The sequence below is a fragment of the Callorhinus ursinus genome, unplaced genomic scaffold (assembly GCF_003265705.2).
Source record: "Callorhinus ursinus isolate GAN/ISIS: 27379988/994484 unplaced genomic scaffold, GSC_fseal_2.0 scaffold21, whole genome shotgun sequence".
Lineage (NCBI taxonomy): Eukaryota > Metazoa > Chordata > Mammalia > Carnivora > Otariidae > Callorhinus > Callorhinus ursinus.
This window is the reverse complement of record NW_027397083.1, coordinates 16,340,814-16,476,542: the sequence shown is the minus strand read 5'-3', so window position 1 is coordinate 16,476,542 and position 135,729 is coordinate 16,340,814. Positions and strand designations below refer to the sequence as shown.

Sequence of the window (135,729 nt, the reverse complement as noted above, 5' to 3'; positions counted from 1 at the left end):
AAAGAAAGAAAGAAAGAAAGAAAGAAAGAAAGAAAAAGAAAGAAAGAAAAGGGGGGCACCTGGGTGGCTCAGTTGGTTAAGTGTCCAACCCTTGATCTCAGCTCAGGTCTTGCCTCAGGGTCACGACTTCAAGCCCTGTGTTGGGCTCCACATCCAGATGGAGCCTACTTAAAAAAGAGAGAGAGAGAGAAAGGAAAGTAAGTATATATTGGGCTTTCCTCCAAAGTTATAATCTGCCAACATAAAGCTAGTTCTGACTTTGAGATTAAATAAATTCACCCATAGCTAAACATGAACATTTGTGTTTCTATTATTTTCCCTTTCCTAACCACTGCTTTTAATAGTAACACCTTTGATATCATACCTTTAGCAAGACCTATTCTTCCAAAAGGATGGAAAAAGTTTTCTAACATCTCTTTGTTTATTAAAAGACTGTGACTTGTGCTATTACCCTGTGTTGGTATGATTATTTTTTCTTTACTTGTATTTCTTTTTTTTTTTTTAGATTTTATTTATTTGCCAGAGAGAGGGAGCACAAGCAGGGGGAGCGGCAGGCAGAGAGAGAAACAGGCTCCCCGCTGAGCAGGGAGCCCGATGTGGGACTCCATCCCAGGACCCTGGGATCATAACCTGATCTGAAGGCAGACGCTTAGCGACTGAGCCACCCAGGCATCCCACTTTACTAGTATTTCTAAAAGGAGATGGCCCAGGGTGCCTGGGTGGCTCAGTCGGTGAAGTGTCTGCCTTCAGCTCAGGTCATGGTCCTGGGGTCCTTGGATCGAGTCCCACATCGGGCTCCCTGATCAGTGGGGAGCCTGCTTCTCCCTCTCCCTCTGCTGCTCCCCCTGCTTGTGTTCTCTCTCTCTCTCTCTCAAATAAATAAATAAAATCTTATAAATAAATAAATAGCCTGTGTGTTTCCCTCTGGTTCCTGGTTGGGATCCCTACAGAACTTACTGCCTTTGCTCTGAAACCCATCATCTCCCACCTCTCCACTGCCTCATCTTCTTAAAAACACATGGACCTACATGCCCCCCCCCATCCCCCGGATACATCTGTAGTTTCCTTGGACAATCCAGCCCTCTTAGGTCTCTACTTTTACACATCATGTGCTCTCTGCATGGAAACTCCTTCTGGAGTGGAGCTGGCAATGGATATGAAAAGGGATTGATGACTATATCTTGAAGACAGTTCTAAACAGACTTGTTAATGAATTCGATATGGAGTAGCAAAGAAGAAAAGAATCAAGGATGCCTACTGTCTGACTTTAATAACTTAACAGATGACACTGCTGTTTTTCAAGTTTGGAAAGACCAGTGTGGGGGAAGACCAAGTTTAACATGGTAAACTGGGGCTATGAGACATCAAGTGGAGATATCAAGTACAGATATTAGTCTGGAGTGAGATAATATGTATCTGGAGCACAAAGGAAAGATTTGTGCCAGAGTTATAAATCTGGGGGTTGTCGGCACATAAACAATATTTAAAACCCTGGAAATGAACACAATCACCTAGGGAGGAACTATTTCCAAAGAGTGCTCAATATGTGTTAGTTAGGAACAGGTTGTACTATAATTTGTTTAACAAATCCCCTTTCTTTCTTTCTTTTTTTTTATGTGTTCCCAATGTTTTGTGTAACTCATGAGTAATTTTTATATCCTCCACAAGTATTTACAATAATTTTTTTCTAATAGAAACCAGCTTTTCAAAAAAAAACCTAACTCAGAATAGGTTTTGTGACCCAAAGTCAAAGCAGAAGAAATAAATTTGAACAGTAAAAGAAGGAATAAGGGAGCGGGGGTGTCAAGGCTAAGTGCTGTGTGGACAAGAGTTGGAGAGATGAGAATTCTTGGTCAGCACTGCAGAGGAGGTAGAAATGTCTAAGAGTAATCTACCAAGTTTGCTGAGCATTTTTCAATTAACAGAAACAAACATAAACACTCTTCCATCTTGCCTACATAATCTTTAGTAAACTTCAACATAGCTAACTAAATGCACTGAATTCTCTACAGTGAATTAAATGCTGAGTCCTGCCTCAGGTGGGATGGTTTCAAGAGGAGCAACTGTACAGCCAGTATCTGGGCTACATTTGTTTTTGTTTTTTAAATGGCAATGCAATGAACACTTTTAGAACTACATCTTTACATATGCTCAGGATTATTTTTTTGGCATAATTCTAGATACTGGATTAAAAAGAATGGACCATTTTTTAAGGCTTTTTTTTAAGATTTTATTTATTTATTTGACAGAGAGAGAGACAGCAAGAGAGGGAACACAAGCAGGGGGAGTGGGAGAGGGAGAGGGACAAGCAGACTTCCCACTGAGCAGGGAGTCTGATGCAGGGCTCGATCCCAGGATCCTGGGATCATGACTGGAGCTGAAGGCAGATGCTTAATGACTGGCCACCCAGGCACCCCTAAGGCTTTTTTTTTAAGGCTTTTTTGTACATGTTGCCAGACTACCCTCCAGAGAAGTTGAATTAATGTATCACCAACATAATATTAGAGTGTTCATTTCCTCTCACCTAATCTTTCTCAAATTAATCAGAAAAAGTGGTAGCTCCTTGTTTTAATATGGCACCATCTTGACCCATTAAATTTTTTAATATGACCCTAAGTGGTCTCCTTGTTTCTAATTTTTTTCCACATCAGTTATTCTCTATGTCTCTGCCAGATTATTCTTCTTACACTAGGCTTCCTATGACACTATTCCCTGTTCAAAAATCTTCAATGACTCCTCACTATCTACTGAAGTAAACACAAACTCTTCAGTCTGTCATTTAAGACACACTGCAATATGGCCTAGTCACATATTTCCAATCTTATTCTAACCTCCACTCTCCTGCACTTACCCTACAATCCAGTTAAAATCATATGGTAGTCATTATTCTCCAGAACATGACCCATAATTCCTCATCTCCATGTCATAATAGTCCAGTGATGAAAACTCTTATCATGAGTGCTTCAAATCTCCCCTCCCCTGCCTTTAGCAGATCCTGCTAATTAATCATCATACTCTTTCCCACTGACCTGGGACGCAATGTCTCAATACAGCGCTGCAGACAACCACTACCTTGAACCGGAATTGGCACGTGAGGTACAGCTAACTCGCCATCCCTCTAATGGTCCTTTCACCTAGTTGGCCTTCACCCCAGTTCTTCTTGAATTGGTTGCCATATATTAAAGTTCACTTCAAATGTTTCCTCTCCTACAAAGCCTTTCTTGATTCCACTCTCCACCTCCAATTCTCTAGGCACATTACATGGCTCTTGTATGTCTTACTTCATTCCACCTTGTTTTGTTACTCGTGTGCTGTTTTCTACCCATTTTGAACCATCTGTGTCTTAAGACAATACATAAAGAGTTCAGGTTCTAGAACCAGAATGTCTGAGCTCAAATCCTGGATCTGTCCCAACCAGCTTGAACACTTTAGCAAGTTTAACATCTGCAAGTTGCAGTGCCCTCATCTGTAAAATGGACATAATATTTGAACCTACTAAAGAAAGCTGTGGGAATTCAAGGAGATATTGTAAGTCACGTGCTTAGCTAAGTGGCCCACCATATTAAGCTTTCAGAAATGTTACATACTTCTCAAAAAGTTAAACATAGAGTTACCATATGACTTAGCAACTCTACTCCCAGATGTAGACCCAAGAGAATTGGAAACGTGTTCACGCATGAACACAGATACATGAATGTTCATAGCAGCATTATTCACAATAGTCAAAAAATGGAAGCGACCCAAATTTCCATCAACTGATGAATAAACAGAATGTGGTATATCTGCATACTGGGATATTACTCAGCCATGAAAAGGAGTGAAGTGCTGATACATGAAAACATAATGCTAAGTGAAAAGTCAGTCACGAAAGCCCACATACTGGGGCGTCTGACTGTTGGTTTCAGCTCAGGTTTGTGATCTCAGGGTCATTAGATGGAGCCCCAAGTCAGGCTTCGCACTCAGCATGGAGTCAGCTTGAGATTCTCTCTCCCTCTCCCACTACCTCTGCCCTGCCTCCAGCTTATGCGTGTATGCACTCTCTCCCTCTCTCTCCAATAAATTTTTTTAAAAAGACCATATACTGTATGGTTCCATTTATATTAAATGTCCAGAAGAGGCAAATCTATGAAGACAGAAATAAATTAGTGGTTGCCAGGGGTGAGGGAAGGGGAAAGAGGGAATAACGGCTAGCGGGTATGGGGCTGCTTTTTGGAATGATGAAAATGGTCTACAACCAGGTAATGGTGAGGGTTTGTTTGCCCAATATTGTAAATATACTAAAACTCATTGAATTGTACATTTTAAAATGGTTAAAATGATTCAATTTGTGTAAATTTTTAAATTTTATATGTTATGTCAATTTTATCTCATTAAAAAAGTGTTATATTACTACTCAACTTTGTATCCCATAGAGTGCCTAAGGAGATATCATTAAGAAAATTATTTTCTTTAAAAAAAAGAAAATTATTTTCTTTTAAAGGAAAAGATATTTAATCTGGCCTTAAATGCAAAGATGAAACAATATGAGTAACTTCTATAAATTATAGTGACTGCAGTTTGCATGCAGAACAAACCATAGGTAAATGGTAACTTATTGCTCTGTAGAAATTCCAGTAGACTAGGTCAAACTAAAACAAAACGGTTCTAACAATCTTGGCATTACACTTGGCTAAAATACAATCTAACAAAAAATATTAATAGGGAACTCAAGAAAGAAGAACTATAAAAAAATTGAGTATATTTAAAAAAAAGGTTAATTAAAACAAAAGGCTATTTTAAACCATTTTCTAAATGTTAATATCTACCGCCCACAATGGGAAATTATGGTCTGGCTTGTCATTTCCCATTATGTATATGTATATGTAGATGAGCATATACATTTTTAAACTTTTCTAGAGATTAATTTGACAACATGTATAATAGACATATATTTACAGCTAGAAAAAGGTCTAAAATAATGTACCCCAAGTATTACACTTGGAAGTAAAATTAGGGATTCTCCCCCTTGCCCTTATCCCCTACATTCTTCTACAGTAAATGTAAGTATTGCTTTTGTAATAGAAAATAATAAAAGTATTTCTTAACCAGTTTACTTTGTTGAAGCCAGCTTAATATTTTTAAAACTTTTATGAATAAACTAAAATTTTAATGAACTTGTTACTGATATATCTAGAAAATGATAAATAGGTAAAATATAGAAATCACTGAGGAGACATTAGATCTGCAATTAGAGAATGATTTATGAGATATTATCTTTACAAAAAAGCAAGCAAAAGTGTAATAGTTAGGTCAATGAAAATGGATGATTTAATAATCTCTCGTAATGTTTAAGGACAGAATCTCTACATTTATTAAAATGAATTGCTAAATTGCCTTCTAAAATGGTTATTCCCCTAGTGAGCAGAGAATACCCTTCTTACCACACCCTTCTCGGTACTGATGTAAACAGCAAAAAAAAAAAAAGAGTCTCATTTTACTTCCCACCTCTTTGATTATTAGTGAAACTGAATGTTTTCTAAGGCTTATTTATTGGCTATTCGTATTTCTTCTTTGGAATATTGTCTATTCATGTGTTGTATGTTTTTTAAGTAATCTTTTTCCTTGTTCATTTGTTATGATATTTTAAAAAGTAAAGATCTTAACTCTTTATCTGGCATATATGTTTTAAATATTTTTCCCAGTTTGTCATTTCCTTTCAACTTTAACAGTCTTATAATGTGTAAAAATATTTTATTTTTATTAGGTCAAATATATTAATTTTTTTCTTTCTTATTTTTGCTTGGCTTTTATTCTTAAAGAGTCCTTCTCAGGGTGCCTGGGTGGCTCAGTTGGTTAAGTGTCCGCCTTCCGCTCAGGTCATGATTCTCTGGTCCTGGGATTGAGTCCCGCATCAGGGTTCCCTGCTCAGAAGGATGTCTGCTTCTCCCTCTGCCCCTCCCCTCCCCCACTTGTACTTATTCTCTCTCTCTCTCAAATAAGTAAATAAAATCTTTAAAAAGAGAGAGTCCTTTTCAACTCTAGAAGTAGGTGTTATCCACCTACATGTTCTTCTAATTCTTTTATGGGGCAATTTTTTTCATTTTATTCTTAAAGCCATCCGGAGTTTATTTGGGAGTAAGATGTGAGAGAGGCAACTAACTTTTAAAAACACATTTTTAATACAACAAAATTTCCCGTGACATAAGCATTTAAACAGTTCTTCAGAGTTCATTTAAAAAGGACTAGGTTCTGTAGAAACTTATTTTAACAGTATTCTTTTGGAAAAGGTGTCTTTTTACTAATTAACTTCTATATTACTTGGATGTTTTACAAAAGGTATGTATTGCTTTGCTGTTAAATATATGGAAATTTATTTTCTTCATTGCATGAGAGTTTGATGCCATATGTCAGAGTCAGATCTTGAACTTCACCTTTTTATGACTAAAAGAACAAAAGAAACACTTCATGATTCATAGGGCGTGAATCATAAGTGCTAGATGATTAAGTGAAATTCTAATACCAGTGGGGTGAAGTGGAAATCCTACTGGGTAGAAACCAGAAATCCTAGTTTCAATGCTCCCCTGGATTCACTTACTAAATTTCTTTAGACAAATTTCTTAAAATTTCTGTACCTGTTTGCCAACTCATTAAACAAAGATCTTAAGTTGTCAAAAAAGACGAGCTTATTAAAGTACTAAAGGGAACTTGAAATAAAAATCTTCATGGACAGTGTTAACAATTCTAGTCACCCAGGAACTCAGGAAACCTAAAATGTTTCCTTAATTAATAAGTCTTCTCTCAAGGGCTCAGCTATGATTTCAGTGTGCATAAATTCTCAGAGGCCCATTGAAGGGGATGGATCATCAGAGGTGAACATTTTGGGAATAACAGACATTTCATGTTACTGCTGATGAGACTGAAATAATATTGTATTTTAAGAAACCTAACCTTCTTAAAAAAAAAAAAAAGAAAGAAAGAAACCTAACCTTCTTTTCAATTTCTTCTACTTCTCTTTTAACATATTTCAGCTTTTTGAGATGCCAATCATATATATATACACAAATGCTCATAAACAGATGTATACACCATAAATTTAGGTTTACTAACATTCACACAAATTTGTGTATAATAATATGGATGTAGGTAACCACATGCTTGCTCACAAGCATATCTTCAAGTTTATTTTTAGCATGTTGATGAAAAGAACTAATAAAATCGGCAATAAGCAAATCTGGTAAGATGATTGGAGACTTCTGAGTCCACAATTGGTAAAGAGCTCTCTGCCTAATGTTATCTAGGCCCCCAGAAAACCAATGAAAAGGAGGATCTATTTATTACTTCATTCAACAAATATTAATTGAGCATCTGCCAGGCACTATGCTAGGCACTGAGGAAAACTATTAGGTTGAACCACATGAAATTGCTGATATTCAAGCATATTTTTTATTCACAACAACAGTAATTTCATATGGTTCAACCTGAGAAAGTTACAGAAATTCCTTCAAGAGGGAAAAAAATAAGAGAGTTGAAAATTATGAGAAAAACAAATTTTTTCCACAATAACAACTTAGAAGAAATAAGAGAGAATGAAAGAAAAAAGATATCACTGGGGAATGGGAAAAGGGAACATACAGACAAAAACAGAAGTGAATGGTAACACCATACACAAAGATAAACTCAAAATGGATGAAAGACCTCAATGTGAGACAGGAATCCATCAAAATCCTAGAGGAGAACATTGGCAGTAACCTCTTTGACATTGGCCACAGCAACTTCTTTCAAGATACAGCTCCAAAGGCTAGTGAAACAAAAGCAAAAATGAACTTTTAGGACTTCATCAAGATAAAAAGCTTCTGCACAGCAAAGGAAACAGTCAGCAAAACAATGAGGCAACCCACAGAATGGGAGAAGATATTTGCAAATGACACTACAGATAAAGGGCTGGTATCCAAGATCTATAAAAAACTTCTCAAACTCAACACCCAAAAAACAAATAATCAAGTCAAAAAATGGGCAGAAGACATGAACAGACACTTCTCCAAAGAAGACACACAAATGGCTAACAGACACATGAAAAAATGTTCATCATCATTAGCCATCAGGGAAATTCAAATCAAAACCACATTGAGATACCACCTTATGCCAGTTAGAATGGCAAAAATTGACAAGGCAAGAAGCAACAAATGCTGGAGAGGTTGTAGAGAAAGGGGAACCCTCTTACACTGTTGGTGGGAATGCAAGTTGCTACAGCCACTTTGGAAAACAGTGTGAGGTGCCTCAAAAAATTAAAAATAGAGCTACCCTAATGACCCAGCAATTGCACTACTCATTATTTACTCCAAAGACACAGATATAGTGAAAAGAAGGGCCATATGCACCCCAATGTTCATAGCAGCAATGTTTGCAATATCCAAACTGTGGAAAGAGCCGAGATGCCGTTCAACAGATGAATGGATAAAGAAGACGTGGTCCATATATACAATGGAATATCACTCAGCCATCAGAAAGGATGAATACCCAACTTTTACATCAACATGGATGGGACTGGAGGAGATTATGCTAAGTGAAATAAGTCAAGCCGAGAAAGTCAATTACCATATGGTTTCACTTATTTGTGGAACATAAGGAATAGCACGGAGGACATTAGAAGGAAGGGAAAAATGAAGGGGGGGGAATCAGAGGGAGAGATGAACCATGACAGACTATGGACTCTAAGAAACAATCTGAGGGTTTTAGAGGGGAGGGGGTGGGGGGATGGGTTAGCCCGGTGATGGGTATTAAGGAGGGTATGTACTGCATGGAGTACTGGGTGTTATATGAAAACAATGAATCGTGGATCACTACATCAAAAACTAATGATGTATTGTATGGTGACTAACATAAATAAAATAAAATAAAATAAAATAAAATAAAATAAAATAGAAGAGAAGAGAATGGTAAAAACGTACAACAGTAAAAACTAATATAAATTCTTTTTCTATTTTTTTTACTGAGGTGTAATTGACATACAACATTATATTAGTTTCAGACTACACATAATGATTCAGTATTTGTATACATTGTAAAATAACTACCACAGTAAATCTAATTACTATCCATCATGATACATAGTTACAAAAAATTTTTTTCCTCTGATGAGAACTCCTAAACCCTACTCTCTTAGCAAATGTCAAATATGAAATACAGTATTCACTATAGTCACCGTGCTGTACAGAACACCCCGTGATGTAATGGGGATGTTTGTACCTTTTGACTCCCTTTACCCATTCAACCACCTCTCACGCCTTGCCTCTAGCAACCACCAGTCTGTTCTCTGTATCTATGAGCTTGGGGGGGGGGTTTGTTTGTTTGAAAAATGAATACATTCTTAATAATTAATTTAAATCATCCAGTGTGTATTGAGCATCCAACACCGTATAGATAATTTCATGAAAGGCACAGTATGTGCCTCAGAAAAAAAAAAAAGAAAATATGGTTCTCCTTAAAAAGGAAAGATAGACCAAAGTGCCCCATGTTCTTAAATCCTAAATTCTGAGGGGGGAAAAAATGAAAAAAATATTGAGGTGATAAGAGAGCTATAACAGAGGAAACCGTAGTAGAAATATAAAACTATATACAAATTCAGTACAAATCTGAGAAAAAGATAGTAATGTTGGAAAGAAATAAAACAGGAGTTCTGATAATAATAAAAAAAGATTCAGCAGCAATGTCACCTGATAACAAAAAAATAAAAAGTATAAATCAAGTTATGAGAATAGAGAGGCCAATAAAAGTAAATCAAATGGTGTAGTATCTCTTTTGCCACATAGAAAATTATATTAATTTCCCATTTTGTATAACTACGGGTGAACAAATTATAAAATACCTAACTTGGGTATACAGCCAAATTCTAAAATTTACAGTTTAACATGATTAATTTATTTTTAAGTATCATAAATTATATAAAAGCAAGTCATGCAAGACTATTTAGAATGGGAAAGAATAATTAGAAGATTACTTAAATAGAGGCACATAGCTGGCTCAGTGAGTGGAGCATGCAACTCTTGTTCTCAGGGTTGTGGATTTGAGCCCCATGTTGGGTGTAGAGATTATTTAAAAATAAAAATTTTTTAAAAATTGCTTAAATAAAGCCCCATTTACCCTTCTATTATTAAAGATGTTCAAAGAACCATAGGATTTTAGTGTAAGAAGAAATCTTAGAGTTCATTCAGGCCAAACCCTCAACGTCTCAGAAGAGGCAGAAAGTTCAGAGAGGAGATTTGTTCAAAGTTATCAAGCGGGAGAAGAATGAATTTGTTCATTCTTTCAACCACTTAGCAGTCAGGAAAGCCTGCTATGGGTCGGGGGGGGGGGGGCTGTACAGAGAGCAGTGTATCTTGTTCCCGGCTCTCAAGGACCTGTCAGAGTGGCAGTGGTCAGGGTGGTTATTAAAGCCCCTAGTGCACATCAGTAAATGAAATAATACTTTAAAATCCACATTTTATATGTCAAAACTCAGTTATTGAGAACTCTCATTTGAAAGCTTCAAGCTGGGGTGGTACATAAAATAACAAAAGAGGGGCGCCTGGGTGGCTCAGTCGTTAAGCATCTGTCTTTGGCTCAGGTCATGATCCCCGGGTCCTGGGATCGAGTCCTGCATCGGGCTCTCTGCTCAGCAGGGAGTCTGCTTCTCCCTCTCCCTCTGCCTGCCACTCCACCTGCTTGTGTGCACTCTCTCTCTCAAATAAATAAATAAATAAATAAATAAATAAATAAATAAATAAAATCTTTTAAAAAATTAAACCTTGTGTGTGAAATAATCTGTGTTTAGTTATAACATCATGATTATCTGAACAGGGGTTTACAAAAAAAGAGGCAAAAAAAATTGTTTATCAGTCAGAAAGTAAGATTATGATGATAAACTGAGTCTGATAAGTGAAAGAATTATAATTGTAAAAATGCTGAAGTCTGAACAAAAAAGAGTGAGAGTTTTGTGACCAACTGTGACACAGGTCCCTGTCACAGGCACCTGAGGGCAGCTTGGAAGCACACTGATTCCGGTTTGGCTATGCCCTTTTAGGACTATAAGAATTACTGGCATGACATACAGCTCTGATTACTACCCACAGCATGACGCAGAACCAGATGACCATGAAATTGGATTACCTTTCACGCTGCTCTTGATTTTTATTTAATTTTGTTATTAATCATTGTTCTTAAATGATAGAGTTAAATGTGAGCTGTAGTCAAAAGTTCCTTTAGAGGGTTTTAAGTAAATGCTTAAAATTAAATCTTTAGTCCTTTTGCCTCTTTGTTGAATCTGAACATACCTGCACTTGGATATATAATCAACTTTGAACAGGAGGAGTCTTTCATTTTCCACCTACTGATTTTACTGGGACAAATTAAAACAGCAAACAATTGCTGTTGAAATGTCAAGGCTAAAATGTCACAGAAACATCAAGTTCAGTAAAGTTGTAGCTGCTGCTCGGAGTAGGCTGACACAATCAGTGTGTCTTTAAGGATGTGGATGTGACCTTACACTGCAAAGCTTCATGGCCGCAACCTTCACATTTCCTGTCACAGTCCTTGAGTCAGTCCTCAAGCCCACACAGTAAAGTGAGTTTCCATTTCATTCTTGAGTTCACACAGGTAAATGGGTGGGTATATGCTTAAACTCAGAGATGCATTATCACAGTAATCCGAGTCCATTCATCTCATTGCTCTGACTTTTTTTTTCTTATTTCTTTTGAAATCAAAAAATGCTTTACCTACTGCCCTCCATTGCTTGTTAATAACTCAGAAAAGCACTGGTAAGAGTCAAGAGCCAGGCGACAACTTGGCCAATGACTGTTCAAGACCTTTTACTTCTTCATGCTTCAGTATCCCTCTTCGCAAAATGAGAATGATAATATCTGGCCCAATTCCACAGATGGCCAGAGTAAAAGCACTTAAAATTCTTTGGAAGAAAAGCATAAGAATACTGTGACTTCAAAAAGCAAATGGCAAAAAATAAGAAAATGAACACAGCAAGTAAATAACAGAAGAAATTGTCAGTTGTGGACAATGTTGTTACTAGTATTCTCTTTTCTTTCTTGTTATCTAATCTCAAAATATCTTGTAATTCTATCGTGGCTGAAGTTTGTGTGCATACTGCCAAATGCTATAATATTCTTTAGGATCCAATATTACAGGGAAACATACAGGGATGGAATTCACCACTGAGAAACACTTTCATTTCTGTATCTGACTCCCCTCTCAGACTATAAACTCTGATATTTGATGAGAGCACAAAGCCTCATTTGTTTTGGTCCAAATAGCCAGATATGTGGGTGGATGCCTTCTACCAAGGAATGTCACCAGAGTTCACATCTGCTTATTCCACAATATGAGGCATCTGACCATTTGCCTCTCCCAATATAGTGTGAAGCACTTTTCCTACATGAAAATAAATTGCTTCCATCCAAAAAAATGTATTGAGCATGAGCAACATAAAAGGCGCTTTGCTAGGTACCATGGAAGATGTAAAGATGAATAAATCAGTTCTTGCCCTTATGAGGACTTTATAGGCCCACATTCTTAGATATAGATTTAGATTAAATTCTCTTCCAAAACAGAGACCGTGGTGTTTATCTTTGTGTCCTCAGGGCTTAGTGATGTAGTTTGTCTAAATGAATGAATAAGCAGAAGAATGGGTGTTCTAATAAAGATGTTTCCTGTTCTAGGATGTCAAACACAAGAAATCATTTCTAGTCTTTTCTCCTTCTGATCCCAGTTGCTTAAAAACAACAAAAGGATTGAAGGGGAGAAGAAGGATCTATCATAGAAACAAGCTAAGGACAAGGTGGACAAATGGAAACCAAGGAGGAAGAGATTGGGAGAAGGGAAAAGAAAGAGCACTATCTTTAAGGAATCAATGAAGACAAAATTTCTGCAGAAAGCTTAGGAAGAATTCACTTAATTCTAAATAGTTAGAATAAAATAGGCAATAGCCTTTGTGGGAGAAAAAAGAATTGGGTGGAAACTGAATTAAACACTAGAAAGGGGGGAAAATGTTTCCTCTGATTTCCTGCAAGTGCCAAGCCACTTTGGTCAAAGCATGGAATCTTAAATAATGTTTCAAAGAATGTTACCGTGTTATTTGGACAAAGAATGATGTGAATGTTACCTGGCATAGGTCCTCTGTCCGCCTGCTGCCTTCATTATTGAGGCAACAATTCCCAAACTCTTGGATCTCAGGACCTCCTTATACTCTTTAAGGCTACCAAGGGCCCTAAAGAGTCTTCACTTATTTGAATTCTATCTAATGGTATTTATCATATCACATATTATTACAGAGATATTTTCAAAATATCCCAAATCAAGACAGCAAAGTGTACTTTTGTGTTGTTTCCACATAAATTCTAAGAAAATTTCAAGATTTCAAGATAACTATTTATTTGAAAATAATGAGGTTATAGCTATTCTGACAGGTATGATCAAAGAGAGCTAATTACAGAAGTAATGAGAACATATAAATTTTATTAATCTCTACAAAAATGTACATATTGAAACTTTAAGCCTACTACCATAGAACATACTAGAAAACAGAAGACTACCCATTCTATTAGTAGAGTGATGACATCATTCACGTCAGATTGGCCTCTGGAAATTTCCACTGGACAGTCATGAGACAATGAAAGCGAAAAAGGCCAATCATGTCTTATTACCCTAATGGAAATAGTTTTGACCTAGGAGACCCTTTCCCAGGATCTTGGAGACGTCCCACGACCTGGCGGGCCACAATTTGAGAACCAATGTAATCGATTGATTCTAAAGTCACTTTCCTCTGATGAGTATTTTGTTCTGATTCCCGAACCACCCTTTGAGAACCGCTGATCTAAGGTAACCACAAGACAGACCTCCTGCCCCGTGAAACCCAAAGCGAAAAGCCCGCGGGATTGCGCCCGGGGCGCTACGCTTAGCACTGAGAACTGAAAATGCCCCCTGAATTCTCAAGCAGCGCCGGGTGCAGAAATGAGTCCAAAACCTGCCACCCGCGCGCCAAGGCGGGGCCAGAACCGGCTGCAGGCGGCCGGACTCGCCCGAGGCTCAGGGCCGAAGCTGCGGCGGCTCTGGAAGCACCTGCCCACCGCCCGCCCGCCGCAGGTAGGCCGGCCCCCGCGGGGAGGAGCGCGGCTAGGTGCTCCCCAGGTAGCCGCCTCCGCCCTCTAGCCCAACTCTGGGCCGCGGCCTCCCGGGGTCACCGCAGGAACTTACCGCGCGCCTCCTCGCGTGGGCCAGGCGCCCCTCCGCGGACCCCAGGCGCTTCCTCCGCCGCAACGCGGGAGCCACCCCGGCCTCCCGGGATTGTCGCCGAGAGTTGGGGGGCGCCGAGACGGAGGGTCTGGCGGCCGCAGGGACTACCCAACGACGGGGCTCCGGCCCGGGAGCTGCTGGAACATGCGCCCGGAGCCGCAGGTGCGGGGCCCGGAGGTTTCGCTCGGGCGGGGAATGGGTTCCTCGGAGGGGGCCACCTCGGCGGACCCGGCCGGACTGGAACGGAAGGCAGAGGGCCGCCCGCGACGACAGGTGCCCGCTCAGCCGTCGGCAGAGTCCCGGGGCGCGGCATTTGTCCCTAGGCACTCTCGGGCTTTCCGGGTGCGGGTCGGGCCGGGCGACCGAAACCCGCGAGCCGGGCGCAGTCGGGTGGTTGTTAAGAGAGCGGCAGGTCGGTGACTCAGTACCCCCAGGAACTCAAAGAGCTGAGCCAGGGGCTTTTTTGACTTCTTCTTGTTGTTACTTTGTTTGTCTTAGTTTGTTTGACAGTTACCAGACTATGATTACACTTCTGGTTCTACTCAGCCAACTGCCCATAGTTACCTTCGCGTTTCCTCATTGCACAAGGAGTCCGAAGGAGTCCAGGCATGCTCGAGAAGAAGGTAAGCATGGCTCCCGTCTCGAGAAACCCCCGCCCCCGAAAAGCCGAGCCAGGTATTACAGATCTCAAAGGAGAAAGGGTAGTCTTTGAAATGACATGCCCCCATCAATCACAGAAGCCTTACAGTATCCTCTAGTTTAATTTGTGGTCTGCTTGGCAATGTTGTGGTTATGTTAGGTACAGTTTATACAAATTTATTTCTGTGAGTTACTTTTGATAAATATATATTTAAGACCTGGTTTGTGGTTCACTGAATGGAACACCTATTTCAACTTCTGAAAAGCAGTGAGCGCCATTTTTCTAGATGAGGCTATGTGGTAATTATAATGAGCATAATTACTTGTTTTTCCTGGAAAGATGGACAGCGAATCCAGGATCCAGTCTCGACTTGTTATGAGACCCCGGGGCAAGTTACTTAACCCCTTTCTGCTTGAATTTCTTCCTCTGTAAAATGATCGGGGTGGGGAGAACGATCCCTGAGGTCCTTTTTGACATCAAATTGTCTGGTTATCTGGATAAAGTCAGATGCTTGTGAAAGATTAGGTTTGGTAACCTAGAATTTCATACCTTGTGGGTTCCAGGTCATAAACAGACTGCTTCCTGTCCGCATTTCAAAAAGTCTAACCTAGAAGTCAGAACCAGAAAAGAAAGAAAAAAAAAAAATGGCTTTGGCTTCAGCATCCTTCTCCCTGCCTGGTCATTGTGCTTCCCTATCCCCACACAATCCTGTCCCTTAATCCTTTTCATCAGATCTACTCTCAGCTCATTTTCATTTAGGAAGGATCTGTTACACTAATACTCCTGGATAACTTATTAATGATTAATACAGCTTGGTGTATTAAACCTTCCAGGAGGGTGTGTGTGGGTGTTTGTGCATGTGTGTGTTTTAAGATAGGAAATCTTAACCCAAAGGAACCAAACCCTGATGGTAGAATTCTCGGCAACTGGATAAGCTAGCTAATAGGGAGAGAATAGGGAGAGATTTTGGAAGGAGAGCCTTCTTGTTACCTCCCAAGTTCCACCACATATGTAAGTCCACTCATATATAAAATTGAAGGTCCATACTCAGTGGGACCAGATGCTGATCCCCAGTATGCTGGTGAGTATATTCAGTGATTCACATAATGCAGACATAAAAGACATTCCCAAGGACATCACAAATTATGGAAGGAATTCAGAGATCATACTTGAGTGCAGATGGCTGGAAATATCTGTGGGAAATGTAAATGAGGAATCCTATCTATTTTAAAAGCTGATTTGCTCAGTTAGTAATCACTTTATTAACACATACTGTATGCCAGGCCCTCATCTAAGCACTGGGGATATAGTAATGAAAGTCTATAATCCCTGCCCTGGAGGACCTCTTCCTCTGATGAGAGGGCGAGATATAAAGAGATCATCTCCATAACGTCTGTGACAGAAGTAGGAAGAGAGAACTCAAGAGCAGGGGAAAGGGTGAGTAGCAGTAACTCTACCTCTGGAGAGTTATATGGCACAGAAGCCAATAATAAGTGGAGCTATGAAAAGTAACTAGGAAAATAAGGAACCTTCAGCTGAACTCTGATAAAGCCAAGGACAGAGTTCAAATGACTCAAAAGGAATTTATTTAGAAAACATGGAGCGGGGCGCCTGGGTGGCTCAGTTGGTTAAGCGACTGCCTTCGGCTCAGGTCATGATCCTGGAGTCCTGGGATCGAGTCCCGCATTGGGCTCCCTGCTCAGCAAGGAGTCTGCTTCTCCCTCTGACCCTCTTCCCTCTCGTGCTCTCTCTCTCATTCTCTCTCTCTCAAATAAATAAATAAAATCTTTAAAAAAAAAAAAAAAGAAAACATGGAGCGTCAGGAGAGTAGAAGAGAATGGAGGGTCAGTTGGTGGGTTTGAAATAGCGGGATGCACAGACAGCCTCTTAGGATGGCCTAAAATGGGAGAAATAGAAATGGGAAGAGGACTTGAGGAGGCACATACAAAAGGACTAAAGACAGTATATCCTCCATCAGGGGCTGGAGGGAAAATAAGACTTCTCACTGGAAGTTCAGGATGCTCCCAGGACAAGGAGGTTTGCTTCTTTGGATAACAAACAAATTCAGAGTTACTTAGGATCCCAGTAACAAAGGACAATATTTCTCCTAAGATCAAAAGGGAGGCAGGGAAAAATTTAATAAAGCACCGAAGGCCTAAAGTCAACCCCTGACTGAATCAGAACTTTCGCACTCAGGGAAGTGATACACAGTAGCTCCTGGAGGGCACATTTAATTCATGGGTGAAGACTTTTACTGGCATAAGTATCATTTCAGGAACAATAAAAATGTTTATGATTCTCTCATTCTTATTTTCAAGTTGAAAGTAGTTCTATTGAGTCCTATCTGGAGGGCACAGAGTATTTTTATAACTCAGATAACCTACTTGAAGGGAAGACCAACAATGAGAAATTTGGCACTACTTTCTTAGCCAATAAAATGTAAAGATCTGGCCATATCTGAGAAGTAGCAATACAGAAGCAGATTTCTAATTCTTCATTCTGGAATCCCATTCCATGTAGTAAATATAGCTAAGTCAGGCAGGCCATGAGTTACTTCATCACTGGTTTAGTATTTTAAACCTACAACAAAATGAGTAATACCAGACTATACCTATGAATTGCTTTAACTGGTAGAATTTAGGTCCAAGAATTTCTTCCCAATGTAGAAAAATTGAGTTCATTTACTCATTTAGTAAATCATTTTTTGAGCACCTCATATGTGTCAGGCACCACGTGTGTCTGTACTTTAGTGGAATTTTTCTTCTAGTGAGGGGAACAGAGTAGTCACAAGTGGTTAACACATGCAGAACACACCAGATGGTGGTGCACGCTATGAAGAGAAACCAAGTGTAGTAGGGACAGGGAGCGCCAGAGGTGGGTGGGTGGGGATGAGATTTCAAGGTAACATTGAGCAAAATCCTAAAGGAGGTGAAAGAAGAAAGTTCTATTCAGGGGAAACAGCCAATACAAAGGCAGGAGAGAACCAGGTGCATTGGAAGTGTTTTTTAACAGCACAATGTTAAAAACAGACTGTAGGGGAGCAAAGCAATCCCTCAGAGGGCCATGATGAGAATCCCAATGAGAGGTGAAGGTAACTTGAAAAATTCTTCATTTTGTCTCCTTTTGGTGACAAAATGCCCTCTGCCCTCTCCCTGTGCACACGCGTTCTCTCTCTCTCTCTAAAAATAAATAAATCCTTTAAAAAAGGTAAGAAGAATTGGTAAAATTATATATATTTTTATATATTTAATTAACCCATTATATCCAAAATATCACTTCCAAATACAAGTAATATGAAACATTAAGATATTTTACTTTTTAATTAAATCTTCAAGTCCAATGTATATTTTACATTTCTAGCACATCTCAATTCAGACTAGCCATAGTTCAAGTGCTCAATAGCCATATGTGCCTAGTGGCTACTATATTGAACAAAACAGCTCTATAAGATTCAGACCTGTTTGGAAAAGTGATTGACTAGTGGAAAAAAATATCTTGGACAAGGTGTGACTGTTATCGTGGGGCTAAGAATAAATGGCCAAGCTGAGGTCATTCACAAATCAGAATTAGTCTTTCAGGCCATGCTGTCTCATCAGTCCTGAACTGTCTTTCAATTGCCTACTCTAATATATTCTTCCTTTATAGTGATGGTTAACAGTGCAAAACACCAAATTCTTTTAAGCATTTGATGTAGTTTTCAGAGAGTTTCTGAATTCCAGTCTTGGTAATGTGATCTGGAGCAAGATTTCTTAAGCGTTCTTTGTGTGATACCAGAATGAGTTTAAAGTTTGTGGGCTTTGAAAATACTGCCATGGTGGGATATTTTGGTTTTGTGTTACCCTGTGCTTAACTCTATTGTGTTTACCATTTACCTTCCCAGAAAAGGTAGAGGGAGTCTTATGAAGCACTGTAGACACATCTTTAGGGGATGGGGAGAGAGAGGCACCTACTTGTTTAGGAGGGGCTGAATGTCTGTTAATTAACCTTATAATTACCTTATCATTTTATTAACTTAGAAGTTTAAAATTTTATAAGTTTTTAGTATTAACTTGCTCTAAAATTTTTAACATAAATCAATTAATAATTTTAAAACATAAAGAGATCTTAGTAATTCTTTAGTTCATTTATCAATTTTACAAATCAGGAAATGGCAACACAGAGATATAAGTGATTTATCCCAGATAAACTGTCAATAGCCAAGCCAAATCACAACCAAGAATCTCTGTCTTCTCTTAGACCAATACTCTGTCCTTTACACCAGACTAATTTTTCTCAATCAAGATAATAGAGAGCCAACCCTTCAGAAGTAGAAAAGTCTGACCTGTCACTTCTTGGAAATACTGTCTAGAGGGAAAAGTGATATTTAAATAATTTTCATTTATGCCAATAACTTTGGATATAACTAACTCAAGTATTTTCTGGGCTTAGGCTAATATTTGTATTTCATATTTAACAGGCACTATTTTTACTGATGACATTTCTTTTTGTCAGAATTTGAAATCATACATGGATGCCTGGGTGGCTCAGTCAGATAAGTGGGTGCCTTCAGCTGCCTTCAAGGGTTCTGGGATTGAGTCCTGAAGCCTGCTCCCTGCTCAGCTAGGAGACTGCTTCTCCCTGTGCCCCTCCCCCCACTTGTGCTCTGTCTCTCTCTTTCTCTCTGTCTCTCAAATAAATAAGTAAAATCTTAAAAAAAAAAAGAATTTAAAACCATACAAAAAAAGTTTGGCATAATTTTACATCAAGAGAATTATTCAGTTCTTCCACAGTTAAAACAGGAATGTTCTGCCCTATTTTTATCAACCTTTGAAATCTTTCTATTTCTTTATTAGTCTTCACAGCAAAAGAAGAAGCAAACCTTTTCATACATAGACACCTGCTATATAATAGATTTGATTTGGAGCTCTTCACGCCCAGTGACCTAGAAAGAGAGTGTAGAGAAGAACTTTGTAATTATGAAGAAGCCAGAGAAATCTTTGTGGATGAAGATAAAACGGTAATTTGGTTGACAATGTTAATTGGCTGGAAATTTATTAAATCATACTTAAGAAAATGGCACATTAAGTCATCAGAGATTTTATGCTTTAAATAGAATCAAGATTTTATACCTGTTATCCCTTTCTACTTCCTTAAAATGCTAACCAACCTATTTAGACTTGGCTTTATACTTGATTAAATGGCCTTACAGTAATTGGCAAATTATCGATTGTGTTGTGATTTTGTGTGTGTGATGTTTATTATATTTAAAAACAATCATGAAGTGGAATGAATTACATTTTAGGATACTATTTGAGTTAGTTCTCTGACTCAGGCTTCAATCATTCTAGACTCAGAGTAACTTTTCCTACGAGTGACCTTATCTTTTCTGATTACTGTATTTATTAACAATCTATTATGTGCCAAGTGCTCTGCCAGAGACTGAGGATACAAAATATATAGTCTCTGCATTCAAGAGCTTATTGTTTGGTATATCAGTGTAATTTAAGGGAGAAACTTTTAGAAGTTCTCCTTTGAAATGTAATTAAATCCTGTCCATTAATCTTGGAACAGTATAAAACAAACAGACAACACGGTCCCTGTTATAATCTGGCATATTCTTAAAGAATATTGAGTGACTCAAATTCTTTACTTTTATAAATTAAATAAGCACAGCTCCTTTTCCCCTTCCTCAAGAGTTCCACTTTAGTCTTCGGTCAATAAGACCAAGGAACTCTAGGTATCCTTCAAACGCAGGCATTAATGGAACTTACTTCTTTTTTCTCCCAAAATTGCAGCCAGCCTCTCACTCCCTGCTAATACCTGCCACATCTGCCGGAGAAGGAAAACAAAGTCTATACCTTGTAACTGTGCCTGTTGAAATTTTATTCTGTTTTTTTGTAAATGCATTTTATGATTTTATCATGGTTCCTTAAAATCTGCCTCATTCTCTCAAGTAACACTGAACCAAAAGAATCTCAGGGATGTCTTTCCCCAGATCAATCCCTTTCAGTACAATCTCCCAGCAAACTGAGGGCACACCAAGCGTAGAAAAATTCGGACTCCTTTTCAAACTTGGTAATGGGTTCCACTGCTTTAGCCTCTGCCTTTGGTGCTGTCACCAACTAATGTGTTGGTTTCACTGTATGTCTGAGCGGGGACTCTGAGCAGGTGAAGGGAGAGTGGCAGGGGACAGCAGTAGAGACCTGGCACTGACAGTCATCCCCTGACCAATTCCAGAGTCAGGAGAAACAGTGGTGGGTAGCAGTGTTTGAATTAGAGTGAGTCACGCCCTCCAACTTGAATAAACTAGTAACCTCTGTGGCACATGCCAAGAATTTACCACCCCAGTCCGGGTCATTGGGATCACATGAAGTGATAACAAAACAATGAAATAAACTTGGAAATTTTACCTTTCTCTTAGATGGCATTCTGGCAGGAATATTCCATCAAAGGACCAACAAAAAAATCAGGTAAGGCAAGAATGGATGAAATTTAATGCTCTTCCCACCCTCTCTCTATTCTAAATACATTTTAGTTTCATTGTTTGAGTTTGGTTGTTGCTCAACATACATGCCTTGTAAATCCAGGATGATTTCTCAATTATACACTAGGCTATCTAAGACGGAGGAAGCCACATTCATCTTTACACACTGAAAATCAAGTCTGGTGAGATACTAGGGAAATGAGATAATAGGCTTAAAGGTATTTTAAACTACTCAGCTAGGTCAGGACTTGTACAGAATAAAAGTAGGACTCCATTAGTTCCAAGTAGTAAGCTATTTTAATTATTTTTTCTTTTTTACCATTACAAGTAAATGGAATACTTCTGCTACTAGGTAAATTAAGAGTGTTATAATTAAATCATCTATAGAGGGGAGATCTTTACTTTATCTGTATTATCATCTCTAGCTGCTTTTTATCAGGTCTTTTTTGGTCAGATCGTCTTTCATTCTCATCAGGCAGAGCCCCAGCTACAAGGAGACTTTATTACGTTGCTAGGCTAGTGTTGCTTAGTACAGTTATCTGTGTAATTTAATACCAAAATGTGCCTAGTTGAACAAAGAATATGTTATGTCTCGTCTTTTTTTTTAAGTTTATTTTTTTTTTTAGTATCTCTACCCCCATCATGGGGCTCGAACTCGTGACCCTGAGGTCGAGTTGTATGCCCTTCTGACTAAGCCAACCCAGGCACCCCAGAATACGTTTAGTCTTGAATACTATCCATTTAATATGACCTATTTAAAGTAAATGAAATTTGGGGGTCCCTGGGGGGCTCAGTCGGTTAAGCATCTGCCTTCAGCTCAGGTCATGATTCCAGGACTCTGGGATCGAGCCCCACATGAGGCTTCCTGCTCAGCAAGGGAGTCTGTTTCTCCCTCCCCTCCCCCGCCTGCTCATGCTCTCTCTTGCTCTCTTTCTTTAAAAAAATTTATTTATTTATTTATTTATTTGACAGAGAGTGAGAGAGAGCACAAGCAGGGGGAGTGGCAGGCAGAGGGAGAAAGAGAAGCAGACTCCCTCTGAGCAGGGAGCCTGATGTGGGGCTCAATCCCAGGACCCTGGGATCATGACCTGAGTGGAAGACAGATGCCTCACCAACTGAGCCACCCAGGCACCCCTAAATAAAATCTTTAAAAAATAATAAAATAAATGAAATCATAACTAGGGCTTTTAGGAAGTATCTTTTATAAATTTTTGTTGCTAGCACAAACACTTTTTAAAGAAGTCAATATTACTAGATTCTGAATAGTATACTTAGATCCAGTGTTAAATTTATTGAAATCATAGGCAGTGCTTTTCAGTTGTTATATCTATATTATTTTATTGATTTCTCTTAAGATGCTAACAGAGAAAAAGTTGATGTCATGGGCCTTCTGACTGGATTAATTGCTGCTGGAGTATTTTTGGTTATTTTTGGATTACTTGGTTACTATCTTTGTATCACCAAGTGTAACAGGCAACAATATCCCAGGTAAGTACCAAGTAAAAATATTGAATTCACTATTATACATTCTATATTGTTATTTTAAAATGGATAAAAATGGCTATTTTTTAAATAAACATTTTACTCTGGAATAATTTTAGATATACAGGAAAGTTGCAAAGATCACCCAGAGAGTTCCCATCCTTCAACCAGTTCCCCTCACTGTGAACATCTCACATTCCCATAGTACATTTGTAAAACAAACCAGCCAACACTGGTACATCACTATTAACTAAACTCCAGACCTTATTCAGATTTCACCAATTTTGTCATTCATGTCCTCCTTCTGCTCCAGGACCCAGTTAAGATGCCGCATTGCATTTAGTTGTCATTTTCTCTCCAGTCTCCTCTGGTCTGTGACCGTTGTTTGGTTGCATAATTTAACACTTACATAAACAATGAAATGATGCAATTTCTGAGATCCTTCAAAAGAATACAAAAGGATTCACAAGTGTCAGCTTGATTTTTTAATATTTCCTTCTTAAGCAGGAAGTAGATACCAGTGTCCCCACATTATTTCCAGAGGTTAAGAAGTCCCATCACTTTCTCTAAGTCACATCATTAACAGATCTAGCGATATGGCAACTCAAATAGAAACAGTGTAATTAGCTTTTAAATTCAACCATGTTTATTGATACTTCCAATTAAAGAAAAATGAGTGAAATAAAATGGTTGCTGCTTGAATAACCCATTAATAAAGCTTGATAAAAATTCATAAAGGCCATAATTGTTTGGACAATAGAATCTCAACATCCTCATTAAAATAAAAAGTTATGGGCGCCTGGGTGGCTCAGTTGGTTAAGCGACTGCCTTCGGCTCAGGTCATGATCCTGGAGTCCCAGGATCGAGTCCCACATCGGGCTCCCGGCTCAGCGGGGAGCCTGCTTCTCCCTCTGACCTTCTCCCCTCTCATGCTGTTTCTCTCTCTCTCTCTCTCTCTCTCAAATAAATAAATAAAATCTTTAAAAAAAAATAAAATAGGGCGCCTGGGTGGCTCAGTTGGTTAAGCAACTGCCTTCGGCTCAGGTCATGATCCCGGAGTCCCGGGATCGAGTACCGCATCGGGCTCCCTGCTCGGCGAGGAGCCTGCTTCTCCCTCTGGCCCTCCCCCCTCTCATGTACTCTCTCTCTCATTCTCGCTCTCTCAAATAAATCTTTAAAAAAATAAATAAATAAATAAATAAAATAAAATAAAATAAAAAGTTATTCTCTATTATCTTCTCAGTAAGTGTAGATGAGTAAGTGTAAAAATAACCTTATTCAAAAAAAGTGCCAGGTGCTAAATAGGCTATTCGAAATTGAGGCTTACACATCCCTAGTCACACTTTCAAATTCTGGGAAAAGCTCATGGTTGTGACCAGGTGACGAAAGGGTTATGGAAACAGTGGTGATGGTGGCACAACACTGTGAATTTAATTTATACCACTGAGTCACACACTTGAAAATGGTTAAAATGGCAAATTTTAAGTGATATATATTTTAGCACTATAAAATTTTTTCTTTATGGTAAGAGTTTAGGGCAACAGATGTGGAATTAGATTCATCTATTGGGAGATAAAACTAAAACCATGGGGTGCCTGGTTGGCTCAGTCAGTAGAGCATGTGACTCTTGATCTCAGGGTCGTGAGTTCGAACCCCACGTTGGATGTAAAGATTACTTAAAACAAAACAAAACAAAACAAACTGAAGCCATGAGAGTAGGCAAGTTCTCAGAGTGTAATGAAAGGAGGACGGATAGAAAAGGATCAAGCCTTAAAGGGTCCTCACAGCAAAGGTGCAGGAAGAAGACATGCCAGAAGGAGGGCAGAGGACAGGGTATAGACATTGAAATTCTATCCCCAAGCTGAAATTCCTGAACAGCTCCCTGAGGCATTAACGTGACCTGTGGGCACGGACAAAGGAGTTTGTCAGAGACCTCTGTAAATCCTATAAAAATCTGAGAAATGAGAGTAATGAGGAAGAACTTGCCTAATTGTTCTTAAGCCACCATCTTTTAAGCTGAGAGACTTTTATTAACTTCCCTTATAAAACAGGTAGGAAATAAGCAAGACCTTTCCATTTCCTGGGACTTTTGAATAAAATTTTATTCAGTATGGCTTTCTCTACAAGTCGGGGAGGAAGTCCTGGAAACTCTCAGACTAATGAAGACCTAGGCAAAATTTGTCTTTGGAGACTCTTCTTGCTTTATCTCTCTTTTCCTCCCCACTCATAATGTCTCTCCAAAAAAGTTCATGTATACCCTCATGCTTAATAACTGGGCTCAAGGCCTGGGATAGCACAGCCATTAGTCAGTGTCCTCATGCATGGTATTTTCTTCTCTCTTCTCTGTGCTTTGCTTCATTTTCCTACTTTTCTGCACCACTCCATCTTCTTACCTTAGGCCTTTTTTCTGTGTAATCTTCTAGCTTCTTCCTGCTGTAGGTTAGAAGCAGAATTCAAATGCATAATTCAAATGGCAAAGTAATGCCATTATTACGCATGCTTTCTGTGTATGTTATTGTAAAATTTAAAAACCCTGAATATCTCTTATGTTATTTTGTCTTAAGATTTTATTTATTTATTGGGGGGGCAGGCAGAGGGAGAGAGAGAATCTTAAGTAGACTCCACACTGAGCACAGAGCCCAACGCAGGGGTTGATCTCACAACCCTGAGATCGTGACCTGAGCCAAAACCGAGAGTGGGACACTTAACTGACTGAGCCACCCAGGCGCCCCTGAATAGCTCTTATTTTAAAAGCAAGATTAAGAGTCTGCCTTCGGCTCAGGTCCTTGGAGTAATGCTGCCTTTCCCCGCTCGGCGGGAAGCCTGCTTTTTCTTCTCCCACTCCCTCTGCTTATGTTCCCTCTCTCACTGTCTCTCTCTGTCAAATAAATAAAAATCTTTTTTAAAAAATAAATAAAAGCAAGATTAGTTACACTTAATGTTAGTACAGTATAATGCTATACAGCTCACAGATATTTTTACATGTATTGTTTCACTTTGATCCTCGGAGCCACCCTTTGATTTGAGGGTACGTTGAACACTAGGTTTATAAGACATTCTCTTATTTGGGGACTGACTTTTAAAAACTTACTAAAGTACTTTTCATCTATTATCCCAAGAAATTCTTCTAGCAGAGTTATTTGTTCTCTCTGTATTTTGCAAGTCTGGAAGTGGAGGAAGGGTGAGGAAATATTTGAGAAAGAAAAGAGTAAAAAATAAGGTCATTGTCAGAAAAGTTTGTCTCATTCCTCTGTCAAAACATGTCAAGAAATGGGAAACAAGATCTTTTCATTTCTTAGTTCCTACAGTTTATGGAGGAAAATAGGCATACTATGATGTTGCTAGTTGATTTGAGTTGTTATTTGTGTATACTTCCTGATATCAATCATTTAAGATGTGTGTAAGAAATCACTATGTAGATTATTTAATAACTTTGATGTAATTATGATATTGTTTCTATATCTTATATTTGGAAGTCTGCATGGAAGAGTTTATTTGTTCCACTAAAACATCTGTCTCTCCTGTTCCCTATAAGCAAACAAATAGAACTTTTCGTCGTAAGTTAATGAATGTGGCAAGTGACTAGCCTACCAGGAATCTGTTCCAGATTTCTGACAGAGGAGGAATTGTGTTGAGCCCTCTAAGTAAACTTGTGATGGATGCTGTCAGTGACCCCCCAACTATTGAAGAGCTGACTCTCCAGTTCCTAGATTTACATAGATCTTCTTCACTTCTCTCTCTGCGATCATCCTCTCTCCTTTCCTCCAGTTTCATATCTCATGATTACCTCCAAGGAAGAGGTGTTCTAAGTACAAATTGACTGCCTTAGTTTGGAAAGTTTACAGTATTTTGAGTCTACTTAACTGTCTCTTGCCGGGAAGAATATTGTAAATATTGATGGGAAGTTGGGGATTACCTATGAATTTTAATTATCTTTAATTAGCCATATTTCTAGGAACTTAATTTATGTGTAAGTGCTTCATAGACAGCCAACTTTACAGTCTAAACAGATCGATTTACTAATGTTTAAATTATAATTCATAATTCAGTCGTGAGAAGGGAAAACACAGGCTCAAAACACCAGACCCCTACTGCATTTCAATTTTCACTGGCTGGGGTAGCTAACAGAGTTTTGTGGAAATGGTGGGGCTTGCAGGAGGCCATATTTTTTTTTAATTATTGGCCTTAGGTCAACAGAGTGGGGAAAAGACAATAACCTGAGAAAGCAAACAACAGCAGTGAAAGCACAGAAGCAGGACAGAGAATTGATTGCACATACAGAGGACTATAAAGAGGGTACCTTGCAAGAGCAGAGAGTTGTGAAAAATCAGGTGAAGCCAGAATAAGGGAGGCTTTAGAAAGGAGGCATGGGAGTTGAACTTGACTCAGGGGAAAGTAGGCTGCGGGTTAGACTTTTGCAGAGAAGAGGGATATGACAGAAGTGCTATTTAGGAGGGATGGACCAGGCAACAGGACTGCAGAGGAGAGAGACAGGCATCACCTGTCGTGATTATCTCTGTGACATCAGGATCCTTGGCTTGGAGTAATGCTGCCTTTCAACAAGAAAGGGTTTGGTTTCACATCATATTTTGAGAAAGTTCTCATTTAGGAGTGGGAGAAAAGGGGAATTAGCATGTTTTGAGTCCTTATTATAGTGTTCCAGACACTGCTTAGATGCTTTACATATAACATTTTTTCTGAATCCACACAAAACAACTCTGTTGAGGTAGCTATTATTGTCCCCATTTTACTTCAAAGGGAACAGATAACTTGCTTTGGCCACATAGCTATGAAATGAGAGGATCCAGTTTCAGATCCATGACTGACTCCAAAGCTCTCGATCTTTTTTAAAGATTTTATTTATTTATTTATTTGAGAGAGAGAGAGCATGAGAGGGGGGAGGGTCAGAGGGAGAAGCAGACTCCCTGCTGAGCAGGGAGCCCGATGTGGGACTCGATCCCGGGACTCCAGGATCATGACCTGAGCCGAAGACAGTCGCTTAACCGACTGAGCCACCCAGGCGCCCTCCAAAGCTCTCGATCTTTCCCCTATACCAAGACTCTTTCAGAGTATATGGGTAAAATAAAACTGTGGTTATATTAACAAATTGGGTTCAGGGGCTCCTGGGTGGCTCAGTCAGTTAAGCGTCTGACTTCAGCTCAGGTCACGTTCCCAGGATCCTGGGATGGAGCCCTGCTTCGGGCTCCCTGCTCCCCTGGGAGTCTGCTTCTCCCTCTCCCTCTGCCCTGCTGGGGCTCTCTGTCTCACCCTCTCTCTCTCTCAAATAAATAAAATCTTAAAAAATAAATAAAAAACATAAATAAATTGGGCTCAACTTTTATCAAAATCGTCAGTTGGGTTTTCTAATATTGCCATTTTAACCTAAAAATGCTGCCTTTCTAGACCTAAATGCTGTCTCTCTGTTTAGTTCTTCAGCCACCTACGTAAGAAGGGGCAGGCACACTCCCTCCATCATTTTCAGAAGACCTGAGGAGGCTGCCTTGACCCCGTCACCCCCTGCAGTGGAGGACACAGGATTACCTTCTTATGAACAGGCAGTGGCACTGACCAGAAAGCACAATGTTTCCCCGCCACCACCATATCCTGGGCCAGCAAAAGGGTTTCGAGTATTTAAAAAGTCTATGTCGCTCCCATCTCACTAAGCCCGCCATGGTGGTATCGGAGATTCCTGCTATTTGAATGGTTCCTTTTCCCCGAACCAAAGAGACATGTTACTTCAGCCCCTTTATGACAAACCGCAAGGAGCAAAGAAAGAATAAGCATGTGTATACGACACCACAGCAGTTCTGTTGGCATCTTGGACCTGAACTCGATCATTATCAGCCTGGTAAGAAACTTATCATTACCATTTTGATAAGAAACTTGGACTCCATAGCTTTGCAGTAAAGAAGAGAGCACTTTTTTGTTTATTTTAATGGTTCAGAAAATCTGTGTTATAGATGTCATAGCTAGAACCGGTGAACTGTCTTTTGTACTGATAAAGTTTGTAGATTTCTTGTGTTGAATATTACAAAAAAAGAGTTTCTGATCATTAGATTATCCGAAGTCAGAATATTAGACCCACTCTTTATTCGGATTTCTTTGTTGTTGGAAATCCGTCACAAAATTGGACACTTCAGTATAAACTGGTGGCCTTAATATAATCACTTCATTTTACATTTTAAATTATTGCATAGCATTCACCATATTTTATAGGTTTTAGTTGTTAACAATTGCTATCAGTCATGTTTTGTTATGGGAGTGGAGTAAGTAATTTAAAAGTCACTTGCTAGGGAGTTAGTTCTTCAGAGGGTACAGAGTTGCAATGGCAAGGATTTGCAAGCATTGTTATACTCTCAAATATATAGGCTTCAAATCTAGGAGTGACTAGAACTTGATAAAGTTGCCCATGCTACTGATGAGTAGACACATCCATTTTCATTGCTAAATTATCTATATATATCTACATGTAATTTTTTATCTTGAAAATGTGTTGTTTATAAATAATAGTTCGAGAACCTAGAAAAATTAATTTACTTTCCTGCTCTTAAAATAATACCAACTAAAGTTACCAGCAACCCCTCATATCTCTTAATGTCTGGACCCAAAACACCATAAGTAATCATTTTAACCTATACTTTGTCTCTTCTTTTAATTGTATATATGACCAGTCTTCCTTAAGAATGTAGTAGAATAGGGCGCCTGGGTGGCTCAGTTGGTTAAGCGACTGCCTTCGGGTCAGGTCATGATCCTGGAGTCCCGGGATCAAGTCCCGCATCGGGCTCCCTGCTCGGCAGGGAGTCTGCTTCTCCCTCTGACCCTCCCCCCTCTCATGTGCTCTCTCTCATTCTTTCTCTCAAATAAATAAATAAAATCTTTAAAAAAAAAAAAGAATGTAGTAGAATATAAGCTATAAACCTCTGGAGGAGTGTGTTTGCACACATTTATGTGAGTGGGTGTGGATGTAGGTGTGAATTTGTTTTCTCTTTGCAGGAACTCAAGAAATAAAAGACTCCTGAGAAATAAAAGAAAAAATTCTGTTCTTGTTGTTTTGCTAGGCATTGCATTTTCCTATTATTTAAGACCATTTGTAAAATTGTCTTTTGTTTTATAATTTTTACAGAAGTGAGACTAAAACCCACATATATTTGGTAGTTCCTTCCAATTAAATGTTTAGACAGTATAAATTATTACAATGTGTGAGTGTTTATGTCTCTCTTTTAAAACAACATGATCTTAAGGCAGATATAAGCAAGACCTTAATCATTACAGACTGCCAAACATTTTATCCTTCTAGATTTTGGGGTCACTTCAGTTGCTTATCACAAAGAAATCATCTAGCAGCATTTAGATATAATTAGGAAAGTGGTCTTTTTATTTTTTTTAAAGATTTTTAAGCATGGAGCTTGAACTCAAAACCCTGAGTCACATGTTCCACTGACTGAGCCAGCCAGGCGCCCCAGGAAAAGTCTTTTTAAAGCCATCTACATTACCTTTAAAAATTTTACCACTATGGGGCACCTGGCTGACTCAGTCGATGGAGCATACAACTCTTAATCTTGAGGTCATGAGTTCAAGCCCCACTTTGGGTGTAGAGATTACTTAAAAAAAAAAATTATCATTAATCATACCTTGACTTTACATAAGGACTATTTTCTCATGTAACTTTATACTCTGCCCTTATTTTAATTCTCTTTAAGAGGTCAGAGGCAGGGGGTGCCTGGGTGGCTCAGTCAGTTAAGCGTCTGCCTTCGGGTCAGGTCATGATCCCAGGGTCCTGGATCGAGCCCTGCATCGGGCTCCCTGCTCAATGGGGAGCCTGCTACTCCCTCTCCCTCAGCTCTACCCCCCCACTGCCCCCTGCCCTGACTCATGTTCTGTCTTTCTGGCTCTGCTCTCACTCTCAAATAAATAAATAAAATCTTTAAAAAAAAAAAGTCAGAGGCAAATTCTACTTTCCTAACTTTGTAGCAATCAGACTAAGGCATAAAAACATAACTTGCCCTAAATCTAACATGCTGCTGAGAGCTAGGTTTAGAAGGAGCAAGCACACTTTTCCAGGCCCATCTCATACCTGTAGAATTATGCTATCTCAAATTATGAAGAACAGGGATCTTATTAATTCTAGGTCTGTATGAGAAATTTATGACCATCTGTCATATATACATAAATGTATATAGGTTTATATTACATATATATGTACATGTATTCTCACACACATGTATTTCTTAGGATGAATAGAAATATAAGACAGGGGCACTTGGCTGGCTCAGTTGGAGGAGTATGAGACTCTTGATCTCAGCGTCCTAAGTTCAAGCCCCACACTGAGTGTACAGGTTACTTAAATAAATAAACTTAAAAAAAAAGAAATATAATACAGGGTGTATCTCTTATTGAATCATAATTTGAAATATTCCTTGAACTTGTTTACTACCACTGACTCATAAGAGTCTAATTGCAAAGCTAGCCTTAAAACCTATAACAACCCCTCTCCCAGCAGTAGCCTAGATTTGTTATATGCCATCACTTAGCATAAAACTGTTGCTCTAACTTGATTATTCATCTGGAATTCATCATTAAGATTGTGAAATCACTGGTGTTTGTAGAACATCTATGTCGAGCTCATAATACTTTATACAAAAGAAAATGTGATATGGGACTACACCAAAATAAAAAGCCGCTGCACAGCAAAGGAAACCATGAACAAAACAAAAAGGCAACCTACTGAATGGGAGGTGTTTGCAAATGATACTCCAATAAGGAGTTAATATCCAAAATACATAAAGAGTTTATACAACTCAACACTGAACAATCGAATTTAAAAATGGACAAAGAGGAGCGCTGGGTGTTTCAGTCGTTAAGTGTCTGCCTTCGGCTCAGGTCATGATCCCGGGGTCCTGGGTGGCTCAGTCGTTAAGCGTCTGCCTCTGGCTCAGGTCATGATCCCAGCGTCCTGGGATCGAGCCCCGCATCGTGCTCCCTGTTGCGCGGGAAGCCTGCTTCTCCCTCTCCCACTCCCCCAGCTTGTGTTCCCTCTCTCGCTGTGTCCCTCTCTGTCAAATAAATAAATAAAATCTTAAAAAAAAATGGACAGGGGAATTGAATAGACATTTTTCCAAAGGACATACAGATGGCCACAGACACATGAAAAGATGCTCAACATCACTCATCATCAGAGAAATTCAAATCACAACCACAATGAGATAACACCTTATACTTGTCATAACAGCTAGTATCAAAAAGACAAGAAATAACAAGTGTTAACAAGGCTGTGGAGTAAAAGGAACTTTGTGCACTATTGGTGGGGAATGTAAATTAATGTAGTCACTGTGGAAAAGAGTACAGAGGTTCCTCAAAAAATTAAAAATAGAAATACCAAATGATCCAGTAATTCCACTACTGGGTATTTACCCAAAGAAAATGAGAACACTAATTCAAAAAGAAATATGCACCCCTATGTTTATTGCAGCATCATTTATAATAGCCAAGACATGGGAGCAACACAGGTGTCTATCGACAGATGGACAAAGAAGATGTGGTATATATATATAATGGAGTATCACTCAACCAAAAAAAAAGGTTGAGATCTTACCATTTATGACAACATGGATGGACTAGAAGGTATTATGCTCAGTGAAATAAGTCAGAAGGAGAAAGACAAATACCATGTGATTTCACTTACAGGTAGAATCTAAGAAACAGACTCTTAAATGCAGAGAACAAATTGATGGTTGCCAGAGGGGATGTGGGTGCGGGGAATGGGCAAACTAGATGAAAAGAATTAAAAGGAGAAACTTCTAGTTATAAAATAAATAAGTCACAGGGATGAAAAGCACAGCATAGGAAAGAGTCAGTAATATTTAATAACGTTGTTTGGTGACAGATGGTGACTACAGTTATCACAGTGAGCAGTGAGTAATGTATAGAATTGTTGAACCAATATGGTGTACACCTGAAACTAATATAACATTGTATGCTAATTCCATAACTGGTAAATGCTTTTAATGATTGAAAGGAAAATACCTTTTTTTTTTTTAAGATTTTATTTATTTGACAGAGAGAGACACAGCGAGAGCAGGAACACAAGCAGGGGGAGTGGGAGAGGGAGAAGCAGGCTTCCCATGGAGCAGGGAGCCCAATGCAGGGCTCGATCCCAGGACCCTAGGATCATGACCTGAGCCGAAGGCAGATACCTAACGACTGAGCCACCCAGGCGCCCCTGAAAGGAAAATATCTTAATATAAAGTTATTGACATGTATTTATTTCTGTCTCATTCACCATTTTGCATTCCTGTTGTACTTTTGGTAGTGGATTGTTTTGTTTGCTCTGTTTTGTTTGTGCTTCTTCCCCAAGCAACTGATTAGTGTTAACCATTAAATGTATTTTGAAGGGGGCCTGGGTGGCTTAGTCGTTAAGCGTCTGCCTTCAGCTCAGGTCATGATCCCAACGTCCTGGGATCGAGCCCCACATCAAGCCCTACATTGTGCTCCGCGGGAAGCCTGCTTCTCCCTCTCCCCCTCCCCCTGCTCGTGTTCCCTCTCTCACTGTGTCTCTCTCTGTCAAATAAATAAATAAAATCTTTAAAAAAATCTATTTTGACATAACCTTTGTATTTAATTAGATCATTACAACCCCTCCATTACAATCAGAAGATAATGGAATATGAGTATAAAAAGGGAATTGAACTGGAAAAAAGGACAAATATGCATTTATAAGGTAATACCTTCAGTAAGATATATAATTCTACACAGAATATTCTTTTTTACAAAATGGAAAAAAATCAAAAAGAGCACAAACGGTGTCAAAGTTTTGCATCTGTTAATAATGTGCCCTCTGAGTGAATACAGAGTGGGGTAAAAATTCTTGGAACCATTAAAAACTAGAGCCAGCAGTGTCCTCTGTACCTTTGGTTTCCCATTGACCTGTCAAATTTTAACCGATTTTTTCTTTTTTTTTTTTAAAGATTTTATTTATTTATTTGACAGAGAGAGACACAGCGAGAGAGAGAACACAAGCAGGGGGAGTGGGAGAGGGAGAAGCAGGCTTCCCGTGGAGCGGGGAGCCTGATGCGGGGCTCGATCCCAGGACCCTGGGATCATGACCTGAGCCGAAGGCAGACGCTTAACGACTGAGCCACCCAGGTGCCCCTTAACCAATTTTTTCTATTTCTCAGATAATTTATGCATGTGTATACTTTTCCTCTATGCACAAGAGGATTTTTTGATAAGAAAAGTTTTGTTAGTGTTGCTCAAAAGTTCAATTTTATATTATTCATATTGTTTTTGTTCTAATTGAATGTGAATTACATTTTTATTAGTTATTAGTTTGCTTTGGAATATTATGTATGGCATTTATATCTATTAGAGGAGTATCTAGAATTTCTGTAATTTTTAAAAACTGGAGTCTTTTGTAGATCCTGCCTATGTGGGATTTAGGATCATGTATGACATATATTGATGCCTTCAATGTTCTGTACTATGTGTTTCCACCAACATTTTTGTTGTTGTTTAAAAATGTTTACCTAACAGTTTAAGAGTTTAAGGCAATCCAATACAATATATCAGTATTTTCATTATCTGAAAAAAGCAACCCACTTTTTTTGAATGCACATTTTCCTATAGCCATAATATTTTGGTTTTAATAGATTTCCTATTACAGACACTTTAATACATGTGAATGAACTTTATACTAAATAACTATCTGTTGCTTGTTTCTTTTCTTTTTTTTAATTTTATTTATTTATTTCAGAGAGAGAGTGTGAGCAGGGAAAATGGCAGAGGGAGAAGCAAGCTCCCCATTGAGCAGGGAGCCTGACATGGAGCTCGATCCCAGGGTCCTGGGATCATGACCTGAGCTGAAGGCAGATACAACGACTGAGCCAGCCAGGCCCCTCTGTTGCTTGTTTCAATTAAATATTCTTCTTACATACATACAGGGTCCTGGGATCGAGTCTCACATCGGGCTCCTTGCTCAGCGGGGCGCCTGCTTCTCCCTCTGCGTACCACCTCCCCCTGCTTGTGCTCACTTGCTCACTCTCTCTCTGACAAATAAATAAAAAAAAAATTTTTTTTAATAAAATAAAATATTTTTAAAAAGTAATACTAAGTATCATACACGTAAATAAACTCTGGTTATTATTAAATATTACTTCATGTTAAACATTTAAACCACCTTAAATTTTTTTAGATCCAATGAGTTATACACAAATGTTAATATTTATACTCCTTAAGGGGAATGAGAAGACAAGCTAGTTACTAGGAGAAAATATTTGCAAAAGATACATCTGATAAAGGACTGCTGTCCAGAGACCCCTGGGTGGCTCAGTCAGTTAAATGTCTGACTTTTTGATTTTGGCTCAAGTCATGATCTCAGAGTCATGGGATCGAGCCCTGCGTCAGGCTCTGTGCTCAGTGCGGAATCTGCTTGTCTGTCTCCCTCTGCTCCTCCCCCCGCTCTCTCTCTCTTTCTCTCAAATAAATAAATAAAATCTTTAAAAAAAAAAAAGACTGTTGTCCAAATTATACAAAGGACTCTTAAAATTCAACAATAAAAAAACTAACAATCAGATTTTTAAAATTGGCAAAAAGACCTGAACAGACACCTCACCAAAGAAGATGTATGGATGACACGTAAGGAGGTCAACATCGTATGTCATTAGAGAATTGCAAATGAAATAGACAAAGAGTTACCATTACATAACTATTAAAATGGTCAAAATCTATAGCACAAATACTAAATGTTGGTGTGGATGTGAAGCAGCAGGAACTCTCATTTATTGCTGGTTGAAATACAAAGTGGTACACTTTCAAAGACAGTTCGGCAGTTTCTTAGAAAACTAAATATTCTTACCATTTGATCCAGCAATGATGCTCCTAGGTTTTTACCCAAATGAGTTGAAAACTTACATTCACACAAAAACCTGCACATAGATATTTATAGCAGCTTTACTTATAATTGCCAAAACTTGGAAACAGCAAAGATGTCCTTCAATAGGCAAATAAACCATGGTACTTTAATATTATTCAATGCTAAAAAAAACAATGAGCTATCAAGCCATGAAAAGACATGATGGAAACTTAAATGCATGTTACTAAGTGAAAGAAGCCAATCTGAAAAGTCTACATACTGTATGATTCCAATTATATGACATTCTGGAAAGGCAAAACTATAGGAATAGTAAAAAGATCAGTGGTTGTCAGGGATGGGGGTGAATATTTGGAGCAGAAGGTATTTCTAGGACAGTTAAACTATTCTGTAGGATACTATAATGGTGAATACATTTCATTCCATGTTTGTCCAAATCCATAAATTGCACAACACGAAGAGTGAACTGTAAGGTAAACTGTGGACTTTGGGTGACAATGATGTGTCAGCGTAGGCTCATCTATTAAAACAAATGTACCACTGTGGTGTAGGATGTTGATAGTGGGGGATAACGTTCATGGGGTGGGGGGACAGAGGGTATTGGGAACTCTCTCTACTTTCCAATTGATTTGGCTCTGAACTTAAAACTGCTCTAAAAAGTAAAGTTTATTAATATAAAAAAATAATTTTAAGACAAAAAGTTTTCCTAGGGCCAACTGAAAGTTTTTTAAATACTTTTTTATATGCTCTTGAAGATTAGCAAAAAAAGAATGAATTGGTTTAGTAATTATTTTTGTGTAACATTTTATGAGGCAAAGCCTGTAAGTGAAATTTCAAGGGGTTCAAAAATATATCCTAGATTTTGGTTCCTGTGAAAAGATTGTGAAAGAAACACAGATGCAAACTTTTAAAAACTACTTGGAATAGCCAATCATCTAAAGGAAGAACCTGTCCTAACAGTTCAGTGAATATGTTTCCAACAGAGACACTAATTTGGAGAAGGAGAACTTTGGGGACTAAAACCATGAAGATTTAGGAGGTAGGGTTGATTAGAGACACACTTACAAAGTTAGCGCAGTATCATCTAGAATCCATTGCTGACTCTAAGCATATTTTTCTCATTCACGGACTGGAAGAAATGATGTAGAGGTTACTGTTAAATTGGTTAGGAGTCAGGTCTAAAAGACAGAAGCCTGGGGGCGCCTGGGTGCTTTAGTTGTTTAAGTGTCTGACTTCGGCTCAGGTCATGAGCCCAGGGTCCTGGGATCGAGCCCCGTGTCCGGCTCCCTGCTCAGCGGGGAGTCTGCTTCTCCCTCTCCCTCTGGTCCTGCCTCCACCCCACTCAAGCTCACTCTCTCTCTCAAATAAATAAAATCTTTAAAAGATAGAAGCCTGAACTCTAGTTCAGTCACAAAAACTTGAGGTGCCTGGCTGAACTCTAGAAAGTCACAAAAACTTGGAGTGCCTGGCTGACTTAAGAGCATGTAGACTCTTGATCTTGAGGTTGTGATTTTGAGCCCCATGTTGGGCATAGAGTTTACTTAAAAAAAGGAAAAAAAAAAGGAAAAAGAAAGTCACAAAAACTTGATTCAAATTGGCCTATAAAACTGGGAAGTCTGAGGTAAGAACAGTCCTCGGGGACTTGATATCTCAAGTTCTTCTAAACTAAGCTTGTCTAGGGCACCTGGGTGGCTCAGTTGGTTGAGCGACTGCCTTCGGCTCAGGTCATGATCCTGGAGTCCCGGGATCGAGTCCCACATCGGGCTCCCTGCTCAGCGGGGAGTCTGCTTCTCCCTCTGGCCCTCCTCCCTCTCATGCTCTCTCTCTCTCTCTCTCTCTCAAATAAATAAAATCCTTAAAAATAAATAAACTAAGTTTGTCTGTGTTAATGCTTTCCTACTGCACACAGACTTTCTCCATATCAAGGAAAGGGTACAGCCACAGGCTTACACCATACCTGCTCAGTGACGGCAGAGAAGAGATTCTCTCTCACCCAGAGCCCACATATTAAATAATTGGCCAAGTGGGGTTGGGTCATAGGACCTCACCTGGTCCATTTCATGAGCAGGCCTGGTTCATGTGCCCATTTTGGATCCAGAGTGCAGCATATTACGACTGGAAGTTGGGGAGAGACAGTTCCCCAAAAGACGTTGATGCTGTTACTAAATCAGGGGCAAATAGATGTTGAGCAGGAAAACCAGCAGCTCTCTACATCACACATTGAAAATCATCCTAAGACAGGTGGCAAGACCAATCAGAATTTCTTGTACCAAACCAGATGAGGTGGGGCAGGGGCTAACCAGTCCAAAACCAAGAGGACGGTCAGAAAGAAGGCCAGTGGACAGTAGCCCTAACCTCATTTACATTTCAAACCCATTAACACTTGTTGAGCACTGTAGTAGTTTTCTTTTGCTGCGTAACAAATTACCACGAATTCAGTGCCTTCAAACAACACACATTTATTATCCCACAGCAGCTATGAGTCAAGAGCGTAGGCACAGCTTACCAAGGTCCTCTTCTCTGGGTCTGACAAGAATGCAGTCAAGGTGTTGTGCAGGCTGCGTTCTCCTTTGCAGGCTTCAATGCAGAAGAATCCACTTTCAGGCTCACTCAGGTTGTTGACAGAATTCATTTCCTTGCCTCTGTAGGACCGAAGGCCCTTATAGGTTGGAAGCGAAAGACCAACCTCAGCTCCGGAGTCTACTTGCAGTTTCTAGAAGCTGCGTGCAGCTCCCTCCACACAGGATTCATCAACATGGCCACTTTACCAAGCCGGCAAAGAGATCTCTGGAGGGTGTCTGTTAGCAAAACAAAGCCTTATGTCATGTAACACAATCCTAACAGTGATATCCCATTTCCTTTGCTATTTTCTTTTGGTTAGAACAAAGTCACAAGTTCCACCAGCACGCAAGAGGAGGAGAGTTACAAAAGTGTGAATACCAGAAGTGAGGGATATCCCTTGATATGGAGAAAGGATCACCTTAGGGTCTGTATGCCATTAGTATCTATCATGTGTCAGTTCCTAGGCCAAATACTTTCTCTATGATCTTTCAGTTCATTTAAGCATGTTAAAAAGTCTTTCAATTATAGACAGATCTAAGGGTCGGGAGGACGTTCGGCTTCTGTGAGCCGCAGCCTTTTTGAGTGAGTGGTCGTGTGTTCGCCATCTTAGGAAAAAGATGTTCTCGTCCATGGCGCATCTGGCGCGGGCGAACCCATTCAACGCGCCCCACCTGCAGCTGGTACACTATGGTCTCACGGGCCCCCGCAGCAGCCCCGTGGGGCCCCCGGGCCCGCCCCGCCGTTCCCGCAATCTGGCAGCAGCCTCTGTGGAAGAGTACAGTTGCGAATATGGCTCCATGAAGTTTTATGCACTGTGCGGCTTTGGTGGGGTCTTAAGTTGTGGTCTGACACACACTGCTATCGTTCCTCTGGATTTAGGGAAATGTCGCATGCAGGTGGACCCCCAGAAGTACAAGGGCATATTTAATGGATTCTCAATTACACTTAAAGAGGGTGGTGTTCGTGGTTTGGCTAAAGGATGGGCTCCGACTTTCATTGGCTACTCTATGGAGCGGCTCTGCAAGTTTGGCTTTTATGAAGTTTTCAAAGTCTTGTATAGCAACATGCTTGGGGAGGAGAATGCCTATCTCTGGCGCACATCACTGTATTTGGCTGCTTCTGCCAGTGCTGAATTCTTTGCTGACATTGCCCTGGCTCCTATGGAAGCTGCTAAGGTTCGAATTCAAACCCAACCAGGTTATGCCAACACTTTGAGGGATGCAGCTCCCAAAATGTATAAGGAAGAAGGCTTAAAAGCATTCTACAAGGGAGTTGCCCCTCTCTGGATGAGACAGATACCCGACACCATGATGAAATTTGCCTGCTTTGAACGTACTGTTGAAGCATTGTACAAGTTTGTGGTTCCTAAGCCCCGAAGTGAATGTTCAAAGGCAGAGCAACTGGTTGTAACATTTGTGGCAGGTTACATAGCTGGAGTCTTCTGTGCAAATGTTTCTCACCCTGCTGATTCAGTGGTATCTGTGTTGAATAAGGAGAAAGGTAGCAGTGCTTCTCAAGTTCTTCAGAGACTTGGCTTTAAAGGTGTATGGAAGGGACTCTTTGCCCGTATCATCATGATTGGCACTCTGCACTACAGTGGTTCATCTATGACTCTGTGAAGGTCTACTTCAGGCTCCCTCGCCCTCCTCCACCTGAAATGCCAGAGTCTCTGAAGAAGAAGCTTGGGTTAACTCAGTAGAATGATCAAAGCAAATGTGAACTGAATCTGCTTGCTGATCAGTGTTGAGGAAAGTGCAAGAGGAACTTTTATATATTTGACAGTATAGGAAATTGTCTATTCCTGGTATAATTACTGTAGTCTCTTGCCTAAGGTGAGGGTTTCAAACCCACTGTTGAAATAAACCCAACTATTCATGAAAAAAGAAAAGTCTTTCAATTATAAAGTGTTATTAAATGCGAATTAACACCTAATACTATGTTTCTTGAAAACTTTGTAATGTCTCATTATTTACCATTTTCATTCATCTTGTTCATTTTCCTACAATTCCTAATATTAAATAGTCTTGAACAGGTTAAAGTGCTTATATCAAAGACAATAACATTGAGAACAATTTTGGGAAATTGGTCCTATCCCATCCTTAGCCAAGGAAAAGGAACTAAAAAAGAGTGGGTTAAACTCTAGTCCTTGCATGCCTCTGAATGTCTTCTTTACTCTCATATTTGATTTATAATTTGGCTGTCTGTAGTATTCTAGATTAAAAATAATTTTCCTTGGCATAATACAGATATTGCTCTAATATATTCCAGGATCTGATTGCCATTAAGAATTCTAACAGCTTTCTTGGCCTATCTGGCTAGTTCAGTCAGTGGAGCATGCAACTCATGATCTCAGTGTCATGAGTTTGAGCCCCACATTGGGTGTAGAGATTACTTAAAAATAAAATTTAAAAAAAAAAGAATTCTAATAGCATTCTGATTCAATTCTTTTACATATGACCTTTTATTTCCAATAGAACTTTCTTTTCCCCTTAAACAATGAAAATTTATTTTCTTAAATTCTTGAGGATAGAAGCCTTGAGAACAAGATCAGCAAGTTGATTTCTGCTGAGGCCTCTCTACTTGGCCTGTAGATGGCCCCCTTCTCACCACATTTATATATGGCCTTCCCTTGGTATATATATATGTCTGGGTCTTAATCCCCTCTTCTTAGAAGAACACCAGTCATATTGGATTAGGGCCCAACCTGCCCTCATGTTTCCTTAACTACCTCTGTAAAGACCCTATCTTCAAATCTAGCCATATTCTTAGGTACTGAGGGTTAGGGCTTCAACATCTGAATTTTGGGAAGATACAATTCAGCCCATAACACTGGTCTCCCTGTTTTGTTCTTGTCTCCTAAAGTCTAGTTTCCATCCTCTGATCCTCTGGAAACTTTTCAAATTTTTTTACCCCTGGTGATCTCCAATTCACAATCCTGAGCCTTGATATATTTTTATTTATTGTTCATGGCATCTAATGCCTCCTTTCAATATAGAGATCTGTGTCTCCCCCCCACCCCCCAATCTAGAAAATCTTCATGTGTAATTTTTGGCAACTTTCTTCTACTTGCTTCTTCTACTTTTTGTGTGATTCCTAATGGTTGAATATTGGACTTTCTGAATTGATCCACTTTTTTCCATTTATTTCTCCAATTATTCTACTTTCTGCATAAGTTCTTATACTTTAATTTTCAACTCTATTAAATTTTAACTTTTAAAAGATTTTTTTAAAGACATTTATTTATTTGAGAGAGAGCGTGCATGAGCGGAGCGGGGCAGGCTGAGGAAGAGGGAAAAAGAATCTCAAGCAGATTTTGGCTGAGTGCAGAGCCCCACAAGGGGCTCAATTCCACAACCCTGAGATCAGGACCTTAGCTGAAGCCAAAAGTTGGACACTTAACTGACTGTGCCACCCAGATGCACCTAACTTTTTTAAGATTTTATTTTTCTATGTAATCTCTATTCCCAATATGGGGCTTGAACTCACAACCCTGAGTTCAAGAGTCACATGCTGTACTGACTGAGCCAGCAGGTACCCCAAGTTCTAACTTTTTTAGATTGTCATGTTTTCAGTTTCCAAGAGCATTCTTTTATTCTCTGATTTTTTTTTTTTACATTTATAACAACTTTACTGGTGTATAATTTACATGCCATAAAATGAAGCCATCTTCGGTGAGCAGTTCCACAAATTTTAACAAATGTAGACACCAATGTAACAATCATCCCAACTGCAGAAATTTCCCATCTGTCCCTTTACTGTCAGTTTCCTGACTCTCCAGCCTCAGGCTACCTCTGATCTACTTTCTATTACTATAGATTGTTTCATACTAGTATTTTACATAAATCAAATCATATGACATGTATTCTCTAGCGTCTGGTTTCTTTCATTCGGCAGAATATTGTTGCATATATTAGTAGTTTGTTTCTATTTATTGCTGAATAGTATTTTATTGCATTGACATTTATTTATTCACTTGCTGATAAGCATTTGTGAATAAAGCTACTATGAACATTCATATATGAGTCTTGGTGTGGACTTACACTTTCAGTTCTTTGGGGTAAATGCCTAGGAGAAGAATTGCTGGTAATAGGTGGGTGTATGTTTAACTTTATAAGAAACTACCAAATTGTTTTTCAAAGTGGTTTTACACTCCCAGCAGGAATGTATGAAGGGTCCAACGGCTCCACATCCTTCCTAATGCTTGCTATTACCAGTTTTTTAATTTTAGGCACTCTGGTAGGTGTGCAGTGGTATTTCATTGAGTTTTAATTTGCATTTTCCTGATGACTGATGATATTGAATATCTTGTTATATGCTTATTAGCCATTCATGTAACTTCTTTTATTAAGTATTTGTTCAAATCTGTGGCCATTTTTTAAATTGGCTTGTTTATCTTTTTACTTTTGAGTTAAAGTGTTCTTTATATATTCCAGATATAAGTCCTTTATCAGGTATATGCTTAGCAAATATTTTCTCTTAGGTCACGGCTTGCCTTTTCATTTTCTTAACAGTGTCTTTCAAAGAGTAGAAGAGTCCAATTATCAGCTTTTCTATTAATGTTCATTGTTTTGTGTGTGTGTGTATCTTGCCAAGAAATTATTATCTGCACCACAGTTGTAAAGATTTCCTTCCATGTTTTCTTCTAGACATTTTATAGTTTCAGCTTCTATATGTAGGTCTAATTTTTTGTGTATATGAAGTTAGGGTCAAGATTCCTCCCCTCCCCCACCGCCGCATTGAACTATGCAGTTATTTTAGCAGGATTTATTTAAAAGGTTATCTTTTCCCCCACCAAATTATCTAAATTATCGCGGAGACTTTGTTGAAAATTAGTTGATGATATATTTGGGGTTCTCTGTTCTGTTCCATTGGTCTCTGTCTATCCTTATGCCAATACCATACTGTTTTGCTTGCTGTAGCTTTGTATTAAGTCTTTTTTTTTTTTAAGATTTTATTTATTTATTTTAGAGAGAGAGAATGAGAGAGAGCACGAGAGGGAAGAGGGTTAGAGGGAGAAGCAGACTCCCCGCTGAGCAGGGAGCCCGATGTGGGACTCGATCCAGGGACTCCAGGATCATGACCTGAGCCGAAGGCAGTCGCTTAACCAACTGAGCCACCCAGGTGCCCGCTTTGTATTAAGTCTTAAAAAATAAGTAGTATAAGTCCTCCAACTTTATTCTTTCCCTGAATTACCTTGGCTATTCAAGGTACTTCGCATTTCCATATATATTTTAGAATCAGGTTGTCAACTTCTAAATCAAAATACTTCTGGGAATTTTACTGGGATTGCATTTAATTTATAGAAAAATTTAAAAAGAGAATCAACCTCTTAACGATGGTGAGTCCTTCAGTACATAATATATTTTTCAAGATATTGAGGCCTTTTAAATTTCTCTTAGCAATGTTCATAAGTCCCAGTGTATAAGTGTTGCATATATTTTGTTAAATTCATCTTTAAGTAGTTCATGTATTTTTATACTATTCCAAATGGTATTTTAAAAATTTAATTTCCAACTCCTGGGTATATACCCAAGAGAATTAAAAATATACACTCACACAAAAACTTGTGTACAAATATTCATAGCAGCATTATTCATAATAATCAAAAAGTGGAAACACCCAAATGTCCATCAACTTATGAATGAATACACAAATGTGGTGTGTCCATGCCATGGAATATTATTCAGTGGTAAAAAGGCACAAAATATGGATATATGCTACAACAAGGATGAACCCTGAAAACATTATGCTAAGTGGAAGAAGTTAGACACAAAAAGGCCGCACATAGCAGGGGCAGCCACTCTCGAAAACAGTATGGAGGTTCCTAAAAAAATGAAAAATAGAACTACCCTATGACCCAGCAATTGCACTAGTAGGTATTTATCCAAAGGATACAAAAATACTGTTTCAAAGGGGCACAAACACCCCAATGTTTATAACAGCATTATCAACAATAGCCAAATTATGGCAAGAGTCCAAATGTCCATTGACTGATGAATGGATAAAGAAGATGTGGTTTACATAAACAATGGAATATCACTCAGCCATCAAAAAGAATGAAGTCTTGCCATTTGCAACGACATGGATGATGCTACAGTACATTATGCTAAGTGAAATAAGTCAGTCAGAGAAAGACAAATACTGTATGATTCCACTCATGCAGAATTTAAGAAAGAAAACAGATGAACATAGGGGAAGGGGAAAAAAAGAGAGGAAAATAAACCATAAGAGTCTCTTAACTATAGAGAACGAACTGAGAGTTGATGGAGGGAGGTGGGCGGAGGATGGGCTAATGGGTGATGGGCATTAAGGAGGGCACTTGTGATGAACACTGGTGTTATTTAGTGATGAATCACTGAATTCTTCTCCTGGAGCCAATAAAACCTTATATGTTAACTAATTAGAATTTAAATAAAAACTTGAAACGAACAAGCAAAAAGGCCACACATAGTATATGATTCCATTTATGTGAAATGTCCAGAATAGGCAAATCCAAAGAGACAGAAAGTAGATTAGCGGCTATCAGGGGCTAGAGGAAAGAGGGACTGGGGAGTGTTTGCCGATGGATACGAAGGATTTTTGGGGAGGGATGTAAGTGTTCTAGAATGAGATAGTGGTGATGACTGCACAATCCTATGAATATACTAAAACCCACTGAACTGTATACTTTAAAATGGTAAATTTTATGTTTGAGAATTATGTCTCAATTTTTAAAAATCTCATTTTCCAATTGTTTATTGTTACTATATAGAAATATAATTTTTAAAAATTTATTGACCTTGTAACCTGTGATCTTGCTAAATTCAATTATTCTACTTTTTACAAGTAAATTCTGTAGGATTTTCTATGACATAATCATGACATTCCCAAAGAGAATTTTACGTTTTTATTTATGTTTTCCTCACCTTATTGCACTGGCTAAACCTCTAGTGCAAGGCTAAATAAAATGGTGTATGGAAGAAAGAGAGTGAAAGAAAATGTGGCAAATGTTAACATTTATGAAATATTAATGAATGATATAAAGGTAGTCTTCATATTATTCCTTGACCTTCTTTATGTCAAAATAAAAAGTTTAAGGAAAGCCCCAAAACTATGTGCCAAGCGCTGTTCTAAGCATGTATGAAATTATTTAATCCTCTCAACACTTCTGTGAAGCAGCTATTACTACCCAGTTTTAAGGAAGAGGAAAGTGAGACATCAAAGGTTAAGTAGCTTACCCAAGATCACACAGTAAAGGGCGCCTGGGTGGCTCAGTTGGTTAAGCGACTGCCTTCGGCTTAGGTCATGATCCTGGAGTCCCGGGATCGAGTCCCACATCGGGCTCCCTGCTCGGCGGAGAGTCTGCTTCTCCCTCTGACCTTTCCCCCTCTCATGTGCTCTCTCTCTCTCAAATAAATAAATAAAACCTTTAAAAAAAAAAAAAAGATCACACAGTAAGCAGCAGAAGCAGGGCTCAAATCAAAGAAGCCTGGCTCCAGAGTCTATGCTCTTACCCCCTCCGCTGTTCTGTCTCTCCAAAGAGTACCTCTTTAGTTTTTGTTTTGTTTACAAAGGCATTCATAGGTACTCTCATCATGTCAGCCCCTCTGACTTATTTCATTTCTATTAGGTTAAGTTTCTTAACTGGAATTCCTCTTAACCTCAGGTTTTTGTTTTGTTTGTTTATTCATTACAAATCGGGACTGCTGGAGAAGAACCACTGAACTTTGTTGATTTCGACAGGTAAGTGTCTGAAAAAATTGGTAGGCAATTTTTGGTAGTTGGTAGGCATCTCTAATCAAGATGGTACAGACAATGAGGATGCTCAGGTCACAAGGATGCCTCAGATAGGGCTTGGGGCAAAGGGACTCAGGTCTAAAACTAACTGTAAAGAGAAAGGGGCCCAGTTGTGATTCTAAGCTCCTCAATATTATAAAGCAAATTGCACAAGTGTGGTTGCTGTGACCTTAGTTTCAACAAGGTAAAAGGACCCATGCATTCATGCTGATATGGGTACACACAACATAGTGTTCTCATGGACTGTGGGTGAGAGACAAATTGATACACTTTTTCTGGAAAATAATTTGACAATATGCATCAGGATGTGAAGGAGCATTGAGGAGCATTTGTGTTCCATGACAAAGAAAGTTCGCTTCTAGGAATGTCCCTTAAAGCACCAAAGAGATTACATGTTTTTAGAAAGTTGCTGATTGTAGTGTAAAAACTAAAAAACTGGAAATGGGTGTCCAACAACAGATGAAGACTTAGTTGAATTATGGCATTCCAATAGAGCAGACCATGATGTAGCTATTGGAATTTTAACAAAATGAGAAAACTATTATAGATAAAATTTTAGCACCAAGAGTTAACCAGCCACCTTTGCATTTCCTGAATATCAGCAACTCTTCCTTTTGGGTCCTGTTTTTACTTTCTACCTGGGCTCTAACTACTTGTGTAGCCCCAGAGTTTGGAAACCATCTTCCTAGAGGCCTCAGAGTTTTATAAGGTGTGTTCGTAGTTGGGCATGAGGAGCAAGGGAGAGGGCCAGCAAGACTCAAGATTCCCTTCTTATCAGTATTATATACTAAGGGGGCATGTAAGCTTTTGTTTGGAAGAACTATAGTGTTTTTTTTAAAAAGACCTAAAAGGGCACCTGGGTGGCTCAGTCGTGAGGCATCTGCCTTCAGCTTGGGTCATGATCCCAGGGTCCTGGAATTGAGCCCCGCATCGGGCTCCCTGCTCCACGGGAAGCCTGCTTCTTCCTCTCCCACTCCCCTGCTTGTGTTCCTGCTCTCACTGTGTCTCTCTCTCTGTCAAATAAATAAAATCTTTAAAAAAAAAAAAAGAAAAGAAAAAAAATAAAAATAGGAAAAGACCTAAGCTCACTTGTTTCACACTTTATATTAATAACCTTTTTGGGATTGTTTGTCCCTGTTCTGACCTCCTGAAGATGCTTTTATTTATTCATTTATTCATTCATTCATTCATTCATTTTTAAGATTTTATTGATTTATTTATTTGATTTATTTTATTTATTTATATATAATATATAAATATTATTATTTATCGAGCCCGATGGGGGACTCGATCCTGCAACTCCAGGATCATGACCTGAACTGAAGGCAGTTGCTTAACCAACTGAGGCACCCAGGTGCCCCTAAAGATGCTTTTAGAATGTAGCTTTTAGCCCTTTTCACAACACTCCTTCACTCCACTTTGTCCCCTAAGCCAATCCCTACCTGACAGGAGAAGATTCAACAACTACTTTGACTTAAGGACACTTATGAAAAGACATACATAAAAATTTAAAGCACTAACATTAAGTAGTTATATCAAATAATAGTATAAGACATGTTTCCCCAAAAACAGAACCTGAGATATTATTTGAATGCCGGGTAGTTAATTGGGAGGCAGCAAGAATGACAGAGAAGGGAGTGAGACTGGGCAGGAGGACAAGCCAAAGGGCATTATTATCAAAGTTGCCGTTGTTAGCAACAAGAGCTCCCTTCCATGAGGACCACTGAGAAGGGCACAGAATGCCTTCTATGGCAGCCCACCTGGAAGCCAGGAGGTTGATCCATTGACTTCTGTTCTCCATTGATTAAGGGTTTCTCCTGATGGGGAGATGCAAACTTCTCTACCCTCCAGAGAGCTCCAGTGGTGTCATAAAAAGCAGAATACAGAACGACAGATGACTGGGTCTTGGGATAGGATGCTGTGAGCATGAGGTAGGTCAGAATTGTCTCAGAGGTGAGCCAGGGGATGGGATGTGGGCAGCAGAGGGGTCTGCTACAACATGTCATGAGCAATGCTTCCTCTGAGTTTTTAAAGTTGTAAGCAAGCAGTCATATTACATGAGCAGCAAAAAAAATGAGTACATACACACAAATAACAGAAATATAAAATTGGTATAATGAATAGTCCTGTGCTTACTTTGTTACTTTCATAAATGTTCTCTATGAGTGGACTCGTGTATGTGCATGCACACATATGTGCTCCTGTAACTATGAAGAGACTGTATTTCAGTTCCTACCTTGAACAGAGCAATCACTCAACAGAAGCAGAAGACACTTGAAGACATGTTGAGCAAGAGACTATAAGTTTCCCCAGAATTTGCAGAAATTTGGGAGAGGCTTTGGACTTCCACAAGATATTTGAGCCTACCATATCTGAATCTTAAGTGAGAAATTCCATATGACAAAATTAAACCTGATACCAGGCAATGAGATATTAGCTGTTAGTATCTATATACATTAACATACATGATAACTCGGTGAAGTCTAGACCACTCCCAATAAGATTCCTTTATCACCACCATATCTAGAGCTTTGGGACGAAGGGAACAGAGAAGTAACAAGAGAAGAGAGTGGGTTTAAAGCATCTTTGCAGGTGACTTTCTGCTCAGGCAGAGTGTGTGTTAGTGTCTTATGCTTAGGCTCTAGCTGAAGAATCTGGAGACTCGAGAACACATGCTCTACCACTGTTGGTTGAAATTCAGTCCTTAGGCAGCAAAACCCCTAGAAAGTTTGTGCCTCAAGTTGTATTTGCAAATAACTAGGACACCAGGAGGCTAGTGGGACTGTCCTAAGTAGTGACATGTTTTTTCTTTTCTTGTTGTTGTTGTTGGTAGTAGTGGTGGTGGTGTGTGTATGCATGTGAATCTATGAAGGGACTGTGCTTCTTGTGCTGGTACACCAATGTTCCATCTAGCCTGAAGATGTAGACCAGAGTGGGACATTAGGAAGGGCAAGGGAGTGTTTTCCATGGTTTTGAAATCAGCTTAAAGTGTTCCCACGGGTCCTTAATGTGAGGAAGAATACTAAGGTAATTAAATGTTTGGGTATTGGACCAAATATGGGATTAATGAACATAAAAATAAGTATGGTATCAGATTCTAATCCTGTGTTCCAGGACCCCCAAGACTACTCTCACATGCAAAATAAAGAAGTATATGGTAAGAGATTATAAACCCTGTGTTTTATTTTTATTTTTATTTTTATTTTTTAAGATTTTCTTTATTTGACAGAGAGACACAGTGAGAGAGAGAACACAAGCAGGGGGAATGGGAGAGGGAGAAGCAGGCTTCCTGCGGAGCAGGGAGCCTGATGCGGGGCTTGATCCTAGGACCCTGGGATCATGACCTGAGCTGAAGGCAGACGCTTAATGACTGAGCCACCCAGGTGCCCCAAATCCTGTTTTTTCTTTTTTTAATTTTATTATGTTATGTTAGTCACCATACAATACATCATCAGTTTTTTGATCCACGATTAAAATCCTGTTTTAAATAAATAAATATGATAACAGATTATGACCTCCCCAAGAACACCCTCATGTTCAATGATTTATTACAAGAACTCAAAAGTCAGAGAAGTTGTTATACTGATGGTTAGAGTCTATTACAGTGAAAGGATACAGATTAAAATCAGCAATGGCAAAAGGCACATAGTACAGATTATAAGGGAGACCAGGTGCAAGCTTGCAGTGTCCTGCCCAGTAGGGTTCTGTGGGCATTAATCAGTGAATTATAGCCAACTAGGGAAGCTCATCTGAGCCTTGGTGTGCAGGGTTTTTATTGAGAGTAGGTCACATAAGCATACCTGACTGCCCTGGTGGCCGACCTTAATTTTCCAGTCCCCCCAGAGGTCAAGCTGATACTGTGTGGTCCAAAGACCCCACCAGAAAGCACATCATTAGCATATCTTATATGGCCCAAGGCCTCAGGTAAACGAAGATGCTTTTTTTTTTTTAAGATTTTATTTATTTGTAGAGAGAGGAAGAGAAAGCACAAGCAGGGGAAGCAGCAGGCAGAGGGAGAAGCAGGCTCCCGCCTGAGCAAGGAGCTCAATGCGGGACTAGATCCCAGGACCCTGGGATCATGACCTGAGCCAAAGGCAAACATTTAACCAACTGAACCACCCAGGCGTCCCTAAACAAAGATACTCTTAGGCAGGATATTTCAAGTGCTTAGAAGTTATCACTATGGAGCCTAGCAAGGGCCAAATCTTTCTTTGCAATGTACAGTGTTTGGACAACATGGACCTGCTTAGTTAATCCTTTACTACACAAATCCATTGACTAAAATAAGAATTCATGAGTCTGTACTGAGATAGGTAGATGATGATGATAGATAGATAGATAGATAGATAGATAGATAGATAGATAGATAGATAGATAGATATAGATAGATAGATAATAGATAGACAGATGATAGATAGATGGAAAATTCCTTCCTGTAGAAGAATGGAAATTAATGATTAAGGAATGAATGATGGAGTTAGGAAAATTACTATTTGGTAACCATTATAATAGTTGTTTCACACAAGAATCATTAGTGGATGCCACAGTGAGTTGATGGTCAGCCCCCCAAAAGATGTGTCCATGTCCTAATCCTCAGAACATGTGAATGTGATCTTATTTGGTAAAAGGGTCTTTACAGATGTAATTAAATTAAGGATCTTGAAATGAGATCATCCTGGATTACCCAAGTGGGCCCCCAATCCAACGACAAGTGCTTTTGTAAAAGACATAAGAGAAGTGGTACCTGGCTGGTTCAGTCAGAAGAGCATGAGACTCTTGATCTCCAGGTCATGAGTTCAAGACCCACATTGGATGTAGAGATTAGTAAGAAAAGAAAAGAAAAAAAACCAAAAACATACAAGAAGACAGATGTACAGAGGAGAAGGCCTTATAAAGACTGAGGCAGAGATTGGAGTGTTGTGGTCACACATCACGGAATGCCACCAGAAGCTGGAAGGGGAAGGGAAGGATTCTCCCCTAGAACCTTCCCAGGGAGCACACAGCCCTGCAGACATCTTGATTTCAGACTTCAGAATTGTGAGGCAATAAATTTCTGTTGTTTTAAGCCACTTAGCTTGTGATAATTTGCAGCCACAGGAAACTAATACAGATGCTAAAACCAGTGGTGAAAGAATGATGCCTCAGGAATTTACATAGTCTTAAAGTACCCACAAAATATGCATTAATTATAAAGGAAAATATAGTTAACTCTTCAGTGGAGAAACCTGACAGGAGCTCTTGAACCAAGCTTATTGAGTTTTGGAACCAAACATAGCTGGCCTTCACTTGCACCATCATCAATTTGTAGGAGTTTGCATGGTTTGGAGACTTACTTAACTTCATTACACCTCAATTTCCTATAAAATGGAAATAATAAAAACCAATACCGGCACGTTAAGGATATTTTGAGGATTAAATGAGACAATCCATTTAAAGCCCAAAGCACAGAACTTAGGACATATATATTTGATATTTATTGGTTATTCTTTTTTTAAGATTTAAAAATTTTTTTTAAGATTTTATTTATTTATTTGAGAGAGAGAGAGAGAGAATGAGCTGGGGGAGAGGCAGAGGGAGAGAGAGAGAAGCAGACTCTCTGCTGATCAGGGAGCCTGATGACATGGGGCTCAATCCTAGGACCCTGAGATCATGACCTGAGCCAAAGGGAGGCACTTAATCAACTGAGCCACCAGGCACCTCTAAGATTTTATTTTTAAGTAATCTCTACACCCAACGTGGGGCTCAAACTCACAACCCTGAAATCAAGAGTCACATGCTCTACTGACTCAGTCAGGCAGGTGCCCCTATTTATTGGTTATTCTGATGAGAATACTATCATCTACAGAATGAGGTTTAAATTTCCTGTAATCTACTCAAGGAGATAAAAGATACACTCAATGAAAGACTTCATGATCAGGGTGCCTGGGTGGCTCAGTTGGTTAAGCGACTGCCTTCGGCTCAGGTCATGATCCTGGAGTCCCGGGATTGAGTCCCACATCGGGCTCCCTGCTGCTCAGTGGGGAGTCTGCTTCTCCCTCTGACCCTCCCCCCTCTCATGTGCTCTCTCTCTCTCTCATTCTCGCTCTCTCAAATAAATAAATAAATATAAATCTTTTAAAAAAGAAAGACTTTCATGATCAGGGGGCACAACTATCTTTCTTCGTCCTCAGTCTCTTGGTCTCCAATCATTCAACCTTCATTCTTCCAGACCCTTGATCAGCTAAGCCATTAACTAGAGCCTGAGTCCATCCATATCCATAGCTCAGGCCACTTCCTATGCATACAAAACTGATGATCAAGTATGCTTCTTGAAGTTCTGTTCACTGGGAAGAATATGCCTCATCACTGTCTTTCAGGGACACCCCTGAGTAAGGCTGTGGCTTCCAAAAAGCAGGCTCTTCTGACTCCATAGCTATCTCCCTGGGGGATATGACAGGCAATGGGGAGCAGTAAAAGATGACTGTGATAGGGTCAAGCCCCTGAGACAGAGAAAAATGATAGTGGGACTTAATTGTATTTCTGATGTTTTAATGTCTGATGCTGACTTAAGGGACTGAAATCAGGACTGCCCTGCAAAGACGGGGCTTATAAGTTCTCCTCAATGCCAGAAGAGAAAGGAAAAATGGAAAACTAACTAAGCCCCCTCCCCTCATCAACCCACTTCCCACAAACATACTTCTGATATTCTCGGTAAAACCACAAACTTGGGGGCACCTGGGTGGCTCCGTCGGTTAGGCGTCTGACTTCAGCTCAGGTCACGATCCCAGGGTCCTGGGAGCCCGTGCCTCAGGCTCCCTACTCTGCAGGAAGTCTGCTTCTCCTTCTGCCCACCCCCCCCCCCCCCCCACCCCTGTGCCCTGGGCTTGTGCATGTGCTCTCTCTCTCTCTATCATAAGTAAATAAAAATTTTTTTAAAAAAACAAACCACAAACTTGAACTTCTTGGATCTTTCCAATCAATAGGTGGTCTATTTGTAACACTGGAAATATGAAATTATTTACATTTCTGGTCAGGCAAGCCCAAATTCTGCCTTTCCTAACAAACAAACAAGGCTGCCTCAGTAGAGATGAGGTTCCACTGTTAGCTCCTCCAAATGATCGCCTCCATCACCTTAAACAAGTTGCTGAATGCTAGGCCTCCATTTCCTCAACAAAATAAGGGTGATGAACTACTCAGTCTAACTCCAAGCTTCCTACCAGTTGAAACACTTGGTGATTTTCTAATGGCATGAGAGGAAAGCCGGGAAATGTGAGGAGACGGTTCATGGATATATTCTGAGGCATTACTAACTCCTGGATAATAAACTCAGGAGGAAGTGAAGATGGAAGTGGGGGACGAAGAAAGACTCCTTCTTAAGTGTAAGATTTCAATTCATCTTGCAACCAAACTGCCTTTGATGTCATCGATTTTCAAAACTTTTCCCCGAATTTTAGAATTGAGATAGAAATAGTGGGCAAAAGAACACTGCACATGGTGACAGAGTAATATTATTTTTAAAATACTCACCCAAAATTTCCCTTAATATCTTTTCTCTGATTTATGTGACATAAATAAACTACATTATGGTGTGAGGGACTATAAAGGCTTATTGCCACTTGTTTGGTATTGCTTACGTAACTCACTCTGAGTACCAGTTGTGGGTATCTCAAACTAAGTGCCATAAAATATAGCCTGCCACTTCACTTCCTACACTTTCTGTGTAGGAAGACAAAACTTTAGTGCTCACAAAAATACTTGTCAGTGTAATAGTTGGTAGTGAGAACTTCTTTCTTTTATTTAGATTGCATATTTCCAGTCTGCAGTAAGAAAAATGAAAGATTGAAGGAAGATTTATGTTACTTCTCTGCAGGATCTCAAATTATCTGGCAAATTCCTTCCCCAAGGAAAACTACTTTTTCAAAGATATCCTGGGTAAATGCATACTGAAATTAGCATAAAATTGGCAAGATCACTTGTGTCTACACGTTTGAATTCATTTGTAAATAACGACTACTCACTTCCTTGCTTCCCCACCCCGGGACCAGACTCTAAGCATCACAGGTGCCGAAAGACTTACAAAAAGCAAGGAATAGGAACAAAAGGACGTTGGCGCCAGGAGGAAAAAAGAATCTCCCAGAACAAAAATAATCTCACACGGAATAGCAGATTCAGTATCAGGTATTACGGAAATTTAAACTGGCTTTTAAACAGTGATCAGCGATAGTGTATCAACTTTATTAGGTCTTCTACTATGCCTGTCTGGTTTGTTTAAACCTTTAAGCTTATCTTGAGGGGCAGATTTCTATGCTAAGCACATAATAGGTGTTAAACCAGTATTGATTTTTTTAAGGGGGATGGTCAATAAATATAAACCTCACTCTTTTTTTACTTTATGCCTTAAGAGCCAAACGATGATTTCCATGAACCCTAAGTTTCACTACTCATGATTATAGAAGAAACAGCTCTGATATACAACAGAAGATCCTCAAAATAATCATTAAATTAACCCCCGCCAAACTGCGTGGAGGTCACATGGGAAATGTTTGGGTAAAGTCCTGCTGAAGTTCCAAACAAAAAACTCCAGCACCAAGTGTGCATAGTGAGCTTAAATGTATTGTAATTAAAGTCATCCAGATGGTAGTTGGATTAATCAATGAAGAGGCAGTATTTACCTTGGGATAGAAGATCTGAAATCCAGAATGAGAAAATCCCCAAGGCGGGGGTGGGGACAGTTAATAAGAGCCCCTGGGAAAGGTCCTTTCAACAAGGATTGGAAAATAATACGTTTGAATTTGAATCTCTTTGAATATAAATCTCCCCTAACAGCAGGAAAAGGGTCCTCTAGCCCAGCAAGCTTTGTGCAGGAAGGGAGTAAACGGAACTGTAAAACAGCCCGCTCAGCTGTTTCTGGTTTGGGACTGGGCTCAGAGAAAGAAATCGCGATGTGGGAACTGGGTATTTGAGACACTCAAAATAACTCGAAGGGTCAAATAACGAATTCCAGGCAAAGCGTTGACAAGCCTCCCCCTTTGCAGCACCTACGCTGGGTTTCCTTTCAATTTCCCGTCCCTTGCGCGGGGCGACCTGTGGGCGCGGCCCCTTCCCACGCGGGGCGCGGCGAGCGTGGACAGCTCCCCTTGGAGCAGCCGAGGGCGGGAAGTCCGCGGCCCGTTGGCTACCGCTGGCGTGCACCTCTCCGGATGCCCGGGGCCGGCTGGGCCGGTAGGCCTCGAGCCTTCTCGGCCCTGCTGGCCTGAGAGAGGCGGCCGGTGGCGGCGGAGGCCTCGCGGGCCGCCCGTCTGGCCCGGGAGCCGCGAGCGCGGGGCGCCGAGGGGAGGCGGGGCGAGGCCGCGGGGCGGAGGGGGGCGGGAGGTGCATCCTGGGAAATCCACCAACATGGGGCGAAGCGGCCGCCGCCGCCGCGGTGACTCCCGGCCGCGGATGCCGCCGTTTCCCTGACGCCCGGCTGGGGCCTCGCCGCGCGCCGCGGCCTGGGTTCCCCCGGCAGAGACCGGCCAGCGCGCCCTCCGCCCGTCCGCCCGCCGGGGCCATGTGAGGGGGCAGCTCCCTCCGCCGCCGCCTCCTCCTCCTCTTCCTCCCCCCGCCCCCTCCCTCCCCTCCCGCCCCCCATACACAGGGCCCTAGAGGAGCCCCCACTGCTGCTGGCCCTCCCTACGCAACCCCCACGATGGACAGGAACTACGCGACCTCCGGCTTCGCGGACCCGCCGCCGCCGCCCGCACCCCCCGCCGCCCCCGCCACCGCCAGTGCCGCTGCACCAACCCCCGCCCCCGCCTGGGCCTACGAACCCCGAGCCGCGGCGGCCGCCGCCGCCAACAGCAGCTGCAGCAGCGGCAGCAGCCCCAGCCTCAAGGCCAGGTAGGGAGGGTGGGCGCCGGGGTCGTCGTGGGCCAGGAAAGGCCGGGGATGCGTTTGGGGCCTTCGCCCCTGTGCAGCGCCGCCCAGGGGTCCTGGCCGGGCGGGGAGCCCTCCACTCTTCTCGCTCTTGCCCGCGCGGGGAGAGGCGGCTGATGACTCCTATGAGGTGGTCTTGGGGTGGGTGGGGGCGCCCAGTGCAGGATTCGCGCTTAGGGCTGGTAGGGGACTGTGAGTAAAAGGGAGGGCTGGGCGGGAGTCGTGGGTCTCCGTCACCTCGCGGGTCTTGGGCTCTCTCACATGGTGAAGTTTTGGGTTCGTGCCTGAACTGGGCGATCAGGGAGACCCGGGACTGGCTCCGGGGGGGTTGGGGGGGTCCCGAGGAGTTCCGGGCAGTGACATTCCATTGTATTGGAACGGACAATGTGGTCTTGGGGACCCCGGCAATGTGAGGGTGGGGGAGGCGCGAGAGGAAGAGGCGCTGAGCAGCGTCCCTGGCACTGGGGAACCGGGGAGGGCTGGGCTGCGGGAGAACCCCTGGGGCGTGGGGCCCGGGAGAGGGCCTGGAGGGGCGCGAAAGCTGCGACGGGGCTGGGTGACATATGTTTGCAGTGGTGGCCAAGATTAAGCTGTTTCTCTTCCACGCGTTCAAAGTTACTCTTGGGTTTCCTCCCCTTTTAACAACAGCAGGAAGTAAGGAATCTTTTTTGCCTTCTGATGCCTTGGGGTGACTAAGAGTTGGGAAGAAATTGGGGGTGGTCAGTGAAGGCCATAAAGGTTGAAGAACAGAAGCATGCTTCTCCATCTCGGCTTCTGAAACCCCGGTTCATTATGTAGCGCGGGGTTCAAGAGTTCATCTTTGCTCCATCATGACCAAGGGAATCTAAAATGTTGACTTTTACTAGATATTTAAGCTCGCGGGAAATGTGTAGTAGTGCCACACTGTGAAATGGTCCATTTGAATGATAACTGGAAGGCGTGGTCTGCTTTGGACGATTCGGGAGCGGGGTGTTTTAAAGCCACCTCTGCCGAACAATGCAGAATCTGGTAGGTGCAGCTTCTGATTACAAGGACCAGGGAATCCTGGGTTGCTAATGACTTCATCCTCAGCTACCAACAGGAAGCTTCGTGGCTTTATGATCTCATCAGATTTCTTCACTATTGTCACGACAGAAGTGAACTTTTTTTTTTTTACTTTATATATTACAGTGTTGTAGGTTATCTTTGTTTTTATGAAAGTTCCACCTTCATGATTGGGAAAATAATGTGTGAAGAGTAGTTGGTCTTTGTCTTAAATAATACCTTGGGATGATTGAGAGAGAGAATGAGAAAAATTGGATTCAAGAAAAGGGAAATAAGCTTTCTCAGAAAATTTTAGGTCCTTTGTTTAAAAGACCTGGGATTTAAAAAAGAATAATAATGGGATGTGCCAGTTTGGAGCTAATTAATTGCTGAAACTTTTCAGAAATAGTCATAACTTTGTATTATATACTATTAAGACATTTTAAGGAGTTTTATGAAAGATGTTTGGCACTTTTCCCATTAATATTTTTTTGGTGCTAATTCGACTATCGTTTTTCAAGTAGCTTTTGCATCAAGTGCAATAATCTACAAATTACAATTGCTTTCTTTTCAGTGAATGATAACGATAGGTATTTGTGCAGCATTTTTAATGTTTTAAATGAAAAGTATTTTATTAGGTAAATGGAACAAATTCTACCCAGTTATTTCTGTTATTTCTTTTAGCAGAATACTTCTGAGGCAAGAAACTAAAATCTACTTGTCATATTTTCCAAATGTTATTAATCAAAGTAACAAAGAATGACTTCCCAAACACATTTGAAAACAGTAAGTAGATTCATTTGGAACACATAATCTAAAAGAGGTTTATTTTGTTTTTTTGGAAGTTATTGATTTTTAAATGCTAAGCACCCCCCCCTTTAAAAATATGTATTTTGGGGGTGGAGTCAACTAAATTTTAGCGTAGAAAATGCAGGCTTTCCCCCTCCCCCACCAACTTGCTTTGTTAACATCTTGTGTTAGGATCAGGCCATCTGTACAGGGCTACACACACTTCTTAATTGTACCTCATTTTATTCTTCAAATTGTGTAATGTCCTCTTTCATTTCAGTTGTATAGAAAATACTGAATCTGAAATATGGCCTGTAAATCTTTTAAGTATTCTGCATTTTCAGAAGCCTATTCATATTTTTATAACATTTTAGAAAGCTTTTTCATAATTCATATATAAGTTGAATGTTTTTGTTCCCCTTTGTGGCAGTTTCTTTTTAAAGGTGCAAATGAGTACTAGTTGTGATGATGTGATATGGATACTTATCCATAAAGAATTAGCCTGTCTGTCACCTTGTTTCCAGTAACCTATTCAGAAGCTAACAGATGGTAATGACATTCAGTTGTTACTGACATGTCCCTACTTTGTGTCTTTGCTTGATCCTGAAATGGAGCGTTTTCATCAGTTGATGGGGAAGGAACATGATAAACAATTTCTCATTACTTTGAAATAATACTTTTTTGGTATAACAGCTCCATCATATATTAGGTATTTCTGTTGTTTTAACAATTAAAAAGCAAAGAGCTAAGGGGAAACTCTCAACATTTTACCTTAGGGTGTATAGAGCTTTCTGAATATTTCTGAAATAGTACTTGCTAGGTCACTGGGAAATTCAGGGATAAAAATTGGTCTCGTAAATCTCCATTTATTTGTGTTCTCAGTTTTAGGGACTGAATGAGCATATCATTGCCTATCACAATGCAGTTGGAAATACTTTTGGTGAGGCTGTCTGAGATACCATTAATACCTTTGCATACTTTTGGAAATAAGGTGATTATCAGGAAGCTGCAGATCTGTTTCCTTTTCTCTACCTGTTATTTATATCTTGCACAGAACATCGAGAGGCTGTTTCATCATAGTGATGATAGATGTGTTTGTATTTGAATATGCACCAGAAAGTGACTAAATAAAAATACTTTGTTTAAAGTAGATTTATATCTGTTTTTGTAACTTTGTCACTTGAAATTGTCAATTTTTTTGCTACCAGTTTTTCAAATTTCCTAATACATAAATTTTTTCTGATCATAGTATGAATGTGTAATGAATGGGATAGGTACCACTCCAAAAAAACAAAAAAAATTATTAGCCTCTCTAAAACTGGTCAGCTACTGGGGTGACTGACTGGCTCAGTCAGTTAAGCGTCTAACTCTTGATTTCAGCTCAGGTCATGATCTCAGGATCATGAGATGGAGCCCTGAGCCGGGCTCGAACTCGGTGTGGAGCTTGCTTAAGATTCTCTCCCTTTGCCTATCCCCCGCCCCGGGTGCATTCTCTTTCTTAAAAACAAAAACAAAAAAAACACTGGTCAGCTTCTATATTAAGGACTCTCTCATAAGTTTTAAATCTAGAGACTCCCTTAAGGCTTTTGGAAAAAGACCTTGTAAGATCACAATTTATGGGGAGTAGGGACAGTCCCAAATTAGTGAAAGGTTATTTCAAATAAACTTCTTTTGTTCAGAAAGTATTTTCCCATAGAAACAATGTTGTGAGTAATAATAGCTATCATTTACTGAACTAATTTGTGCTAGGCGCTGTTTAAGTGATGAGCATATGCATACACACACACTTAATATTAACAATTTTTGAAGGTAGGTATTTCTTTTTTAAAAGATTTTATATATTTGACAGAGAGAGAGTACAGATAGGCAGAGCGAGAGGGAGAGGGAGAAGCAGGCTCTCTGGGGAGTAGGGAGCCTGACACAGGGCTTGATCCCAGGACCCTGGGATCATGACCTGAGCTGAAGGCAGACGCTTAACTGGCTGAGCCACCCAGGCACCCCGAGGTAGGTATTATTTTTACCTTCCTTTTTATGAATGAGGAAACTAAGGCACAGAGACATTAAGTATATACTAAGTCAAAGTATAATTAAGTGTAATATACTTACAGTCATTTAGCTAGTAAGTAGGGGAGCCAGGATTTAAACCTGGACATTGTGGATCTGGAGCCTGCATGTTTAATTACTATACTGCACTACTTCATAGTAAGATAGTCTGATAATGCAATCTGACTATGTTATGGGTTAAATGAGCTTTTATGGTTAACCGGGTATCATTAGTATCCATATTTCAATATTCATGTCACTGTTGACTATTTTTTTCCCCGATGGAAATGTGCTTTCTTTCACTTCCATAGCAGTGTACTTTTCTAGTTTTCCTTGTACCTTCCTGGTAATTGCTTTTCCCTGTTCTTCAATAGCTCTTACTCTTCTGATCTCTACATACTGTCATTTTTTCCAGCGCTTTGGATTGATAGAATTTCTTGTGCTTTCTCCTGAGGATAATTACATCCATGCCTATGACTTTAAATATCTCTGGAGATGCCTATGTATATGTCTAAGGCCCAAACATGTTCTGATCACCTAATCACATAACCTCTCTGAGCATTTACTTGGGTATATAATGGCCATTTAGTGATGAACTCATGCTCTCCACACCTGTTCCACATCTGCTTGTCTAGGGAGGCCTATCTCAGTAAGTCACACCTTTGTCCATCTAGTTGCGCAGGTCAGAACCTGGGAGTTGTGTGTGCTCGGTCACTAAGCCCTACTGCTTTTTTATCTCTTAAGTATATCTTGAAATTGTCTACTTCTTTCCACTGCTCCGTGATCCAAGCCACCATGATTTTTTGCCATAACTGCAGTAGCCTCCAAACTAAATAATCTTGAACCTTTTCTTTCCTTCCCTCAACTAATTCTTCTCATAGTTGGGCCATTCTAAATCCCTTCCTACCTTAAAACTTTCATTCATGCTGTTACCTCCACCTAGATAACTCACCCTTTCCCCACCTCATAACCTGACTTCTTAAGGTATCTCATGTCAGAACCCCACTGCCTTCCAACCGCCATTCCGTATTGTTTTATGAAGTGGTATGGATGTTTTCACAGTACATTTTACTGTACTTTCATATAATTCCTAGAAATACAGTTATATACCTATATGCCATCTACGTAATAGATATCTTCCTCTTTAGAATGGAAGGTCTTTGAGGGACACTGTTTGTTTTGCTTACTGCTGCATACCTGGTACTTACTCTGGTGCCTGGCATATAGTGGGTGCTTAATACATGTTTATGACATGATGGCCTGAACTCTTGGTTTACTGTGGGAATTGGAAGCCCTTCTCTTGCTGCTGCAGCCTTTACTGCCATTCCCCATCTTCTCCCTGTCCACCCAGTAATGGGAACCAAGATGAAGAGGTGAAGGCGTTCATGATCATCATTGGTTAGAAGTGTGAAGATGGGGGCGCCTGGGCGGCTCAGTCGGTTAAGCATCTGCCTTCGGCTCAAGTCACGATCCCAGGGTCCTGGGATCAAGCCCCGCATCAGGCTCTCTGCTCAGCGGGAAGCCTGCTTCTCCCTCTCCCACTCCCTCTGCCCCTCCTCCAGCTTGTGCTCTCTCTCTCGCTCACTTGCTCACTCTCTGTTTCTCAAATAAATAAATAAAATCTTAAAAGAAAAAGTGTGAAGATGTAGGTTGCTGCTTGCTTCCTATCTTTCCTTGCTGTGCTCTCTGGAACAATGAATACTAAAATGTATCTGGCAAAACCTAGTCCAAGTTTCTTTTTCATTCATTAAACAGATATTTGAGTGCCCACAATATGTGAGACGTGGTTGCCTTTATCCTCAAGTATTATATTTCTGTAGTGAAAGCTTGAGAAATCAAATGACATTCATTAATTCATTAGCATATAGTGAGCATCTTTGAGTTTCTGTTACTGAGCTAAGTTCTGTGGGGTACCAAAAAAATGAAAAAGACACTATCCTGCCTTTCAAAGAACTTGTGATCCAGAGGGGTGACAGGGTAAACACTTGCTGCCTCTCTACTTGGCTTCTTAAATGTGGAAGTGCCCAGGGGCTTGGAGTTCCATCCTTTTTCCTTCTCTCCTCACTTACCCTGGATAAATTGCCACTTATATCAAATAAGTTTCAAATTGATACCTCTACATTCATATCTAGCTAGCTGCCTCCCTATCATCTCCACTTGGATATTGAGTAGATATTTCAAACATAATATGTCCAAAACATGATTATCACCCTAACCCCCCAACCTGGTCCACCTTTAACCTTCCCTGACCTCAGTAAAATAATACCACCATTTGCTTAGTAGGGCAGGCCCAAAAGATTGGAGCCATCTGTGATTTGTTTCTTTCGTCCCATATTCATTCCCTCAGTAAATCCTGCTGGTTTGATCTCCATATCCATAATTTCCCACACGGACTATTGCAGTTGCCTCCTGTTGTTTTCCTTGCCTCCAGTTTAGCCTTTCTAGCCCTTAAACGTGCAACATCCAGTTAACATTGCAAAATATAAATCAGATGATGTCACCCTGCTTAAAACCTTCCAGTGTTACTCAGAGGAAAATCCAGAGTCTTTATCATGGCCTACAAGGCCCTATGTGATCTGAGCCTTAGCTTATTCTCCAACCTCATCATTCTATTCTCTCTACCATCTTTCAGCCTCACTGGCTTTATGTATGTTCCTGAAACATGCTAAGGTTAAGATTATTTGTGTCCTAGGACTTTTGCACTTGCTGTTCTCTTTATTAGGTATTGTCTTCACACGTCTTCGCTTTGCCTCTTCTGGACTTCCAGGTCTTTTCCCAGATGGTACTGCCTCAACAAAGGCCTTCTCTGACTGCCCTATCTAAAGTAACTTCTCTCACTGCATCATGTCATAGAACATTATTTTCTTGGTAGCATTATCACTTTCTGAAGTAATTTTGTAGATTTATATGTATTCTTTATTACTACCCTTTCCTCATCCCACTGCCATGAATAGAATGCATGTTCCATGAGAACAGGGATCCTGTCTGTCTTGTTCACATCTGTAGAAGGCAGTACAGAGTAGGGGTTGATAGCATAAACTCTGAAGTCGGAATTTTTGGGATTATATTTTGACTCCACTTGCAGTACGATCTTAAATAAGTTTCTTGTTCTCTCTGTGCCTGAGGTTCCTTGTATTAAATGAGGATACTTTGTAGAGTTCTTGAAAATTAAATGAGATAACTCAGAAAAGTGTTTAGAATGGTATCCACATTCTGTAGTATATAGAATAGCATGTAGGATATTAGCTTTATCGTTAGCACTTAGAACAGTGTCTGGCACATTGTAAGTGCCTAGTAAACATTCAGCAAATGAATTAAATAACTGTACTACTAGGCAGAATATTTGTTTCTTTATAAGAGTTACAAAAATTTTGGGATGCCTGGGTGGCTCAGTCGTTAAGCATCTGCCTTCAGCTCAGGTCATGATCCCAGGGTCCTGGGTTCCAGCCCCACATTGGGCTCCTTGCTCAGCAGGGAGCCTGCTTCTCCCTCTGCCTGCCACTCCCCCTGCTTGTGCTCTCTCTCTCTGTCAAATAAATAAAATCTTTAAAAAAGAGAGAGAGAGAGTTACAGAAATGCTTTGGAAACTTAGAAGGAAGAATTATATAAAGTTCAAGGAGCTCGTAGAAGCATTTGTCAGGTATATTGCATACAGCTGATCTGAATTATTGTTAATGCTGCATGAGTGTAGGGATTAACATGAAGAGGGAGCTTCCAAGCGCAAGTGTTACAAAGAGGGAGGAAGTGGAATCTGCTAGAGCAGTTAAGGACTGATCTTTGAACTGGCATAGCCTTACTTCTTCCACAGTCTACTGGTCAAAGCAGTCCTGGGCCCAGTGCAGAGTAAAGGGGGAGAGACTGTACAAAGGTGTGTTTCATTGGGGAGGTCATCAGGATACTACCACCACAGAGTGTTAGTGCTAGATTTGAGAGGGCTTTGATGACAGGCCATGGAGTGTAACTTCTACATCTCAATAGGAAGCTTTGAAAGGTTTTTGGGAAGGATGATGATGATAAGAGCAAAAAATAAAGTGTTGTAATAAGATTATTTTGGCAGGGGCGCCTGGGTGGCTCAGGCGGTTGAGCATCTGCCTTCGGCTCAGGTCATGATCCTGGAGTCCCGGGATTGAGTCCCACATCAGGCTCCCTGCTCAGCGGGGAGTCTGCTTCTCCCTCTGAACCTCCCCCCTCTCATGCTCTCTTTCTCTCTCTCTCTCTCATTCTCTCTCTCTCAAATAAATAAATAAATCTTTAAAAAAAAAAGATTATTTTGGCAGTTAAGTACATAACGCATTAGAATTGGCAGAGGGAGAAAACAGGATACCAAATGAGAGGCAATTCATCAGACCATACAGGAGGGAGGTTGTATTAGTCAAGGTTCTCCAGAGAAATACATGATTTGTTATGGATATGGATGGGGATATATATGATAACTGTGATATCTATCTATGATTTATTATGAGGAATTGGCTCACACAGTTATGGAGTCTGAGAAATTCCATGCTCTGCTCTTTGCAGTCTGGAGACCAGGAAAGCCTGTTGTGTAATTCAGTCTGAGTCCTAAGGTTTGAGAAACAGCGGAGCCCATGATGTATTTCTGAGGGCGGGAGAAAATGAGCTGAGATGTCCCAGCTCAAACAGTGAGGCAGGTCACAGAGGGCAGATTCGTTCTGGGGAAAAGGAGGCAAAAACAATGCTTAATCTGGGTATCCTGTGGCCAGCGAAGGTGACAAATAAAGTGAACCATCAGACATCCACCCTTATCAACTTTACACCTATCGGCATCTCTTTATTTTTTTTTAAGATTTATTAATTTATTTTAGGGAGAGGGCAGGGGGAAGGGCAGAGGGAAAGAGACTCTTAAGCAGACTCCACGCAGGGCTCAATCTCACAGCCCTAATATCACGACCTGAGCTGAAACCAAGAGTCGGATGCTCAACCGACTGCACCACCCAGGTGCCCCTATGCCTATAGCCATCTCTTTAAACTTTTCTTAATCTCCAAATAAAGATAAGATCATAATTTCTTCTAACATGATACAACTATCTTGTGTACAACTGAAAACATGCCAATCCCTTCCTCAGGAGAGCAGATGAAGTCCTTTGGTAATGTTCACTCTTCTCCTTGATATCCCATAACTTAAATACTAGGATGTAAAATTAACAATACTTTAAGTACTGTGGTAGAGAATCAGTACATCTTATGTCACACGATAAGGAAATAAGAGGAAAGAAAAAAATTTACACACAGACATACCAAAACATGAGAAAAATAAGGAGGAAATACTCAAGACAATTATAGTCCTTATTTCTTTAACTGGTTACATGCTCATAGCTGCTATTAATAACAAGCTCTTCCACTGCCCATTCTGTTTGCCTTCAGCCAGTATCTGTCTCAGCTGGTTGTGGTTCTTTACATGGTGGGGTGACCCAACCTTCATTTCTAAAGGGTCTTTACAATTATTAGTCCTGCTTGGATTTAGTTGTTGTAGTTTTCCATTGACTTTAGTCACAGGGCATGGTAATACTTGAGAGTCGCCTTAAGGGACCTCCTGTATTCCAGACATACTCATCCTTATTTACACTGTGGAGTATTTCAGTTTCCCCTTGATAGTCCAGATCATTCAGCCCATCCAACACTATGACTCCCTTCTTTGCCTGTTGGTTCAGTAGCATGAGGAACTCAGAGTAGCCAGATGGCAATCTTAACTTCCAGTCCAATAGAATCATCATTGGATCTTCTGATGAAGCAGTGTTCCTGCTGGACATTAGACCTCTAGGCCAGCAGAGCATTAAGCCACTGGAACAGGAAGTAAAAATTTGGCTAGTGGTTCACTAGCGATGTTAACGAGTGGTGACAGTCCCAAACTACCCCTTGATTCTCAGGCCCATGAAGCCTAGGTATCAGAGAAACAGTACTAGGCAACGGGATGCTGATTCAGAGCATATATAGCCTTCTAGAAAACCTTGCCCTCGTACTCAAGGTATTGCCACCTAGCTGGTACTAAAAAAGTCTTCAGAAGGCCATTCCACCATTATGTCAAGCCAACTGCTTCAGGTTGATGAGGAACATGGTGAAACCAGTGAATTCCATAAGAATGGGCCCACAGTTGTACTTCTTTTGCTGTGAAGTGAATTCCTTGATCAGAAACAATGCTGTGTTGGAATACCATAATGGAGCAGGTGTTGGCATTCCATAAGTCCACAGATGTTAGTTTTGGCAGAATCACTGAAAACAGGGAAGGGAAATCCGTATCCAGAGTATCTATTCAAGTAAGAACAAAATCTTGCCCCTTCCATGAGGGAAGCTGTTCAGTGTAGTCATCCTGTCACCAGGTAGCTGTCTAATCAACCTGGGAAATGGTGCCATATCAGGGGCTCAGTGTTGGTACCTGTTGCTGGCAGATTGGGTACTCAGCAGTGGCCATAAGCACATCAGCCTTAGCGTGGGGAAGTGCATGTTGCGGAGCCCCTGCATAACATCCATCCCTGCCACCATGGCCACTTTGTTCATTAGCCCAGGGTTGGCTGAGGAAGGAGGCTCTCTGGTATCCACAGACCAGGTCATTCTATCCACTTGATTAAAATTTTTCTCTGCCGAGGTCACTCTTTGGTAAGCATTCACATAGAAAACAAATATCTTCAATATTTTTTACCCATTCAGACATGTATCCATATACCTTTCTTTGTCACCAGTTTTCCAATTATGTTCCTTCCAAGCCTGGCCATCCAGCCAAACTATTGGCTGCAGCACATGAATCAGTATATAATTGCTCATCTGGTCATTTCTCTTTTCAAGCAAAATGGACATCCAGGTACACTGCCTGATGTTCTGCCCACTGGGAGGATTTCCCTTTACCACTGTTCTTCAAAGATATCCCAGAAAGGGGCTGTGGTGCTACAGCTGTCTATGTTAGGTGGTACTTAACATATCTTGCAAGACTACTTATAAACTGGGCCCAAGTCTTTTCTTCCTCTATCAACTGATTGTAAGGGTACTTGTAAGGGTACAGGCTGGAAGAAAGAAGGCAGTGTAGCAGGAACAGGGACCATGGGCATTTGGGCCACTTTTTTGTTTGTTTGTTTAAGATTTTATTTTTAAGTAATCTCTACATACAATGTGGGGCTCGAACCTACAACCCTGAGATCAAGAGTAGCATGCTGTACTGACTGAGCCAGCCTGGTGCCCCTGGGCCCCATCTTAATATAACTTGTATCTTCAGGGCCTGCTTGGGCCCAGTCATGTATATACCAATTCCATTTGATGATGGAGTATTGCTGTGCATGCCCATCTTTATGGCTTTTTGGGTCAGATAACACCCAGTTCATGATTGGTATCTTGGGTCCAGTGGTAACTTGGGGGCCCATGATTAAATGTTCAGTTTCTATTGAGGCCCAGTAACAGGTCAAGAGAGGTTTTTCAAAAAAAGTAGTTATCTGTAGATGGTGGCAGGGTCCTACTCCAAATCCTAAAGATCTGTGGTTGTGATCCACCTATAGGGGCCTGCCAAAAGCTCTAAACATCATCCCTGTCTGTTGCTGACACCTGAAAGACCAATGGATCTGTTGGACCATATGGCCCAAGTGGCAGAAGAGTTGGCACAGCAGCCTGGACCTGTTAAACAGCCTTTCTTGTCACTCAAAACTAACAGCTTTTGGGTCATTTGGTAGATGGGCCAGAATAACACACCCAAGTGGGGAATATATTGCCTCCAAACTCCAAAAAGTCCCACTAGGTGCATCTTCTGCATCTTTCTTGGTTGTACGAAGGCCAGAGACAACAATTTATCTATCCTTCACCTTAGTAAGGGTATCTCAACATATCTCGTACCACTGGACCCCTAGAATTTCACTGAAGTAGAATGCCCCTGAATTTTAGTCTGATTTATTTCCCACCCTGTGATATGCAAATGTCCTACCAATAAGTCTAGAGTAGTTGCTACTTCTTACTCATTATGTCCAATCAGCATTAATATTATCAATGCAGTAGGCCTGTGTGATATCTTGTGGAAGGGAAAGGTGATCAGGATCTGTGTGAACTAAATTATGACTCAGAGGTAGAGAGTGAAAAACCTGAGGTAAGACAGTAAAAGTGTATTGCTGGCTTTGCCAGCTGAAAGCAAACTGCTTATGGGCAGGTATGGAGAAAAAGGAATTTGCCAGATCCATAGCTGCATACCAGATACTAGGGAATGTGTTATAATTTGTTCGAGCAATGAAACCACATCTGATACAGAAGCTGCAATGGGATTCATCACCTGGTTGAACATAACAGTAATTTGCTGTTTGTTTTCTTCTGCATAGGCCAAATAGAGATGAATGGGGATATGGTGGAAATCACCACCCCTGCATCTTTCAAGTCCTTGATGGTGGCACCAATCTCTGCAGTCCCTCTAGGAATTTGGAATTGTTTTGGGTTTAATATTTTTTGAGGTAGAGGGAGTTCTAATGGCATCCACTTGGCCTTACCCTCCATAATTACCCTCACTCCACAGGTCAGGGAATCAATGTAGGAATTCTCTGAGCTATTAAGTTTGTCATTCCAATTATGCATTCTTAAACTAGGGAAAATAACCATAGAACAGGTTCAAGGACCCACTAGACCTACTGTGAGATGGACTTGAACCTGATCTCCATAAGCCTCTACTCTTGACTAGTGGGCTACAGTGATATTTTGGGTCACCTGAAATTAGTGTCAGGTTATAGCCCATATCCAGTAGTTCCTGAAAGGTCTGACATTATTTCCTTTTCTCTGATACACAGTTACCTTGGTAAAAGGCCATATGTAGGTCCCTTTGGGGAAGGCTGGGAGAAAGATTAACAGTTTATGTTTTCAGTAATGGACTCTGCTCTCCATTATGGTAATCATGTCTGCCTTGCTTTTGGTGGTTGAGTGACTTTTGGCCCAGCCATCCTGGAGTCTAATGACTCACATTGTGTTTAGGTTTCCCAATTAATTGACTGCAGTTTCTATGGTAAGATTTGGCCCACAGAGACAGAGACAGGTGGTCATAGAGCTCTTCAAGGATGCCAGGACTCCCCTCGCAAATTTATTCTTCACAGTATTGGTGGAAGGTATGTCTTCTGGACCTTCCCAATGTGGGGAAGTGGGTCTTGACAAATCTACTGGAACATTGCAATCTCCATAAGCCTTTGAATCCCTTCCTCTACATTAAACCAAGGCATGTTGGCACTTGCAGTTCACTCATGGTGGCCACCTTTTAGTCCATTCTTCAGCTAACCAACCAAACTGCTAGAGCCTTTTCTGACTCCCTAAGCTGCGGCATTAAATGCAGAATCTCTGCTTAGTGAGCTCATGTCAATAAATTTTTTTTTTTTAAAGATTTATTTATTTTGAGAGAGAATGAGAGAGAGAGAGTACATGAGAGGGGGGAGGGTTAGAGGGAGAAGCAGGCTCCTTGCTGAGCAGGGAGCCCGATGTGGGACTCGATCCCGGGACTCCAGGATCATGACCTGAGCCGAAGGCAGTCGCTTAACCAACTGAGCCACCCAGGCGCCCTCATGTCAATAAATTTGACTATGTCAAAAACGTCATAAATCGGGCGCCTGGGTGACTCGGTTAAGCGACTGCCTTCGGCTCAGGTCATGATCCTGGAGTCCCTGGATTGAGTCCCACATCGGGCTCCCTGCTCTGCAAGGGGCCTGCTTCTCCCTCTAACCCTCCCCGCTCTCATGTACTCTCTCTCTCTCTCTCATTCTCACTCTCTCAAAATAAATAAATAAATCTTTAAAAAAAATGTCATAAATCAAACTATGTTTCTTCCACCGCTAGATCCACACACATACCCATTCCCACACATGGTCCTCAGATTTCTGTCTATAAAATAGAAATCCAAGTAGGTCTTTTAGACTGTAACACACTTTGTCATGAACCTAACATACTGTACTTCACCTTTAGGGACCTGCTAAGACTTGAGTCTAGTTTAGGTCTAAAAGCAAAGAGAGGTGGGTAGGGGTGGGTCCTGAGGAGAATCAGCATTATCTTACATAGCTCGTGCCTCAGGGGGAGGTCATTACAGTCATCAGGCAGTGCATGGTTCATCCCTTCAGATGGAGGGAGAAAGGATGCCTCCCCTGGGGGTGGGAAAACCTCTTCCATTGGTAAAGAAGACTGGTAAGAATTTAGAGGCCCAGTGTCCCCAGCTTCATCTCTCTTCCCATACCTCCTCATCTCAACTTCTAGGATCTCATCTTTTCCCAATCAGTGCCCTCACTTTAACAGTAGGCACGGTGTGAGGCTGAGAGTTCAACTCGCGTTGTCATTCAGCCAGTCACAGGATGAGGTTCTGCACTGATTTTCAGCACTTTCAGCCCAGTGGCTACAGGAGGTAAGGCTCTCTCTCCTTCAGGAACACCTAGAAGCTCTTAGGTCATTTATGGTGCCCTAGAGCTGGGAATTCAAATCCCTGAGCTCATCCCTTTTTTTCACCACTTTGTCCAATGACATTAGGAACAACCAACCAATGTCATTATATTCATTAGTTTTCCAAAAATGTTTGAAAGTATATACCGAGTCATTTAGCTCCTTGCTGCTTATAAGGGGAGTATCCAGTGCAGGTATTTTGGAGACCTCTAAGTTCATGCCATGGACCATCAGTGCTCTTTACTTCTGGAAATAATCATTCACATTGTTAAATCTAATCAGATTACAGAGCCAATTGCAGAAACCCCAGAACCATTTCAGAAAACTCATCCTTAAAATTCTGTTCCTCTAGAACCACTCTTGATACCAGAATCTGTATTGGTTAGTGTTTTCCAGAGAAACAGAACCAATAGAATGGATATATACATGTACACAAACACACATATAAATGGAAATTTATATAAATATAATGGAATTTTATCGTGAGGAATTGATTCATGCACTTATGGAGGCTGAAAAGTCTTATGATCTGCTGTTTGCAGTCTGGAGAACCAGGAGAGCTGGTGGTATAATTCAGTCTGAGTCATGAGGCCTGGGAACCAGGGGAGCCCATGGTGTCAATCCCATTTCAAGTGCAGGAGGAAATGAGATGTCCCAGCTCAAGTAGGTGAGGCAGGGAAAAAGGCCAAATTCCTCCTTCGTCCACCTTTTGTAGCATTTAGGCTCTCAATGGGTTGGATGATGCCCACCCACATTGGGAAGGGTCATCTGCTTTTACTGAGTCCACTGATTCAAATGCTGATCTCACCCAGAAATAGTCTTACAAACACCCCCAGAAATAATGTTTAATTTGGGTAACCTATGGCCAGGCCAGTTGACATATAAAATTAACCCTCACAGAGGGGATAGGAGATTGGTAGTAATAATTGGTATAGAAAGGATGAGATGGATGTAAGAGACCTTAAAGATAAAATTGGTTGAGGTTGTTGAAAGGGTACATGTTAAAAGGTGAAATACTGACCTTTTTCTGGTGACTAGAAAAAGAATGGTATAGTAAAGAGAAGTAGAAATGTTAATTCATTTTGGTCAACAGATATGCCATGCACCTTTTCTAGGCATTGGAAATTCAGTGGCAATTAAGACAAAATCTGGTGGCACCTGGGTGGCTCAGTCAGTTAAGCATGTGCCTTTGACTTGAGTTATGATCCTAGGGTTTTGGGATCGGTTCTCTGCTCAGCAGGGAGTCTGCTACTCCCTTTCCTCCTGGCTCTTGCTCTCTCTCGCTATCTCTGTCTCTCTCAAATAAATAAATAAAATCTTAAAAGACAAAATCTGTTCTTGTAGAGCTTACATTCTTGGGGTGGGATGGGATATCAGGCAAGCAAATAAACAAGAAAATTTTCTGCTTGTGGAATTAGCATTTCCCTGAGATCTGAGGAAAGAGCATGTACAAATGTCCTAAGGCAGAAACAGGTCTGGTAATTCCCTTCCCTGACATGATCAGTGTTGTCCAATTTAAGAGTTCTTCAGATCACCCGTAGGGCTTGTTGAAACACAGGTTGCTGGGCCTAGACCCAGAATTTCTGAATTTATAGATTTGGGGTGAAGCCCAGTAATTTTCTATGCGATGCTAATGCTGTTTGTCATCTTATCATCCTTGCCTTCTTGACATTCTTAATCTCTCCTTAAAGTATTTGTCCTCATTTGACAAGACCAGAAAAGTGAATATGGGAATCTGAATAGACATTTGTATAGAAGACAATAGTAGAAACTCAGAGGTTAAGGTTTCTGAGGATGAAGAGTAGGTAGCTGAGAACTGAAGTTAGCTGTTGGTGATAACTAGCATTTATTGAATACCTACCATGTGCCTGGCACTGTTCTGATACTTATGTTGCCTCATTTAATTCTCACAAGTCTGTGAGATAGGTACTATTGTTAGCCCATTTTACAGAAACTAAGCAAAGAGCTGTTAATTAACTTGTTCAGAATCACACTGCTAGTCAGTGGCAGAGGCAGGATTTAAACCATGAAGTGTGACTTCGGAGACTTCTGTTAATCACGGGGTGTTCTGACTCTCAGAGAAAACTTGGGTGGGAATTTAGGATGAAGTAGAGTTGGCAAATGGAAAAGAAGTCAGAGCCATTAGTGATGGGAGACTTTTAAGAAGAATGTTAACTCTCTTGGGAGTTAACATGTATGCTGGAAGGTTATACTTTCTCTGTTACTTCAAAAATTAGACTTATTTTCCTACATACTTTCATGAAGCTTTGGAAGAAATTTGGATATATGAGTTTATCTCAGATTGAATGGTTGCCATAAGATAAGGGAATTTCCAAGATGTTTACCAAGCACGTCTAAATGCTCGGGAGCTTGGGATACATCAGTGAACAAAACCAAGATCCCTGTCTTGTAATTTCACTGGGGTATGTGGAGTATGAGACAGATGATAAATAAATATAACTGTAAATTATCTAGTATGTTTGGAGGTGATAGAAGGAAAAGAAAACAGGGTAAGGAGGAATGGAAGGTGGGTTGGGGGCAGTGCAGATTAAATAGTTTGGACTGGGCAGGCTAATTGCAGTAGTGATATGTGAACAAGGACTTGAAGGCAGTAATCTGAAAAAAGAAGAAATATTTTACAGTGAGAAGCAGGGTATTTCAATAAGGGTGTTTTGGTTTTGTTTTTTTGGCCACCAATTCAAATGAGACTACAAGTTTTGTTTTAAAAAATTGCCTACTCCTTTGCTAAATTTGCTTACAAAAAAATCTTAATTCTTTGTTACATATTTATCCTTTGTTGCTGCTACTGCTGTTTTCAATTTTAGCAGTGTGCTAGATGACTTCGTGTGACCGGGCTGCCGCGATCCGTTTCCTAATTTTTACTCAGGCCCGTCTAGCTCGGCCTTTCCAGTCTAGGCCTTTGCGATTGCAGTCAGTTCTCTTTTTGTTTGGTCAATAGTAAGCATTTGTTAACCAGTGTGCTAGCTGTATGCTAATATGTGTGGACATATTGCATAATATGAAGGGGTAAATGGGAGGACACGGGCTTGTTTTCCTTTCATTTTTTGTAGAACATGACCACAGATTCTCCCTTGCCCTCAGTCTCTTTTATCTCTGAATGAAACACACATTTTTCATTGTTCCTTGGACAGCTACAGTAGGAACGCTCTTATCTTGGGGTCTTTGAGCTGTTTCCTCAGCTAGGAGCACTCTTCCCTCTGATAATCGGCATGGCTTTCTCCCATCACTCATTCAGTTCAAAATGTCACATTAAGGTATACACCTCTCCATCACTGTGTAGCCTATACTCTGCTTTAAGTTTCTCCATAGCACTTATCAATCCTTGATATTAAATATTTCTCTGTGCTTTTTTATTGTTGGTCCATCTTCACTAACTTGGGTGTTTCTTGACTGTCTACCTTGAGCAGTTGGGGTTTTTTCTGCCATGTATCCATCATATAATAACTCCATAAATAATGATTTACTAAAGAATAATTAATTCTAGGACACCGTGGGTGGCTCAGTCGCTTAAGCATCCAACTCTTGAAGGCAATAATCTTTTGAAAAGAGAAGAAATATTTTACAGTGAGAAGCAGGGTACTTCAATAAGTCTCGGCTCAGGTCATGATCTCATGCGTCGTGAGATCCGGCCCTGCTTTGGGCTCCGCGCTCAGCAGGGAGTCGGCTTGAAGATTCTCTCCCTCTGCCCCTTCCCCCACTTATGCACATGCATACTCTCCCTCTCTCTAAAATAAATAAATCTTTTTTAAAAAGAATATATTTAATGCTGGCATATATTCTGCTTTGATTTGTTATCTCATATTCAGATTTAAACTTGGCTTCCATAAGTTTAAGGTTCTTTAGGAATTCTGACCATGTAGCTTGTCCTATGTTGGTAGGCCTGTAGGCATTTATGGGGTATAACTAAGCATAAAATAATGAAATTTTCATATGACTTCATCATTCTCAGTACTGTGTGATGACTGATCCTATTTAAATAACTTGAGACCAGATTTATCTAACCCAATGAAGCATGACAAACAAAGAAATGTGGATAAGCTAAAATACTTTTGCTTGGATCTGCTTAAATTAAATGGCTTAACATTTTAAAACATTTCTCATATCGAGCAAACTGGAAAATGAATATTACTCTGGTAAAGCAACTGGTAGTATTCTCACTTAAATAGACATTAGACTAAGTCAAAGTTTGATTTGCCCAGAGCCACAAAGGGTCTAGTAGAAAAATGCCAAAAATAAAAGTATGAACAATTTGGAAGGATAGGATATAAGTAGAACTGTGACTACACAGAAAACAAAACCAGAGATGGTGTTTTGTCATTGTTTAATATCTCTGTATTACCTTTTTTTTTTTTAACAAGAGCAAGTTTGGGCTCAATCTGATCCTTTGTAACATGCAATGATTAATTGCTTCTAAGACTTAAAAATTATGTTTTAATATAGCATAGGAGATGATGGTTTCAAACGTGCTATTAAAAGGTAATCTGGTATATCAGCTAATTAACCTTGATCTGTTGTGCACCTTATGGTCATTTTAGCATCATCCTCATAAAGTATGCTTTGGAGTGAGTATGAATGTTATTCACACTTAACAGACATGTTTATAAAAATTTTTAAGATAGTAATCTTATAAATTATAAAATTGTTTTTACCTATTGTTTCAAAATATGGTGTATGCCTTTCCTTTAATGTTTATTATAATTTCTTCCTTTGCATTAATCATTTTTGTGAACCAGTAGTCCAGAATGTGAATTAGCCACTTGGAAGTTTATTTTTTCTACTACAGAGAATAACAGTTTTATTAAGGAAAATTTCCAACCAAACACATTTAGAGAGAATGATACAATGACCCCTACTTATTCATTAGCCAGCTTTAAAAACTTCAACACATTGTCAGTCTTGTTTCATATATACCCCCACGTACTTTCTCTCCCTACTTTGTATTTATTTTGTATTATTTCTTTTTTTTTTTTTTGTATTATTTCAAAGCAAATTTCAGGCTATGTGTGTGTCTCTTTCAACCATAGTATGTCTCTGAAAGATACACTTAAAAATTTTTTTTAACATAACTATAATATGTAGGATATTTTAAGGCAGCCTAAGCATTCTACCTGCTTTAGTATCTAAATCAGTCTTAAGATAGTATAAATAATATAATGCAATTACAATGATAGAAAATAGTAGTGGTTTTATAAGTCTTTGGTTAATGGGCTTACAAATTTCTGGAAATATCCTTAAGGAAAAAGAAGTGGCAAAACTTTTGAGTTTATAGAAAATTTCCAGTTAATTTTTATTAAAATTTGTAGAGAAGAAAAAATAGTATATTGAGTGTCAAAGTGAGTATTATAACTTTGGATTTTGATTCACCTGAAAATCTTTTTCTCTACTCTATAAAATATTATTAGGTTTTTATATTAAATCAAAGGTATGTAAATATTTGTCTAGAAATCTAGTGCATAAATGTGAATTGTTATGATAAATGTGTATCTTTAGACAGACTTGACTTACCTAATGCCAGAAATCCTAGACCGTGTTAATAATGAACAAAATTGTGATACAGTAAAAGTTCAGCTGTACTAGTTTCTCATAAAAGGAAGAAATTTAATTTGGTAAGGGAACTAGGCCACAAACAATAAAATACAATGAAGAAGCTAAAATAAAAAACATTTCGGGCGCCTGGTGGCTTAGTCGTTAAGCGTCTGCCTTTGGCTCAGGTCATGATCCCAGGGTCCTGGGATTGACCCCCGCATCCGGCTCCCTGCTCCCTCTCCCACTCCCCCGTCTTGTGTTCCCTCTCTTGCTGTGTCTCTCTCTGTCAAGTAAATAAATAAAATCTTTAAAAATAAATAAAATAAAATAAAAAACATTTCATGGCACCTATACATTTGAATCCTGGAAATTTGAACTGTGTTACGTGTTGTGAGAAAACCAGCTGCATGCTTGTTCATTTCTAGTAATTTCTTCAGAGCCTGAAATGAGATATAATCATCCAGGGCCCACATGACCATTTTTGTCTACCTCTTAAATGAATATGTTAATGTCTGGACATTAGTAGTAGTTAATACATTGCAACAATTTGAATCACAAAATAATTTGCTTTGACAGATGTATTTGGGGTTTTTTCCCCCTGGTTTTCTTTTTAAATTTTTTTTAATTCAAGTATAGTTGACATATAGTATTATATGAGTTTCAGGTGTACAACATAGTGATTTGACATTTATGTACATTATGAAATGTTTACCATGATAAGTGTAGTTACCATCTGTCCCTATACAAAGTTATTGCAGTATTATTACTGGCTGTATTCCCTATGCTGTTCTAGTCATCCCTGTGACTTATTTATTTATGTATTTTATTTTTAGAGAGAGAGAGAAAGACAGAAAGAGCGTGTGTGGGGGGAAGGGCAGAGGGAGTGGGAGAGAGAATCCCAAGCAGGCTCCACACCCAGCACAAGCCCATCCCGGGGCTCAATCCCAGGGCTCAATCCCAGGACCCGGAGACCATGACCTGAGCCAAAATCAAGAGTCGGATGGCTAACCAACTGAGCCACCCAGGTGGCCCTGGAAGTTTGCCTTTTTGTTTTGTTGATGGTTTCCTTTGCTGTGCAAAAGCTTACTAGTTTATTATAGTCCCAGTTGTTTATTTTTGCTTTTGTTTCCCTGGCCTAAGGAGACCGATCCAGAAAAATATTGCTAAGGCTGATGTCTAGAAGTTTACTGCCTATGTTTTCTTTCAGGAGTTTTATGGTTTCGTGTCTTAATATTTAGGTCTTCAATATATTTGAGTTTATTTTTATGTATGGCCTAAGAAACTGGTCCAGTTTCGTTCTTTTGCATGTAGCCATATAGATGTATTTCTTCTAAAAGAAAAGTTTTCCAGAAAAATACTGGAAATGGGAAAAGTTGGATCTGAAAATTTTGTCTTTGTTCAAAGGAAAGGTCAGTAATGCAGGTGATGACAGAAATAAAAAAGGAAGATGATGAAATGGAATTTTGGAATTGTGTCCAGCCCAGGCTGTGGTGTCTCTTGTTATGAACACAGCCAAGCATATGCCACATCACCATCACATTTCATTTATTTCCTGACAGAACAACAGACGGAAACTCTTCATATCCTTGACTTTGGCATCGTTTTTCTTGGGCATCTGTTACAAATGCCAAAATCTGTCTCTCTTTGTGTGAATGATGTTTGGAACTGATAGACTGATTTTTTAATATGCTCTACCACACCACTAGGCAGGAAATACCATACTAGTCTTCATTTCACCTTAGTGAAAAGAAAAACACCTGTTTAACCAACTTTAGTGTATCTTTTGTATAAAATGAAATAGGATTGTTTTGGTAAAGATCATTAAAGATTTATGGAACAGTTAAATTTACTTATCTCAACAAATCATACTTGTTTTAACAATAACTCGTTGGTGGGGCACCTGGGTGGCTTAGTCGTTAAGCCTTCAGATCAGGTCGTGATCCCAGGGTCCTGGGATCAAGCCCCGCATCGCGCTCCCTGCTCAGCGTGAAGCCTACTTCTCCCTCTACCACTCCCCCTGCTTGTGTTCCTTCTCTCACTGTGTCTCTGACAAATAAATAAAATCTTTTTAAAAAACAAACAATAATTTATTGGTACAAAGTACCAATTGCACTTCCTTTACACTAATTATCAGTTAAGGGCCCTGCCTGAAACATAATTTTATTCCTTTGATTCATGTTAATGAGGGGCTCAGTTTTATAGCTGGGGGCCAGGGTTAAGGGAACCAAAAAAGGTTAATGAGACTTTGAATGAGTTGTAGCTGTGTGAAGCCACATCTAGGCCCATGAAGGGGGGCAGGGGGCTACAAGTTATTGGAGCCCAGAAGGAACTATAGTCGTAGATGGATGCAGCTTGGCTGGAATCATGGTTGTGATGGAGAGATTGGACAAATAATACTCAGACTCCTCTCTTCTGCCTTCTGATGTTCTACAGAACCCACTTCTAATGGCCCTAAAGAGCCTACATGATACAGTGAATAGGAGTTACCTGTGCTCATTTACAAATGAGCAAATGAAGTCTCAAGCTATACATTGCCCATTTCCTTAGAGATAGTGAATCTAAGCCAGATTTTTCCAGCTCTTTTTTTTTTTTTAAGATTTTATTTATTTATTTGAGAGGGAGAGAATGAGAGACAGAGAGCACAAGAGGGAAGAGGGTCAGAGGGAGAAGCAGACTTCCTGCTGAGCAGGGAGCCCGATGTGGGACTCGATCCCGGGACTCCAGGATCATGACCTGAGCCGAAGGCAGTCGCTCAACCAACTGAGCCACCTAGGCGCCCCTCTTTTTTTTTAATTAACAGCTTTTTTGAGATTTAATTTACGCACCATAAAATTCTCCTATATTGTGTACAGTGATTTTTAGTATATTTACATCATCACAGTCTAATCTTCCAACCTTTTCATTACCCCAAAAAGAAACCTTGTGCCCATTTATAATCACTCCTCATTCTCACCTCTAGCCCTAGGCATTAGTCCATTTTCTGTGTCTTTAGATTTGCCTTTTCTGGGCATTTCATATAAATGGAATAATAAAATACATGTTCTTTTGTGTCTGGATTTTGTGACTAAGCATAATATTTTAGAGATTCATCCATGTTGTAACATGTATCAGTACTATAAGTACTTAATAGCAGAATAATATTCCATTGCATAGATGTAGCTCATTTTGTTTATCCATTCACTAGTTGATTTATATTTGGTTGTTTTGAGTTTTTGGCTTTTGCAAATAATGCTGCTGTGAACATTTGCATAAAAATATTTGAACATATGTTTCATTTTCCTTGGGTAGATACCTCGTAATGGAATTGTTGGGTCTTTATGGTAATTCTATGTTTAACGTTTTGAAGAACTACTAAATTGTTTTCCAAAGTGACTGCACCATTTACATTCCCACCAGCAACATATGAGGGTTCTAGTTTCTCCACATCCTTGTCTACCCCCTCCGCACACGTTCTCCCTTTCAAAGAAAAAGATGTAAGCTGAGATCAAGAGTCAGATGCCTAACTGACTGAGCCACCCAGGGGCTGATTATTCTTATACCTCAGGTTTTTTTTCTTAATTCTCAGACTATGATTAGCTAAAATAAAATACTTGACATTTAGGTATGAGTGGGACAGCCATGGTAGAGTTCCACAAAGAAAGTTAATTACATGAACTCCATGTGATTTATCTCTGTACTCAATTTTGAAGACATATTTTATACTAAAGAATAAATACAGTATGATCGATTAAGTAAAAATATTAAGCTTGACTCAGAATATGAGTTAATACAAAGAGCATTAGGTTTCATAAATAGGAAAATGAAGACTCTACAAGATTACATGTTTTGCTGAAAGTCTTCTAGTGTTGTTTGCAGAATCAGGACTGAAATTGGGGCCTCCTAACTTCCAATCCAGGGTTTTTATCTTTCTCAACTATGAAAAGTTTAAAACCATATTTTCAAAGCTTAAAGAGAATTTTGTTCTTATTATACCAGAATATCTATATCTTCAGTGGCCAAATTCTTTTAACACTGAGAAGAGAGTAATAGGGCTACTTAAGGTGGGGTACCTGGGTGGTACAATCCGTTGAGTGTCTGACTCATGGTTTGGCTCAGGTCGTGATCTCAGGGTCATGTGATCGAGCCCTGTGTTGGGCTCCATGCTCAGTGCAGAGTTTGCTTGAGACCCTCTCCCCTTCTCCCTCTGCCCCTCCCTGCCTTGCTCTCTCTCTCTAAAATAAATAAATAAATCTTTAACAACTAAATAGGACTGCATAAGGCAAAATCATTCATTCAGTGCTTAAGTAATTTATTACTTGTGTGCAAGTCCTGGCTTGTTTCCCTGGGATTTAACATATTTCATGGAACTTTTGCTAATTGATTTTAAAACTTGGAATGTGTTTCTTTTTTTTTTTTTAAAGATTTTATTTATTTATTTGAGAGAGAGAGAATGAGAGATAGAGAGCACGAGAGGGAAGAGGGTCAGAGGGAGAAGCAGACTCCCTGCTGAGCAGGGAGCCCGATGTGGGACTCGATCCCGGGACTCCAGGATCATGACCTGAGCCGAAGGCAGTCGCTTAACCAACTGAGCCACCCAGGCGCCCTGGAATGTGTTTCTTAATTACTATGGACATGAAAGTATGCTACCCAAGGAGTAGATTTGTATGTATGACTATCAGGATATAAACCATAAGATAGCTTATTCTCAGTAACACATTCAAAAACTTTTTTTTCTTATGATCATATATCATCACTGCACAAACTGTCATTTAGATGAGATTTTTTGTTTCCAGTTTCTCATCTGCTTTACGACTTAATTTTCTTGCTAAACATATTAAATTAAAATTAAGAAGTATAGGGGCATGTGGGTGGCTTAGTCAGTTAAGCATCTGACTCTTGATTTTGGCTCAGGTCATGATCCCAGGGTTGTGAGAAGGAGGCTTGGCACTGGGCGTGGAGCCTACTTGAGATTCTTTCTCCCTCTGCCTCTTCCCCCCCCCCAACCATCTCTCTCCCCCTCTCAAAAATATAAATAAAAAAAATTAAGAAGCTTAGGGAAAAAATGTTCATATTTAAGATAGAGGGTAGTAACTGAATAATGTTTTGGTTCATTTTAATTTTTAGGAAAATAACAGTTTTTAATTTGGCATTTAAGTGACAGCAACTGAAGGAAGGTGATACTACCCCCTGCAAAATTCTGATCCTTCTTATCTTCAACACTGAAACTCCCCTACTTTGAGTGTGTGGAGAGAGGATAGAAGATTGAAGTTTCATGCTAGGCTAAGAATATGAAGATTGAAACAATAGTGACTCTTATCTCTTGGCTCCTTCCTCTTCTCTAGGCCTTAGCTCCTGTAATTTTTGGAGTATGTATGTATAGTATAAGTTCTCTCTTTCTCCCTACCACCCATCCAGGCCTGGGGGGCTAGGAAGGACTCTAGCAGGTTAAGTCCTATATTAAATAAATGAACATTTATTCAAAGATCTTACATTGGCTCAAATATGGGAATTTGTTGACCATGTTTTGAGATGTTTTTTTTTTCCAGGATGATCTTTTTTTTTTAAACTTGGCTTTTGTGGGACTCCTGGCTGGTTGAGTCAGTAGAGCATGTGACTCTTGATCTCGGAGTCATGAATTCAAGCCCCACATTGGGCATAGAGATTACTTAAAAATCTCAAAAAAAAAAATCTTTTAAAAACTTAAAAAATCTGGCTTTTGTTTAAAGAAATAAACAATGTCATGGCGCCTGGCTGGCTCAGTTGGCAGAGCATGTGACTTTTATTATTTTTAAGATTATTTATTCATTTTTTTAGAGAGATATAGTGTGAACATGAGTAGGGGAGGGCCAGAGGGAGAGAATTCACAAGCAGATTCCCTGCCAAGGTGCAGAGCCCACCACTGGGCTCAATCCCTGGACCCTGAGATCATGACCTGAGCTGAAATCAAGACTTGGATGCTCAACTGACTGAGCCACTCAGGTACCCTGAGCATGTGACTCTTAATCTTGGGGTCATGAGTTCTAGCCCCACGTTGGGTATAGAGATTAGTATTGGGAAAAAAAAAAACATAATCCAAAACCATAAAGTAAACTTTTAAAAAAATTTTAAAAATAATGTCAACAAACCAGTGACTATCAGATTTTTATAAGGCTTAAAATCTTCCAGGTTTTGCCATTAGGAGCTCTTCTAATTGGCTTCTCTGTCCCCTTGACATGCCATTGTTGTTTTTATTTATTTATTTATTTATTTACCCCTTAACATGCCCTTGTAAATGTAGGGGTTTTCCCCCATCTTTCCTTTTTTTTCCTGAGCACTTTCTTACTTTCTGGTATTATAAGATGCTCCAGATTCATATCTTTTGTATTTCCTGCCCCAGTACTAGAATGACCCACCCATTTCTTCAAGGAACATTGGTTCCTTTTTCTTGAAGTGTATGGTATTAGGAACCATTATCTGGGTAAGAAGTATGCTCTTTGCAACCAGGGAGTCTTCATTTCTAGGCTCCGTCAGCTGACAGGACAAGAAAATAGATGTGTGTAGATTGTTGTATTTTTTAATTTTTTAAAAAGATTTTATTTGAGAGAGAGAGCACACAAACGGGGAGGAGGGGCAGAGGGAGAGGGAGAGGTAGATTACCTGCTGAGCAGGGAGCCCCAACACCGGGCTCAATCCCAGGACCCCAGGATCACAGCCTGAGCCAAAGGTAAATGCTTAACCAACTGAACCAACCAGGCACCCCTAGATTGTTTTAATATAAAGCATGATTGCTATGATAATTTGAAAAGCAGATAAAATGGTAATATTTTGAAAATAACAGCTGGCTATTTAGTTGTTTATTATTAAAGAATTTCAAATTATACTCAAAATGAGTAGCAAAAGAATAAAGTTAGACTCCTACCTTACGCTATGTACAAAAATTAATTCAAAATGGGGTTATCTGGATGGCTCAGTCAATTAAACATCCAACTGTTGATTTCACTCAGGTCATGATCTCAGGGTCATGGTATTGAGCCCTGCATTGGCTCCCCATTCAGCAGGGGTCTGCTTGAGGATTCTCTCCTGCTATCCCTTGCATGTTCTCTCTCTCTCAAATCTTAAAGATTTTATTTATTTATTTGATAGAGCACAAGCAGGGAATGGCAGGCAGAGGGAGAGGGAGAAGCAGGCTCCCCACTGAGCAAGGAGCCTGATGCGGGGCTCAATCCCAGGACCCTGGGATCATGACCTGAGTCGAAGATAGATTCTTAACCAACTGAGCCACCCAGGCGCCCCCACAAATAAATAAATCTTTAAAAAAGAAAAAAGATGTTCAACATCATTAGGTAAATGCAAATCAAAGCCACAATGAGGTACCATTTCATGCCTACTAGGATGGCTATTATAATAACAACACAGGCTGTAAGAAGTATCAGCAAAGATGTTGAGAAATTGTAATCCTTAACCATTGCTGGTGGGAATGTAAAGTGGTACAGCCATTTTGGTTGGCCATTCTTCAAAAGTTGAACATGTTTGAGTTGTCATATGATTAAAAAATTCCACTCCTAGGTATATACCCAAGAGGAAACACATCCACACAAAAACTTGTTCACGATTGTTCATAGCAGCATAATTCATAATAGCCAAATAGTGGAAACAACCCAAATGTCCGTCAACTTATAAATGGCTAAACAAAATGTATATCTATACAATGGGATATGGTTTAGCCATAAAATGGAATGAAGTACTGTTATATCCATTTTGTAACATGGATGACCCTTGAAAACATTATACTAAGTGGACAAAGTCACAGAAGGCCTACATAATATGATTCCATTTTTGTGAAATGTTTTGAGTAGGCAAATACATAGAGACAAAGTAGATTAGGGATTGCCTGGGGTTGGGTGGAGGGGGATATGCAGAGTGATACTAATGGTACAGGTTTATTTTTGAGGCAATGAGAATGTTCTAAAATTAGATTATGGTTCTGGTTGCATAATTTGAATATTCTAAAAATGCACTGATTTGTACACTTTAAAAGGATCACTTTTAAGGTATGTGAATTACATATCAATAAAGCTGTAATTTTAAAAAAATTTAGAACAAAATAAGAAAAATGAGAAACTTAGGGATAAATTTAACAAAATACTTGCAAGAATTTTGCACTAAACACTACAAAAGACTGCTGAGAGAAATTAAAGACCTAAATAAATATACTCATGGATTAGAACACTCAGTACTTTTAAAATGGTAGTTTTCCCCAAATTGACGTATATATAGATTCAGTGAAATGTTTTGTAGAAATTGACAAGCTACCTCTAAAATTTGTATGAGAATACCCGGCATGGCCAAAGTAATTTTGAAGAACAAGATTGGAATTTTGTACAACCTGAATGAATCATTTATCAGGCTGTGTGTTATTGGCCTAAGAACAAACATTGATATAGCAAAATAGTTAAGAAGAGAACCACAAATATATGGCTAGTTGATTTTTTTTTAAGAGATGCCATGGCAATTCAATAGGTAAAAACAGTTTTTTTCAATATAGAATACTGAGACAATTGCATAACCAAATTTTTAAGAAATGAATCCCAAGACTTACCTCACACCATGTACAAAAAATTAATTCCAAGTGAATCATAGACCTAAATGGGAAAAGTAATACTATAAAACTTCCAGAAGGAATCAGAAGAGAAAATCTTTGAGCTATTGGAGTAGGCAAAGATCTCTCAGCAACAACAGCAAAAATAAAATTCATAGAGGCGCCTGGTTGGCTCAGTCAGTGGAACATGCAACTCTTGATCTTGGGGTTGTAAGTTCGAGCCCCAGGTTGGGTGTAGAGATTACTTAAACATAAAATCTTTAAAAAAAAAAAATGGTTTTGGGGCACCTGGTGGCTCAGTTGTTAAGCGTCTGCCTTCAGCTCAGGTCATGATCCCAGGGTCCTGGGATTGAGCCCTGCATTGGGCTCCCTGCTCCACGGGAAGCCTGCTTCTCCCTCTCCCACTCCCCTTGCTTGTGTTCCCTCTCTCGCTGTGTCTCTCTCTGTCAAATAAAGAAATGAAATCTTAAAAAAAAATTTTTTTTAATGGTTCTGTTCTGACTACATTGTTATAAGGATGAAAGCCACAGAGTGGGAGAAAATATTTGGAAAACATATATCTCACCAAGGATTTGATTCTAGAATATATAGGCAAAACCTAAAACTCAATAATAAGAAAACAACCCAATAAAAAATATGCGAAAGATTTGAGTAGATATTTTACCAAAGATTTCTGCATGGTAGACAAGCAAATGTTGCTCCTCATTCGTAGTTATTAAGGAAATACAGATTAATACCACAGTGGAGGGGCGCCTGGGTGGCTCAGTCATTGTCTGCCTTCGGCTCAGGTCATGATCCCTGGGATCGAGCCCCGCATCAGGCTCCCTGCTCAGTGGGAAGCCTGCTTCTCCCTCTCCCACTCTGCCTATTTGTGTTCCCTCTCGCTGTCTCTCTCTGTCAAATAAATAAATAAAATCTTTAAAAAAAAATAAATAAAACCACAGTGAAGGAGGCGCGTGGGTGGCACAGTCAGCTAAGCGGCTGACTCTTGTTTTTGGCTCAGGTCATGATCTCAGGGTTGTGAGATTGAGCCCCACATGGGGCCCTGCATTCAGCATGGAGTCTGCTTAGGACTCTCTCCCTCTCTCTCTGTCCCTCCCCACTCAAATAAGTGTTAAAAAAAAAAAAAAACCACAATGACGTACCATTGCACACCAATTAGAATGGTTAAAATTTTTAAACAGAAAAGAAACAACTTACAAATTGATAATACTTAGTGCCAGTGAGGATGCAGAGTCAGACCACATACATTACTGGAGGAATGCAGAAAGGATAGCCACTTTGGAAAATAGGCAGTTTCTCTAAAGTTCAACATTACCATGTATCTAAGCCATCCCCCGCCCAGGTATTTAGTCAAGTGAAATGAAACCTTATTTTCACACAGAAACTTATGCATAGGTTTATGGCACCTTTATTCAGAATTGCTAAAAACAGGAAAGAACCCAAAGGTCCTTAAACTGTTAATGGGTTTCAAAAAAGCACTAACCTCTGATGCGTCCATATAACAGGATGCTGCTCAGCTATAAAATGTAGTGAATTACTGATAAAATAAAAACATCCATGAATCTCAAAGACATTAAGCTAATTGAAAGTAGCCAGACACAAAAGGCTACATATTAAATGATACTATTCATTCCACATTTTGGAAAAGGCAAAACTATAAGGACAGAGAACAGATCCTTGGGAGATGGTGGGAGGAGTTCACTGCCGAGGGGGAGGGGGAATCTTGTGTAAGGATGGGACTGTTCTCTCCCTTAGTTTTTGCAGTATTTATGTACTTGTCCAAACTCACTGACCTGTACACTGGAAGGGGTGAATTTTATTGTATGCAAATTATACCTTAATTTTTGAAGTTTAAAAAATGAATCTTTACCCTTATCTCAAAAAATTTATAGATCTGGGGCGCCTGGGTGGCTCAGTCGTTAAGCGTCTGCCTTCGGCTCAGGTCATGATCCCGAGGTCCTGGGATCGAGCCCCGCATCCGGCTCCCTGCTCCGCAGGAAGCCTGCTTCCTCCTTCTCCCACTCCCCCTGTTTGTGTTCTCTCTCTCGCTATGTCTCTCTCTGTCAAATAAATAAATAAAATCTAAAAATATATATATAGAGAGAGAGTTCTAAACATAAACGTTAAAACTTGAAGAAAATGTAGGTGAATATATTAGTGACACTGTAAGTACTGACTTTATAAAAAAATATAATCAGGTTAATCAAAAATTAAAATTTTGTTAGTCAAACTCAGAAGCAGAGAGTGGGATGGTGGTTGCCAGAGGCTAGGGGAAGGGGGAAATGAGGAGTTGTTCAAAGGATATAAAGTTTCAGTTATTCAAGATGAATAAGATCGGGAGATCTGCTGTAGGACATAGTGCAGGTATCACGTGCTTTGTTAAATGGAGAGATTTCATGTTAAATGCTCTTATTACCACAATAAAACTAACTGATGAAAGCTTTTTATTTAAAGACACTAAAAAATAAAAAGGCAAGTCATTAGATTGGAAGAAAACATTCACAGTACATATATCTGACAAAAATGTGAATCCAGAATATAAGAAAAACTCTTAAAACCCAATAGGAGAGCTAACTTAACCCGCTTTTTTTAAAGGCAAAAAAATGGAATAAACTTGACAAGAAGAGCTGAAAAAATAGCCTGTCAGCCTATAAAAACATGCAAATTAAACCATGAAATACTACTACACCTACCTAGGATGGCTAAAATCAAAAAGACTGATGGGGTGCCTGGGTGGTGCAGTCGATTAAGTGGCTGACTCTTGGTTTTGGCTCAGATCATGATCTCGGTTGTGGGATTGAGCCCTGCGTCGGACTCCACGCTGAGCACACAGTCAGCTTGAGACTCTCCCCCTCTCTCAGCCCTTCCCACTCATACTCTCTCTCTTTCTAAAACAAATAAATAAATCTTTTTTAAAAAGGAAGACTGAAAACATCATGTCATGACAAGAATGTAAAACAAAAATGGAATGTTGATTCATTACTGATGGTAATGTAAAATGGTACATGCACCTATTTTATGACCCTGTAATTCCACTCCTAGATATTTAACTTAAGAGAAATGAAAATATATGTCCATGAAAGACTTGTATACAAATGTTCCTAGCAGGGAATATAGTCAATAATATTGTAATAACGTATGGTGACAGATGGTAACTACATGTGTCATGGTAAGCATTTCATAATGTATATAATTGTTGAATCACTGTGTTGTACACCTGAAACTAATATTATATGTCAACTATACTTCAATTTTTTTTAAGTCTACAGTAATATATTTTTGAAGTGTAAGATATATGCACTTTTGAAAAATATGAAAATATAAGTATATATATCATGTACATGAGAGGGAGAAAAGGGGGGAAAGCTCATTTTTATTTTATAGAAGACGACTACCTTTTAAATATTAAAAGAATGATGTAATTAGAAAGCTACCAGTTCCAGTCTCCAGTGTGATAATTGAATTAAAGATCATTAGTGGATGATGTCTGAAACCTTTGGCTGTTGGGCATAAGATATTTACAGTCTTAAAGTAACACCTCATAATTGCATTTCAAAGGAGAAAAAGTAACTACATGGAGAGATCTGACACATGTACCTTAACCACTTCAAGTTTGGCATCACCAATAATGAGACAGACAGACATGTGCATCCTCATGTGATGCAATAAGAAGTACAAAATATCACTTAACGTACTTCTCATGAGGAATCAATCAGAGAGAGCCAGAATTTGGGATAGTCTACATTCAACTGACTTGGATTCCTCAACAACAACGTCTGTGCCATGAAATCAAGACAAAAGGGATCTGAGATTAGAGGCACTATTCTCAATTTAAAGAGACATAACCAAGTGGAATTCTGGGCTTGATTGGATTCTACATAGAAAGAGCCTTAAGGGGCGCCTGGGTGGCTCAGTCGTTAAGCATCTGCCTTCGGCTCAGGTCATGATCCCAGGGTCCTGGGATCGAGCCCCGCATTGGGCTCCCTGCTCAGCAGGAAGCCTGCTTCTCCTTCTCCCACTCCCCCTGCTTGTGTTCCCTCTCTCGCTGTGTCTCTCTCTGTCAAATAATAAATAAAATCTTAAAAAAAAGAAAGAGCTTTAAAAATCCCAAACATTTTGGCAACAATTGGGAAATTGGAATATGACCTCTATTACATACTATTACTGACTTAAGGTTAAATTTATTCAAGCCTAATAATAATAATTGGCTGTATAGAAGAATGCCTGATTCCTAGGAGATACAGCTGAAGTATTTTAAAGATGTAGTGTCGTGTCTGCAAGTTATTTTCAAGTGGTTTAATAAAAGAAGTGTGTGTGTGTTTATATCTGTGTATAAAGAAAAATAAAACAAAGGTGAAATGTTAACAATGATTGAGTCTTAAGTAACGGGTATAAGTTTTTCATTGGACTATTTCAATTTTTCTGTGGGTTTAAAATATTCAAAGTAAAAAATAAGTAAATAAATAAAATATTCAAAGTAAAAATCAAGAGGAGAAAAAATATCTTGTTCTGAATTACTCTCAAAGTGTCCAAACTTGAAATTTTCTAGGTGAGTTATTTTAATTATCAATTAATATGAGTTATCTGATATTCCATAGAATGTTAGAATTAGAGGGACTTAAGAGATTATCTTGTCCAGTCCTTCATTCACACAGATGAGAAATTTAGTCTGACATTAATTAAGTCCCTTACTGAAATCACACTGTAAGCCAGAGGTAGAACTTGGACAGTGAACTCAGCTGTCCCGTTTTTCAGGTTATTGCTCTTCCTACTGTACCTTGTCTCTTCTCTCCCAGTAAAAGGAAGTCAAGTTGAATTAAGGAAAATACTATGCATCATAATTTTTCTTCCTAGTATATCGTCAGTATATTTTCCCCATGTTGACAGTGTTGTCAGACTGTGTTTGATCTATTGATGTGTAGGTCAGGAATTTAGTCAAAGACTTCTGCCACTTTTGATAATTGCTCTCCTAGAGATGTTTTGATCCTGTTGTTTGAGCTATGTGTTTTTGGTCACTTATTTTTTATTATCCTTTAGTTTAAGCTATGAAGAAGGACATCCCTCACACTCTGAAACAGATCTCCTTCAGAGACAGACTTTTGCAGCCTCTCATCAGCTTCCTGGATACGCTACCACACCTCAGGCAACTGGTAAAAATGCTCTTGTAAAACGAATCTGGCTACATTTAGTGATTAAGAAGAAAAATCAGTTTTTCACATATTGGGCTATGAATGTGGGCAGGACATAATGGAGCCGTGGGAAAAGTGAAAATGAAAATGAAATCAAAAGCTTTGTCCTTTACTGATAGAGGATATCTATATAATTGGTGAGGAGATCTTTTTTCATAGATCTTTGGGGATTTTAAATTATAACTAAGTCAAACTAATATTTGTTTGCTATTTCAAAACAGTTTAGGGTTATAGAGCTTTTGGCCTCAAATTTCAGAGATTCCTTTTTAAAATAAGAACAGAAATAACAATTTTATATTAATACATATTTTTACTTTATGATCTATTTTATCTTCAAATGTAGGTCTTTCTGGAATATTTGATACTAGTGTGAACAGCGCCAGCACTAACACTAAAGAATCTTCAGTGATGAACTTTCTGTCTGCTGTTGAATCCCGAACTGCTCAGGCTGCTTCTTCAGGAACTACTCTTTTACCACAATTCAGGGCTCCATCCTGGCAAACAGGTGATTCTTTGTTTTCAGAATTTTTAAGTCCAGACAAAATACTGATAAAAATACACTTTTTATGGCATTGTCATTATGTAGTGTGGCTGAGAATAATTAACTGACTTTTCAGTGAACTTTAAAACCTGGAATTTTTCCACAATTTTACATTGGACAGAATTCAAATTTATCACTCTGGTGAAAACTAACAAGTTGAAGAAGGTAATTATTAAATATAAACCCTAGATATAAAGTTCTTATCTGGCAATTTAAGTTAAGGTTACTTGTCTACTTAATAGAAGCAAACATTCAGTTTCTTTTATTTTTCCATTTCAGCTTTATTGAGATCTAATTGACATATAAAACTGTCAGATGTTTAAAGTGTGCATTGTGGTGATTTGCTGTGCATTACCTTGTGAAAATTCCCCCTCCATCTGGTTAATCCATCACCTCCATATTTATCTTTTTTTTTTTTTTTTTTGGTGAACAATTAAATTCATTTAACTTTGTGACTTAGGCTGAGTAGGTAGTATAGTAAAAAACAATCTTGGGGGGCGCCTGAATGGCTCAGTCGGTTAAGCGACTGCCTTCAGCTCAGGTCATGATCCCAGGATCCTGGGATCGAGCCCCATGTCCGGCTCCCTGCTCAGCAGAGAGCCTGCTTCTCCCTCTCCTTCTGCCTGCCACTCTGCCTACTTGTGCTCTCTATCTCTCTGTCAAATAAATAAATAAAATCTTAAAAAAAAAAAATCTTGGGACTGATTTCATCATTAGAGTTATGTTAACATTATCCAGAATTGAACAGGATTACATCACTATTTAGTAAAGGCCATTATAGGCTGATACTATTGTATTTTTCCTATTTATATATACATTCCATTTTTCAACTATTTCTCCCCCAAAGTTATTTGTATATATTTTTACCTTTTTCAGGGTGACAGGAAATTAGGTGTTTTTTTAAGGTTTTATTTTAAAGAATAAGAAATGTCATAGCATATTTGAGGAGATATTTTAAAGTAGTAGCGGTAGGAAATAATATTTTATCATTCTGCTCTAAATTCCATTACATGGATTTACATCACATGAATTAATTCCATTAATAGAGCTTTTCAATATGCTCCAAGGAAATAATTAATGTTTTAGTGTGACATAAAAGAGAATATTATAAAACAAAGTAGTTTCACTTTTTGCTTCCTGGAATAATTGTACATTATATATATTTAGATTTTTTTTTTAAGATTTTATTTATTTATTTGACAAAAATAGACACAGCGAGAGAGGGAACACAGGCAGGGGGAGTGGGAGAGGGAGAAGCAGGCTTCCTGCGGAGCAGGGAGCCCGATGTGGGGCTCAATCCCAGCACCCTGGGACCGTGACCTGAGCCGAAGGCAGACGCTTAATGACTGAGCCACCCAGGTGCCCCTTAGATTTTCTGTTCCAGTTTCTATGATTGTATTATTTTAAACATAAATTTTAAGTGTTATTCATTCTTTTCAGTGCAACTATATTATTTTCTGTCTTCATAGTATTAATACTTTTTTGACATTTAATGGGAAGAAGTGAGAGAAGAAGGTTTTTGAAAGGGCCAGAGAATCTTTTTTCCCCTATTTTTCTAAATAAAAAAATTATTTTTTAATTTAAAGTTTTTTTTACTTTATTTGACAGAGAAAGATACAGCAAGAGAGGGAACACAAGCAGGGGGAGTGGGAGAGGGAGAACAGGGAGCCCAATGTGGGACTCGATCCCAGGACCCTGGGATCATGACCTGAGCCGAAGACAGACACTTAACAACTGAGTCATCCTGGTGCCCTAACTAAAAAAATTTTAATGGCAGTTCACTAAAAAACATGTAAACAGTAACAAGGTCTACAAAAGGGAAAGTGATAGTTCCTTACTACAGTCCGTCCCACTTTTGTTTTTGTTTTTCATAAATTTTATTTATTTGAGAGAGAGAATGAGAGAGAGAGCACAAGAAGGGAGAGTGAGAAGCAGACTCCCCGCTGAGCCGGGAGCCCGATGCGTGACTCGATCCTGGGACTCCAGGATCATGACCTGAGCCGAAGGCAGTCGCTTAACCAACTGAGCCACCTGGGTGCCCTACAGTCCTACTTTTGTAGAGAAGAGTTAACAGTTTGATATTTACTCTTTTTTGATATCTTTATATATCAAAACATATATCCACTTAATCAGTGTTTATAACAATAGTATTAATCAGTTATGCCATAATTATTTGATCAATCCTGTGTTGATGGACATACGGGTTGTTTCTACTTATTAGCACACACAATAACTATAAAGAGTATCTTGTACAAATATCTTTTTGTCCACTTATTTCCATAAAATAAATTTCTAGAAGTAGAACTTTTAGATCATAAGAGTATATGTTAACTTTTGCTATATGTGGCTAGAATGCTTTCCTGAAATGGTAATAAATCTCCTTGACAATACTAATTTCTGATCAGCCTTTTAGGATAAGCATACGTCTATTATCTTGGGAATTTGTTCATAGGAAGCCAAAAGTTGAAATCCCAAGATATTTTTAAGTGTGTATATATATATACACACACATATATAAGTATGTATTTTAAGGTGTTTTTTTTTTTTTAAAGACTTTATTTGAGAGAGCAAGAATGAGAGAGAGAGAGCACATGAGAGGGGGGAGAGTCAGAGGGAGAAGCAGACTCCCCGCCGAGCAGGGAGCCCAATGCGGGACTCGATCCCGGGACTCCAGGATCATGACCCGAGCTGAAGGCAGTCACTTAACCAACTGAGCCACCCAGGCGCCCTGTATTTTAAGGTTTATTTACTTATTAGAGAGAGAGAGTGTGCATGGAGAGGGAGGCAGAAGGAGAGAGAGAATCTCCAGCTGACTTTCACTGAGTGAGGAGCCCATTGTGGGCCTCAATTCCACGACCCTGAGATCATGACCTTAGCCAAAATCAAGTCAGACGCCTAACTGACTGAGCCACCCAGGTGCCCCCAAAATGTATATATTTTGATAAAAGAAACTTTGCAGTATTAACCTGTTTATTTTTAGATTTATTTATCATGTTCAATGTAGGCAGTTTGGGTTTAATTTTAATGTTACAAATATTTTAGCTTGTCTGATGCTTTTGCATTGAGATTTTTAGGATGAATTAATCACAAGAGATTATGTACATTTTTTTAAATTTTATTTTGTTATGTTAATCACCATACATTACATCATTAGTTTTTGATGTAGTGTTCCATGATTCATTGTTTGCGTATAACACCCAGTGCTCCATGCAGAGCGTGTCCTCTTTAATACCCATCACCGGGCTAACCCATCCCCCCACCCCCCTCCCCTCTAGAACCTTCAGTTTGTTTCTCAGAGTCCATAGTCTCTCATGGTTCATCTCCCCCTCCTATTCCCCCCCTTCATTTTTCCCTTCCTACTATCTTCTCTCTCTCTCTCTTTTTTTTTTTTAACCTATAATGTATTATTTGTTTCAGAGGTACAGGTCTGTGATTCATCAGTCTTAACATAATTCACAGTGCTCACCATAGCACATACCCTCCCCAGTGTTTATCACCCAGCCACATTTTGATTTTAATTTTCAGGTGACCTTATCTAACATATATAAATTCATTTATATAGATAGGAATTGCTAATACCTTTGTAATTTTGTTTTTGCTTTAAGAAAGCTACTATTTTAAGTCACCTGGGTGGCTCAGTCAGTTAAGCAACCAACTCTTGGTTTCAGCTTAGGTCATGAGATCAAGTTCTGCGTTGTATTCCATGCTTAAGGTGGAGTCTGCTTGGGACTCCCTCCCTCCCTCTGCCCCTCCACCCTGTGCTCACTTGCTCTCTCTAAAATAAATAAATAAATCATAAAAAAAAAGATTCTTCCCCTCTGCCCCCCCTCACCCACCCACACACACTCTCTCTCTCAGAAGTAAAAATAAAAAAAGAAAGCTAGCTGTTTTTGAAATGTAATTTTTGAAATTTACATGCAGAACTAATTTGTCAGTCTTTTCAGTCTTAGAGATTTTAATGGGTTAAAGGTTATGTAAGTCTACTGTGAAGACGTGTGTGTATTTGTGCTGTAATTGCATAAATTTTTTTGTTTTCTCTTCCTAGGTATGCATTCCTCAGCAGCAACTGAGCTGTTTGTTACTGGACCTTTGCCAACCACTGGAACACTTCCACCCTCTGCCCTCTCTGCTTATCAGCATCCCACCACCTTCAGCAATAGAAACTTTGCTACCACCTCACCTTTGGTGCTTCAGGATTCATCTTTTAACACTACATCAAATGGAATTTTAAATCCTCATGACCCTTTGCTACAAATCAAGACTTCCCAGGGAACTGTTCCAACTGCTTTGGCATTTGAGCGCCTGGGCAATTCTGCATTAAGTAACAGCATACCACCTCAGTCTTCAACATACCGCTCAGCTCAAGAGTCTGCACCCCATCTTTTACAACCTCAATTTAGTTTATTGCCTTCAGCACTTGGGGGAGCCCAGCAAACTCCTCAAGCCTACAGTTCAACTCTCTTTACTAGTTCTACTGCTTCCATTGAAAGAGCTCTTCTTCGAGAATGTAGTGTTATTAAACACCATCAGCGGCCTTCAGGTACCCAGTCTATTCAGGCACAACTGACTGGTTCACAGCATTCCTTACATAGCTATCTATCAAATGCAAGTGTAGTTAATTTTCAGGAAACAAGCAGGCAGTCATCTTTATCCTGTAGCCCAATCGGAGATTCTACTCAGGTGAGCAATGGAGGATTACAACAGAAGACCTCCCAGGTGTCAGTGGATCTTGCTCAGTCTTACTCATCTGCAATTCCATCATCAGGGTTTCCTCCTTCTACCACAAAAGTAAAAAGCTGTTCTACGAAACAACCACTAACGTCAACTAAGACCCCCAAACCTCAAAGTATAATTCCTCCTGTGCAAACATTAAGCTATTCCAAACCTTTACATAATCCGAGTTCTGTAATATCGGGCCAAGCACAGATTTATTCTACAGCGCAGCTACCAAGCCTTTTATCAGTCAGTCAGTCCCAGAATTACGGTTTAGGACAGCCACATAATGTGCCATCTATTGTTCATTCACAGGTGTATAGGTCCAACAAAGTCGAGAAGTTGCCATCCTTATATAAAACATTGACTTTTTCTGGATCATCTCAGACTATAACTTCTGAAAATCAGACCCTTAATTATTCCTCTAATCAACAGGAAGTATTATCTTCAGTTACAAATGAGAACTACCCTGCTCAAACGAGAGATCTATCTTCAGTTAGTCAGTCTCAGAGTTATTCATCTAGCCATTCTCAGGGTTTATCACCAGTTAGCCAGACACAGGTTAGTTATTCATCTCAGTCACAAGTATTGTCAGTTGTTAGTCCCTCAGAAAGCTATGCTTCAGGGCAGTCCCTAACATTAACAGCCCCTTCTCTTTCTTACTCTTCCGCCTCTCGGGCTCAGAATTTGTCAGATTCTAGTCCAAACCAGAATTATATTTCTATGCATTCTTCCCAAAATGCTCAGACTCAAGGGTCATCATCTCCCCAGTCCCAAAAGTTTTTGCCTGCTGTCCAGTCATCATCTTTTGCATCCTCTACCCACTGTCAGACATTACAGAACAACATACCTTCCCCTGATCCAAAGTCTTATGCTGAAAGAAAACTTGACTCAAATGTGTATACATCTTCAAAGCAAGAAGAGGATTTTCCAATGCAGGAGTTACAGGTATTACAGCCACAAGTATCTCTTGAGTCATCAACCCAAAGGCTATCTGATGGAGAAATTAATGTTCAAGAATCAGCTTATAAGGTGTCAAAGGCAGAGGACAGATATTCTCAGAGTGTGATCAGAAGTAATTCTCGTCTTGAGGATCAGGTTGTTGGGATTGCCCTACAAGGGTCAAAAAAAGAAGAAAGCATGGTTGGTTCAGTGACACAACTTACCCAACAAATTGGCCAAGTCAGTGCAGCAGCCCTTGATATTAAGAAGGCAACTAATGTAATGCAAACACCACAAATAAGATTGAATGCTAAAGACCTCACCCAGCAGCATGTTCTTATACACAAGGTACATGAAGCCAAGGTCCAGGAGCAGCATGATCAAATAATCAATGCTTCATCTCAGATTCAAATTCCAAATCATTCTTTAGGGCATGGCCATCAGGCATCTCTTCCTAATACACAGGTTCTTTTAGATTCTACCTGTGATCTACAAATTCTTCAGCAGTCAATACTGCAGGCAGGTTTAGGACAAGTAAAGGCATCTTTACAAGTACAGCGTGTTCAAAGTCCTCAACAAATAGTACATCCTTTCCTTCAAATGGATGGTCATATTATTCAGAGCAATGGTGATCATTCTCAGCAGCAACTCCATCCTCAAACTTCTGAAATCATAAAAATGGACCTCTCTGAGTCTTCAAAACCATTACAACAACATCTAACAACAAAGGGCCATTTTAGTGAAACAAATCAACATGATTCAAAGAATCATTTTGTTTCTCTTGGATCAATATGTTTCCCAGAGGCAATGCTTCTCAGTGATGAGAGAAATATTTTATCAAATGTAGATGATATCTTAGCAGCTACAGCAGCAGCTTGTGGGGTTACTCCTTCTGATTTTTCCAAGTCAACTTCAAATGAAACCATTACAGCAGTTGAAGATGGTGATTCTAAATCTCATTTTCAACAGTCATTAGATGTTGGGCATGTGACTTCAGATTTTAACTCCATAACAACTGCAGTAGGAAAGCCACAGAATATAAATGATATTTCCTTAAATGGAAATCAAGTCACTGTAAACCTTTCACCAGTACCTACCCTCCAGTCAAAAATGACTCTTGATCAACAGCATATTGAAACTGGTCAAAATAAAGCATCTAAAGTAATTTCACCAGTGGTTGGACCAAGTCACGAAGCCCAGGAGCAAAGTTCTGGCTCATTCAAGAAACAGTCTGCTACCAATCATGAATCGGAAGAGGATAGTGAAGTTCCTATTGATAATACGTTAAATAATAACAGAAGCCAGGAGTTTATTTCTAGTAGAAGTATAAGTGGAGAGAGTGCTGCATCGGAGAGTGAGCTCACCTTAGGGGGTGATGACAGCAGTGTGTCGGTGAACCCATCTAGAAGTGCACTTGCACTGTTGGCCATGGCCCAACCTGGGGAGGCCGTTGGTGTCAAGATTGAAGAGGAAAACCAAGATTTAATGCATTTTAACCTGCAGAAGAAAAAACCCGGGAAGGGGCAAATGAAAGAGGAAGACAACAGTAATCAGAAACAGTCAAAAAGAACTGCCCAGGGCAAACGCCAGAATCCAAGGGGAACAGATGTGTATTTGCCATACACCCCTCCTTCCTCAGAAAGCTGCCACGATGGTTATCAGCACCAAGAAAAAATGAGACAGAAGATCAAAGAAGTAGAGGAAAAACAGCCAGAAGTCAAAACAGGATTTATTGCCTCTTTCTTAGATTTTCTGAAATCCGGTCCCAAGCAGCAGTTTTCCACTCTTGCCGTCCGAATGCCCAACAGGACTAGACGACCAGGGACCCAGACTGTTCGTACACTTTGTCCCCCACCGCTTCCAAAGACTTCTTCTACGACACCCACACCAATAGTGTCTGAAACTGGGAGCAACAGTCCATCAGAAAAAGTCGATAATGAACTTAAAAACTTGGACCATTTATCTTCATTTTCTTCTGATGAAGAAGATTCTGGAGTATGCAGTCATGATATTTATAAAAGCGCCTCTACTACCTTAAATACATTGGATGCTACTTCTGATAAAAAGAAGAAAACAGGTAAAGTTTTCAAGTTTAGATTCATAATTAGGGCTTTCCACTATTTTTATGCTAACAGACTGGGTTTGAAGCTTTCTTAGCTTGAAGCAGGTCTGGATAAATTTTCAGGACAAATGTATAGTGGGTATTTTAGATACCTATTTTTTTTTAATGCTCCTTCCCTGTAGGAAAGTTTTGGGGTTTAGGTTGAAAACTTCTGGGTTTTTTTTACTTTCTACCACATGACACATAATTTACATAGTTTCTATCCAGACTTCTCTAAACTGAGACATCTTGAGGTGGCTTTATGGATATGAGGCATTGTATTGGGGGCCCTGTTGTAGTATAAACTGACATATTTTCTTGGTATGTCAGTTTTACCTGAAGATGAATATTTTACTATTAAACATGGTTATATTATGTGTAGCATGCACATGAATATAATTAAGATAAAATTTAAAAATTTTGTGTAGGCTCCAGACTATGTCTCCAAATCTTTGGGTGTGTTTCACTTTACTCTGTAGTTAAGGGAACATTTGGAGGAACTGTTTTAAGAAGCACTGCCTCATGTCAACTGTTTTAAGGAACATGGTAAGGGAAAACATTTATAACAATAAAATAGCCACCACCTCTGTACTAGGACCTAGTAGCAATGTTGTGAGATATGCACTGTTATCTCCAATATATAGATGGTAGAGCCAAGAGTAAATAAATTGTGCAGGTCCCTACAACTAGTAAGTGAGAGAGCTGGAGTCTGCACTCAGGTTTGTCTGGTTGTAGAGCCTATATTCCTGCCTACCTCTTTTGTATAAGTAAAGTGGTGCTTACAAAGTTAAACCTTGTTTTGTGATGTACTTCCTAGCTTCTCTCTGGACTCAAGACACTGGTATCCCCCAAATATTTGCTAATACATTTCTAAAAAATTCTCATTTTGTTGTACAGGGAAATTAGTATAATGGAAAGTCAGTGTTAGAGTCAAAGACATTATGGATGTGGCTAATCCTAGTAAGGTTTTATACTCCTTTTTCCCCAATTCAAGGCGCTTTGCAATCATTATTCCCTCTTTCCATTTGTAGAACAAAGCTTTTGTAATTTCTGTCTAAAATAAGAATCTAAGACTAGTTTCTTCCAGACAAGTGTTACTGCTTCATTTGTAGTTCAAATCATCACCGTCAACCCAGTTCTTACTGTTAGGTCTTCGAAGTTCTCTTGCTACCATCCCCACTGCCTCTGTGGAAGAACTCGTCTCTTGCTTCTCATTAGAATCCGTCACACCAGGGCGCCTGGGTGGCTCAGTTGGTTAAGCGACTGCCTTTGGCTCAGGTCATGATCCTGGAGTCCTGGGATCGAGTCCCGCATCGGGCTCCCTGCTCAGCAGGGAGTCTGCTTCTCCCTCTGACCCTCTTCCCTCTCGTGCTTTCTATCTCTCATTCTCTCTCTCTCTCAAATAAATAAATAAAATCTTTAAAAAAAAAAAAAAAGAATCCCTCACACCAGTAAAATACTTCTTAGTGCTTCCGGGGAAAAACATTAATATAGTATGTAAAAATTCTCCCTTTCCATATTTTACTTTCTGGTTCCACTCTTTCCTCTTTTCCTCTTCTATAATGACTGAATTTCTCATTGTTCCTGGCACCTGTAAGCCCCTTTCACAATCATCTTTGGACAAGTTTTTCTCTAGCTAGAATGGCCCCTCCATTTTTTTCAGCCCAGCAGACACTTTGTTATCTATGAAGACTATCTTCAGAATCACTCTGTGGAAGTTACTCCAGCAGAATTTGTGCTTATAGCCTCTGAATTCCCACAGCCCTCAAATATCTCTGAAAGACAAATTTAAATTTAATTTGCAATGAGGTCTAATTTATCCCTTTTCCTTTTATGATTTGTGCTTGTGTCCTAAGAAATCTTTGCCTAACCTATGGTCACAAAAATGTTCTGTTTTCCTCTAGAAGTTTTTAACTTTTGCATTTTACATTTAGGTCTATGATCTCCACCCCCCACTTTTTAAAGTAAGCTCTGCACCCAACATGGGGCTCGAACTCACAACCCCAAGATCAAGAGTAGCATGCTCTACTGACTGAGCCAGCCAGGCGCCCCAGGTCTGATCCATTTTGATTTTATTTTTGTGTAAGGTGAGGTATGGGTTGAAGTTAATTTTTTGGCATAAAGAAGTCCAGCTTTTCCAGCACCATTTGTTGAAAAGAGTCCTTTCTCCTTTTTTGCCTTTACATCTTTGTCAAAAATCAGTTGACCATATTTGTATGAATCTGGTTTTAGACTCTCAGTTCTTTACATTGATCTGTGTGTTTATGCTTTAAGAAATACCACACTGTTTTGATTGCTGTAGCTTTACAGTAAGTCTTACAAAAGGGTAGTCGTGAGTCCTCCAAATTTGTTCTTTTTCGAAATTGTTTTGCCTATTCTAATTCATTTCCTTTTCCATATAAATTTTCAAATCAGTGCTAAGTACTTACCAGAAAAGAAAAAAAATCCCACTGGAATTATGACTGACTTCCTTGAATATATAGCAAGCAATTTGAGGAAATCTGAACTGTTAACAATGTACTGAGTTTTAACAATTCATGACTTTGACTAGTCTTTTATAGTTTAGGGCAAATAGATCTTGCATATGATCTATAGTTAGAGATATATATCCTAAATATTTTTGGCGCTATTTATTGTAAATGATACTTTTGAGAGTTTTCAAATTCCAATTATTTATTGGTAGATTATAAAAATACGGACGATTTTTTAAATATGTTGATCTTAAATCCTTTAAATGTATGCAATTTATTTATTCCAGGGGGCTTTTTTAAGATTCCTTAGGATTTTTTAATGTAGGAAATTATATCATCTGCAAATAAAGATAGTTTTATTTTTTCTTTACCAATCTTACATCTTTTTCATTCCTGCCTTAACACACAGGAATAACATTCCTATACAGTGTTTAATGAAAGTGTTGGGTGTCGACATCCTGAACATGTTCTTGATCTTTGGAGGAAAGAAATCAACCTTTTGCCATTGAGTATGATGTTAACTGGTGGTAGGGTTTTTGTAGATTTCTTACCACATTAAAGAAATTCTTTACATTTCCTAATTTGCTAACGGTTTTTATAATGAATAGAGGTTGAATTTTGCCAAATGATTTTTCTTCATCTGTTGAAATGATTGTGTAGTTTTCTTAGTTAGTCTTTCAATATGGTGAATTACATTGACTGATTTTCAAATATATTCATGGCCTTGCATTCCCAGGATAAACCCTAACAACTGTGATATATTATTCTTTTTTATATGTTGATGAATTCAGTTCTCTAAATTTTTTGCATCCATCTTTGCAGTGGATATTGGCCTGTAGTTTTCCTTTTGTAATGGCTTTGTCAGATTTTGGTGTCTGGTTATTGCTGACCTCATAAATGAATTGGGGACTGCCCCCTTCTTTTCTCTTTTCTGCAAGAGATTGGGTAGTACTATTTCTTCCACAAATGTTTGATTGAATTTGTTAGTGAAACCATCTGGACCTGGAGTTTTCTTTGTCAGAAAGTTTTTTGCTATGAATTCAGTTTCTTTGATATGGAACTATTCACCTTGTCTGTTTATTCTTGACTGTGTTTGGTAGTTTGTATCTTTGAAGGAATTGGTCTATTTTATCTGAGTTGTCAAATTCATGGGTATAGAGTTGTTGGTAGCATTTCCTGATGTTGGTGATTTGTGTCTTCTCTCTTTCTTGTGGTCTGGGATAGAAGTGTATTGATTTTATTGATTCTTTTTCACCTTTGTTGGCAATTTCATTGATTTTTGCTGTTCTCATTATTTCCTTTTTCCTGCTTGATTTAGGTTTATTATGCTCATTTTTTCTGGTTTCTTGTGGTAGAAGCCCAACTTGTTAATTTGAGACCCCTCTTTTCTGCTATAAGCATTTAATGTTATAAACCTCTCTCTAAACCCTGCATTAGCTGTGTCCCACAAATTTTATTTTTATTATTATTTTTATTTTCTTTCAATACTCTTTGATGCTTCCTCTTTGATCCATGAGTTATTTAATTTTCAAATAGTTGGGTATTTTTGAGATACCTTTCCTTTATTGATTTCTCCTTTGTGTAATTTCAGTTCTCTTAAATTTGTTAAGGTTAGCCTTATGGCCCAGAATATGCTTGATACTGATTAATGTTCCATATGTACTTTAAAAGAATGTATATTCTGCTGGTGTTGACTACATTTAATGTAATTATTGATATAGCTAGATCTTCCATTTTATTGTTTTCTGGTTTTCTCCTTTTTTTGTTTCCTCTTTCCTATCTTTCTAAAACACATTATTTGAACTTTTAGTATTTCATTTTTAAATTTATCTCTGCTTTTTCTGGCTGTATCTTTTTGTATTATGCTTCTAGTGGTTGGCCTAGTGATTACCATCCACTTAGAATTAATATTTTTATGACTTTAAATAAAATGTCATAGCCTAACAACCATACAGGTCCCTTTATGTTACCCTTGCCCTTACGTTACACATATTTTGTCCTATATATATTACATCTATCTACATATATTGAAACCCCTAATAAAGGAGTAATTTTTTTTAAAGATTTTATTTATTTATTAGAGAGCGAGCGGAGAGAAACAGCATGAGAGAAGAAAGGGTCAGAGGGAGAAGCAGGCTCCCCGCTGAGCTGGGAGCCCGATGTGGGACTCGATCCCAGGACCCCAGGATCATGACCTGAGCCGAAGGCAGTCGCTTAACCAACTGAGCCACCCAGGCGCCCGTAATTTTTGCTTTCAACAGTCAAATATACTTTCCGGGGCACCTGGGTGGCTCAGTCGTTAAACGTGTCTGCCTTTGGCTCAGGTCATGATCCCAGGGTCCTAGGATCGAGCCCCGCATCAGGCTCCCTGCTCAACGGGAAGCCTGCTTCTCCCTCTCCCACTCCCCCTGCTTGTGTTCCCTCTCTCGCTGTCTCTCTCTGTCAAAAAACAAAATCTTAAAAAAAAAAAAAAAAAGAAAAACAGTCAAATATGCTCTCAGTAATTTACAAGAAGGAAAAAAGCCTATTATATTTACCTAGGTATCTGTAATTTCTGTTGCAGTTCCTTTATTCCTGATGTTCCAGGTGTCCCTCTGACATCATTTCCCATCAGCCTGAAAAACTTTTCCTTGTCCAAGGCTTTTTCTTTTTCTTTGGTTTTCAGCAGTGTAATTGTTTATCTGCATAGGGCTTATCCTGTTTGGAGTTCACAGAGTTTCTTGAATCTGTAAAATGTATGTCTTTTATCAAATTTGGAAGTTGGGGGACATTATTTTTTCTGTACCAATCTTTCTCTTCTTATGGGACTCCAGTGACACAAATGTAAACTTTTTGATACTGTTCCTGAGGCTCTGTTCATTTTTTTTCCAATCTTTTCCCCCCTGTTCTTCAGATGTATAATTCTTACTGGCCTTATGTTAAAGTTCATTGATTTTTCAGCCTTCTCAGTTCTGTTACTGGTCCCATCCAGTGAATTTTTTATTTCAGATATGTTTTCAATTATAAAATTTGTCTTTGGTTCTTTTTTCTAGTTTCTCTTTCTCTACTGAGAATTTACATACTTCCATTCATTTTAAAAGTATGTCTACTGGGGCCCCTGGGTGGGGGGCATCTGCCTTCGGCTCAGGTCATGATCCCAGGGTCCCGGGATCAAGCCCTGCTCAGGCTCCCTGCTCAGCGGGAGGCCTGCTTCTCCCTCTCCCATTCCCCCTGCTTGTGTTCCCTCTCTCACTGTCTCTCTCTGTCAGATAAATAAATAAAAATCTTTTAAAAAAGTAAAAATAAAAAAAATAAAAGTATGTCTACCTTACTTCATGGAGCATGGTTATAATAGCTGTTTTCAAGACTTTGGTAATTCCAACATCAGACTCATGTTAAGAGTGGCATCTAGTTTCCCTTTGAGAATTGGTCACATTTTTCTGGTTCTTCATATATTTAGCAATTTTGGGTTGTATCTTGGGCATTTTGAGTACTATACTGTGAGACTCTGGGTTCTATTAAAATCCTCTGGAGAATGTTGATTTGTATTGTTTTAGCAGGCAGTCACACTACAAATTCTGTCTCATCTTTGAGTGGTGATTCCGTTGTTGGTTCAGTTTTCAGTCTTTGGTCTGCTGCTTTGGATTTATCTCAGTGCTTAGTCCAGAACTTGGATGAAGGGTAGCCTTTGTTATGGTTTAGATCTTGAAGGCTTCATTATGCTAGTTTGGATCTACTCTGCATTAAGTGCAGTTTAAGCATGAAACTGGAATTTGTATGTGTTCATACACAGAATTAGCGGATACCATTCTCCAGCTGTTTCCTCCCTGGGAATTTCCCATACTACCCAGCTCCCTGGGTTCCCTTTCCTTAGGCATTTGGCTAGAAAGCTGGAATTTTTCTTGGAGTTTTAGCTGCTGGTGCTTTGACACAATTATCTGCAACTGGGGCCTAAGGCAATATAGCAGTAGAAGACAGAAAATAGGGAATCCCCCTAGACTTCCTCCCCCAGCTTTACTGAGATATAGTTGACTATGTAACTATATATATAATTATATATGTCCTGTAACATTCCCTGCACTCTTCATGCCATAGTGGCCCTGTTGTCAGGTTCCTGTGGAATGCCCAAAAGACAGGCATTCTGTCACAGTTGAAGATGTCTGGTTCGCCACTGCAGCATTGCAGCTTTGTGGCTTGGGTTGCCCTTGGGGCAGGGCTGGGAGAGAGAAAAGAGAAAAAAGAAAAGGCATTTGCCCCCCACATTCTTCACCTTGCATGGGGCTCTTCTCTTTACTCTTCTTTCTAGAAAAACAGATTTTCTTGGAGTTTTTGTTGTCTGTGCCCTGTGCAGTTCTGCATCGGGGTCTCCTTCTGGTCAGTGCTAGGTGATAAGAGAGGAAAGAAATAAGAAACATCTCCATATAAAGATTGTTATTTAAATTTGCACTTACCTCTCCAATCTACCTGCTTTTTTAACTTTTCAGAGTCTTCAGATAGTTGCATTTTATATTTTCTTCAGAGTGTTTATTTGTAATACATGGGTAATAGGCTCTAGTGAGCTTACTTCATCTTGCTTGGCACCAGAAGCCATGACTTTTTTTATTTTTTATTTTTTTAAAGATTTTATTTATTTATTTGAGAGAGAGAGAGAATGAGAGATAGAGAGCATGAGAGGGAAGAGGGTCAGAGGGAGAAGCAGACTCCCCGCTGAACAGGGAGCCCGATGCGGGACTCGATCCCGGGACTCCAGGATCATGACCTGAGCTGAAGGCAGTCGCTTAACCAACTGAGCCACCCAGGCGCCCGCCATGACTTTTTTAAAAAATTCATTGTTTTGGGGCGCCTGGGTGCCTCAGTCGTTAAGTGTCAGTCATGATTTCTGATGCTCAAGTTATCCTGTAATGGGCAAGGAGGAGTCTCTTCAATGTTTTGGTATTTTTATTGTGGTTACATTTAATTCATAAATTAATTTTAAGGGAAAATCTATCTTTACAGTATTGTCTTCTCATTCACTTATAGAATATATTGTTTTTCTACTTATTCAGATCTTATATATTTCATATTGTGTCGTTTTTCTCTACATAGATATTATAGTTTCTGCAGTTTTTTAACTACAGTTTTCTCCATATTGTCTTCTTATTGGTTACTGATGGTGGTGTATGGCAATTACTGATTTTTGTATCTCCATTTTGGCTTTGGCATTTTTGTTGGATTTTTATTTTAACAGTGTTTCCACTTGCATTTCTTGCATTTTTAGGTGGATAGTTATGGGGGCTTGTAAAAATAATGAAAGTTTTATCTTTCTCTCTCTTCTTCTTTTTTTTCTTTTCTTGTAATTTAACTTACTGGCTCAGCCTCTGTTTAGTAGTAGCAATGAGAGCAAGCATCCTGACCTCCTCCTTGGTATTAAACAGAGTATGTAGTGTTTGACTATGAAATCTATTTGTTGTCAGTTTCTAGTACTATATACTCTTTAAGAAAATTTCCTTCTGTTTTGAGGTTTTACTTTTTAAAAAAATTAACAGTGGATATTGAATTTTGTCAGGTGCCTTTTTGAACCTCTAATAAATCTCCTTTTTTCTCCACATTATCCTGTTACTTGATTTCCTAATGTTGAACCTGTTTTGAGGTTCTTAAAAAATATTTCTAAATTAACAGTGGGTATTGAATTTTGTAATTTACCTATTTTCAAGAGAGAGAGCACCTGCGTGCAAGCAGGGGGAGGGGCAGGAGGAGAGGGAGAGAGAGACTCTCAAGCAGACTCCATGTTGAGCACAGGGCCCAACGAGGGGTGCCATCTCACAACCCAGAGATAAGGACCTGAGCCAAAACCAAGAGTCTGTCTTAAGCGATTGAACCACCCACGCACCCCAGTCTATTATTCGATTTCTTAATGTTGAACCTTTTTAAGAACACTCTACCATGAACCCTGCTTGGTCATGATTAATTATTTTAATCCATTGCAGGATTTAAGTTGCTACTGTTTTATTTGAGATTTTTACACCTAGATTCATAAATGAGATTATTGTTTATAGTGATTTTTATCTTAATCTTTTTGTTGTAGTTTTTTTGTTTTTTGCTCTTAATCTTGTTTACTTTTATATTGAGGAATATGCTGGTCTTATACATTGAATTGGGAAAATTTTTATGTTTGTCTAAGCTATGAAAAAGTTTACCACATATAATAGGGATTTAGTAGAACTTTCTAAGAATATCTGGGACTTTCCAGTTTTTTCCTGAGGTAGTTTAATCTATCTGGATAAATTTTTAAAAAGGTATATTTTCTAGTAAAATCATCCCTTTCATTTAAATTTTTTAATCCATTGTTACAAAGTTGTACATAGCATTCTAAGTTTTTAGTCTCCTCTTTTTGTGTAGTTATGTTCTCTTTCTTGCTCCAAATGTTTGAATCTTTTTCCTTACCATTCTGTGAAAAGTTTGTCTACTTAGTGGTTCTTTTTAAAGAACCAGTGTACTGTGCTCGCTTCGGCAGCACATATACTAAAGAACCAGTGTACTTCCTTTTTTAACTCCTATTTTCATTTTTTTCTCAATTTTTCTTAATTTCTTTAATCAGTTCTTTTTCCCTATCTTCCCTGGGTTCAATTTAATGTTCTCTCTCAGGCTTCTTGAGTTTAATACTTAAGTTTATTTTTATATATCCTACTTTTTCATGAATAGTATTAAAGCGTAAGTTTACTTCATTGTATCTGGCTTTCTCTATGCCTCTCGTTTCAATTTGTAATGCTCTCACCGTCCTTTCTAAATGGTTTGTCATTTCAGTTTTGATCTCCTTTTTAGCCCAAGAGTTATTAAGAAAAAGTAGGATTTTGCCTATTTCCTAGTAGGTTTCTGTTTTTGGTGGTGGTGGTAGTGGTATTCCTTTATTAATAATTTATGACCCTACTGTATTTTGGTCAAGGGAATGCTTAAATAATGCCTGCTTTTGGAAATTTATGAAAATTTTTTAGCGGCGGGGCGCCTGGGCGCCTCAGTCGTTAAGCCTCTGCCTTCAGCTCAGGTCATGATCCCAAGTCCTGGGATCGAGCCCCGCGTCGGGCTCCCTGCTCAGTGGGAAGCCTCCTCCTCCCTCTCCCACTCCCCCTGCTTGTGTTCCCTCTTTCGCTGTCTCTCTCTCTCTCTCTGTGTCAAATAAATAAATAAAATCTTTAAAAAAAAATTTTTTTTTTTTTAGTGGCTTGGTAAATGGTCAGTTTTTACAGATATTCCATGAATACCAAGTGTTAATAGATTTTATTTGGTAATGCTGTTCATATCCTTTTGTATCTTTGTGTTTTTTGTTTAATGTAATAAATGACATTAGGTTATATAAGAAAATGTATATGCATATGTTGGAGGTAAATGACCTGTCTAGAATTTGCCTTAAACTATCCCAGCAAATATAAAAGGGGTTGATAGACAGATGAAAGTATACCAAATGTTCATAGTTATTATAGCTGGGTTATAGTATTTGAGGATTTGTATTCTCTACTTTTATGTATGTTTGAAATTATTAATAATAAACAGTTTTTAAAATCCTCCCTATCCTTATTTGTTTTTAGATTGCTTGATCTGTTGATTCCTGAAAAAGGTGTGTTAAAGTTTCCAACTATGTTTGATTGTTTTTCTAATACGGTTTACTTGATATGTTATGAACCCACATGATTAGGTACATAAAATTTTACTAAGTTAAATTTCCTTTTCATAAAATCTCTTTTTCCAATTTAATTTCCCATTTCTGTTTTTAATACTACCATACTAATTTTGTTATTGTTTTGGTATCTTTTTCCATATCTCTGTTTTCTTTCCCTCAGAACATTTTTTCTTGTGAAATATAACTTGCATGTGGAAATACAAAACATACAAGAAAAACACATAAAATTCCTATAAATGTGAAAATGCAGACATTACTTAAGCCATATTCCTTGATCACAATACAACAATTTTATAAAATAATAGTTGAAAGAATAAAAGAAAGGGACAAAGAAAGAAAAATAAGTTTTTATTTTTAAAACTTCTAAATAACTTATCCTAAATAACTCAAGGATTTAAAAGGAAAACAAAACTGAAATGATAAACCACTTAGAAAGGGCAGTGGAACATTTACATTTCAAAACCAGTGGGATGTGCCAAAAGTGTAGAACAAAGAAGAAAGTTTATAGCGTTAAATGCTACTCACTAGAGAACAAGAAAATACGAAAATAAATTGAATAGTAAATTAAATCCAGTTTATAACCTCTAGAACTAACCACTCTCTGAGTTGGAGATAGTAATCACTTCCCTGCTTTTCTTATGTAATTTTACCACCCGTGTATACATCCCTAAGCACTATCTATACTTTTTTTTTTTAAGCATAGTTGACATACAATATTATATTAGTTTCTGGGGTACAACTTACTGATTCAACAACTCCATATACTTCTCAATCTGTCACCATATGACTTTGTTACAATATTATTGACTGTATTCCCTCTGCAGTACTTTTCGTCTCTGTTACTTATTTTATAACTGGAATTTGTACCTCCTGATAACCTCTATATCTAGATACTATATTATTCTATACTATGCCATACTATACCTGAACACTGTACTTTTGTTTGGCTTGTTTTAAAGCTTCATAAAAAGGGCATTATACAGTATTGATACAGTTTTCCTCTACTGATTCCAAAGTTATACATTCTTTTTAAAAATATATTTGCTTAGCTTTTTATTAAGGACATTTCAAATATGAACAAAACCAATTTATGTATCACTCAGTTTTAATAATCATTGATACATGCATAGTCTTGTTTCATTCCTATCTTCATCTACTCTCCCAATCCCTGATTATTTTGATGAAATATTTCTGTTCTTTTCCTGGTTATAATAGGAATTACAGTGTTTTCAGCCTCTCAAAATCTATTAATAATCTTACTCTCCTCCTGGATAACCAGGCTTTTGAACACTAGAACTCTTTCAACAATGTGTATAGTTTTCAGAATGTAAGCTTTGCACTTCTTTTCTAAAAGATTTTTTTCCTTTTGATGCTATTATTAATGGAATTGTGTTCCTAAATTAATTTGTGGATAGTTCATTGCAGGCAAGTATATAGAAATGCAGTTGGGGGCATCTGGCTGGCTCAGTAGGTAGAACATGCGACTCTTGATCTTGGGGTTGTGAATTCAAGCCAGGTTGGGTGTAGAGCTTCTTTAAAAAAAAATACAATTGATTTTTATGTATTGATCTTATGCCCTGAAAACTTGCTGAATTTACTTATTAATTCTAATAGTTTTTTAGGAGATTCCTTAGGCTTTTCTGTATACAAGACATGTCATCTATGAATAAAGATTGTTTTATTTCTTCAGACATCTTTCTTAGGGGAAAGCATCTAGTTTTTTTACCATTAAGTATGATATCAGGTTGTTTTGTAGATGCCCTTTATCAGGTTAAAGAAGTTCCCTTCTGTCTTTAGCTTGTTGAGTGTTTTTATCACAAGTGTTTAAATTCATGATGTTGAGGGGCGCCTGGGTGACTCAGTTGGTTTAGCGACTGCCTTCGGCTCAGGTCATGATCCTGGAGTCCCAGGATTGAGTCCCACATCGGGCTCCCTGCTCGGCAGGGAGTCTGCTTCTCCCTCTGGCCCTCCCCCCTCTCATGCTCTCTCTCTCTCTCTCTCATTCTCTCTCTCTAATAAATAAATAAAATCTTAAAAGAAATAAATAAATTCATGATGTTGAATTTTGCCAAATGCTTTTTCTGCATCTAATGAGATGATCCTGTGGTTTTTGTCCTTTGTTCATAATATGGTGTGATTGATTGCTGTTTAGGTATGCATTCCTAGGATAAAACCCACTTGGTCATGATGTATAGTTCTTTTTATATGCTGGTTGATTTGCTCATATTTTTGAAGATATTCATGAGGGATAATGGTCCTATGTTTTTTTCATGATGTTTTTGTCTGGTTTAGGTATTGGAATAATATTAGTCCTATAAAGTGAGTGCTTCTTCCTATTTTTCAAGTTTATGATGGATTGGTATTCATTCTTATTTATAACTGTTGGTAGAGTCTTACTCATGAACTCATTTGGGCCTGTGCTTATCTTTGTGGGATACTTTTTTTTTTTTTAACGATTTTATTTATTTATTTGACACAGAGACACACAGCAAGAGAGGGAACACAAGCAGGGGGAGTGGGAGAGGGTGGAGCAGGAAGCCCGATGTGGGGCTCGACGTGGAGCTCGATCCCAGGACCCCAGGCCATGACCTGAGCCCAAGGCAGACGCTTAACAACTGAGCCACCCAGGCGCCCTGTGGGATACTTTTTAATTTTTTATTCTCTGTACTTGGTCTATTCAGATGTTCTTTTTCTTCTTGAGTCCTTTTCAGTGCTTTTCATCTTCCTAGGAATTTGTCCATTTCATCTAAGTTGTGTGTTAGCATACAATTTTTTATATTATTTTATAATCCTTTTTATTTCTGTAGCTCTTAAAGCTTTTTCAAAGTATTTTGGGGGTGTTGTTTTCCCTTCCCACATCAAATCGGCTTTTCTTCTAGGAATTCTTCACAGCTTTGGTCAGCTGACCCTTTCTTATCTTGCATCACTTTTGTGTCTCTACTTAAAATATTTTTGTTGCTGCTGAATGGACTTAGGGGTAAGTGTAGGTTGATGGAGACTCAGTCTGATTGTCACTCAGATGTAATTCCATCACTTTGATTCTTGGAAATTAACAACCATTCTTTAATTTCTTACTGTAGTATTCATTGTTTCAAACAATTTGATGGTAAAAATAATCAAGTCTTTCTTTTTAAACTGTTCAGATTTTACTCAGAGCAAATAAATGTTTATTTGTCTTACTGATTTGCATTTGCTTGATCTAGTTTCAGAAGCCGTACGGGTGGCAACTACTAGCCCAACTGCCAATACTACTGGTACTGCTACTCCGTCCTCTACCACTGTGGGTGCAGTTAAGCAAGAACCTCCCTCTGCTTCATCTACAGTAAATATCCTGGAAAATATAAATTCTACAGAACCCCCAAAACCCTGCGAACTTGATGGTCTTCCTTCAGACCAGTTTGCAAAAGGACAGGACACTGTTGCCATAGAAGGTTTTACAGATGAGGAAAACACAGAAAGTGGAGGAGAAGGCCAATACAGAGAGCGTGATGAATTTGTGGTCAAGATAGAAGACATAGAGACTTTTAAGGTGATTTGAATGTTCTTAGGTTTTAAAGGTCATAGTTTAGTGGGCGTGCCCTGTAATAAGCCTTCATAATGACTTTAATAGTATGATCTAGCTTGAATTGCAAAAGGTTCTATTTTGATAGTTATTCTAAGTTATAATTGTTAAATAATAAAATCAAACCAGCAGGTGTCAGATATTTTGAAAAAGAAAACAGTCAAATAATTTTGACTTATATCTGAGTTTTACGTATTTCTGACTAGTCACTATGTTGCATTTAGGTACTAGTAATTAGAGCTGTTTTGAAATGTTAATTTTTTTCAAGGCTCCCAATTCATTGTATCATTAGGAGTTTGGCGAAAATGATTTTTTAATTTAACAGTTTAAAGAAAATAACAGGAATATGACGTAAACATAGAATTATTTTCATAATTGCAAATTGTAGAACCATACATAGAATGTCAAATTTCGTACTGGAAAATTTTAGCTGTTTTTAAAAAATAGGTTTAAGAAAACCTATTTTGGGGGGTTTTGTTTGCTTGCTTTTGATTTTTTAATTGGGGCAGAGAGGAATGGCATTAAAAAGTATAATGAGGAACGAACATAACCTTCAAATTATCTATATGCCTTCCATTCACAATTAACTATTGTTAATATTTTAGCTTGTATGTTTCTGGTCTTTTTTAATACACACATACTCTTATAAAATTGCATCAATAATGTATGACAGTATTATTAGAGGAAAACTTTCCAGTAGTTACACAGAAGGGTAATGGGCTACTATGCATATTTCTGGAAGAATTTTAGCAGAGACTCAATAGCCAGCTTATAAGAATTGTTGCAAAAGTTCAGGTAGGTAAAAAGCAAAAGTTTAGCTAGATAGGTCTTTAATTTTCCTTTCAGCTCTTAAGAGTCTATAAATCTAGAATTTGTTGTTAGTTTTTACAAATGTAATTAATTCTACATATTACAGGAGGCTTTAAAAACAGGAAAAGAACCCCCAGCTATTTGGAAAGTACAGAAAGCTTTATTACAGAAATTTGTTCCTGAAATTCGAGATGGACAAAGAGAATTTGCTGCTACCAATAGTGTAAGTAAAATGCTTCTTTCCGTTAGTCTTCCTGGTTTTTTTGACAAAATAGAGATCCTGGGGAAAATACAGAATGATTTAAATTTATATGTAATTTATATTGAACATTTCTGGTATAAAATAGCATAAAATTTGATATATGATACTCTGATAGTCTGATTTTAAAATAAAATCAGTATGTAAATACCAGCTTTTTAAAATTAAATCACTTTATACTAATATGTAAACTTTTTTTAAAATTGTTATTAGTCTATGAAGAGTTCATATGGACTCAGAGGCTATTAATTATTCTGCCAGTCAAACATCCTGATTTACCAGAAGACTTACAGAAATGATTCTTTTGTACTTAATGTAGTTACTTAATAGCATTGAGTAAGTAAGCATCTGGTAATTAGCCAAATGAGATTGCTTCTATGTATGGGCTTGCAGTTAAGAATAAGCCTGAGGTCATTTTTATTGAGGGTGAAAAGTAGCCTGGCCAGAGCTGCATTTGAAAAACTTAAAGGATGGCAATGTGATAGTCAAGCCAACAAATATGTTATGTACAGAATGTATAAGTATGTAATTCAGAGTATTTCTTTCCTTAGTACCTTGGGTATTTTGGAGATGCAAAGAGTAAATACAAAAAGATATATGTGAAGTTCATTGAAAACACAAACAAAAAGGAATATGTCAGAGTGTGTTCCAAAAAGCCAAGAAATAAGCCTTCACAAACTATCAGGTATTTATTTTTGTATGTAATATATTTATATAGCAATTATCGGAGGACTTACTTTTGGCAATGTAATTTTTTAAGGTTTTTTTTTTTTTTAGTAATCTCTATACCCAATGTGGGGCTTGAATGCACGACCCCAAGATCAAGAGTCACACATTCCTCTGACCAAACCAGCCAGGCACCCTGGCAGTGTTTTATATAAATAATTACATCAATTAAAGAGCCTGGTTTTGTTTTGTTTTTTCCTTGATATACAAGTTTGAAAATTCAGTGCCCGCTGTAATAAGTGATTCCTTTTGAAGTAATGAGATAGGGGCTATAAAGTTCATGATTGTCTATGGTAGGATGGGTACTTTTTTCTTTCCCAGAGTCCTTTTGGTGTTACCCTCATGTAGTTGGGGGGGAAATGGGTGAGTCAAAAGCTTTGAGTCCAGCGTTTTGTGACCTAGAGTAACACAACATTTTTGAAGCCCCTTTTTTTAATCCATAAAATGAAAATTATAATGAAGTGTCAAATTTTAGCTGAAATGAATTTTCAGAAAAAATTGTAAAACCTATACATTACTAAGCAAGTATACAATAGAATTACCATCATATATTAATTATCGTGATTCTGGGTTATCTGGAACATGAATCTGGAAGACAAATGACCTAGCCACATTCCTGTAATCTCTATGGGACAAGGGGGTATGACCCTAGATATTCTCAGTCTAGTGCTAGGAAGGTCTAGTTTGATTAAGATTCCAGCTTACTGAAAGCAGCACACCTTATTTTTATGGTGAAATTTTATCCACTCGGATCTCCAGAAATAACACAGAAAATCTTGAGGGGCTCTAGGACAGGTATAGTTGGATCTCCACATCAAAACCTGGTTCCACCAGAGCCTGTGAGGGTTTCAGATGGTCAGATAGATGTGGCTATCAAGGGTGTATCATGCATTACTTCCCAAAGCCTTTGATCACTGGTTGTACAGCCTCATCTGCAGGAAAATGAGTTCATAAAGGGAGAGAAGGAGTGGAGAGAGAGAAACAGAGATTGAATTAATACTCCTTTAATAACTGAATATTGAATGTCAGTGGTTAAGAGTGTATTTCAGGAGAATTTGGAGGGGGGAATCATCACTGGAGATATAGAACTTGGACTTCATTTTGGAGGTGTTGGTGAAGTAATATACTTTTCTTCACTAGCGTTACTCATTTTTGGTCTAATTCATTTAATTTGACAAGAATTCAGTGTGTTAATGAAGTTTGTCTGTAACATTGCAGAACTGTTCAGGCTAAGCCAAGTAGTAGCAGTAAAACTTCTGATCCTCCAACACCAAAAACTACAACTACAAAAGCCCCTTCCGTGAAACCCAAAGTTAAACAGCTGAAAGTAAAGGCTGAGCCACCACCAAAGAAACGGAAGAAATGGAAAGAAGAGTTTTCATCATCCCAATCTGACTCCTCTCCTGAGATCCATTCTAGTAGTAGTGATGATGAGGGTAAGTTCTCCATGAAATGAATACCTCGATAACTTTAGATCATCTACATGAACAGAGAGAAGGAGTAATGCTCACAATTCAAAATTGTTTTATCTTTCAGGGGATTTACCTAATTAGGTTCAGCCTAGGCTTTTATAAAAATAAATTCAAAAAATACATACATACATACATATATATGTACATACAAACACAAATTCACATTCCCTGAACACTAATTGAAAGCACAGTTTGCCCACACATACAACCTTGTAGAAAAAGCAGCGAACTGAAAGAAGACTGTTTTTAGTTCTAACCATACTAATGCCAGTTATCTCACCTCTTTGGATTGGATGGGGATTAGATCAGATAATTTATACTAAGAGTCCTGTTCTAAACATCTGAGTCCATGTTTATGCCAGAAGAAAAGAGTAAAATGAGTCTAGGAAGCAGCAACTCTGAAACTGTAGTTAATATAGTAATATATATATAATAATTGTACTTATGTATATATGGAATATGTTTATTATATAATATCATGCATACTGCTGGGTATCTGCCCCTAGCCAACCAGCTGCCCTTGACTAAGCTAGGTAACCTCTCTGTGCCTTAGTTTTCTCTTTTATAAAATGAAAAGGTTGAAATAGATCAGCAGTTACCAAACTTTTTGACTGTAGAACACTTTTTTATACTCTTAAAACTGTTGAAGACACCAAAGAGCATTTTTGTAGGCTGGATGTAGATATAGATGTATTTACTTTATTAGAAACTAAACCTTAGTTGTAAAACACAAGAATATACCAGCACACGTTCCATTAGTCATCAAGCTTGGCATGTAATATACGCAAGAAACATCAAGAAGTTCTGTCTAGGGCAGGGGTTGGCAAACTGTGGCCAGTGGGCCAAATCTGACTGACAGCCTATTGTAAAGTTTTAATTGGAACATGAATACATTTACATATTTTCAGATAGTTGCTTTTCTACTATGGTGGCAGATTTGAGTCGTTGCTACAGAGAGCATATGACCATTAGAGCCTTAAATATTTGCCCCTGGCCCTTTCCAGAAAAAAATTGGTGACCCTTCTTCTGGAGCATAAAGTTGGAGGTAGGCAGAAAAAGATGAAAGGTTGATGGAAGGCTGCATATGCCAAGCTAAAGCTGAAAAGCCTGGGATCCTATAAGCCCAGGAGAGTCCCTGGAGGGATTTAAGTAGGGAGCAAACAGGGTGAAATTGGAATTTGAATTATAAGATGTCATAGTTCAGGTATAAATTGAAAGTCTGAACCTAAGTTGCAGCAGTAGGTGTGGAAGAGGGGGACACATAAGAAATTCAGGCTGAACATGAATGATGAATTGGGATTGGGGGTGCTATTGAGGTTGATGGCCAGGTTGGCTTCTGACATTACAGGTATCATTGCTTGGGAGCACATCTTAAAGCTTATTTGAATAGAAATAGAATTGTAACAAAAAGTCTTCTTAAGGGGCGCCTGGGTGGCTCAGTCCTTAAGCGTCTGCCTTCGGCTCCGGTCATGATCCCAGGGTGCTGGGATTGAGCCCCGCATCTGGCTCCCTGCTCGGTGGGGAGCCTGCTTCTCCCTCTCCCACTCCTCCTGCTTGTGTTCCCTCTCTTGCTGTGTCTCTCTCTGTCAAATAAATAAGTAAAATCTTTAAAAAAAAAAAAAAGTCTTCAGTGCAGAAGTCTACTTTAAGTGTGTTGTTTTTTAAAAGCTACTTAGAAAGTGTGGACATCAGAATTTATAAAGAAACTCGGTGCTTTGAGTATGTGTGGAAGGCAATATATGTAGTCTTTGCAGTTAGCATTCCGCTTACTGTTTAGAATAGAGTGCTTTGGGTTCTGAATGTGCACAACTGTACCACTTCCTCAAAGGACATCAAGATAAAATTTTTCTTTATTGGTAATTCAAGTTGTGGCCACTAGGTGTCACTAATAGGTAAGCATTTTTAGTGCTTCTTAAAAAGGCAAATATTGATAATAAACAGATTTATAGGCTGGTGGTTTTCAAAACTGAAGACTTCCTTATAATCTTCAGATTTATTGAAGATTCCAAAACACTTGTGTTTTTGTGGGCTTTATGTATTTATATTTACCAAATATCAATTAAAATAAAATTTTTAAATATATTTAAAATAAACCCACTATGGGGCGCCTGGGTGGCTCAGTCGTTAAGCATCTGCCTTCGGCTCAGGTCATGATCCCAGGGTCCTGGGATAGAGCCCCACATTGGGCTCCCTGCTCTGCGGGAAGCCTGCTCTCCCTCTCCCACTCCCTCTGCTTGTGTTCTCTCTCTCGCCATGTCTCTCTCTGTCAAATAAATAAAATATTTAAAAAAAATAAAAATAAAATAAACCCATTACAGGGGCACCTGGGTGGCTCAGTTGGTTAAGCAGCTGCCTTCGGCTCAGGTCATGACCCTAGGGTCCTGGGATCGAGCCCCACGTCCGGCTCCCTGCTCAGCCGAAAACCTGATTCTCCCTCTCCCTCTGCCTGCCACTCTGCCTACTTGTGCTCTATCTGTCGAATAAATAAATAAAATTTTTTTTAAAAATATAAAATAAACCCATTGCATATTAATATTTTTTTAACAACTGTATTTTCCTAAACAGTAGTTTTAGAAGAGTAGCATTTTCATATTTGCTTCTACATTTATTATTTCAGCTAAAGTATATAAAGAAAACCCAGCCTTGGGGCGCCTGGGTAGCTCAGTTAAGCATCTGCTTGAGCTCGGGTCATGATCCTGGGTTCCTGGGATTGAGCCCCACATCAGACTCCCTGCTCACTGGGGAGTCTGCTTCTTCCTCTCTCTCTGTCTCTCCCCCTGCTTGTGTTCTCACACTGTCTCTCTCAAATAAATAAATATAAAGTCTTTTTAAAAAAAGCAAGAAAAAGGAAAACCCAGCTTTGTATAGATTTGTAGTTGGGAAAGGGAGGAATATTTTAATTAAAATATTTTAATTTTCAGACAAGTATGAATATTTTTATTTGATACTCAAAAGTTTTTTATTTTATAAACTTAACAAGTAGTAGTTTTTTCGACTTTTCATGCTTGTTACGTTAAAAATCTATTGGTTTGTCTTACCCCCGAATGTATCTTTAATCCATGAATGATTTTGTAACATTATCCATTGGTCATGTGAAAATATATCAGCTCATTAATGTACATATTCTGTTTCACTTTTTTCCACATTTTAAAAAATTGTGGTAAAATATAACAAAATTTGCTGTTACAGCCATTTTTAAGTGTACAGTTCAGTAGCATTAATTATATTCACACTGTTGTGCAACTATCACAACTATCCCCAGGACATTTTCATCACACCAAAAAGAAACTTTGTAACCATTAAGCAGTAACTCTCCATTCCCTTTCCCCCAGTTGCTGGTAATCTTTAATCTACTTTCTGTTTTATGAATTTGCCTACTCTAAATATCTAATATAAATATGCCTGTCTTATTTCACTTAACATGTTTTCAAGGTTCATCCATGTTACAGCATGTTTTCACAATTATTGCTGTTTATGGCTGAATACTCTTCCATTATAAGTTTATCCGTTGTATGTTCATTTTGTTTATCTTTTCATCTATTGATGGACATGGTTGTTTCCACCTTTTGACTATTGTAAATAATGCTGCAGTGAACACTGGCATACAAATATCTGTATCTTTTTTTCAATACATCTAGAGTAGAATTTCTGAGTCATATGGTAATTATATGTTTAGCTTTTTGAGGAACCACCAAACTTTTCCACAGTGGTTGCACCATTTTACATTCCCACCAGCAATGCATGGGGTTCCAATTTCTTCACATCCTCACCAATACTTGTTATATTTTGGTTTTGGTGTGTTGTTGTTTATTGTAGCCATCCTAGTAGGTGTAAAGTGGTATCTCATTGAAGTTTTGATTTGTATTTCCCTAACAACTAATGATGTTGAGCATCTTTTCAAGTGCTTACTGGCCATTTCCTTATCTTCTTTGGAGAAATGTCTATTCAGATCTTTTGCACATATTTTAATTGGGTCATTTCTCCTTTTGTTCTTGAGTTGTGGGAGTTCTTTATATACACTAGATATTAAACCCTTATCAGATACATGATTTGAAAATATTTTATCCTATTCTGTAGGTTGACATTTCACTTTTGATAGTGTCCATTGATGCACAAAAATTTGAAATTCTTATGAAGCCAAATTTATCTTTTTTCTTCTATTGCTTAGACTTTTGGTGTCATATTTAGAATCCATTGCCAAATACAAGGTCATGAAAATTTACCCCTATATTTTCTTCTAAGAGATTCATGATTTAGCTCTTACATTTAGGTCATACATTTTTACAGTATCAAAAATAACACTTATTAATAGTACCACTGATCTCATCAGTGAACTCCTTAAATAGTGGGATGTTGTCAAGCTCGTAGTGGTAGATACACATTTTCCAAAATTCTAATTTTCATTTGAAACCTCAAATTTTATCATTGGCAGCAAATGCTGTCAATTGTTTTCGTTGAATGGCAGGTTCACTTCATTAATTTTTAAGAATACCAAGTCTGCCAAATACCCAAGTCTGAATAGGCATAATGTGTGTGTCAATCATCTTTTTAAATGAAAATGGTGTCCCATGGGGAGAAAAGTGGCTAGTTCATCTTGTAACTCAAACAATTGCATAGATGTTCTTCCGAGAGATAACCATCATACTTCATAACAGAAGTGCTTGTGTACCTCTCATTTCATCACACAGAATGTTAAGACATTTACTCAATAGTAAAGATTTAATACAAATAATTTTTACTGCTTCACCAAGGACTATTCTTTTTTTATAATTTTTTAATTTCTTTTTAAGTAATCTCTACCCAACATGGGGGTCAAGCACACAACCTCAACCTCATGAGTTGCATGCTCCATCAAATTGAGCCAGCCAGGCGCCCCCAGGACTATTTTTAAGTGAAACTGGCTCCCCCCCCTTAAAATGCATGGCAGTGAGATGGCAAAGTATATGGCCACTAGTATAGTTTGGTGTCACTGCCTCAACTCGTGCTAACTAAGGCACCAGTAGTTTTACCCATCATTTTTATAAATGTGAACAGAGTGAAAAAGATAAATAACATTTAACATTTTATGAAAACAATTTTAACGTCAGAAGAAGGATCTTGGGGGGAAACCCCAAAAGGTCCTGGGACCATACTTTAAGAACTGCTATTACAGGCTATGGTAATAGTTTGTTAATAACAACCAGTGCAACTGAGTAAATTTTAAAGATTAATTGGCTTTATTATTCGATTCATGGATCAGGCAGCATCCCATCGAGCAAGGAGAGGGACCTCAAAAAGGCTACAGAAAAGGAAGGGTTTTTAAAGGTAGAGAGTGGAAAAAATTAAATTATTAGCAAAAAATCCATTGTTTAGGCAAGATGGCCCTCCTAAGGTGAAATGAAAGGGGTCTATCAGTAAATTTCCTAGTGCTGACCAGTAAATTTCCTAGTGCTAACTGGTTAATGGTTACATTTCTGGGGCTTGAAACTACAGTTAGGTGTTATTAAGTCTTGGTGGTGTACTGACTTGGGGCCTTAACCTAAGGTGACACCATTTTGAACCTGTGGTTTTGTTTTTTTTTTTTACAAGTTATGTACTTGAATGAAAAAAGTAAAAATTGAGATAGTTCTAATCTTGCAGTTTTTTTCCATTGAATTTCAGTGAAATTTTCTCTCTATATGAGCTATTTTATATGTTTTTTTTTAATTTCGGGGCACGTGGGTGGCTCAGTCATTAAGTGTCTGCCTTCGGCTCCAGGTCATGATCCCAGGGTCCTGGGATCAAGCCCCACATCGGGCTCCCTGCCCAGCAGGAAGCCTGCTCCCTCTCCCACTCCCCCTGCTTGTGTTCCCTCTCTTTCTGTCTCTCTCTCTGTCAAATAAATAAATAAAATCTTTAAAAAAAATTTTTTTTGTATAAGCCTTGGCTCTAAACCAGAATTTTGCATAATTTAAATGTAGAAGTAAAAAAGAAGAGATAACTGTATATTAACTTACATGTTAGGTGTCTTATGGTTTCTTTAATCTAGGGAAACCATGAGTTCTGGAGTAGCACATCTGATGGCAGATGTCTGTGGTGGGGCCAGGGGAAAAGAAACAGTATCCTATGGTGCTGACGTTTACAAATGCTGGGCTGAGATTGGGCTTCAGAGTCACCTGGGAACCTTTAGAAGTATAATATTTAAGCTTCATTACTACTGCTACCACCCCCTACCCGCCTACCCCCACCAAAAGTTCTGTTTTAGTAAGTCCAGCAATCTGGGTTCTTTGTTTTGTTTTGTTTTAAAAGCTCTCTACTGATTGTAATGTACAAACCAGCTTTGAGAATCTCTAACCCAGGGTGTTTTTAAAAGCCAAATGGGCAAAACTTGAATTTGAAGAAATTTTACCTACAACCTTTTATCTGCTTCTAGGTTCTTGTTATAAATAAAAGTGTTTTTAAAGTTATCAGGAAGGATATTTAATATTTCATCTTTTTACTCTCCCAGAATTTGATCCTCCAGCTCCCTTTGTCACTCGTTTTTTGAACACAAGAGCAATGAAGGAAACCTTTAAGAGCTACATGGAATTGCTTGTTAGCATTGCTTTGGACCCTGACACAATGCAAGCCTTAGAGAAGAGCAATGGTACAGTCTGCTAAGTAGTACTTTCTTGGTAGTACTTCATGGATCTTCTTTATTCTTGTCTGTTAGTTACATGTTTAATATATGGATTTTATAACAGATATCTGTACATTGTCAATTCACAAATCCATGATATTTATTCTATAAAGTAATCCTATAATTCATGAATTGTCAATACTTGAACAACTTTATACTGAATGTATTTTTATTGATTTCTACACATGGAAAAATTATATAACTACCCACAAGTCTTCACTAAGTGTCTGTATTACACGCAAGGTCCAGATGTCAATATATTATACTTTCTGATAATTGGAAAGATGAACTGGATAATAGTGGTATAAAGATTATAAAATCATATATTTGTGTCTAGTAAAAGATACATCACAGAATAATTATTTTCTAATCAATTAATAGTAAAACAATGCATGCATTGTGTTATATTCATTAATATTAGTCCTTTATACTCTTCCTTTAATAACTTTTTCTTATAGTGAAAGAGATGAAATTAATATCTGAAATAAACTGGTGATTCATTTATTTAATGTTGCTCACTAATATTTACCCCTCAGCTACTATGGCATTCTCCAAGGACAACTGAAAAAAAGGAACAGAAGGATTAATGAGCCAGTTTCCATTACCCTTCTATCAAAATGAATTGTATGCATGTATGATCAAAAGATAGTAACAAAGAAAAATCACTAACAATATACTTCAACAGCAGTGCCTTATAATACGTATTTTATTTCCACATACTTTAATACACATTGTTCTGTTTTAATCCCAAAACAATTCACACAGCCATTTTGTAGATGAAGACAGTGAGGCTCATAGAAGTGACTTGCTTAAGAGCCCACAATTAAAAAAAAACAAACAAACCCACAATTTCCAAGTAACCAAGAAGGGATTAAAATCCAAGGTCTAATTTCTGGTCCATCATTTTTTTGACCATAAAATCAGAGGCAGTAATCTGTACATCAGTCAGTTTAGAATCATGTAGAGCTGGAAGAGACGTTAGGGATTACCTAGTCTAAAACACTTACTTTGTAGACTAAGGTTCAAAGAGATTAAATGTATTTCATAGAGTTATAGAACAAGTTAATGGTAGAATAACCATAATTAAAACCCAATAGTTAATTCCCCAGGTTGGCATTTTTGCCATTAAATGTTTTTTTCACCCAATCAAAACTCTTTGCATCATAGAATACACATCTCTTAGTACTGGTCATTCCTGGGTAGTTGTATTTTAATTGATTTTTTTTTCTATTGCTCATCATTGTTTTATGATTTTTCTCCATTTGCTATAAGGGAGAAGGACATTAATTGTTCTATTTTAAAAATAATCCACAAATGTTTACAACATTGTTTTGTGAAATGTAAATTCTTACAGTTTTTGAAATGATTTAATCACTGCTAGAAAGGTAAAAGAAAACTATCAAGGTGTGGTATAGTGACCTTAGAACGCATTCCTCACTAAGGACTTTTTCTTCAATTAGAAGTGTTCTTTTGCTGGTCACTGTGCTTATGTTTGTATTCCAAATATAAAGAATCATTTTATCCAGGTACGAAATTAGTAGCCAGATTCTGAGGATTATATATACATTTTCAGAAAGGTTATTAAAGGTGATTAGTATTATGAAATACATTATTTTGCTGATAAATAAATAATCTAGTAACCTAAAATATTTAATATAGCACCAAAAGTAATTAATAGTCTGATGAAAGTGCTTTTCTTTTTTTTTAAGATTTTATTTATTTGACAGAGAGAGACACAGTGAGAGAGGGAACACAAGCAGGGGGAGTGGAGAGGGAGAAGCACGCTTCCCGCTGAGCAGAGAGCCTGATGCGGGGCTCGATCCCAGGACCCTGGGATTGTGACCTGAGCCAAAGGCAGATGCTTAATGACTAAGCCACCCAGGTGCCCCGAAAGTGCTTTTCTTAAAGGAGCTTAAAGTTTTTCTAAAGTTTCCTTAGAAAAAGAAAGTGAAAAGTTTTAGTTAGAAATCTTTATCTACTTTTACTCTCCCCTTTTCTGAAATAACTCTTTGGCTCTTGTGTTTTTGAAACTGGATTTTGATCATTTTTTTTTCCCTTACGTTTTCTCTGGCCCAAACTACAGTTAAATTAAGAATATCATACTTGGGAGGGCGCCTGGGTGACTCAGTCAGTTAAGTGTCTTTCTTTGTCTCAGGTCATGATCCCAGGGTCCTGGGATCGAGCCCCTCATCAGGCTCCCTGCTCAGCAGGGAGTCTGCTTCTCCATCTCCCTCTGCTGTTCCCCCTGCTGTTCCCCCTGCTTGTGCACTCGTTTTCTCTCTCTCTCTGTCAAATAAATAAAAGCTAAAAAAAAAAAAAAAATCGTGTCTGGTATTTTACAGAATTTTATAATGTCAGGTAAATCTATATTTTGTAATATGATTATTTGGATGATAAATGAGGTCTAGAGAAATTAGGCAATTTGCTTACTGGTCACTTAGCTGTCATCAGTCAGTTCTAGTAGCAGAGACAAGGTTAAAACCCAGGACTTCTGATCCTGTCATTCTATGCTGCTTTTTTCTCACTTGGCTATTGCAGACCTATTTTTCAAGTTAGCTTTTGTTCAGAAAGCTACATGTCCAGTATTTTAAAAGTAGTATTTATATATACCCATGAATTTAATGTCTTAACTTTGAGGAAAAGTTGGATTTTTTACAGGTTTTTGTGTTGATAGTTTATCCTGTTAAAATAAATTTTTATCTTGTTTTAGACGAGCTACTTTTGCCTCATATGAAAAAAATAGATAGCATGCTGAACGATAACCGAAAGAGACTTCTTTTGAATCTTCATTTGGATCAGTCATTCAAGGTATTTCCTTCAGATGATTTATTAGCAAACTCACTGGCAGTCATAGCCTTAAGTGTAATAGGCAGGAAATTTATGAAAGTCATTCTCAGTTTTATACAGTTTTTCACCCAATGAAAATTTGATTTTTATTCATTATGAGTCTGTTCAGCTTGTCTTTTTATTTTATTAAGCCCATTCTTAGTGTTAATCATTTGCTTTTCACTGCTTAAATTCATTTTTTAGGCTTTTATATGCATCTAGAATTCCTTCTACATAATTTCCAGATGTTTTCAAAAGTACTTCCTTTAAACTACCAAATTTCAGTCATTTTTCTTTTAAACCTTTTCAAAATTTTCATATTTCATCTATAATTAGAATTGGCCTTTTCTTAGCATAGTTATCAAAATTCCCTTACATGCCTGATTTACTCAGTATCTGAGGAAAAACTGATCCTAACATAATGGCAGATATATATAGTTATATCTGTTAATACAGCTTGGAACTCTTAAGTTGGTTTTGGTGTTATCAGAAATATAGAACAACAAAAAGCTAATCTAAACACAAAATTTATCATAGAAGCTACTTCGTAGTCAAAAATTTCCAGCTTTTCTTATTATTGAAAGTATAACATACAACATTTAGAATCATTTGATCATATCTACCTTGGGAGAAGTTTTTTTATGCATTTGTATAGCTTTTTATTTTTATCAAGAGACTTTATTTTTATAGCAGTTTTAGGTTTACAGCAAAATTGAGCAGAAAGTACAGAGAGTTCCTATCTACCACACATGAACAACTTTCCCCATCATCAGCATGTCCCACCAGAGTGGTACATTCATCATAATTGTTGAACCTATATTGACTCATCCTTCTAACCTGAAGTCCATAGTTTGCATGACTCACTCATGGTGGTGTACATTCTGTTGCTTTGAAGAAGAAAAGTATAATGACATGTTACCTACTATTAAGGTGTCATACAGAGTAGTTTCATTGCCCTGAAAATACTCTGTGCTCTATTTATCCTTCCCTCCTTTCCCACCTAACCTCTGGCAACCACTGATCTTTTTACTGTCCTCTATAGTTTTACCTTTTCCAGAATGTCCTATAGTTGAAAACCATATCATATGTAACCTTTTCAGATTGGCTTCTTTCAAATACTAATAAGAATTTAAGGTTCTGGGGCACCTGGCTGACTCAATCAGTAGAGCATATGACTCTTGATCTCAGGATTGTGAGTTCAAGCCCCACATTAGGCATAGAGCTTGCTTTTTAAAAATAAAAAATAAAGATCTAAAAAATCACTTGTTAAAAAAAAAAGATTTTTTTTCTAACATGTCTTTTTATGGCTTGACAGTTCATTTCTTTTTACCAGTGAATAATATTCCATTGTCTGAATATACCACAGTTTATCTATTCATGTACTGAAGGACATCCTGGTTGCTTCCTTATCTTGGCAGTTATCAATAAAGCTACTATGTAAACATTTGTGTGCAGGTTTTTGTGTGGATATAAGTTTTCAACTCATTCGGGTAATTTGTATAGCTTTTTCACATCCCTGTTTTATCTAAACTCCACATAAAAGTGAAAGCTGACTTCATTTTAGCTAGGTGAAAATTAAAGCTCTGAGATTTGAGTTCAAAATTAAATCTCACCAGAGGTGCCTGGCTCGCTCAGTCAACAGAGCCATGTGACTCTTGATCTGGGGGTTGTAAGTTTGAGCCCTGCATTGGGTGCAGAGTTTTCTTTAAAAAAAAAAAAATCAAATTTAAATGACACCAAACTACTAATAGTCCTATATTCTTCACTGACATGCACTTGCAAAGAAAAAAAAGTCAAAAGGTAGTATGAAACTTAGTACTTAGAATCTGTTCTACTGACTCCTAGTCCAGTATTTTCGGCTTAACTGCTGTCATCAAATGAAATTTGGAAAATGCCATATTTTCTGCAGAGAAGAGAATGCTGTTATATGTGTTTTCTAAAAATTTACTAAATCTTTAAAATGACCAGTTTGGGCTTCCCATTTTATTTTAAAGATTTTATTTTTTTATGTAATCTCTACACTCAATGTGGGGCTCAAATTTACACCCCTAAGATCAAGAGTCACATGCTCCACTAACTAAGCCAGCCAAGCCACCCATTGGCTAGCCATTTAGAAATGTTAAACCAGTTCTCTAATAACTTGTATTAAAATAAAGCTACCACTTGGAATTTAATAATTCAGTAGGTATTTAAGGCTTATGCAATAGTTATGATGAACAACTGAAAAATTAGTTTTCATATTCTTACTTTCAAAGAAAAAAACCACAAAATTTCTAATTTTGAATTAGTTATTTTTATTATTTTCATTTTAGCAACTTGCATTTCAAAGCCAAAATACATGCACAGTATTACTATATGATTTTAAAATAGTAAAATACTACAAATAGTAAATTATAAAAGATTAAAAAATTTTCTATTCATTAGAAATAATTAACACCATTAACATGATCTCAGTAATTTTGGGAATCCTAAAGCCTTTTGAAGTTAATCATGTTCTGTTTTCCTCTGAAATCCATGTGCTTCCAACATCTTTAGCTAGCGTCTTAACACGAAAAGTGCTTGAGAACTCAAGAGTCTGGAAGAGAGTTGGCTCTAAAAGTTGTAACTGTTTATAAAACAGTGTAGCTTATCAAATGGGAACTCCGTTCTGAATAATAAATATAATGGGAGCACTTGAACCCTTTTAGTGTCAAAATAATAAATGATTGTATTAACTCAGTTTAATCTTCTAAAACAACTTTTTTTTTTTTTTTTTTAGTAATCTCCATGGCCAACTGAGCCAACCGGGTGCCCCTTAAAACAGTACTTAAACTAGTTAAATTTAGCTACAAATATCATTCAGTTATTATTTGTAGTTTTTCATGTCCAAATGATTTGCCAAGTAGGTAAGGGCAAAATATGCCAGTGACTTTTTTTTTTTTTTAATCTTTTACTGTTAACGTTAATCACCATACATCACATCATTAGTTTTTGATGTATATGCCAGTGACTTTTAATGAGTGGCCTAGAATTGGTTTGGCCACATGGCCACTAAGTTATCAGTGAGTAACTACTGTGTCATTGTGGCCAGAAAATGCATCAGGGTCTGTTTCAGACTCATGAATTCATACAACTGAGGTCAAAAGAAGCAGAGAGGTGGTGAAGCCAGAGAAGTATTATAATGCTACTTGTTTTCACTGTTCTCATCAGGGAGAGATCCCATTCATCTAATCAGATGCGTTCTTTATAGCAGGGCTTGGCCAAGAGTAGGGTGTTGACAGTGGTTGAATTGGTAGAGCTTTGAAGAAACCTGTGTCCCTCTTTCTCCTACTTTGAAGCCACAGAGAGGCATTTCTAGAACTCTCTGGCTTGTTAAGGAGTCCCTACAGTGCCATGTGCTATTGGCATAAAACAGGTCATAAGGTAAGGTTCACCCAGATTCAAGGGATGAGGAAGTAGATTCCACATCGTGATGGAGGAGCTACAAAGAATTTGTGGCTCTGTTTAATACCCATGTGTATTTCTATATTGTATATATTTACCATACCCCATCTATATATGTGTGTACTATATATAAATGTATGTATATATTTCTGTATTTTTCAAATAGCTGGAAGTAGTTTGGATTAGTTTTCTTCTGATGTCAGTTATTTTTGCTTTATTTTAAAGAATGCTTTAGAAAGCTTTCCCGAACTAACAATAATTACTCGAGACTCCAAAGCAAAAAGTGGGGGTTCTACTATTTCTAAAATCAAAATGAATGGCAAAACTTATAATAAGAAAACTCTAAGGACTTCTAAAACAACCACCAAATCTGCACAAGTAAGTATATATGGTTTGATATAATTACACCTTTTCCAGTTAATATAATTCCTCTTTAAAATATTGAAATGAGCAAATACTTTACTGTATTGTTACTAACTGTGAAGTCTTTTCAGGTAGGAATGAGCAGCTCCAGCTCAAAGAACAGATACTCGGTCTTACTTTGTTTTTCTCCATTGCCCAGCACAGTATCTGCATGTAGTTAGTGCCTGCAGTTTTGTTTTTTTGTTGTTTTTTTTTAAGATTTTATTTATTTTATTTGAGAGAGACACTGAAAGAATGAGTGGGAGGAGGGGCAGAGGGAAAAGCAGACTCCCTCTGAGCAGCAAGCTGGATGTGGGGCTCCATCCCAGGACCCTGGGGTCATGACCTGAGCCAAAAGCAGATGCTTAACTGACTGAGACACCCAAGCACCCAGTGCTTGCAGATTTTTAAAATAAGATGAATAGGCAAGGAATTACCTGATGCCTATATTTATATTTTCTGTATATTTTTTTGTCATTAGATACAAATGCATATAGGTAAGTATGCACATGTTCCATAAGATTCAATATTCCATATCTGCAAAATTATTGAAATTAGAATTCACTCATTTTCAAACATAGTCTAAATTACTGCCTTTTTAGAAATCAGTTTAGCAACATCAATTTCACGTCAAAAATATATTTTGTAGAAACACATTCACAAATGCATAAAAATGTATGCTTTTGCTCATTGCCTAATTATAAGAGCAATCCAGTTATGCATCACCAGTGGGAAACTGGATAAATAAAGAGCCATCCAGATAATGTAATACTATGTAATTTTTAAAAAGAGACTCATTCATTCTTTCAGTAAAATGTTTTGAGTTCCTATTATGTGCTGAATACAGTTCTAAGCACTAGGAATACAACTGTGAAAAATGGTCAGAATGCCCTGCCCTCATGTAATTTTTAGCAGGAGGGGGTTATATGTAATAAATAGAAAGATGCAAGGTTTAGTTAGATTAAAAACAAGTTATAAAAAATAAAGTTGCAGAACAATATGTGTAGTAGGATTTCCTTCCCATTACAGAATTTGTGTCATTAATACATGTTATACATGGAAAAATATGGAAGAATATATATACCATGCTTTTAACCTTATTTATGTCTGAAGCAAGAGATTATAGGATTCTTTTACTTTATAAGTCATCTTACATGTTTACTGTTTAAATTTTTCTGTTTAAATTTTTTTGAAATATTGTGTGTTTATATTCAGAAAAAAAGAGTGAAGATTCTAAAATACAATTTAAATTCTTTTTTTTAAAAAAAGATTTTATTTGACAGAGAGAGACAAAGCAAGAGAAGGAACACAGCAGGGGGAGTGGGAGAGGGAGAAGCAGGCTTCCGGCTGAGCAGGGAGCCCGATGCGGGGCTCGGTCCCAGGACCCCGGGATCATGACCTCAGCCAAAGGCAGACAGACACTCAATGACTGAGCCACCCAGGCGCCCCTACAATTTAAATTCTTATTTTGAATAAGCCTCTTGTCCATATTTAAGCCTATATCTAGCCATATTAGTCATTTATTTTTAAGATTTCCGGGCGCCTGGGTGGCTCAGTTGGTTAAGCGACTGCCTTCGGCTCAGGTCATGATCCTGGAGTCCCGGGATCGAGTCCCGCATCGGGCTCCCCGCTCAGTGGGGAGTCTGCTTCTCCCTCTGACCCTCTTCCCTCTCGTGCTCTCTATCTCTCATTCTCTCTCTCTCAAATAAATAAATAAAATTAAAAAAAAAAAGGTTTCCATTAAGACTTTTGGTCTAGTATTTTTGTAAAAGTATTCACAGTTCAAAAATTCCATGAAATAAATATGACTATAAACTCTTCTTTTTATAGGAGTTTGCTGTTGATCCAGAGAAAATACAGCTGTATTCTTTGTATCATTCACTCCATCATTATAAATATCATGTTTATCTGATATGTAAAGATGAGGTAATTTTTTTCATTTATTTAAAAAAGAAGTGTTTTTCTGAACTTTAAGGAGACTATAGCTATAGTATGTTTTAATGTCTTAAAGAGAATTGTTAAAAAATACATGTGTCTATATTGTCTTGTAAATAATGTTATTCTGAGTCTGTTATGTGTTTTGCTCATATTAATCTGAGGCTCTTCCAGAGCTGTAAGTGGTAATGTTTTTAAGCTGTTATGCTTGCTTTACATTGCCATAATAAATGGTACTTGATTTCATTTTCTTCACTCATAATCCATCATGATCCTGCTTTAATTCACTTCAGTCACTGCTTTGATATCCTACTGTCTTCCTTATCACTAAAATGGCCTTCTCCCACTTAATTGCTGAGAAAGGGGTTTTTGTGCATGGTCAGGAAGAAATGATAGTTAAAATTTAATTGTAACTTTTACGTATCATAATTTAAGTTGCTCAGAAGTTATATATGACAATAATACCATTTTGTGGGTGGGATAGATTTTATTTATTTGACAGAGAGAGAGAGACAGCGAGAGAGGGAACACAAGCAGGGGGAGAGGGAGAGGGAGAAGCAGGCTTCCCGCCAAGCAGGGAGCCTGATGTTGGGCTCTATCCCAGGACCCTGGGATCATGACCTGAGCTGAAGACAGACGCTTAACGACTGAGCCACCCAGGCGCCCCGTGGGTGGGATAGAATGATCAAGTTCCTCAAAGCTTAAATGGCTGTGGACTGGACTTTTTTATCAGCACTACCACCTGTTTAAGAGTTAAGTTGGATTGAGGCTACACTTGATGTATTTGGTGATAATCGGTGGAAAGATGTTCATAAATCTAACCTAGCAAAGGAGAAAATAAAGATTGTCATGCAAAATATGATGACTATTTTTACATTGCTCTGAATTGCAGAATTCACCCCAAAATTTGTCACTTAGCTTTTAACACAGGAAGGAATTCAGAAGTTTGAACCATTTTTTTTTTCTAGCCTTCCTCTTTGCCCTCATGGAGCTAAAAATGATAGGATTAGACTTCACCCAAATTTATACGAAATAATCATTCTCCACGGATGGAATTTTTTTTTTAAATCAGTATTTGTAGGTGTATTCATAAAATCCTTTTCATTCAAGATACAGAAACCCGTAAACCCTTATGAAGAGCCCATAAAGTGATAAGTATAAGCTAATATGGTCATTCTCTTTATTTTAGATTTCTTCTGTGCAGAAAAGAAATGAAGACTTAGGACAGGAAGAAATTGTTCAACTTTGTATGAAAAATGTAAAATGGGTGGAAGACCTATTTGAAAAATTCGGAGAACTTCTAAATCATGTACAGCAGAAATGTTCCTAACATTTCCACGAAAGTTCCGTCTGTGTTATAGCACTAATGAACTGGCAGAGATGGAGGGCCAAAGCGGGTGTAGGGCCTCAGATAAGTGAATGTGAAGCGGTGGTCTCCTGCAGGCACACCTGCTTTGCTCATAGAACTTACTGATGACCTCTGCTGAAGGACAGTCGTGCTGCCCAGGAAGTCAGTCCTTTGGAAATGGACCTAAAATCCCACCACATTTTTATCCTAATGAATGATTTTTCTATTTTGTAAACCATTGGGTAACTGAGTTTTATTTTCAGAAATGTTTTTTGACAAAATGATGAAGCATGCACTAAATATAATTTTTCTTTTTTGCTTGAGAGATAACACTTCAGTAACTTGATTATTTTTTTCCTGACTCTGACTAAACACCAGAACGAAAGAGAGGTGGCACCAAACGCCTATGTTTATATTTGTGTCTGGCCACAAAATGGAAAGTATTGTACATTATGTAAACAGATCTGGTGTGATGTGACATTTTGTATGAGAATATCCTCAATTTAAAATATGAAATTCAGAAACTGCATTCTGCTTTACGAACTCCTTTTACTCTTAACATGTTCAGGAAACTGGATGTGGAATTGGTGCAATTCTAGGACTGCTTTTTGTGTCAAATTATATTGTAATGAAAAAAAACAATGACATACTATTTTCCCTATCTCAAAGAAAAGTATTTTCCTTTATACTGTTTTTTCCTTTGGAAAAATTTTCAATTGTACATTTTATTTCACTAATAGTTGTATTTTTCACAAGGAAAATGTGGTTATAATTATGTTTGATGTATCTGTACTACACTTTTCATTATTTTCAGTAAATCTTATTTAGTTATATATTGAATTTCTATTGTGAATTCTATCTTGAGGTAACCATTTTTGTTTATATGGATTTGCTTCAGTGTTATCCAGAATATGCATTCAGTACTAGAATTAGTGTAGCTTTATAAGTGGAGTTGTGTTAGACACTGCAGTCATTTTCTAATTCATGAAAATCGATTCCTTACTAGTACTTGATTAACCAATTTGTCAAAATCAAAATTAACCACCATTATACATTTGGAAGAATAAAATTTATAAATAGGCGACATGCAGTGTTAAACACAGCTTACCTAACTCTTAGAACTGGAAGTGGTAGAACTCTCCTTTTGGTGCCTTTCCAACTTTTATACATGCTGTTGTAGCTTTCTTTAGTTTGATAGCTAGTGTTTCAAGTAGTTTAGCTGAGACAGTGAATGTATTAGGTTCAACATGACCTTTTGTTTTATTTGTGTTTGCCAACAGGATGCCTTATTTGTTTGAGAAAAAGATTTACTAGTGTCCTTCTAAACGATCTCCTTTTTTAGGATTCTAAAGAAGTTGTTAATCATCATACTTTTTGTTTATTTTACCACCATTTAGTGCCTTAAGTCCTATCAAGAAAGCAGTGTTCCTGCTCAATGCCCAAATAAGACGTGCTTATGTGGACATTGCTGTTGTCTTGATTTTGAGTTAACAGGCCAACTTCTTATACTTAAAACCTTGGTAAACTGGCAAAAAATTAAAGATAACATGTGACTTGATTTGAGAATGAAACATTGTAGCATTGAGTAGAAAATGAGTATTTGAGTTAAGCTTACATATTTATTTCTGATGTTATCTTATTAAAAGCAATAATCCTTAATCAAACAATCATTGTACCTGCCATTAGACAAGGTACTAATAGAAGTTTCTCTCAATGGTTAAATATTCCATTTCTGAAAACTTTTTTTAAAAAGACCAGTTTAAACAGTTTATTTTGAAAACAAGAGTAACCTATTAGATTCATTTTGCCTAACTCAAATGAGACTTCTCAGCAGTGAGAGCATCATAAAATTGATTTTGCTAACTGGAGAAGAGTAGGAAGCAGCCATATTTCTTTCTGATATGATTCTGGACAGAATTGGTTTCTTTCATTTACGAAGTGCAGAGTAGATAACTACATCTCCTAATGTAGTGTTATACGTACATGTCTTTACTCCCCCCAGCTTACTTTTCTGAATCATTGATGTTTAAACATTTTTAAGAGCTGTCATGCATTTAGGTAACACTTGAAGTACATGTTCGAAATCACTAGCCACATCTCCTTCGTAAGGCCCATGGAAAACAGGGACGTTTTCTTAAAGTTGATCTTATGTTTCCTATAGAAAATAACCCATTTCCTTTTCAACTTCAGTTGCCCCTCAAAATGTTGGTAATTGTATTCATTGTAGTAGAACAAGTGTTTTCATAATATCAGAGGCCAAGTCTTTGATAACTGCCTGAAGGAGACCCAGTTGTTTTGCACCATCTTCTCTCATTTGATCGTATATTATATATTATAGGCAAGGACATCAAACTTGGGCCTTAGCAAAAAGTGGGACTCTTATTACGATGTCCATTCATGAGTCCTTTCTTTGTATGAAGTTGAATAAATACCTAGCTGGTTAGCATTCACATTCCTTGCCAGGGAGTTTGAAATTTATAATAGAGAAATAATTTTAGGTTGTAGATAGAGTTTAAGAGGTAAAGCACATATTGCCACCACCCAGGAAAACATTTTTAAGGAAGATTGGATTTTCCTCCCTACAGATACCTGGAAATAATTTAATATAAAAAATCATTTTGTGTTGATGTTTATTTGTAGTTCAGATTAGTGGTTATAGAATGGGCTTCCTTGTTCCCATTTTCATGATAACCCGTTTTCCACTTATTTGATCCTCTAATGAAGTCACAAATTTATCATGACTTAATGAATTATCATGGTAAGTCAACAATAGAAACCGTCCATATTTTTATTATACTATCAAATAGAAAACATTGGTGGGATGGAAAAATCCTAATTTAAAACAGCTTAGAAAATGTTCAGATTACCTTTAAGTTTCTAAATTTCTTTAAATTTCTAAAACTTTTAAAAGTGAAAATTACAGGTGACTCATACCTTATTACTCTTTTCAGAGCTTTCCTCACATTTTTTAAAGTCTCACTTCCCTTTTAATATATATATTTATTTTTGTTAAAACAGCTTTTTTCCAGTCTATGATTTTGGAAATATACCCATAAAACCAATATAGCAGCAAGGTTATTGAATCAGCTTTGGGTCCCAAAAGTTGCTTCAGATGTGCAAGTTGTGAATTTTACTGTATTTGTAGAATACAATTTTTGTTTTAAACTGTAGTTCCATCTTCTCAAAAATGCTTTTCAGATAGAGTAAACTGTCCCAGGATAACTGCTTCTACCTGTGTCAATTGCATTTGACACATAACTGCACAAATGAACAATGTACACTATTGGTTGTACATTAACTTACATGTACAACTTTTGGCATCTATGTTCACAAATGCATGTTTTCGAAAATCACCTTTATTTATAAGTGACAATAATTGAAGTTAAGGATACAAAGAAACCTGCATTTGTAGCCCAGAGTTTTAAGTGGTCCATAATACAATGTATGGAAATGTGAAAGACAATTTTGTATATTTGTTTGTTACTAACTCAGATCATTAAAATGAAAACAATTTTTTAAACAACAAAATCAGAATGTTTTAAGGTGTTTTTTTTTTAAGAACCGAAAACTGAGGTATTCTATTAACCAAAAGCATCATCACGTTATAAATTCTTCACACCACACATAGTATGTTGTAAAGTCCTAAACAAAGTTATTAGGAACAAATCTATATAAGCTATTGAGTACGTAAATACGAATTTATCCTGATTCCTTAATTTTCAGAATAATAAGATCCTGCCTTTACCTTCATATGATTTTTTAAAAACTATTTCAAGTAAATATATATTCAGCATATTCGCTGTGTCTTAATTTTTTTTTAAAGTAATCTCTAGGGGTATCTGGGTGGCTCAGTCGCTTAAGCATCTGCCTTCGGCTCAGGTCATGATCATGGGGTCCTGGGATCAAGCCCCGCATCGGGCTCCCTGCTTGGCACGGAGTCTCTTCCCTCTCCCTCTGCCTCTCCCCCTGCTCCTGCTTTCTCTCTCTCAAATAAATAAAATCTTTAAAAAATAATCTCTACACCCAGCATGGGGCTCGAACTCACAACCTGAGATCAAGAGTTGCACACTCCACTGACTGAGCCAGCCAGGCGCCCCAGTTAGTTTTGATTGTAAAAGCACTTTTCATTCCTTGACTTATGTTGTTCAAAACTAAATCTAATCAATGATCTCTATCAAAAAAGGTTTTAAAATTCTGTAACATTGCTGTTTTATTCCCCATTGGTTGCTAAAATTGTGTTCATTTAGAAACTAGTCATTTGGGCGCCTGGGTGGCTCAGTTGGTTAAGCGACTGCCTTCGGCTCAGGTCATGATCCTGGAGTCCTGGGATCGAGTCCCGCATCGGGCTCCCTGCTCAGCGAGGAGTCTGCTTCTCCCTCTGACCCTCTTCCCTCTCGTGCTCTCTGTCTCTCATTCTCTCTCTCTCAAATAAATAAATAAAATCTTAAAAAAAAAA

At 38.5% G+C, this 135,729-nt stretch overlaps 3 protein-coding genes and 1 pseudogene across 13 annotated transcripts in view; 3 read left to right on the top strand and 1 right to left on the bottom strand.

Annotated features, from left to right (window-relative positions):
* The window catches only part of CCDC73 (coiled-coil domain containing 73), a 181,735-nt gene extending 167,397 nt beyond the window's left edge, over positions 1 to 14,338 (bottom strand). The window contains exons 1-3 of one of the 3 annotated variants that reach the window (XM_073904794.1): positions 14,218 to 14,261; positions 7,675 to 7,777; positions 60 to 164 (exon numbers count right to left, since the gene is read on the bottom strand). The gene's annotated coding sequence lies outside the window, so the exon portion shown is untranslated. Of the gene's footprint in view, positions 1 to 59; positions 168 to 7,674; positions 7,778 to 14,217 lie in introns of all 3 variants that reach the window. The other 2 variants (XM_073904792.1, XM_073904793.1) reach the window with 2 other exon arrangements.
* PRRG4 (proline rich and Gla domain 4) lies at positions 14,021 to 33,788 on the top strand. Of its 4 annotated transcripts, none has more exons than XR_012381845.1 (7): positions 14,021 to 14,418; positions 14,755 to 14,879; positions 19,729 to 19,892; positions 21,297 to 21,345; positions 22,715 to 22,847; positions 28,270 to 28,689; positions 33,464 to 33,788. XR_012381845.1 is itself a non-coding variant. In XM_025879363.2 (6 exons), the coding sequence occupies exons 2-6, from the start codon at positions 14,777 to 14,779 to the stop codon at positions 28,502 to 28,504; spliced, it is 684 nt and encodes a 227-aa protein (XP_025735148.1). In that variant the 5' UTR covers positions 14,021 to 14,418; positions 14,755 to 14,776; the 3' UTR covers positions 28,505 to 31,721. The 4 variants fall into 4 exon arrangements, 1 of the variants encoding a protein (XP_025735148.1); XR_012381846.1 differs by lacking the exon at positions 33,464 to 33,788 and adding an exon at positions 33,233 to 33,409; XR_012381844.1 differs by lacking the exon at positions 33,464 to 33,788 and adding an exon at positions 29,835 to 31,721.
* Positions 33,789 to 38,817: 5,029 nt separating this feature from the next.
* Positions 38,818 to 40,017, top strand: LOC112829663 (solute carrier family 25 member 3 pseudogene; annotated as a pseudogene).
* Positions 40,018 to 55,419: 15,402 nt separating this feature from the next.
* Positions 55,420 to 134,801, top strand: QSER1 (glutamine and serine rich 1). 6 transcript variants are annotated; one of them, XM_025879001.2, is made up of 15 exons: positions 56,347 to 56,592; positions 56,805 to 56,946; positions 57,649 to 57,747; positions 89,321 to 89,433; positions 89,816 to 89,977; positions 94,059 to 97,745; positions 111,077 to 111,402; positions 112,352 to 112,468; positions 113,056 to 113,189; positions 114,449 to 114,666; positions 121,169 to 121,306; positions 124,050 to 124,147; positions 127,814 to 127,966; positions 129,821 to 129,916; positions 131,115 to 134,801. In XM_025879001.2, exons 5-15 carry the CDS (start codon positions 89,881 to 89,883, stop codon positions 131,253 to 131,255), a joined length of 5,205 nt encoding a protein of 1,734 aa, XP_025734786.1. In that variant the 5' UTR covers positions 56,347 to 56,592; positions 56,805 to 56,946; positions 57,649 to 57,747; positions 89,321 to 89,433; positions 89,816 to 89,880; the 3' UTR covers positions 131,256 to 134,801. The 6 variants fall into 6 exon arrangements, with proteins under 6 accessions (XP_025734788.2, XP_025734786.1, XP_073760890.1 ...); XM_073904789.1 differs by having other exon boundaries at positions 57,646 to 57,747; XM_073904790.1 differs by lacking the exon at positions 56,805 to 56,946.
* Positions 134,802 to 135,729: the final 928 nt, after the last annotated feature.

Bases quoted from the DNA above. Each gene is read 5' to 3' on its own strand.
- PRRG4 (XM_025879363.2), top strand. From the start codon at position 14,777: ATGATTACACTTCTGGTTCTACTCAGCCAACTGCCCATAGTTACCTTC. The intron at 14,880-19,728 runs GTAAGCATGGCT...TTTCTTTATTAG, and splicing joins CAGGCATGCTCGAGAAGAAG to TCTTCACAGCAAAAGAAGAA. The intron at 21,346-22,714 runs GTAAGGCAAGAA...ATTTCTCTTAAG, and splicing joins AGGACCAACAAAAAAATCAG to ATGCTAACAGAGAAAAAGTT.
- QSER1 (XM_025879003.2), top strand. From the start codon at position 55,712: ATGGACAGGAACTACGCGACCTCCGGCTTCGCGGACCCGCCGCCGCCG. The intron at 112,469-113,055 runs GTAAGTAAAATG...TTCTTTCCTTAG, and splicing joins AATTTGCTGCTACCAATAGT to TACCTTGGGTATTTTGGAGA. The intron at 124,148-127,813 runs GTATTTCCTTCA...TTTATTTTAAAG, and splicing joins ATTTGGATCAGTCATTCAAG to AATGCTTTAGAAAGCTTTCC.